At 44.3% G+C, this 144179-nt stretch overlaps 3 protein-coding genes across 4 annotated transcripts; 1 reads left to right on the top strand and 2 right to left on the bottom strand.

Moving 5' to 3' along the window:
• Positions 1 to 14040: 14040 nt before the first annotated feature.
• On the bottom strand, positions 14041 to 21520 carry CREBL2 (cAMP responsive element binding protein like 2). The gene is made up of 4 exons (XM_073621520.1): positions 20579 to 21520; positions 19777 to 19974; positions 17449 to 17596; positions 14041 to 16622 (listed from the first exon to the last, which is right to left on the bottom strand). Exons 1-3 carry the CDS (start codon positions 20591 to 20593, stop codon positions 17453 to 17455), a joined length of 357 nt encoding a protein of 118 aa, XP_073477621.1. The 5' UTR covers positions 20594 to 21520; the 3' UTR covers positions 14041 to 16622; positions 17449 to 17452.
• A 28239-nt stretch (positions 21521 to 49759) lies between these two features.
• DUSP16 (dual specificity phosphatase 16) lies at positions 49760 to 98960 on the top strand. The gene is made up of 8 exons (XM_073621519.1): positions 49760 to 49912; positions 55634 to 55716; positions 80878 to 81378; positions 82982 to 83123; positions 85039 to 85202; positions 87509 to 87668; positions 88407 to 88530; positions 92065 to 98960. Exons 3-8 carry the CDS (start codon positions 81148 to 81150, stop codon positions 93176 to 93178), a joined length of 1935 nt encoding a protein of 644 aa, XP_073477620.1. The 5' UTR covers positions 49760 to 49912; positions 55634 to 55716; positions 80878 to 81147; the 3' UTR covers positions 93179 to 98960.
• A 7321-nt stretch (positions 98961 to 106281) lies between these two features.
• BORCS5 (BLOC-1 related complex subunit 5) lies at positions 106282 to 139230 on the bottom strand. Of its 2 annotated transcripts, XM_073621517.1 has the most exons (6): positions 139077 to 139230; positions 138236 to 138312; positions 135214 to 135308; positions 133266 to 133409; positions 110823 to 110980; positions 106282 to 107891 (listed from the first exon to the last, which is right to left on the bottom strand). In XM_073621517.1, exons 3-6 carry the CDS (start codon positions 135266 to 135268, stop codon positions 107661 to 107663), a joined length of 588 nt encoding a protein of 195 aa, XP_073477618.1. In that variant the 5' UTR covers positions 135269 to 135308; positions 138236 to 138312; positions 139077 to 139230; the 3' UTR covers positions 106282 to 107660. The 2 variants fall into 2 exon arrangements, with proteins under 2 accessions (XP_073477618.1, XP_073477619.1); XM_073621518.1 differs by lacking the exon at positions 138236 to 138312 and having other exon boundaries at positions 139077 to 139197.
• Between the last annotated feature and the right edge of the window lie 4949 nt (positions 139231 to 144179).

The raw sequence follows: 144179 nt of genomic DNA, 5'->3' as shown, positions 1-144179 counted from the left end.
TACTTGGAATTGTTTGTTTTAAATAAATCGTTTTTTTTTTTTTACATACTTCACTATGGGCATGCACTATATATATATATATATTGTTTTGATACTCGTGAATCTTGATGTTTGCTTATTTAACCGGATGGTGGTTGTGCGTGTAGTCGTTATTTCTAGTTCAGAGGATACAGCTGAGCACGCATGACCATCTAAGAACATCTTGATGGTCAAAACCTTCTGATAGGAGGCCCCTCTGTATGGTGTCACCTGGTGGCAGAAGTGCACTCTTTCTGACAGGAAGTGAGAACGTGGAGACACCCAGACTTGCTTTATGGAAGCTCACAGTGTCATTAATCATGACAAATTTTAATTGGGACTTTGTTTATATAAAAACACATATTGTTTTTGATTTATATCTTCACATTTTTGTGATTTTATCACTTTCACTCAATTTTTTACAAATGGACATTGTATGTATTATGTTGTGTTTTAGCACAATTTTGTATAATTTGTTTTTTTGGATTTAGCGCTACTTTATCACCATTTATATGTTTACTGTTAGTGCAACGTTAGCCGATAAGCTGCTTTTTCCTCTTGACACTTATTCCCAGCACAGATTTTATTTGTTTTTAAATGAAGTTGGCTTGGCACGTGTGCCAGGTGAGCGTATTTTTCTTGTGGTTCTAACGATTGCTTCTTCCTGCAGTTGTGTTAGAGAGATGACATGTCTCCGGGGGACGATTCCTCTCTGTCTGTGCTGTACCTGACATGCTGATTTTAATTAGATCCAGACCTCTTATTGATAGGCATTCTTTTTGCTAATTACCAAATAGTCAGACTTGTGGGTGCAGCGTTCCCTGGGAGGAATCGCACACACACAGTCGCACCTATTCCTGTCACTCTGGAAACATCCAGGGGATTGGTTGCAGCTACTGTAGACTAAATGACATTTTAATATTGTTACATTTCAGAATTTGAGGTCTGTAACTTCATATGAATGTATCACATTGATTTCCCATTTCATTTCAGTGCAGCACTGGATAGTTTTGGAGCCTTTAATCTGGCTCAGATGTTTTGGATGGAGAGGGTTTTGGCACAATCTAATATCGGAATTAAAACTTAAATTAAACAGGATAAGCAAATCCATAAATATTATAAAAGGACACAGAAAGTAAGATGGAGTTCAGGTTTCCCCCTTGTCTTCATTGTCATCATTTGTAAGCAAGGCTGTGTGTACGTGGGTGCCACTAGAATGCATTTAATGTGCATAAATGCTCGTATATGCACGTATGTGAGCGAATATGCATATACATGCATAAATTCTGCAAGTGCGCGTCTCTATGAACACAGGTTTTGGGCATTAAGGCCTCTTTCACACAGGCGTACGCCTGTGTGAGGGCTGTGTTTACCCACACGGGGGACGCATAAGTGTTCCATACATCCCTTTGCAGGCAGTCCCTTTCAGCTGACACAGCCACTGCTCCCAATATGACACCTGTCCCTACCCTCACCACTCTTCCTTGACCCTAAAAGCAGAACTATAGGCAATCCCCCCCCCCCCATTTTAGAGCAATGGAGGGTTTCGACCCGTGTCACATTTTCTTTCGCCATCTGTGTCCCATTGTGGAGATCTCTCTTCACTTCCTCTCCTAAAGCCAAAGAGAAAGTTAGAGGAAATCCTGCAAATCAAGGGCATTTCTTAGGGACCATCAGGTCACCAGAACTAGTGTCCCCATTGGAAGGATTTCCACTCTATTACTTTTCTGGGGACATTTTCTTTTACTTTCAGTGATAACGGTAACAGGACAAATAGTGGGGGTGAATCTCCTTTACAGGGGCACAGACAGCAATAAAAAAACTGACAGGGGTTCCAATCCCTCTCCACTCTTTCTAAAAATAAGTTTGCCTTTAGTTATACTTTAACAATCTACTCCAGGGGTCTTCAAACTACGGCCCTCCAGTTGTTCAGGAACTACAATTCCCATCATGCCTAGTCATGTCTGTGAATGTCAGAGTTTTACAACGCCTCATGGGATGTGTAGTTCCGCAACAGCTGGAGGGCCGTAGTTTGAGGATCCCTGATCTACTCTGTCATTACCAGTTTTTCCCCTGCCTTCACCACTGTTCCCTGCCCTCGGTAATCCAACTTCTGTAACCTCTGCACTTGCCTCCACTTAAATCCACCTGCTTGCACCACCACAGCTGCCACCATTCCCTCCTTCCCCCATCCCCAACCTTGCCCGTTCTGGAACAGGCTCACTTTTGCTAGTATTCAAACATTTTTTTTTAGCCAAAATGCTACTGCCAGGGGGAAAGGAGTCTAGGAGAGTTAGCACAATGTCCAGTGTTCATGAGGCCAAAAAAAAAAAAGAACAGCCAGTGCAGCCATGAGCAGCAGAAAAGAAAACGCTTGACATGCTAGCAAAACGTCCAGTGTGCATGAGGCCTAATGGGTAAGTTTCCCTAAAAATCCATAACACATATGTGTCTGTGCTTTCATATTGTTAATGGTAACTCTAGCCTGCTCTTTATTTCGTTTTTCATTAACTCAAAAATACCGGAAGATCCTGTGGTTTCCCATCGGTTTCAAACTGACCACACCAAGCACAGAAGCAGATTAGTGCTGGCATGCTCAGCTTGCATCCTTGAGATCCCTTCATGGCATGTTTGTATCTACTGTAGTCAGCTTTGCAGCCATTCCCCCATGCTGCCCTTCTGTATTTATTGACAGCGGATTCCAGAAGCATTGTATATGGTTTGTGTGTGGCGTCATACCATGAACGCCTGCTTGCTATATAGACCTGCCCCTTGCTATGGGAGGGGGAGGAGGAGGAGGAGGGGAGGATGGCAAAGGGAGGCTGTGTGGTCAAGTGACCACTGGAAAAAAAAAAAAATTTAAAAAATTTCAGTAAAAGTAAATTGAATTACATTCAAACACTATTTGCTGTCTTACTTTTGGTTGTTATTGCAAGATGTACATAAATACTTCAAAGCTACAGTGCCTTGCAAAAGTATTCACCCCCTTGGCTTTTTACCTATTTTGTTACCATTACAAAAAATAAAAAAGGTTTTGACAGGATCAACCAGAATAAATTAAATAATTAATAATGTACAATAATAGCAAGTGAGTATAAATTAATCATCCAGGCAATTAGTCCGGATGCAGCTCTGATTGCCCTAATTGCATATAGAAAAAACAAAGAGAAGAAAGTTCACTTAAGAGGGCCAACTCAGAGCACAGGGATAGATACAAACAAGCTTTATTAATATCCAAAGTAAACCATATATACAAAATACAAAATGAACAAAGCAATATTGATAGACGGCAGACACAGGCCTATTTAAAAATGGACAACGTTGTCACAGGGGTAATTAAAAACAAGGAGAGCCGCGGCTGCACATCCCATACATTCACACCAGATCAACACCATTCACTCAGTATTGGTATAGTGGTAGGTTGTATGTAAGTCCAAGCCAGAGTAGATGATTGTGAATGAATAAGTATTCCTATAGGGGGCCTTCCGGGATGGTATTCTTACAAGATAATATCTGGTTATGTGGGTTGACGATCTGGCGGTATACGTCTGATATAGTGATGATCAGTGCGGCTGGGTCATTCAAGTAGAAGTATGGACCTTTAGCAATTAAGGATAATCAGATGTTGCAGCATATGCAGTAAAACAGCATTGTGGGGAGATTCCATAAAAAGCCGATGGAGGAAAGCAAGGTACAGAGGCAATGAATATATGTCCATACACACAACAGCGGCAGGGGGGATGCTACGATCAAAGCTGACATGTACTATAAGTGCTGGATGGAGCATAAGAATCTCACCAATCGCACAAGTCCGTCATCAGGTTGTAGCATACCTTTGTCCCTGTTGCGTTGTGACCAATAGTGCCGTTGTGCTGGTTGTTGAGTAAGGACTGATGGAGAGTCGTCACGCACTGTGTGATCACTGCTTCCGTGTGGTTCGTGGCTGAAGTAGGATCAACCATCAGCTGTTCGTTTAGAGTTAGACACACCAGATCGTAGTGCGCGCGGTTCCCCGTGACGTGCTGACGTCACGCTGTTACCATTACAGCCTTTAGGTTTTTTTATTCTGAATTGTATGTGATGGATCAGAACACAATAGTCTAAGTTGGTGAAGTAAAATTAGAAAAATATATACATAAAACTATTTTTCAGAAATAAAAAAAACTGATAATTGGCATGTGCTTATGTATTCACCCCCTTTGTTATAAAGCCCATAAAAAGCTCTGGTGCAACCAATCACCTTCAAGAGTCACATAATTAGTGAAATGATGTCCAGCTGTGTGCAATCTAAGTGTCACATGATCTGTCATTACATATACACACCTTTTTGAAAGGCCCCAGAGGCTGCAACACCTAAGCAAGAGGCACCACTAACCAAACACTGCCATGAAGACCAAACAAGTAAGGGACAATGTTGTTGAGAAGTACAAGTCAGGGTTAGGTTATAAAAAAAATATCCAAATCTTTGATGATCCCTAGGAGCACCATTAAATCTATCATAACCAAATGGAAAGAACATGGCACAACATCAAACCTGCCAAGAGATGGCCGCACACCAAAACTCATGGACCAGGCAAGGAGGGCATTAATCAGAGAGGCAGCACAGACACCTAAGGTGACCCTGGTAGGAGCTGCAGAGTTCCACAGCGGAGACTGGAGTATCTGTACATAGGACGACAATAAGCCGTACGCTCCATAGAGTTGGGCTTCATAGCAGAGTGGCTAGAAGAAAGCCATTACTTTCAGCAAAAAACAAAATGGCACGTTTTGAGTTTGCGAAAAGGCATGTGGGAGACTCCCAAAATGTATGGAGGAAGGTGCTCTGGTCTGATGAGACTAAAATGGAACTTTTTGGCCATCAAAAAAAAAAAAACGCTATGTCTGGCGCAAACCCAACACATCACATCACTGCAAAGAACATCATCCCCACAGTGAGTTGAGGGAAAGATGGATGGTGCTAAATACAGGGATATTCTTGAGCAAAACCTGTACCACTCTGTGTGTGATTTGAGGCTAGAACGGAGGTTCACCTTCCAGCAGGACAATGACCCCAAACACACTGCTAAAGCAAAACTTGAGTGGTTTAAGGGGAAACATGTAAATGTGTTGGAATGGCCTAGTCAAAGCCCAGACCTCAATCCAATAGAAAATCTGTGGTCAGACTTAAATTTGACAGTTACTTACCGATAACTGTTTTTCTAGGATATCTTCCAGGACGGCACACCTGAGAGATGAGAGGCTCCTCCCTACAGGAAACACAATCAATCGACAGCTGTTTTAAGTCCCCACCCTTCCCCTTGATCCTCAGTTTGTAGAGAAGTAACTCCTGAACCTGGTTCACAAGGGAAATCATTCCTCATAGGTACTCACCTTCTAGTGTTCTACCATTTTCCCTCCTCCAACGGGCGGGAAGTAGGCCTGCCGTCCTGGAAGATATCCTAGAAAAACAGTTATCGGTAAGTAACTGTCAATTTTCTCTAGTCATCTTCCAGGACGGCACACCTGAGAGGATAATCAAGTACCTCAGGCCTACCTTAGGGTGGGACCACTGCAAGACCCTCTTGGCGAACCTTGGTTCTGCAGTGAGTTTTACCTCCACTCCATATGCTTGATGAAGGTATTATAGCTGGATCATGCAGCTGGTCTGCATGTCTACTCCACCGATGTCCCTGCCTTCTCTGCTTCGGATGCAGGACCTAGGTGGAGTGGGCTCTTAAAGATGGAATCAGAAAACATGTTAAACTTGTAGGTTATCAATGTTGCCTGTCTCACACATCTAACAACCCTGGCCTATTGTGCCTGTAGGTGCTACTTAGAACCCTTAAAGGTTAATCAGAGACCTGTGTTGTAAGACAAGGACACTAATTGATCACTAAGTGGGCCTGTCTAACACTACCCTGTTCAGGGAATTAAAACTGCAAAAAAAGGTGGGCCCCTAACAGACAACCTTTTTTGTTCATTTTTATCTTTACATCAGCCAAGACTAAAGGGAAGCCTACTTAAGGGTAATAGATTAACCGAGGCTTGATCCCTGGGTTTAAGGCATGCCCACTCTGTGACTTTACTTACGCCAAAGTGCCTACTTCAGGAGAATAAAGTTCATAGCAGGAGTATAACACTTATACTGCTACATCTAGTTCTGCTAGAAGGGTGAGATGAAGGCCATGCACCGAGCCGTAACCTATTCGGTCGGGTGGACATCTTTATACTTCATCTTCAGGTCATAATACTCCTCTGAACAGAACTTCCCAAGTTCTTACTAAGCAGGGTGATTCTTTATCGCCTTCCTCCAGTGTCCTATAACCCTACTGGGCTTCAACCCTAGGAAATGGTTCCAGCATTCCTGAATGTATGGGGCTGAGGCTTTCTGACATGTGACGTCTACCGCCAGAACTCCAGGCCCCTCCACGGAAAAGAGGGCTGAAATACAAAAGGTGATACATGCATTATTAATATCACAAATTAAAAAAGATCATAGATTGTGGACCCAGCACAATAGATTTAGACAAAAAGGACACAAGCATAGACAATAATGTGTATCTGAGTGTGGCTAGCTAAACCAACATATCAAATATGGGAGAGACCCAAATCTGAACTTCAATGTAGACAAACAGTCCTCACAGTCTGGTTTTCTGATGTGCAGCCAATCTGTAAAAACATTAAGACACACGCAAACCCTCAGTCTTGGTTCACACTGGGACGACTTGTCAGGCGACCTAGTCACCTGACAAGTAGCGTCCTGTTCTGTGCAATGGAGCCGTTCTAAATCGGCGCGATGCAAGTCGCTCCGGCTTAGAAAAAAGGTTCCTGTACGACTTTGGGGGCAACCTGCATTGACTTCCATACAGAAGTAGTTTCGCAAGTCGTCGCTGAGTCGTGTCCTGGGTCGCCTGAGGCAGTCGCGCTGTAAGTCGTGCTGCCTTAGTGTGAACCGACCCTAAATGCTGCGTGTTTCTGAAGTGCAGCTAGCTAGGTCATAACTGATAGAGAGATTATATATATATATATATATATATATATATATATATATATATATATATATATATATACACACACATACACACACACACACACACACACACACACACACACACACACACACACACACATATATATATATATATATATATATATATATACACATACATACATACATACACATAAAGGACGGGAGTCCTGTTTACGGTGGAGTTTTACTGATGTACAGCAAAACAGGGCAATAAATATAAGACAGAAAGACCCAAACTTCTATGTTGCGTATTTCTGATGAACCACCAAATACAGTTATAAGATCAATATGGTACTGGCTAGCTAAACCAACATAACAAGACAATATCTTTTCTGTCATGCAGTTCTGTAGTGCAGTCACATAGAACCAACATGGAAAGAACCCAAGCAACCTGCAGCATTGTGTTTTTCCGAAGTGCAGTAAGGTAAGGGAATCTGAAACAGAAAGCACCAACAAGCTTCAATGTTGAGTATTTCTGCTGTGCAGCCACATAAAAACAGACAGCCTTCCTAGCTGCGATCTTTCTGGTGTATTGCAAAGTAAGGCAATAAACTCCATGATGTCTATTCTTGTGTGTAGCAAAACCTCAACCAGAAGGGAAACTTAGGGCTCCCACACCTGTGCGACCCAACCTGCAACCGCAAAAACGCAAGAGAAAAGTCATACACTATGGCTTCCAATGGGAACCAATTGTGTCTGTGCAACTCCAGGTCGCGGCGCCACCAAGCAGACCCTGCTTTCTGGATCCACAGACCTCAAGATTACACAGGTCGCAGGTAACTTGCAATTTTCAGGTTGAACAAGCGAGGGGTCCCCAATGCTGTATCTCCCTGGAGGCGTGCAGCCAACAACCCCCTGCTGTGTATCCTTAAGAAGCAGCAAGGTAGAACAATGAGAAACAGAAAAGACACCCCTCCCTGCTGTGCCTTTCTGATATGCAGCCGATAAGGCAGTAAATATAGAACATACAGGACACAAACAATCTTCAATCTTTGTGTATGTCTGATGTGTAGTAATATACCAATACTGAGCAGATACGCCACCATCCTCAATGTGTCTCCCTGCTGAGGCAGTAAAAACAAATCAGAAAAGGACAAGCAACCCCACTGCTGTGTCCCTTCTGATATGCAGCCCATAAGTCAGTAAATGTAAGACATAAAGGGACAGACAACCTTCAATCTTGTATATATCTGATGTGCAACAATATAACAATCTGAATAGAGATAGCACATCCATATTGAAGGGATTTGGCATGCGACTCAACATGTAAAATCGCATGCCTAAAATCGGCAACCTTTGCCGTTAATAGCACTGTCAGCCTGACGCCACTTTGCGGGGCTGCACCTATTACCAAAAGGCAGTACCAGTACTACCCCTGGCACAGGTTCAATTTGTATTTCCCCACAATTCAGGACCATCAATCTTCACTACTGCCTTTCTAATAAGCAACCAATAAGGCAGTAATACAGGACACAAAAAACCCCAGACAGAACTCAATTTTGAGTATGTCTGATGTGCAGCAATATAACAAATATGAGCAGAGATGTCATAAAACTCAATGATGTGCATTTCCGCCATGCGTCACAAGACCAGAAAGTACAGACCACCTTCCCTGTTGTATTTTTCTGATCTGTAGCCAAATAAGGCAGTACCTTTAGGATATAACAGACAACAACAAAGCTTCAGTGCAGTGCATTTCTGATGTACAGCACTATACCCCTTATGAGCAGAGATGTCACAAATCTCAATGTGTATTTCTGCTGTGCCACAAAATATCCCAGCAAGGACAAACCTTCACTACTGAGGTCTACTGGTGAATCCCTTTATGCAATAACCAAACAGAGCAATTTGATCCCTAGGCATAGCCTGGGCTGTAGATACTAACACTTCACCCCCCAGTGAAGGAACAAATTCTAAAAATGGTTAGACACCTTACTATAGTAGCTGTTGTCCTACCTTACCTCCGTAGACTGAGCAAATGCTGGTCAGCTCACACACAGGTGGGGCTGATCAGAAACTAAAGTCTCAATGAGCCCCGCCCTAGAGACCAATTTAGGACAGCCTCTAGAAAAGGTGATCACCAATTTAGCCTGGAGGAAAATAGCCACCTGCAGGCCTTAAACAAGCAATCATGTATCTATCTAGCTCTTGCATATGTTTGCACAGAAAATCCTTAGTTAAAGGATATAGGAAGCGATTTATGGTAAATCGCCTTTAGATCTGTCACTGAGTTGACTGCAGCCCAAACCAACAAAAAGGTTTTTCTTACCTCCTGCACTTCAATATAACCACTATGTAAAGGTGGAGTGGGAGGTTGGGGCTTATGGCTTCAGATTCCTAGCAGCTGGGCTAATAGGGCCATATAACCTAGTGCACCTGCTGACCAGGAGAACTTACTCCTGAATCCTTCAACCATTGCACAATCCATAAATTGTTCAGTGGTATACCTGGCCTGTAAGGAACTCTTTGTATCTACCAGGTCCTCCCCCCCTTCGCTCTATTCATCCCTACTAATGTCCCACAACCGGACATGTAGGGAGAGTGTTGGAAACCTACTGTTTGTGATAACCACAGTGTCTCTGCTGTAAGAGGGAGCTGTGGCTGGTGGTATTAGCAGTAGCTTCTGGGCTATTTTGTTATGCAGACCCCAGGTCCTGCACTGCACCACTTAGTAAATACAGGGGGAAGGGGAAGAAATGCCTTACCTACCTCTTTCCCATCTGAGGTGGTTTAGGCACACTCGCTCCTCTGCACCACTTGTCCACCATACAGCATCTCTGATGTAAGAGGGAGCTGTAGCTGGTGTTTTTAGCAGAAGCTTCTGGGCTATTTGAATCTAGACCCCAGGGGAGATTATCTCAAATGCCCAGAAACCATCAGGCTGGGATTGGGGATTTTGCAGCTAAATTCCCAAGGTAAAGGAAAGTACTCACCGTTGTAGTCTTCCCCTTTTTCCACAGCCACCGGGCTTGCTTTTCCATCCTTATGGTCCACACGCAAGGAGGATAGCCGCCAAAGTGCATCCCCCCCCCCCCCCAAACTATTGTCCCCATAGGGAGCTGCAAGGTTAGGCTGTGTCCTGCCAGTCAGTATATACACCTGGGGGGGGGGCAATGCCGTACGTTCCTCATTCCATTCTGGAGGTGGTTTAGGCAGACATCCACCGTAGTGAACTGGTGCCTCCTCGAAAGGAGGATGTGGGCGCCTGCTCCTGCTGACTCTCAGCCTTCCCTCCTGGGTAAGAACGCGGGTCGTTCAAGCGGCGCCCTCCCCAGCAGCCCACGCGGGCTACCAGGGGCCCAGGAGTCGGGGGCCCTGGAAAGAACTGACAGCCAGCACCCCTGTCTGAACGGAAGCCCGGACAGGTAAGGGGGGGAGACAGGAAAAAGGCCCCTGAAGTTCTGGGGACACCACTGTACCCAGGGGCCTTCAGCTCTCAGGGGGGCTCTTCCAGTTTCTGCTGCCCCCCCTGAGGAAAGGATAGGGGAACCCCCCAGGAAGGATAAATATATCCGGCCAGACCCAGAGGCCCATCAGGTACTAACCAGGCCCGACCCTGCTTTGCCTCCGAGATCCTACGAGATCGGGCAGGCGGCGCCCTCTTTCACTTTCAGGGTGATGTGGCCGTAGGCCTTCCCCAGGCATTTGGTCCGGCTCCCAGGTGGGGACCACCAGCGCCAGGCTTCGGGTCATTTGAAAAAAACAAACGGTTTCGCTGTGTAGGGAGAAACACAATCAAAAACTGAGGATCAAGGAGAAGGGTGGGGACTTAAAACAGCTGTCGATTGATTGTGTTTCCTGTAAGGAGGAGCCTCTCATCTCTCAGGTGTGCCGTCCTGGAAGATGACTAGAGAAAGATTGCTGTTCACAAATGCAAACCATCCAACTTGAAGGAGCTGGAGCAGTTTTGCAAGGAGGAATGGGCAAAAATCCCAGTGGTAAGATGTGGCAAGCTCATAGAGACTTATCCAAATCGACTTGGGGCTGTGATAGCCGCAAAAGGTGGCTCTACAAAGTATTGACTTTAGGGGTGTGAATAGTTATGCACATTGACTTTTTCTGTTATTTTGTCCTATTTGTTGTTTGCTTCACAAAAAGAAAAAAAAATCTTCAAAGTTGTGGGCATGTTCTGTAAATTAAATGATGCAAATCCTCAAACAATCCATGTTAATTCCAGGTTGTGAGGCAAAAAAAAACAAAAAAACACAAAAAATGCCAAAGGGGGTGATGACTTTTGCAAGGCACTGTGCGCTCCAGGCACACAGTTTTTATTTATATACATCCCTCAATGGCCACAAAGGATACAAATTGAACTTTAACACCAAATTCCTTTGTAAATCTAGATATTATCTTGTAAAAGCAGTGGTAACATCATCACTGTGCTATAAATACCCTGTCCAGAGTGCAGGGCTGTGAGAGAGGCCCAGCAGGCTCCACCCACTACAGGCTGCCTGCAGAAAGATACAGGAGGGGTGGAAACAAGACTAGTCACCATACACAAACAGAGAGCAGCAATGACATAGTTACATAGTTAGTCAGGTTGAAAAGACACAAGTCCATCCAGTTCAACCTTAAAAACAATAAATAAATAAAATTAAAAATATCGTACAATCCAATATACCCAATTTTATACCCTCAGTTGATCCAGAGGAAGGCAAAAAACCCCAGCAGTGCATGCTCCAATTTGCTACAGCAGGGGGAAAAATTCCTTCCTGATCCCCCAAGAGGCAATCGGATTTTCCCTGGATCAACTTTACCTATAAATGTTAGTACTCAGTTATATTATGTACATTTAGGAAAGTATCCAGGCCTTTCTTAAAGCAATCTACTGAGCTGGCCAGAACCACCTCTGTCGGGAGTCTATTCCACATTTTCACAGCTCTTACTGTGAAGAAACCTTTGCGTGTTTGGAGATGAAATCTCTTTTCCTCTAGACGTAAAGAGTGCCCCCATGTCCTCTGGGTTGACCGTAAAGAGAATAACTCAACACCAAGTTCACTATATGGACCCCTTATATATTTGAACATGTTGATCATATCCCCCCTTATTCTCCTCTTCTCAAGAGTGAATAAATTCAGTTCCTCTAATCTTTCCTCATAGCTGAGCTCCTCCATGCCTCTTATCAGTTTGGTTTCCCTTTTCTGCACTTTCTCCAGTTCCCCGATATCCTTTTTGAGAACTGGTGCCCAAAACTGAACTGCATATTCCAGGTGAGGTCTTACTAATGATTTGAACAGGGGCAAAACTATATCTCTCTCTCTCTCGAGTCCATACCTCTCTTAATACAAGAAAGGAGCTTGCTCGCTTTGGAAACCGCAGCTTGGCATTGCATGCTATTATTGAGCTTATGATCTACCAAAACTCCCAGATCCTTCTCCACCACAGATTCCCCCAGTTGTACTCCACCTAGTATGTATGATGCATGCATATTCTTAGCCCCCAAGTGCATAACTTTACATTTATCAACATTAAACCTCATCTGCCACATAGTCGCCCAATTAGACAGAGCATTGAGTTTGGCTTGTAAATTGGAGACATCCTGTAAGGACGTTATTCCACTGCATAGCTTGGTGTCATCTGCAAAGACAGAAATGTTACTTTTGATCCCAGACCCTATATCATTTATAAAGATATTAAAAAGTAAGGGTCCCAGCACTGAACCTTTGGGTACACCACTGATAACCTTAGACCATTCAGAGTAAGAATCATTAACCACTACTCTCTGAATTCTGTCTTTTAGCCAGTTTTCTATCCATTTACAAACTGATATTTCCAAGCCTGTAGACTTTACCTTACACATGAGCCATGTGTCGAACGCTTTTGCAAAATCCAAGTATACCACGTCCACAGCCACCCCTCTGTCCAATGTTTTACTTACCTCTTCATAAAAAGAAATCAGGATTGTCTGACAACTTCTGTCTTTCATGAATCCATGCTGTCTGTTGCTTAAAATGTTTTTTTCCAGCAAGAACTCGTCTATGTGGTCTTTTATTACACGCTCCAGTATCTTCCCGACTATAGAAGTTCAACTAACAGGTCTATAGTTACTTGGTAAAGACTTTGATCCCTTTTTAAATATAGGCACCACGTTCGCCCTGCACCAAGCCAGTGGTACTATTCCCGTCATTAATGAGTCCCTAAAAATTAGATACAATGGCTTTGAAACTACAGAGCTCAATTCTTTTAGGATCCGTGGGTGGATGCCATCAGGTCCAGGTGCTTTATCCACCTTTATTCTGTCTAAATAATTCTGGACCATATCACTTTTGAGCCATTGTGGATCATTCAGGGCTGTGTCACTACCACCCCCATTATGGACATAAGCTCCCTCATGCTCCTTTGTATACACAGAGCTGAAAAAAAGTATTTAATAAATTAGCCTTCTCTTTGTCCCCAGTCACCCACTCTAGATTATTTTGTAAAGGACCTACATGACCATTTTTTATTACAGGAAGCTCCTGCACAAAGCACACCAAGATTCAAAGTAAAATACAAAGCACTTTTGTATTCAGATAAAATTCTAATCCCAGCGTTTTCTTTAATCCAGGACATTTTCAATATTTTTAATGCTGCAGCTTCATTAGAATAATCCCTAGTGATCCTGTCCTGGAGATCCTTGTGCAGGCACTTCCTGATACAGGGTGACAAAGTTGTTTTTCCACCTGCAAACTGTGCTCCTGCATGGTTACCCTGTCATATGGGCTTCCAATGGAAACTACAAGTGGCTGTTTCAGCACACTTTTCACACGCACTGTTGTCACCATCAGGAGACTTGCCCTGAGAAATGCCATGCAGCCATCACTGGGCAGCACATGGCTGCAGGAGATGATAAATAGCATTTTACAGAAAAGTTATTTAGAAGTTTCATTAGCATGTTGAGTGAGGGGTGAGAGAGGGACCCAGTCAAGGCAGAATACATGCAGATTAAACTTTAGCTTTAATATTACACCAGATTCGCAAACTTTACCTTGAGTGGGGATCTGCAATAAACACAAAAAAAAAACATCCAGCACTTTCAAAGTCATTTACACTTTTATTAGACCTCAACATTAGTAAATCAGAATTTTCCCCAACAATTCAATAGTGTTCCATTAAACAAAGATCAATGATGGACTACATGAGATACAGGCCACAATCCTGCCATAACCCCTGGGTCATTCCACCTAAAACTGGCATTTCAGTTACAGGTCTATGCTGGTAGGTGCAATCAATCATTGGCTTTTTCTGATTTTCAAGGACTGCAAAAGTGGGATCTCCCCACGTGATTTGTTGGATCTTTTCCACCTCCTATGATTATCATTTCTCTTTTGGAATGCGCCAGAAAATAAAACACATGAAAAATCCTATGGGGAGCTTGTAATGGGCATTGCTAGCAAGAGCATCTGTGAGATCAGGACCGAAAGTCACTGCGAGTCCCAAAGAGATATATGAAGCTAAAAGGGGTGATTTAAAAAGACTTTGTCCCTTGTCCATTCAAAATAATGTGAGGGGTATGTTTATACCCCACCCCTGACCACCTTATAACCACCTCTACAGTGCCACCCCGCAACTTCTTGTTCTGTGCCTGCCACTGCAAAATTCCTACCCGATGCCTGCGCATGTAGGTGGTGCATGTGACCTCCCCCAATGATTTAGCGCTTAAGAGAAAGAAAGCAAGAAAGAAAAAAAAAAAAAGGGGGGGGGGGGGGCGCAACATTAACACCCCCCTTAAAGCTCCAAAAATAGATGGGTATATTGCACCCTCAGACACAGAAAGAAACAGCGGGGGAGCATCATAAAAGTGCACATTGAGCAGTTAAGAGTGGGCAAGGTGACAGGTTCTCTATAACTGCATATACCTAACTAAAAATGAGTTATAGGTTATGTTAGGCCCTGGCTGCTACTCCCTCTACCATTATACCTGCAGGAAATATGTTAGAGTCCCTGCTGCCAATGTAAAGAATTGTAGGTAGGGGCTGCTAACATCACATACAAGATGGAGGTATCCAGCAGCAAGCTCAGGGTTTTTAGATTTTACAGGTAAAGAAAATGCATAAAATGTGTCAAATGCACATAATCTTAAGGGAAAATTTTTGTTGACACGGTCTGGCAACAGGATCTCTTTAAGTGGCTTGTGCAGGACAAAACCAATGGGCTCCTGCTTGTAAAGTGCTAAAGAAGGCATCTAAAATATTTAACTTTCCAGATTGTGGAAAAAACAAAAAAAAAAAAAAAAAACAAACCAACAAACACATCTCAGCATTCTCTGCCAGTGATAATGCATGCAGGTTCTTTTCTCGTGGTTTCTAGACACCTAGGGGGCAGCAAGTTGCCTACTCTAAATACGTACGAAACAGGCTGTGGTGGGCCCCCTAATGCTTGGATAACAAAGCTTGTGAAGGATGTTAGGCAACATTACTAACTACAATTAGCAAAAATAAAATATTTTACAGTTTATTCTGAGCATCTATAAAGGCTTTCATTTATCTAGGTCATGGTACACCTAGCACCTAGTAGTAGTTAATTACAATAGACTGGACTTGTTCTGTATTGTTGAAAATGCTTTGTAGTTCTCCAAGACACTTCTTCAGTTCAAACAAGTGTCAGAATATACCCCAACATTTATATCCACACAGGAAGCACAGACATTAGTCACTATGGAATGTGTCAAGGCAGATGTTGATTGTCTAAGAACAGAATGGAAAGTTGCGGTACCACTCAGTTCTAGTTACAAAATCACATCCTTGGTGTCAAATACTATATGTGTGAATATAAGTACTGGGTCCTGTTTTTTGAATTGAAGATGTGACTTGAAAAAATCGTCTTCAACAGTACAGAACCAGTCCACGTGCTTGTGTCTAAATACTGCTAGTTATTCTGGGTGTTTTTAGATCACTGACAACATGGTATTTAAAAAGTGCGCAAAGCCTTCCCATACTCTGCTCAGCTAGGACGATGGCTCTTTAGAGCTACAATGCCATACATGCACAGTAAGATCATTTTTCCTGAGTTAGAATCATATTTGCCGTTTTAAAGTTTTTTCTCCTGGGCGCCCCGATCGGAGAGTTCCTTACAGTTCGTCGCTTTTTTACACCAGAGCAACAGGATAGAAGATGAGCTGGAACAGGGCCAAGAGGGCCATACAGCAAGCAAGGACGCAGTCTGAGCAGCAATAATGCTCCCACCAAAACAGCTAAGGTCAAAGTGCGAGTGCCGTGTGGCTTACTGATGCTGCGATGGAGAAATGATTTGGTCCAACAGTTCCTCTGTGCTGTACAACTAGGATGCACACTGGGCGAATCAACTGTACATCGACTCCTTTGGTGCTGCAGGGGTTAGTGCTGGTTTCAGAAACAAAACAGATAAGCGCTACATCTCTAAACGCAGATGATTGTAACGTAACATATAGCGCTGTCTTGTCTCAGCTGTGCACAGGATGGTGACAGTCACAAACACAAGAGGATTGTGGGTAAGAGGCTTTATCCCCTGTGTGAGGTCAGGACTCATGTCAAAAGTCTCCGGGTAAGGGCAGAGCTGTGCCAACTCTTTATTTCTTCGCATCACGCAGCAGTCGGCATGTTAGGCATGTCCGGCTTCAAATATTTCTGGGGTGCACCTATAAAAATACAATGAATACTGAAATTCCTGGAAAGTTCCTAGAAAAGCTCATTTGTAATAGTAGATCATAGCACATAAAGACATGCTAGTGTGTAATTGTGTGGGACATTAGAGTGTATTCTCCTATGGTGCAGAGACTGATATGAATAGCTCAGTGTTCTTTGTTCAGTAATGAGGAATATGCCAGGGCTATATACATGTAGAATATTGCCTATAATTAAATAATAATAAGGCTGTAGTGGAGATAATGTAGTGTAAGCTCCTTTAGTGCAGAAACTGATGCTGCTGGCTCAGTGTTCTCTGTATAGCACTGAAAAATACCACAGAGCTATTTTATATAAAATGTAATAATAATAATACCAATGATAACTAACAGCAATGAGGTACATGTCAAAACTATATAAATGTATAATCTAAATTATTATTCTAAACAATAATGCCAAAAATGTGTTATTAGTGGGTATAATAGAGTGCAAGCTCCTCTGGTGCAAAAACTGATGTGACTGACTCAGTGTTCTCTGTACCACACTGCAGAATACCACAGAGCTATATAAATGTAATAAGTATTAATTAATGTGACTGTGCTGGGGATACTAGAGTGTAAGCTCCTCTGGTGCAGACATTGATGTGATTGACTCGGTGTCCTATGTAAAGCACTGCTGGATATGTCAGAGCTTTATAAAAATGTATAATAATAGTGTGTGATGGCGGGACATTCTATGTAAGCTCCTGATGTCTACTCAAGGATATTGCTGCTTCTCCTGTATCCCCTCCTCCCTTCTCAGTTGGAAATCATTTACCCCAAACCTGAACAGAATACACACTGGGTTATTTGTTTGCAGGTTCAGTCTTGATGGCTCGGTGTTGTTTGCTAGAGTTTGGTGCCGGTTTGTTGAGGTCCTCCCCGCTTAGCAACGCTCGGATCTCAGATGGGATTTTACCTTGGTCCATCACTGTACACCACTGCTTATACTAGAAGACAGAAGAGGAGGAGACAATTACAGGAGAAAACTGTCACTTACAACCGACAATTATATTTCCCATGGATGGTATGTTTCGACCACTTTACTTCCAGGGCAATTACATTTTTTTTTTTTTTTTTTTTTTTTTTTACACACAAGTTAAAAAAAAAAAAAAAAAAAAAAAAAAAAAATATTATATGAATTTTTTGGACAAAATGTACTTAGAACCCCCAGACATTATATATTGTCGGAAAGGCCCTGTAGAATAAAAATGGTGGCAGTTGCAACTTTATGTTGCAAGATATTTGTGCAGCGGATTATCAAAACGTAAAATTTTCAGGAAATACTACAACATTAATTTAGTGTACACAAGCACAATACCCAATTTTTGGTATATATTTTGGAATATTAAAGATGGGGTTGGGTCGAGTAAATAGATACCAAACATGTCAACGCTCAAAATTGTGTGCACCTGTGAAATAGCAAAAAAACTACAGTACCTAAAGTTTTTAATAGGTAACAATTTAAAAGCCTTTGTAGCTATAAAAAAAAAATATATCCAGATCTAAACTTCAGCTTTAATTTATATCTTAAACCTTACTTTTCTGTGAGGACGCTAGGTGTAATCCTGGACTCTGACCTGTCCTTTTAGTCTCCAATCCAATTTCTGTCCAAATCCTGCCACCTTCACTTCTCTAGCATTTTCAAAATTCACTCCTGCTTACTTAATTACACCACAAAGCTATTGATTCTCTCCCTTGTTAGCACTTGTCTCAACTATTGCAACTCCTCCTCATTGGTCTACCACTACTCGGGCTATCCCTCCTGCAGTCTATCATGAATGCCACTTCCAAATACATCCAACTTACCATTCCTCCACTGGCTTCAACTCAGCCAAAGAAAACTCAATATACTAACATACAAAGCCATCCACAGCTCTGGCCTGAGCTACATCACCAACCTGATCTAACAATATCACACAAACCATTCTCTCTGCTATTCCCAAGACCTCCTCCTCTCTAGCTCCCCCTATGTTCACCTTTCAGGACTTCTCCAGAGCCTCTCATCCTCTGGAACACCCCTACCTCAATCTGACCGGCTGGCTATTTCACCTTCTGTCTGTCTTTGGACGATCCCTGAAAACTTCTATCCTGCCACTACCCAAGAACTTCTGCTTTCCCCATCAACTCATCCCCACCCAGTTATTACCTTTTGTATGACTGCCCTGATCTTTTAGATTGCAAGATCTCAAGAGCAAGGCTCCCCCAAACCCTCTTGTCTTGAAAATTATAACTCCACTGTCTCCTTCGCAAAGTGCTGCGCAAACTGTTGGCGCTATATAAGATTAATAATTGATCTCAAGGTACCAGTGTATCTGAAAGAGGAACTTCGGTCAATTATAAAAGAAAAACAAATTATGGAGAAGTTGAATTTCCTATTTTAGTGTGAAGTTCTGCTTTAACTTAGGACCTTAGTGGCTGCCAACAACTACAGACATTTCTGTAGAAGCAAAGCGTTGCTAGTCAGGGGTTATAAGAATTGGAAAATGCAGTGAGTTCTCAGGTACGTTTAGTTTGCATTTGAGATGCTTCAAGCATTTTATGTATTAACATTACCTTGTATTAGAAAAAAAACACAGTTCTGATAAAAGCAAACACATTTATTCACCTGTGACACAGACTATCTGGGAGACCCTATACCGCCGTCAGCAATGGAGAACACTACAGTGCAGCAATGTATGGGTGAAATCATGACCAATTCTCATCATTTCCAAAATGTAGTGTATGTTTATTTCCCACCTCTGTGTCAAAAAAATAAAATAAATGACAACACTGGGAAGACATGTAGACCCAACTGCTACAGAGAACTGCGTGTCCCAGCAAAATGTCACAAATACCCTTAATATTATGCGAAATCCTGCAGGGACCTTCCTTAGCACTTTGTGGGAGGGGAAGAGACACAAGCTACTTAGAGGAACTCTCACAATAGAGGGAGGCGCAGAGACACAAATTACTGCAGGGGAAATCTCGCCATTGTGGGAGGAGCAAAGATGGAAGCTACTGCAGGGAAATCTCACCACTGTAGGAAAAGTAGACAACACTCATTACATCTGATTGATTCTAGGTCAACAGCTCTGCCCCATGTCAGTTTTGTGTTCCAAAGCAGTGATGATATAAGAAGTGTACTTACCATCTCTAGCTCCTCCCTCAGAGCACATATGGCTCGCTCTCGGCTGGACACTAGCTCCTCCAGGTACTGGTAGCGCAGCTTTTTCCTAGCCCTGCACTCCCGTGCACTCTGCCGACTGCGTTCCAGCTTTGCCTTCAGGTCAATCTTAGCGGGTTTCCTCCCTCGTTTCCCAGGTTTCTTCACTTTACCGCCAGATATCTGCCAGGAGAAAAATGTATTATGACCTGGGAAAAGCGTGTGTGCGCGCCGCACAAGCTCGATAGGGAGAGGGTAGGTAGATAATGCATCCGAAGCTGCTGCTAGAGTGCTGACAGGGGATCGAGCCCGTTCTGGCTCCTGCAAAGGTTCAAGAAAGAAAAGGGTGACCCCTGGAAGTCGTACATCTATGGTGTCCTGCTATGATGAATTGAGTGGCAACCTCAGGCGTGGCCTGGTTGGAGTCCAGGCTGAGGTTCTCACTGTTCATCATAGCAGGACACCATAGATGTGCGACTTCCAGGGGTCACCCTTTTCTTCCTAGAAGGATTTATTACTTCACTAACAGCAGCAGACCTCTGCAGGTGTCAGGGCAAAGTAAAAGGTTTTATTTAACAAGCCAATTGAATTCCAGCTATTACCATAATCTCCAATTAGTTAGACTTGGAAACCCACCTGACTCCATCAGGGCCAATCACAGCTTTTAAAATTAAGACGATTGTTCATCGAATGAAACAATTTCTCAAAAGATACAATTCTTTTATCAATACTGCTGTTATATCACCAAAAAACTATTTGTTACAGCTGACATAAGATGAAGTCTCACCTTGTTGTCTTCCATCTTCCTGACACCAAAGAGAGAACTGCAAATCAGATGAGCTGGGCCCCTAGAAGACTTACAGAGACACCCAACAAGCAGATAGAGAATATCAGATGGGCTCTTGATGTGAGATTTGGGGGTATCCTGATAAAATGGCCCCTGCTACTCTTAGGTCACAAGCTTGTCTCCTGGAACCTGTATTGGCTGTTGAAGTGGATGTCTGCCTCTGCACTTCTAGAGCTGGGCCCTTGGATTTGTCTAACAGGAAACTCTTGTAGACCCTTCAACCCGATGAGGTGGATCTAAGGACTTACTCCTGGCAGTTCTGGTAGACCCCCCAGATCAGATAAGGGGCTCCTGGAATCCTTAGGTCCAACGCTTGGCTTCAAGAAGTTGCATTTGGTGCTCACTTGATCTGTCCCGCACACAGCTTCAGGCAGAGGGACCTGATGATGGGCTCCTGGCACTTATGATCAGCACACCAGTTCTTGGCACCTTAGGTGAGATAAGGGCTCTTCAATTAGATATGCTTCTGGTGCCTCTGGTGGGCCTTTAGATTAGATGACTTGGCCCTGGCACCCTTGGTGGACCCTTAGATCTGATGACTGGCTACTGTGACCTCTGGTGACCCCTAGGTTGAGATGAGAGGCCCTCGGATCAGGTGGCTGGCCCCTGAATACCTCACTCCTGATTCAGATGAGAGGCCTCTGTATACAATGACTAGCTGCCCCTCTAGAGCCCCCAGAACTGAACACAGGCCTCCGGAAGGACTGTTTATAACGCTCCGGTCTCTGAATGAGCTGTCATGCCCTTTCTTCGGACAACAGGCAGCTACAGAGAGGCCCAGCAGAGAAGAGCTGACTTTGTTTACAATCTCTCAGCTGGCTTCTGTAAAGGCTCATCACACAGGAAGTGACAGGACACGATGGGAAATGTAGTCTCCCTCTGCCCCCAACGCTGTAGACTGGCACCGCCTTCCAACTACAACCCCCAGCAGCCATTGCGGCTCTCTTCTGCGTCATCCAACTCAGAGCGGGGACTGCTGGGTAAACCAGTCTGGACAGGATCCAGGGGGATAGGCATTGTCCTCTAGAACCTCAAACTACATGTCCCGGCATTCCGCGCGGCCTTCGGGGCTGATACTTAAAATGTGTCCTCAGTATAGTGAGCGGCTCTCTGCGGAGCGGCCATATTATTGAAGATCAACAGTCATAGTATTCATTGTACTGGATATAAGAAAATGGCGCCCATAGATAGAGACAGCTATGAAAGATACATCGAGCTCATGTGAAGGGAAAATGATGCAGCTGCTGCACAGGTGATACAATGTAACAGGGAAAGGAATGTCAGCGGTAAAGGTTATGTAACAGAATAAAGAGTGAATGTACTCAGCTGGACACATAAGGCTGCAGGTGAAGGACGAAAAATTCCATCATAGCCACCAACTAGGCTTAGGGTGGACTTGTGCCTCCTCAGAGCTGCGAGATGCCTTCCTCAGCAGTTGTCTTTTGGGACTGTAAAGGCAGAACTTTTATTTTTTACATTTTAACCCCCTTGTCAGTTTTTTACTGCCTGTGTCCCATTAACCACTTCGATACCGGGCACTTATACCCCCTTCCTGCCCAGACCAATGTTCAGCTTTCAGCGCTTTTACATTTTTCAATGACAATTACTCAGTCATGCCACACTGTACCCAAACAACATTTTTAAATATTTTTTTTCACCACAAATAGAACTTTCTTTTTTTTAATCACCACTGGGTTTTTTATTTTTTGCGATATAAGCGAAAAAGAGAGCAAAAATATTGAGAAACAAAAAACACTTTTTTTTAGTTTCTAATATAAAATTTTGCAAATAAGTAATTTGTCTTCATAAATGTGGGCCAAAATTTATACTGCTACATATCTGGTAAAATAGCCCAATTAGGCTCTGTTTCCACTATTGCAACCCCAAAGTCACGCAATTTACAGTGCGACTTTGCAATGCGATTTTTGATGCAAAGTCATGCGACTGGTGAAAACCATGTGAGAACAAGTCGCACCGAAGTCAGAAACAAAGTAGTGCAAAGACCTTTTTTGGAGTCACTGCGACTTGCGTCGCACCAGTTAGAACGGGGACCATTGAAATACATGGGTTTTGACTTGTCATGCGACTTCACGTGTCAAGTCGCACAACAACTCGCAGTAGCGGAAACAGAGCCTAAAGCCTCATACACACATTGGATTATTTCCAGGGGATTGTCTGTTGACAGACTGTTGGCCTAAAATCTGACCATTAGTATGCTCCTATTGACAATTGTTGTCCAACTTTCTGCCAACAAATGTTGGATGGCAGGCTAGTAAATTTTCGGTGGACAACGGTCTGTTGTCAGATTTTCTGATGATCAGTACACAAGTCCGTCACACAAAAGTCAAAAGTACAAACACGCATGCTCGGAATCAATGCTCACCAAACACAAAATTAGTAGAAGGGGCCCAAAGGGTGGCGCTCAAGAGCTGAAATTCCTAGTATGTCACTATGTTCGTGTTTGTTGGCCGACAATTGCATACCGTTAGTATACAAGTTCCTGGCACATGCCCTTTGGACAAAAATCAGATGCTTAGTTGGCCAACAATCTGATCGTTTGTAAGAGGCTTTAGTGTATATTATTTAGTCTGTGTGAAAGGTATAGTGTCTACAAGCTATGGTACCGATCATTGAAAATCGATCGCACCTGATGTACTGACGGCCTCTCATTTCTTGGGACACCAGCAAGCCAGGACAGTACAAATACCCCCCAAATTACCCCTTTTTTATAAAGTAGACAGTGCAAGGTATTTAGTAAGAGGCATGGTGAGTTTTTTAAAGGGGTTGTAAACCCTCGTTTTTTTTTTTTTTAAATAACAAACATGTCATACTTACCTCCACCGTGCAGTTCGTTTTGCACAAAGTGGCCCCAATCCTCGACTTCTGGGGTCCCCTGGTGGCATAGGATGCATTAAGGTGAAAAAACACGAGGGTTTACAACCCCTTAAGGGTTGTAATTTTTTCCCACAATTATTGGGAAAATTGAAAAATATATTTTTTTTACACAAATTTTTCATATTAACAAGTAATTTCTCACACACAGCATATGCATACTTGCAAATACACCCCAAAATACTTTCTGCTACTCCTCCTAAGTATAGCAATACCACATGTGTGAGACTTTTACACAGCCTGGCCACATACAGAGGCCCAACATCCAAGTAACACCATAGGGCGTTCTAGGAGCATAAATTACACATCTAATTTCATTCCTACCCATCACAGTTTTGAAGGCCGTGGAGCACCAGGATAACGGAAACACCCACAAAATGACCCCATTTTGGAAAGCAAACACCCCAATATATATTCTATGAGGCATTATGAGTCTTTTGAACATGTCATTTTTTCAACAGGTTTTTGGAAAACCTGGAAAGAAAATGAAAATGTATTTTTTTATTTTATTTTTTTTTTTACACAAATTTGTTAGTTTATATATTTCTAACACACAGCATGTACATAGCAAAAGTTACACCTCAAAATACATTCTGCTACTCCTCCTGAGTATGGCGATACCACATGTGTGAGACTGTTTCACAGCCTGGTCACATACAGGGGCCCAACATCCAAGTAGCACCGTCAGGCGTTCTAGGAGCATAAATTATACATGTAATTTCCTGACAACCTATTGCATTTTTGAAGGCCCTTCATATTTCTAATACATAGCATGTACAGTACATACCAATTACACCCCAAAATACATTCTGCTGAGCAAAAGGTAAACAAAAGAGGTGTGTTATTCCAGTGCTGGTACTGGGCTATTCTTCCTGGGGTCTAGCTCAGTTTGTGTTGGTGCCATTGGGGTGTATGGTGGTGCTGGTGGTAGGCAGGTCTTCTGATCTTATTGTTCTTATTCTTTTAGGAGGGACTGTTTCCTCCTCTGATTTAGTCCCCGAGTCTCTACTCCAGGGGTAGGGATGAGCCGAACACCCCCCTGTTCGGTTCGCACCAGAACATGCGAACAGGAAAAAAGTTCGTTCGAACATGCGAACACCGTTAAAGTCTATGGGACACGAACATGAATAATCAAAAGTGCTAATTTTCAAGGCTTATATGCAAGTTATTGTCATAAAAAGTGTTTGGGGACCTGGGTCCTGCCCCAGGGGACATGGATCAATGCAAAAAAAAGTTTTAAAAACGGCCGTTTTTTCAGGAGCAGTGATTTTAATAATGCTTAAAGTCAAACAATAAAAGTGTAATATCGCTTTAAATTTCGTACCTGGGGGGTGTCTATAGTGTGCCTGTAAAGGGGCGCATGTTTCCTGTGTTTAGAACAGTCTGACAGCAAAATGACATTTTGAAGGAAAAAACTCATTTAAAACTACCCGCCGACAATACACATAGAAGTTCATTGATAAAAACGGCATGGGAATTCCCCAAAGGGGAACCCCGAACCAAAATAAAAAAAAAAAAATGACGTGGGGGTCCCCCTAAATTCCATACCAGGCCCTTCAGGTCTGGTATGGATATTAAGGGGAACCCCGGCCAAAATTTAAAAAAAAAATGACGTGGGGTTCCCCCTAAATTCCATACCAGACCCTTCAGGTCTGGTATGGATTTTAAGGGGAACCCCGCGCCAAAAAAAAAAAAAAAACGGCGTGGGGTCCCCCCAAAAATCCATACCAGACCCTTATCCGAGCACGCAACCTGGCAGGCCGCAGGAAAAGAGGGGGGGACGAGAGTGCGGCCCCCCCTCCCTCCTGAACAGTACCAGGCCACATGCCCTCAACATTGGGAGGGTGCTTTGGGGTAGCCCCCCAAAACACCTTGTCCCCATGTTGATGAGGACAAGGGCCTCATCCCCACAACCCTGGCCGGTGGTTGTGGGGGTCTGCGGGCGGGGGGCTTATCGGAATCTGGAAGCCCCCTTTAACAAGGTGACCCCCAGATCCCGGCCCCCCCCCTGTGTGAAATGGTAAGGGGGTACATAAGTACCCCTACCATTTCACGAAAAAAGTGTCAAAAATGTTAAAAATGACAAGAGACAGTTTTTGACAATTCCTTTATTTAAATGCTTCTTCTTTCTTCTATCTTCCTTCATCTTCTGGTTCTTCTGGCTCTTCTGGTTCTTCTGGTTCTTCCTCCGGCGTTCTCGTCCAGCATCTCCTCCGCGGCGTCTTCTGTCTTCTTCTCCTCGGGCCGCTCCGCACCCATGGCATGGGGGGGAGGCTCCCGCTCTTCTCTTCTTCTCTTCTTCTTTTCTTCTTTTCTTCTTTTCTTCTCTTCTTCTCTTCTTCTTCATTTTCTTCTCCGGGCCGCTCCGCAATCCATGCTGGCATGGAGGGAGGCTCCCGCTGTGTGACGGCGCTCCTCGTCTGACAGTTCTTAAATAACGGGGGGGGGGCGGGGCCACCCGGTGACCCCGCCCCCCTCTGACGCACGGTGACTTGACGGGACTTCCCTGTGACGTCACGGGGAATGCCACAGGGAAGTCCCGTCAAGTCACCGTGCGTCAGAGGGGGGCGGGGTCACCGGGTGGCCCCGCCCCCTCCATTATTTAAGAACTGTCAGACGAGGAGCGCCGTCACACAGCGGGAGCCTCCCTCCATGCCAGCATGGATTGCGGAGCGGCCCGGAGAAGAAAATGAAGAAGAAGAGAAGAAGAGAAGAAAAGAAGAAAAGAAGAAAAGAAGAAGAGAAGAAGAGAAGAGCGGGAGCCTCCCCCCCATGCCATGGGTGCGGAGCGGCCCGAGGAGAAGAAGACAGAAGACGCCGCGGAGGAGATGCTGGACGAGAACGCCGGAGGAAGAACCAGAAGAACCAGAAGAGCCAGAAGAACCAGAAGATGAAGGAAGATAGAAGAAAGAAGAAGCATTTAAATAAAGGAATTGTCAAAAACTGTCTCTTGTCATTTTTAACATTTTTGACACTTTTTTCGTGAAATGGTAGGGGTACTTATGTACCCCCTTACCATTTCACACAGGGGGGGGGCCGGGATCTGGGGGTCACCTTGTTAAAGGGGGCTTCCAGATTCCGATAAGCCCCCCTCCCGCAGACCCCCACAACCACCGGCCAGGGTTGTGGGGATGAGGCCCTTGTCCTCATCAACATGGGGACAAGGTGTTTTGGGGGGCTACCCCAAAGCAACCTCCCAATGTTGAGGGCATGTGGCCTGGTACTGTTCAGGAGGGAGGGGGGGCCGCACTCTTGTCCCCCCCTCTTTTCCTGCGGCCTGCCAGGTTGCGTGCTCGGATAAGGGTCTGGTATGGATTTTTGGGGGGACCCCACGCCGTTTTTTTTTTTTTTTTTTTTGGCGCGGGGTTCCCCTTAAAATCCATACCAGACCTGAAGGGTCTGGTATGGAATTTAGGGGGAACCCCACGTCATTTTTTTTTTTAAATTTTGGCCGGGGTTCCCCTTAATATCCATACCAGACCTGAAGGGCCTGGTATGGAATTTAGGGGGACCCCCACGTCATTTTTTTTTTTTAATTTTGGTTCGGGGTTCCCCTTTGGGGAATTCCCATGCCGTTTTTATCAATGAACTTCTATGTGTAATGTCGGCAATGCAATAGCCGCGGGTAGTTTTAAATGAGTTTTTTCCTTCAAAATGTCATTTTGCTGTCAGACTGTTCTAAACACAGGAAACATGCGCCCCTTTACAGGCACACTATAGACACCCCCCAGGTACGAAATTTAAAGGGATATTACACTTTTATTGATTGACTTTAAGTATTATTAAAATCACTGCTCCTGAAAAAACGGCCGTTTTTAAAACTTTTTTTTGCATTGATCCATGTTCCCTGGGGCAGGACCCAGGTCCCCAAACACTTTTTATGACAATAACTTGCATATTAGCCTTTAAAATTAGCACTTTTGATTTCTCCCATAGACTTTTAAAGGGTGTTCCGCGGCATTCGAATTTGCCGCGAACACCCCAAATTGTTCGCTGTTCGGTGAACTTGCGAACAGCCAATGTTCGAGTCGAACATGAGTTCGACTCGAACTCGAAGCTCATCCCTATCCAGGGGTAAGCAACCTTTTGAGCAAAGTGTGCAGAAAAATGTTTTCAAAGAAATTAAGCGTGACGATTTTATAACAAAAAAATGTTAACTGCACACTCTTATCACGAAAATATTTTTCCTGACGCCTCCATGGCAGCACACGCTGGGTTGTGACTCCGCCCCCACAACCTGACAGGATTGGTTAGCTATAAGTTTGAAGGGGAGACACCCCGCTGCATTCTCTTTTTTATCCTCACCTGACAGATTGGGATATGCAGCTTGCTCCTGTTGTCAAGATAAAGAAAAAAAAAGCCTCTTACCGCACTCGCCCCAGCAGGTTCAAGCCTCTCCTGTTTGGAAGTCCCTCCTGTACAGTCTCTAAAGGAGCTTCTATGGAGGGAACCCCCGGTCTGGTGGTCTCAGGGGGCGTCTGGACATCTGGCACAGTAAGCTTTAAAGAAGCTTCATATTTTTGCAGTGGTCTCCTTTTCCTTTTTGCCTGTACCTTTGCCTGTAGTTTACTTATGGTGTTTCTCTGCTTAGAGGTCTGCTGGCACTTGTTGTCCACCGCTGTAGGAACCGTCATGGCCGCCGAGGCCGCCTCCTCCACTCTGCAATTGGCCTCAGGGCCTAGTTCTGCCTTGGGAAGGTAATGCCCTTCTCCAAGATGGCGCCGAGGCGCTCGGGACGCTCTGCGCATGCGCGGGAGCGTCATTTTGCCGCGACGGCGGCGGCAGATTTAAAAACACAGGCATTTTCTGTGTTTTTTTGCTGAGGAGTATTCAAATACCTGAATGTTCACCGGCGTTCAACTGCTTTGCCAAGAAAACGACTCAGCAAGACCAGGTAAGTCAATTTATTCGATTTAGCCTTCCAAAAAAAAAAAAAAGAAAGAGTAAGTTTTAAAAACAAAAAAAAAAAAAAACAACTTTTTTTCTTTTCTCTTATTTCCTTCAGTCTACACTGTCTACTATCACTATGGAGACCACTGCCCGCGCAGACCACCATCAGCAAACGAGGTAAGAGGCTATTCGTCATCGGTAAGTATTGAAGAAAGGGGAGAAAAAAGAGAGCCAACCACTAACGCTGCGTTTTTGGCAGCCCCACCAGGTCAAGAGCCGCAAGTTCCAGGCGTGAGAGGAGATCAAGCCATGGGTCAAGCAAAAAGTCCCGCAGAAGCCGCTCAAGATCCTCTTCTCGCCACCGAAGACATAGCCGCTCACGTCACAGCCGCTCAAGACGCAGCCGCTCCCGTCACAGTCGGTCACACCGCAGACGGTCACCTTCATCGCACCGCCAAAGCCGCCACACCCGTCCTGCAGCAAACGCTTGCTGGGTATGCGGCGCACCAGCCTTGCCAGATAAACTAGTCTGCAGAGCCTGCTTCAATGAGGCAGCAAAGGACAAAGAGCTAGACGCAGCAATGGCTACGGAGCTCATAAGAGAATCTGTGCGGGAATCCATAAGGGAGACAACAGCACCACTAATCGATAGGCCTACGCCTAGCACATCGGTGGAGGATGACCGCCAACCCCAGGCATCAGAACCCTCCTCAGGAGATGAGGACCAGGACATGTCAGCAGGTTTTGATTTTTCCCTGGTACAGCCTTTCGCAAAGTCAGTCAAAGAAGCAATAGGCTGGGAAGAAGATAAAGAGGAACCGCAGAAAGTCCGGAAATATTTCCCAAATTTAAGAAAAGAACCAGAAAATTTCCCTTTTATAGGTGAACTGGAGGATCTAATTAAAGATGAATGGGAAAGATCTGATAAGCGGTCCAGTCTCACCAACAGACTGACAAAAATGTATCCTCTGAAGGAGTCAAAAGTCAAAACATTGATGAACGCTCCAGTAGTCGACGCCTCCTTGATGCGTCTTGCACGGCATGTCACTCTGCCTATTGAGGACGCAGTTTCCTTTCGGGATGTTCTGGATCGGAAATTGGATCTAGAATTGAAGAAAGCATACTCCACTGCTGGGGGCGCATGTAGACCAGCAATTACCACAGCAGCAGTGGCAAAAGCCATATCAGGTTGGGCAACCAAGGTGGAGAAGGATCTGCAAGACGGTACTGAAATAGATAAAATAATATCTTCTCTTCAGGAGATCAAGTTGGCAGGTGACTTCGTGGCAGAAGCCTCAGTGGATATTATAAGATCCTCGGCGAGATCAATGCTAGCCTCAGTCACAGCAAGAAGGGCCTTGTGGCTGAAACCATGGATGGCCGATACTGCATCCAAAACAAACTGGTGCAGAATTCCATATGATGGCTCAAACCTGTTTGGGTCTAAATTGGACACCGCTATTTCGAAGGTAACAGGAGGGAAGTCGGGATTAATTCCCTCAGATAGAAGACCCAAGGCCCAAAAGGGTTCCTTCTTCAGGCGCAACCTTCCTGAGAAATATAGGGAAGCTAGATCCTACCGTCCTGGTAGGGAATTTAGAAGGGACTGGAAGAACACAAGACCTTCCTTCCTAAGGATGCAGAAGTCCAAGCCTACCCCGGTAGGGGAGCAGCAGAAGTCTTTTTGAAGGTTCGCCTGCCCACTCAGTACAGGTGGGCGCCAGGCTCAAGGACTTCGCACAGATTTGGTCAAGCCATATAGAGGATCAGTGGACTCTTTCCACGATCAAATTTGGACACAAGTGGAAGTTTATGGGCAAAATTCCAAAGAATCACTTCCAATCAACAAGACTGCCATCTTCACTAGTCAAAAGGAAGTTACTATTAAAATATATAGTGGAATTGAAGGAGAAAGGGGCAATACTGGAAGTTCCGTCAGATCAAAAGGGGAGGGGGTTCTATTCCCCACTTTTTCTCGTAAAGAAGAAGACCGGAGACTTACGTCCTGTATTGGATTTAAAAAATCTCAACAGGAACATAAAAACAGAGGCCTTCAAAATGGAGAGTCTGCAGTCTATACTTCTGGCAGTGAACCTGGACGACTGGATGCTCTCAGTAGATTTATCAGACGCTTATCTACATATTCCAATTCATCCCGCCTTTCAAAAATTCCTCCGATTTGCCATCAACAAAAGCCACTTTCAATTTCAGTGCCTTCCTTTCGGCATCTCGTCGGCTCCCAGGACATTTACCAAGGTCCTTCTACCCTTGGTTGCATTCCTCAGGGAGAAGGGTCTGCGAGTCCACCATTATTTGGACGACATCCTGCTCTTGGCAGAGGATCAAGAAACCTTGTTATGCCATCAGAAGATCTTACTCACGACTCTACAAGACTTCGGCTGGCTAGTCAACTGGAAAAAGAGCAGCTTACAACCCACTCAAAACATGGTATTCTTGGGAGCAGATCTGAACACCAAATTGAACATGGTACAACTTCCTCAGGAGAAGATTCAGCCTCTAGTACAGAAGATGTGGAGATTACTATCAGCGAGGCATCTTCCAGCCAGAATCTGCTTAAGTGTGCTAGGGTCTATGGCGGCAACCCTGCCCATGGTGCAATGGTCACAATGGCACATGAGAATCCTCCAAAACTCCTTTCTGAGGCAGTGGGATGGAGTATCGATGCGTCAGACCATTACCATCTCCAGACCAATGAAGCAATCAGTGTGGTGGTGGACACACTTGACCAACCTCAGGAAATACAAACTGATAGTTCCCCCAGATCCGATAATAGTCACCTCGGACGCCTGTCAGAGCGGCTGGGGAGCTCACTGTCAAGATCAAGCAGCGCAGGGCCGATGGCAGTTCCGGGGCCAGGATTTAGTATCGAATATACTGGAACTCAGAGCAGCCTTCCAGGCCCTCATGGCATTTGCACCAGTCCTCAGAGGGAAGAACGTGCTTATTCGGATGGACAACAAGGTGGCAGTGTCCTACATCCAGAGGCAAGGGGGTACCAAGAGTCTCACATTGATGGAGGAAGTCCGCCCTATCCTGGAATGGGCACAGGCACACCTAGCAGATCTAAAAGCAATATATGTTCCTGCGGCACAGAACATGTTAGCCGATTACCTGAGTCGAGAAACTCTTTCCAACAACGAATGGTCCCTGAGTCTCCAGGCCTTTTCTCTTCTTACGGAGACATGGGGAGTACCAGAGATCGACTTAGCAGCTACTCCGGCGAATACGAAGTGTCGGAGGTTCCTGTCCAGAGCATCTTTCCCTTCAGCCGAGGGGATAGATTGTCTAATTCACTCCTGGAACTTCAAGTTGGGGTACATATTCCCGCCAACTCCGCTAATTGCAAGATTCCTGTCCAGGCTTCGGAGATCTTCAGCCACGGTAATCGCGATAATTCCTCTTTGGCCGAGAAGACCATGGTTCACGACACTATTGCAGCTCAGCCTTCAACCTCCAATCCTCCTTCCGGTAACTCCGGATCTGCTATTTCAAGGCCAATTCCTACATCCAGCTCCAGAGAAACTACATCTGACAGCATGGAAGTTGAAAGGGTTAGGTTAAGGGAACAAGGCTGCTCACAGGAAGTAATATCGACTTTGATGCAAGCCAGGAAGAGCACCACCAACACCACCTATACAAGAATTTGGAACCAATTCTTTAGAATGGCGCAGCAGAAGGGATGGGATCCTATTGCTCCAGAACCTTCTCAAATCCTAGAATTCCTCCAATCAGGAATCAACAAAGGTCTAAGTTCAAGTACCCTTAAGGTACAAGTATCTGCTTTGTCGGCCAAAACAGGCACCAGATGGGCATTACATCCGCTGGTTATCCAATTTCTGAAAGCCTGCCTGAAAATCAAACCTCCTAAGAAACCAGTTTTTCCATCATGGGATCTCTCAATAGTTCTTGAAGCCTTCACCAATCCTCCTTTTACTCCATCCGAATCAATATCTCTATGGGATTTGACTCTAAAACTATCCTTTCTCATTGCAATCACTTCAGCAAGGAGGGTGTCTGAGATCCAAGCACTGATGGCATCAGAACCTTACTTGGTATTCTTTCCTGATAAGGTAGTACTAAGACCTTCAGACCACTTCATCCCGAAGGTAGCAACTTCCTTCCATTACAACCAAGATATTGTCTTACCATCCTTCACTAATGATCAGGGTGAACCTCATCCCCTGGATGTTAAAACTACCATCATTAGTTACCTGACAGCTACGAATTCTTTTAGAAAGACGGATACCCTCATGGTCATCCCACATGGAAACAGACGAGGTCAAGCGGCTACCTCACGTACTATCGCCTCCTGGTTAGTCAAGTCCATCAAGAAGGCATACTCCATGCGGCATATGGCAATTCCTGAAGGCATCAGGGCTCACTCGACCAGGGCAGTGGCTACCTCCTGGGCAGCGTATTGCAGGGTTTCACCGGAGACTATTTGCAAAGCAGCAACTTGGTCCTCCAGACATACGTTTATTTCTCACTATAGAGTAGATTCTGCTCATTTGGCTATGGCAGACTTCGGTAGATCCGTTGTTAGAGCCAATTCTTCCGCATTATAAGGAATAAATATTATTTTCTTGCACCCACCCGACTGGCGAGTTATTTCCCAGCGTGTGCTGCCATGGAGGCGTCAGGAAAACGGAAAATTGTATACTCACCTTTCCGTAATTTTCCTTTCCTGACGCCTTTCCATGGCAGCACACAGATTCCCACCCCGTTTTATGGTGATATATTTACAGAGAATGCAGCGGGGTGTCTCCCCTTCAAACTTATAGCTAACCAATCCTGTCAGGTTGTGGGGGCGGAGTCACAACCCAGCGTGTGCTGCCATGGAAAGGCGTCAGGAAAGGAAAATTACGGAAAGGTGAGTATACAATTTTCCGTTTTTTATGAAGTTAATGCTGTAAACCATTTTAGTAGTGAGAAATTAACATCCTCTCACACCTCAGATCAGACCCAATTTCTGCAACTCCACACCTCAGATCTGCCCCAATTCATGCACCTTCACACCTAAGATCAATATCCCCCCTGCAAATCTGTATCATCACTGTACCCCCCTGCTCATCTGCCCCATCACGTTAACCCCCTGCTCATCTGCCCCATCACTGTAACCCCCTCCTCATCTGCCCCACCACTATAACCCCCTGTACATCTGCCCCACCACTGTACCGCCCTGCTCATCTGCCCCACCAATGTACCACCCTGCTCATCTGCCCCACCAATGTACCCCCTTTCTCCTCACCCCCACCAACATACCCTCTTTCTCCTCTGCCCCACCTCTGTACCCCCCTGCTCATCTGTACCACCACTGTACCCCCCTGCTCATCTGTCCCATGACTGTACCACCCTGCTCCTCTGTCCCACCACTGTGACCCCCTGCTCATCTGCCCCACCAATGTTCCCCTTTTCTCATCTGCCCTACCACTGTACCTCCCTGCACATCTGCTCCACCGCCGTACCCCCATGCTCTTCTGTCTCACCACTTAACCATCTTCTCATCTGTCCTAACACTGAACTTATCTGCTCATCTGCTCCACCACTGTAACCCCCTTTCTCATCTGCCCCACCACTGTACCTCCTGCACATCTGTCCCACCACTTTACCCCCTGCTCTTCTGCCCCACCACTGTAACCCCCTGCTCATGTGTTCCACCGATGTACCTCCTTTCTGCTCTGCACCCCTCTGTACATCTGCCCCAACTCTTTACCCCCCTGCTCCTCTGCCCCACTGCTTTAACCCCCTGCTCATCTGTCCCACCAATGTACCTCCTTTCTCCTCTGCCCCAACACTGAACCCCCCTGCTCATCTTTCCCACCACTGTAACCCTCTTCTCATCTGGCCCAACACTGAACCCCCCCTGCTCATCTGTCCCACCACTGTACCCCCCTGCTCATCTGCCCCATCAATGTACCCCCTTTTCTCATATGCCTCACCATTGTATCTCCCTGCGCATCTGCTCCACCGCTGTATCCCCATGCTCTTCTGTCTCACTACTGAATCACATTTTCATGTGTCCTAACACTGAACCCATCTGCTCATCTGCCCGACCACTGTAACCTGCTTTCTCGTCTGCCCCACCAATGTACCTCCTGCACATCTGTCTCACCTCTGTACCCCCCTGCTCTTCTGCCCCACCTCTGTTTCCCCTGCTCTCCTGCCCCACCACTGTAACTCCCTGCTCATCTGTCCCACCAATACACCTGCTTTCACATCTGCCCCACTGCTCTACCCCCCTGCTTTTCTGTCCCACCACTGAACTCCCTTCTCATCTGCCCCAACACTAAACCCCCCCCGCTTATCTGGCCCAACATTAACCCCCCCTGCTCATCTGGCCCAACACTGAACCCCCCTGCTCATCTGGCCCAATACTGAACCCCCCTGCTTGTCTGGCCAAACACTGTATCCCCCCTGCTCTTCTGTTCCTCTACTGAACCCCCTTCTCATCTCTTCCACCACTGTACCTCCCTGCTAAGGATGAGCCTAACACCCCCCCCCCGGTTCGGCTCGCACCAGAACTTTAGAACCTCATTAAAGTCTATGGGACTCGAACGTTCAAAATCAAAAGTGCTCATTTTAAAGGCTAATATGCATGGTATTGTCCTAAAAAGGGTTTGGGGACCCGGGTCCTGCCCCAGGGGACATGTATCAATGCAAAAAAAAGTTTTAAAAACGGCCGTTTTTTCGGAAGCAGTGATTTTAATGATGCTTAAAGTGAAAAAAAAGTGAAATATTCCTTTAAATATTGTACCTGGGGGGTGTCTATAGTATGCCTGTAAAGTGGCGCGTGTTTCCCATGCTTAGAACAGTCCCTGCACAAAATGAAATTTTTAAAGGAATAAAAGTCATTTAAAACTGCTTTAATGTAATGTCGGGTTCCGGCAATATGGATGAAAATCAGTGAGACAAATGGCATGGGTACCCCCCACAACCCAGTCCATTACCAGGCCCTTTGGGTCTTGTATGGATATTAAGGGGAACCCCGCACCCAAATTAAAAAAAGGAAAGGCGTGGGGCCCCCAGGCCCTATATATTCTGAACAGCAGTATACAGGCGGTGCAAACAAGACAGGGACTGTAGGTTTGTTGTTAAGTAGAATCTGTTTGTAATTTTGAACTGGTACATTTTTAAAGTGTAGCTCCAGTCAAAAAAATCTATTTTTAAGCTTCTTGGAAAACATAGGGAAGGGTTATCACCTCTGTAACATTTGTTTTGCCGTCTGTGCACCTCTTCAGAAGATTTCACCTCACTTTCTGTCCCAATGACAAATGTTTTTTTTAAATTTGGGGTTTTTAGTAAAACAAGGATGGTTGATAAAGCATCAGAGAAGAGGAGACACGTTTTTTCCATATTAACTCTTACAGGAGAGAATTTCCCTTCCTAGGGGTAGATTTAATCTCACTTCCTGTTGTCTCCATCTGTTTGCAAGTAGGAGTCGTTTGTAAATTGGATGTTTGAAAGTAGGGGCCTGCCCTATATACTCTGCAGAAATTGGGGCCTTAGGTGTTGGTGTTGCCTCCCTCATAGTTACTCTTGGTGGGCGCAGGAATGGGCCCTGCTGTGAAATATTATGTCAAGAATTGTAATTACATGCACCTGTTGAACAGGGGCAGAAAAATTGGGCCTTTGCTGGTGGTGGTGTTGCCACAACACTGTAAGCCTTCACAGTTACTCTTGGTGGGCGCAGGAATGCTGCAAAGTATTGCATTAAAAATTGTAATTACACGCCCCTGTTAAAAAGGGGCTGAAAAATTGGGCCTTGGGCACTGGTGCTGGTGCCACAACACTGCAACCCCTCACAGATGCTATAGTTGGGGCACAGGAATGAGCCCTGCTGCAAAGTATTGCATCAAAAATTGTAATTACACGCCTCTGTTAAACAGGGGCTGAAAAATTGGGCCTTGACCACTGGTAGCAGTGCCCAGAACCAAAAATGTTCTTACAAGCTATCAGCATGAAAATTGAGGAGGAAGAGGATTGTGACTCAGCATAACAGCATAGTCACTCAGCATCAGCATAGGCAGTCTTGAAGGGATCTTACATTTAAAAAAAAATCAATCGGTTACATCAGCATCAGGTGCTTGGTAGCTGGTGATCCAAGACTAATTCATTTTTATGAAGGTCAGCCGACTGACCGATTCGGTGGACAGGCGCACCCTGTGATCAGTTACAAAGCCTCCAGCAGCACTGAATGTGCGTTCCGAAAGAATGCTGGATGCAGGACAGGCCAATAGCTCAATTGCATACTGTGCAAGCTCTGGCCAGTGATCCATCTTCAAGACCCAGTAACCCAGAGGACTTTTGCTGGGAAAGGTGTCCAAGTTTGATCTTGCCCCTAGGTAATCCTGCACCATGTGAATCAGACGCTGGGGATGGTTGCTGGAACCGATCAGACCTTGGGGCTGCGGACTAAAAAAATTGTAACCTCCCAGGCTCTGGAAACGCATTGCACAAACCTTTCTGCAAGGCCTCCCGAAGATGTTTCAACCTCTGCTCCCTCTGTGACGATAAGATAAGGTCCGCAACCTTACCCTTGTAACGTGGATCAAGGAGGGTTGCCAGCCAGTAATCATTGCTCCCCTTGAAACCACGAATACGAGGATCCTTCCGCAGTCTTTGCAGGATCAGGGAGGCCATGCAGCGTAGGTTTCCTGAGGCATTCGGTCCAGAGTCCTCTGGTTTACTAAGGACGACATGATCCGCAGCCACCTCCTCCCAGCCACGTACAAGTCCATGGGTTTCTTCGGACTGTAAATGATCCCTTGAAGACTGCTGCTGATGCTGAGTGCCAGGCTCCACCTCCATGCTGACACAATCCTCCTCTTCCTCCTCCTTGTCCTCTTCCTGTGTGATCGGCGGGCATGCAGGAACACTGTCTGGATAAAGGGGGCCTTGAGAGCTAAAGAAGTCCTCCACTTCCTTGATCCCTTAAAGACTGCTGCTGATGCTGAGTGCCAGGCTCCACCTTCATACTGACACGATCCTCCTCCTCCTCGTCCTCTTCCTGTGTGATCGGCGGGCACGCAAGAACACTGTCTGGATAAAGGGGGCCTTGAGAGCTAAGGAAGTCCTCCTCTTCCTGCCTCTGTTCTGCCTCAAGTGCCCTGTCTATTATTCCACGTAGCGTGTGCTCCAACAGGTGTCACTGATGCATGCACTGTCACTGCTCACCATCCTCGTGGCCTCCTCAAATGGTGACAGGACAGTGCATGCATCCCTGATCATGGCCCACTGGCGTGGGGAAAAAAAAACAAGCTCCCCTGACCCTGTCCTGGTGCCATAGTCGCACAGGTACTCATTGATGGCCCTCTGCTGCATGTGCAGCCGCTGCAGCATGGCCAATGTTGAGTTCCACCTGGTGGGCATGTCACAGATTAGGCGGTTCTTGGGCAGGTTAAACTCCTTTTGGAGGTCTGCCAGCCGAGCACTGGCATTATATGACCGGCGGAAATGCACACAGACTTTCCTGGCCTGCCTCAGGACATCCTGTAAGCCCGGGTACCTGCCCAAGAAGGGCTGCATCACCAAGTTAAGGATGTGAGCCAAACAGGGCACATGGGTCATTTGTCCCTGTCGGAGGGCAGAGAGGGGGTTGGTGCCATTATCGCAAACCACCATTCCTGACTTAAGTTGGCGTGGCGTCAACCACCTCTGAACCTGCCCCTGCAGAGCTGACAGAACCTCTGCCCCAGTGTGGCTCCTGTCCCCCAAGCACACCAGCTCAAGCACCGCATGGCATCTTTTGGCCTGCATACTTGCGTAGCCCCTTGAACGGCTACGGAGCACCGCTGGTTCCGAGGACAAAGCACAGGAAGAGGCCATGGAGGAAGAAGAAGAGGAGGGGGTGGAGGAGAGAGGTGTGTCACAATCATTAGTAGTGGCATTTTGGAGGCGTGGTAGCGGAACAACCTCCAACACTACTGCACCTTGTCCTGCATCCTTCCCAGCTGCCAGCAGAGTCACCCAATGTACAGTGAAACTTAGGTAACGTCCCTGTCCATGCCTGCTGGACCATGAGTCAGCGGTAATATGTACCTTATCGCTGACCGCCCTGTCCAGCGAGGCATGGACATTGCCTTCCACACGCCGGTAGAGAGCCGGAATCGCCTTCCGTGAGAAAAAGTGGTGTTTGGGTACCTGCCACTGAGGAACCGCACATTCCACAAATTCACGGAAGGAGGCAGAGTCTACCAACTGAAAAGGCAGCAGTTGAAGTGCTAGCAATTTTGCCAAGCTAGCATTCAACTGCTGGGCATGTGGATGGCTGGGAGCGAACTTCTTTTGACGGTGCAACAGCTGGGGCAGGGAAATTTGCCTGGTACAATCTGACGTTGGTGTACCGAAAGCAGGTTACCCACAAGTACTTGGCTGTGACACACCTAATTCTACACCTTCAGCCCCCGTTCACACCTATGCGAATTAGATGCGGCTTACACCGCATCTAATTCGCAGGACATTTTAAAATACATTCATATAAATGCATCTGGTTCACATATGTGCGTTGCATTCGCACTGCGCATTACACAAAAAATGTGTGCGTTTTCTGGGCATTGCGGTGCGAATTACGAGCCCCTTATCTTCTATGGGAGCGCATCTGCTTCGCAGATGCATTGCGTTCTGAACATGGATTTTCTCCTTCTCCTCACTACACCTCCCCCTCTCCCCCCCTCACCCTCCCCCTCTCCCTGCTCACTGATCCTGAGCTAAAACGCAGTGATTCCTTTGAACAGGAGATTTTTATCTCCCCAGTGAAACCTGTGCTTCAATTCGCACCGCACATGTGTGAACCCAGGCTCATTCCTCTCAGTGCAGGTCTCAGAGAGGACTGAAGATATCGTGGGGTTGGAGATCTCAGCTGATGAGGAGCAAGGAGAGGTCCTCTTTTCTTTGGTGTGGGTCTTTTAGATACGCTTGCCAACGAACTGCATGGCGGGTCAACATATGTCTGGTCAAGCATGTGGTGCCCAAGCGGGAGATGTTTTGGCCACGCGAGATACGCTTGAGATATATGTTGCAAATAACAGCGGTGCGATCTGATGCACTCGTCTCAAAAAAGGCCCACACCAAAGAACTTTTGGAATAACGCGCAGAGACAGCAGCGCCCTGCACATGCAGAGCTTTTGGGTGTCATGCAGTCAGTGTGCTGCCCTTAGGCTGGCCCCTGGAGGGCATCCTGCCTCGTTGGTGATGTGCCTCCTCCTCCTCCCCTCTCCTATCAGGCACCCACGTTGAGTCAGTGACCTCATCATCCCCTCTCTCCTCATCACTGGAGCAAACCTGGCAGTATGCTGCAGCAGGGGGAGCATGACTGCCAGATTGCTGTCCTTCTTGGCCACCCCCTCTGTCCGTGCTCACGTTACTGCCTTCATCTAGCTCAGTATCATCATCAGAGCCTTCTAAACGCTGGGCATCCTCCTGGAGCATGTACCCAACACTATGGTCAAACAGTTCGAGGGACTCCTCAGGAGGACAGGGTGGGGCTAGGGAAGGAGTCACTGATGCCATTGAGCCAAGGGAAGAGGCCGCGTTGGCAGCTGCTTTGCCAGACAAAATACCCTGAACTTGGGTGAGAGAGGATAAGGAGGATGAGGACGGCTTGGTCATCCACTCGACCAAGTCTTCCGCATGTTGCGGCTCAACACGGCCAGCTGCCGAAAAAAAGGCCAAGCGTGTCCCACAGCCACATGCTGATGAGGATGCACCGTCTCCACGACCAGCACTGTTGCCTCTAGACACAGAGCCTGCTTGCCCTCTTTTATTGGCTTGTGACTGTCTGCCTCTCCTTGTTGGCCTTCCAGACATACTAATGGCCTGTAGGGTGCACTAAGCTGGGATATATATATATATATATATATATATATATACTGATACTGCAGCTAGCAAAATCAACTGCCCGCCTGTAGTATGAGAACACGACCAACCTTCTACAGGTAGCTTTAGCTGAGCACTGTGCAGAGCTCGCAAAAAACTAACTTGTAGCTTATTTAGCTGCCTGCGGTAGTGATAGGATCAAAAAAATACCACCAACCTTCTACAGGTAGCTTTAGGTGAACACTGTGCAGAGCTCACAAAAAAATAACTTGTAGCTTATTTAGCTGCCTGCGGTAGTGATAGGATCAGGACAACACCACCAACCTTCTACAGGTAGCTTTAGGTGAACACTGTGCAGAGCTCGCAAAAAAATAACTTGTAGCTTATTTAGCTGCCTGCGGTAGCGATAGGATCAGGAAAACACCACCCAACCTTCTACAGGTAGCTTTAGCTGAACACTGTGCAGAGCTCGCACTACACTAACTTGCAGTTTTAGCTGAACACTGTGAGGAGGACGCACTACACTGACTTGTAGCTTTAGCTGAACACTGTTCAGAGGACGCACTACACTAACTTGTAGCTTTAGCTGAACACTGTGCAGAGGTCGCACTACACTAACTTGTAGTTTTAGCTGAACACTGTTCAGAGGACGCACTACACTAACTTGTAGCTTTAGCTGAACACTGTGCAGAGGTCGCACTACACTAACTTGTAGTTTTATCTGAACACTGTTCAGAGGACGCACTACACTAACTTGTAGCTTTAGCTGAACACTGCAGAGTTCGCACTACAGTAACTTGTAGTTTTAGCTGAACACTGTTCAGAGGATGCACTACACTAACTTGTAGCTTTAGCTGAACACTGTGCAGAGGTCGCACTACACTAACTTGTAGTTTTAGCTGAACACTGTGAGGAGGACACACTACACTAACTTGTAGCTTTAGCTGAACACTGTGAGGAGGACGCACTACACTAACTTGTAGCTTATTTGGCTGCCTGCGGTAGTGATAGGATCAGGAAAACACCACCAACCTTCTACAGGTAGCTTTAGCTGAACACTGTGCAGAGCTCGCACTACACTAACTTGTAGTTTTAGCTGAACACTGTGAGGAGGACGCACTACACTAACTTGTAGTTTTAGCTGAACACTGTGCAGAGGTCGCACTACACTAACTTGTAGTTTTAGCTGAACACTGTGCAGAGGTCGCACTACACTAACTTGTAGTTTTAGCTGAACACTGTTCAGAGGATGCACTACACTAACTTGTAGCTTTAGCTGAACACTGTGAGGAGGACGCACTACACTAACTTGTAGCTTTAGCTGAACACTGTGAGGAGGACGCACTACCCTAACTTGTAGCTTTAGCTGAACACTATGCAGAGGTCACACTAAACTAACTTGTAGCTTTAACTGAACACTGTGAGGAGGACGCACTACACTAACTGTAAATAGTCTAGCTGCCTGACTATGGTACTAATAGGATCAAAAGAACACCAGCAATTTTCTTCAGGTAGCTGTAAATACTGTAACAAGACAAGCCTGCCTGTCAGTAGGAAGATAACAGGAACGGATCTAGCTAACCTGAATACAGTGTGTGTATATATATATATATATATATATATATATAAAACACCTGCGATGCATATATATATACACAATACACTGTAAGTGCAGCTAACTCACTGACTGTGCTGCCTAATCTATCTAACTTAAATCAAATGACACTGTCTCTCTGTCTATCTCTTTCAACGCCAGAACACACACTACACAGGGCCGCCGTGCAGGCAGCCTTATATAGTGTGGGGCGTGTACTAAATCCCCTGAGCCATAATTGGCCAAAGCCTCCTTGGCTTTGGCCAATTACGGCTCTCTGTTCAGACGGCGCTGTGATTGGCCAAGCATGCGGGTCATAGTGCATGCTTGGCCAATCATTAGCCAGCAATGCACTGCGATGCCGCAGTGAATTATGGGTCGTGACGCGCCACATGAATTTGGTGCGAACGGCCCATATCGTTCGCAATTCTGCGAATGGGCGAACAGACGATGTTCGAGTTGAACATGGGTTCGACTCGAACACGAAGCTCATCCCTAATCAGGAGGATGAGGATGGCTTGGTCATCCACTCTACCAAGTCTTAGCATGTTGCAGCTCAACGCGGCCAGCTGCCGAAAAAAAGAACAAGCGTGTCCCACGGCCACGTGCTGATGAGGATGCACCATGTCCATGACCAGCACTGTTGCCTCTAGACACAGAGCCTTCTTGCCCTCTTTTATTGTCTTGTGACTGTCTGCCTCTCCTTGTTGGCAGAGCTGAGACACATCTATCTGTCCTGCTGATCCACCTCTCGCATCTAGCCCACGTGCTTTTATGTAAAGTATGTGATGTATGTGATGTCACATACAAGCATCTGGAATGGATGCGTAATGATGAGCTCAGGTCAGGGGCGTTTTCTGAAAGCAGTGGGCCTGTGTGCAGGATCATAGGTTAGGCCCCGCAGCTGAGAAAAAGTGCGGCGCTCTGAGCCATAGGAAAAGTTGGGGGTGATTTTCATTGCTCTAAATAATGGCTCTGGCTTAAAGGGACACAGAGTGCAGGGGTTCAGTAGTAAGTGACGCAAAGGTTCAGGAATAATTTCAACAAAGTTTCCAGAAGCTCAACAGTAATTCCACAAACTGTCACCTGATTGTGGTTTTCTCAATCACAGTGAAATGCCTACTTTCTGAGATTGGTAGTGGCAACCAAGCGAGTCATTTTACTCCAGATGGTGGGCGGGCCTAGCAGGACTGTGATTGGCTTTAGCAGTGGCCAATGACAATCCTCCTCCTGTAAACAGGGATCACCCCCCCCGGCAGAACTGCACCAAATCTCTTCCCCATCACAAAAGCTGATGATCGCAGCTACAGCAAAGTTAGAGAACCATACAATGTTTCCCATCTTTTACAATGTGTGGGGGGCACAGTGCCTCCCCCTTAGTGCAGGTGTGGCATGAGGAACTCTGAAACTGGAATGCATTAGTGTCTCACTGACACTTCCCTCTGCTGATGGGGAGGGAGTCAAGTGCTGGCAAAAGAGGCTTTATGCACCGGTAGCGGCACCAGTGCTGGGGATTGCCTACCCCTGCTCTACTCCCTACTGGCTCAAATTCCGACCCAGAATCAGATGATGGGAGCTCCACGCTGCTCTCATCATCCGACATATTAAGGATTGTATATCTCGTCAGGTGTAAAAAATCTTTTGGACATGGCGGCTGATGTGAAGCTGCGATGGGTACACTGCTGATGGGCTATGTGACAGATCACTGATGGACTGTGTGACAGATCACTGATGGCAGTACTGATGGGCTGTGTGACAGATCAATGATGGCAGTATTGATGGACTGTGTGACAGATCACTGATAGGCTGTGTGACAGATCACTGATGGCAGTACTGATGGGCTGTGTGACAGATTACTGATGGGCTGTGTGACAGATTACTGATGGGCTGTGTGACAGATCACTGATGGCAGTACTGATGGGATGTGTGACAGATTACTGATGGGCTGTGTGACAGATCACTGATGGACTGTGTGACAGATCACTGATGGCAGTACTGATGGGCTGTGTGACAGATCAATGATGGCAGTATTGATGGACTGTGTGACAGATCACTGATAGGCTGTGTGACAGATCACTGATGGCAGTACTGATGGGCTGTGTGACAAATTACTGATGACGGTACTGATGGGCTGTGTGACAAGTCACTGATGGCAGTATTGATGGCCTGTGTGACAGATCACCGATGGGCTGTGTGACAGATCACTGATGGCGGTACTGATGGCCTGTGTGACAGATCACTGATGGCAGTACTGATGGGCTGTGTGACAGGTCACTGATGGCAGTACTGATGGGTTGTGTGACAGATCACTGATGGCAGTACTGATGGCCTGTGTGACAGATCCCTGGTGACAGGTTCTCTTTATTGGGAGGGCCGTGTGGTGCACATGTGTAACAGTAAAATATAAATCACTCACAGATCCTTGCTCCCCTCCTCACACGATTAGTGTGTGAGGAGAAGAAACTGGGAATGGCTCTACTGTTTACAGTTGTGACCAGCTGTGATAGGACACAGCTGATCACATAGTAAACAGCCATTTTCATTGGCTGTTTACCCTGATCTGGGATGGGCTGTGTCCGAGGGACATGCGTCCTCCATGATTGCTGCGCTGCTGGATGTCATATGACACCCAGTCAGGATAACAGATCCACCGCTTGGCCATCAATATGCTATAGGCCGGGCGGGGTGTGGTTAAAGTGGAGTTCCACCCAAAAGTGGAACTTCCGCTTTAAGCACTCCTTGCCCCCTGACATACCACAATTGGCATGTCATTTTTTCTGGGAAGGAGCGGGTACCTTGTTTTGAGTGGGACTACTTGTTCCACTTCCTGCATCCTCTTCTCGGCCATCTAGGCGACTCTTCCTCTCGCCCTAGGAGACCCCTCCCTGCCAGCCATCTTCTGGGACACGTCACAGGTCCCAGAAGACTGCCAGGCCATTAGCAGAGCGCAGTGCGGCTCACGCAGTGCGTGCCCGGGCGTGAAGCCATAAGCTGTCACGACCGGGTGCCCACAGTTGCTATGACGGCAGAGAGGAGGGGGAAAGCAGCAAGGCTTCGGGCGCCCGCATCGATGGACCGTGGGACAGGTAAGTGTCTGTTTAATAAATGTCAGCAACGTCAGATTCTCCCATTTGGAAGAGTGTATTGCTCATGGTAAAGCGAAGCAGGATCTTCCAATCTATGGATAGTGTAGGACCCACTAATCATGGGGTACTTTGTCGCAGTAAGTGGGCTTAGCACCATATAGCAATATGGTGTGACCAAATCCCCATATTTTTTAATAATGTTTTTTTTTTAAATGTTTAGGTGTTTTAAACTAGCCTTGCTGGAGGTATATGTCTTTTTTGCATGTGTGCGCTGTAATATTTTCTTCTACTGTATGGTCTTATGGTTGCACCATCTTTAATGCATCTTTTAGGATGTGCCTCCCAAATATCTTGTTTGTCTATTGTATGGATTCTGACCAAATCCTTTCGGGTGAGGAGCACCCCCACTCCCTCATTAAGTACCTCTCATTAGTGTCCACTTGTGTCATGGGTGGAGACCTCAAGATTCTCCCATATAGAAGAGTGTATTGCTCTCGTGGTTCAGAGAAGCAGGATTTCCCAATCTATGCATAGTGTAGGACCCACTAATCATGGGGTACTTTGTCGCAGTAAGTGGGCTTAGCACCATATAGCAATATGGGGTGACCAAATCCCCATATTTTTTGATAATTTTTTTTTTTTTTAAATGTTTAGGTGTTTTAAACGAGCCTTGCTGGAGGTAAATGTCTTTTTTGCATGTGTGCGCTGTAATATTTTCTTCTTCTGTATGGTCTTATGGCTGCACCATCTTTAATGCATCTTTTAGGGTGTGCTCCCCAAATATCTTGTTTTTAATAAACGTCAGCAGCTACACTTTTTGTAGCTGCTGACTTTTAATAAACTAAAAAACAGGTGAAACTCCGCTTTTAAGGAGATTTTTTTTTTTTCACAAGAAAAAAATGCTTTAAAGCAATTTACCTTCACTTCCTGTCCCATAGCCAAAACAGGAAGTGAGCGGAAATCTTTCCAATGTGAGAGAATCCCTGATTGTCACCAGAATTTGGCCCCATGAACATTAAGCATTTGCCCAGCTCTTCTAAACACCTTACTCTTGACAGGAGAAAAGCAGCCTAAAAAATGTGCCTAAAGCTGTATTTTTGCAAGCACGTTTAGGCACATTTGGGTGTTCATTGATATAATTGGTCAGAATAATAATTTATTTTGGTCATTGAAATGAATAAAGCTCAAGCGCTTGATGTGCCTAGCATTAACATGCGTTTAAGCACGTCAGAAATTTTTTAGAGGTAAAACACTTCTCTCCTGAATGTGCTGTGTCAGGAACGCACTGTAGCAGGGCAGATGCACGTACGTGCGAGCATGCGCACACCAGTTCCTATGGGTGCCCATGAGCCAACCAGCTGCGTGTGTGTGTGTGTGTGTGTGTGTGTGTGTGTGTGTGTGTGTGCGCGCGCGCGCGCATATGCGGGAACACGCATGCTAACCTTGCTTGGCCTCAATGGGCTTTTAAAAGTACAGCAGCTGCACTACTGCAGTGCTGTCTGATCTGCAGCTTTACCTGTTTACCTGTTCCTGTGATCACTGCTTGATTCCCATGCATTGGTGTGCGCAGGCTATTGCACTAGGGTGTGCACCCCAGGCCACAAACTCATATGCGTGTATATCAGGAGAACAGTGGACTTATCAGCAGAGCAGTGATTGGTGTGCAGTGGATGGTGTCAGTAGTTTTTATTTATTATTCATTTCTTTTTTTTTTTTTTTTTTTGGGGTGAAATATCAAGGGTCTAAACAGAGCGAGGGACTGAGGACAGAGCTTCCCCAAACGCTTTCTCTGCAGCCTCAGCTGAACTGGACAGTGAACAAATGGGGAAGTGCTCTGTGCTGAGCGGCTTCCTGTTCATTCACAAACTGAAGCATAGTAAATGGTTTACTATGCTTCAGTTAAGAATGTACACAGGAGCGATTGGTACAGATCACTCACTGTGTTCATTCATTAATTCATCCTGAAACATCCCCCGCAGCAGCGGGCAGGAGAGGAGAGAAGGGAAGCTGGCAGCACTGCGGGGGGGGGGGGGGGGAGAAAGGGGGAAGTAGGAGGAATCGGCACCACACAGGGTGATTAGGGTGTGCCCAGGCACACCCGTCACACAATGTGCGCACGCCTATGTTCCCACGTTTGACCCAGCTTATCCTGACCACGCTTGCTCTCCACATATCTTGACCTCGGCTCGCCTTAGACTTTGCCATATCTCTCATCTGCCTGATATCCTGTTGCCAACTTCTGCCTACACATTGACTATTCTCTGCCTGACGTTTATGCTTGTCTCTGTTCATCCGTTACTGACCTGGCTTGTCTGACCCTGCATCCAGTTATCTGTCTGTCCTGCTCTGCATGGTGCCTGGTGACATCAGTCCTGCATCCGCTGTGTGTCTGCATCTACTGTTCCTGCTTGCATCCGCTGCTTCAGCCCTCCAGCCCAGCTCTGGTGACATACTTGCCACACACCTCTGTGGCCAACGGAAGACCTTGCGGGCACTCTTGCCTCACCGTGCTCTCACGGCCACTGTCGCAACTCCAGTGGCCCTTGAGCCTGGGCTGTACTAGAGGTCTCCCTCTAAACATCAGGCTCTGCCTCTAAACACCTACAGTATCTCACAAAAGTGAGTACACCCCTCGCATTTTTGTAAATATTTTATTCTATCTTTTCATGTGACAACACTGAAGAAATGACACTTTGTTACATTGTAAAGTAGTAAGTGTACAGCTTGTAGAAGGCCCCTTTCACAGGATGGGACCATTCAGGTCCGCCTGTCAGTTTTGACAGCGGACCTGAACGGGCGCTCCCTGTTAGCTTATGGAGCGACGGATGTCAGCGGAGACATGTCCGCTGACATCCGACCCCGTCCGATCCGCTAAAAGCAGACGGATGGCTCTACGTCCAGATCCGTCGCTATCGGATCGGGTGAGATCTGACTAAAACGGACATGCTGTCCGTTTTCATCTGATCCCTCCATAGGCAGCAGCAGTGAGCAGAGAGGGACCTGTCATCCGCCGGCTCAGCGGAGATCAGCGGAGACCGCCGGTGGACCGAGGCGGACTCTGTGGAAGCGGAGTCCGCCTCGTGTGAATGAGGCCTAACAGTGTAAATTTGCTGCCCCTCAAAATAACTCCACACACAGCCATTAATGTCTAAACCACTGGCAGCATTTCCTCATAGGGAAGATCTGCACAGATAATTAGGGCACTGATATTAGTGCAGTCCCAACAGTGCCCAGAAGTGATACCAGTCTTTGCCCAGAAGTGATGCCAGTCAGTGCCCAGAGGTGAAAAGAAATGTAGTAGAATACACTTTTGGCTTAAATTTATAAGGAACAATTATTTATTAGCAAAATTTCATAACAAAAACACGTTTTTTTTTTGAAATTTTCGGTCTTTTTCCATTTTTTTTTTTTTTTTTTTAGCAAAAAATTAAAAATCCAGTGGTGGTTAGATACCACCAAAAGAAAGCACTGGCTCAAAAAAAAAATTTAGTTTGAGTACAGTATTGCATGACCACGCAAGTCAGTGGCAGTGCATCCATTAGGGGCGCCCAGGCACCGGCCCGTCTGTCACGCCACCTCCTGTGTGTAGAATAGATAGATTCATTAGATACATTCATGCATGAATCTAATCATGGCCGCTGTAACCACCCCCTATTCAGGCGTCCCTTTTCGGGTGTCTGAATTCCAGTGGTGGGGGTGTTTTTTTTTTTTTTTTTTTTTAAGCACCTGATTAGAGCCATAGGCTTCAGAAAAGGTGGACTGCGAGTGCAGAGCATTGCACTCGCAATCCACCCAGGTGTGTTAGAAAAGCAAATGAATATTCACTTTTCTAACACTGAATTGCCTCTCAGCCATTTAGGCACAGGTCTAATACCCGTCATCTGATTGGCTGAAGGCACAGGCGTTCTGATTGGACGCCTAACGGAACAGAAGAAGAGAGTGAGACAAATGGAGGACACAGGAGCCACCGCCTGACTCGCTGCTCATCCCACTATCCCACAGTTCGCCTCTGGACCCGCTGCCTGATCCCCCACCAAGATGGGGTACGTATCGTCAGTCAGCGAGCGGGCACACGGGGGGGGGGGCGCTCAATGGTTGCATTTGAGGGGCACAAGTGGTTGCATTTGACGGGGCACAGTGGCGGCATTTGATGGGCACAGTGGCTGCAATTGATATATTTTTTTTTTCAGAATTTTTTAGTTTGCACCCCCCCCTCCCTCAACAATTTTGAGCACCAGCCGCCACTGGCACACGTGTGAGAGCGCTGAAAGCTAAAAATTGACCTGGGCAGGAAGGGGGTAAAAGTGCCCTGTATTGAAACCTGCACTATAATGCACAGTTTGGCATTGCTGTACACTTTCCAGAAATGCCAGTTGCCTGGCTGTCATGTGAGCCTTTGGCTTATAGAGCTGTATTCAAACATCAATGCTGCCCCAGGTGCGGCAAAATAATGGTTCTGTTCTGTACAAGCTCCGCCCCTTGTGTCGTGGGATCATGATTTTATCCTTATACTATTTTTGGTGAAATCCAGTGTTGGGATGATGTATTTGAGGAAACATGGAGTGCGCTGTGTATGCAGCCTGTATATTTCATCACCAAAGTGAAAGAATGGACAGTGAAGTGTACAGAGTCTTTGAACAACACTTGACTATTCTCAGTCTCTACAACGCTGCGGGATATGTCAGCGCAATAGATGCTCAGGTGGTACACACAGATAAGGCTCCACCCCTAGCAGATCTCTTTGGTTGCTGATTGGTTGGTTGTCAGCGGTGGCTCCCCCCAGTTTAGTCAGGACTCCCTTGTATGACATCATCACCCCGCCCCATTTCGATGACGCACGTTCTCTGGCCCGCCTAGCGCCGACCCCCAACGCGGATTGGCTGACGGTGACGTCATGCGGCTCTTCTTCCCGGTGAGGTCATCGTAACCGTCCGGAGGACGGTGACCCGACTGCGAGGCCTGATCGCCCGAGAGCGGGTGAGTACAGAGAATGACGTCATCGGGGTGACATCGGAAAGTTAGAGGGGACAGCTGTCAGCTAGACATTCCCCTTCCCTCAATTGCCCCCCACCTGTCATTTGTGCCCCCTTTACAAATCTTTCCGCTTCCTTTCTCTCTGTCTGCCCAGATCACCCCCCAACCCGATCATCAACAATCCCACCCTATAGAAACTTTATCCAAAACTTTTTCCTCCCCCCTTCTCCCTAACTAACTATATGCCCCTCCCCCTTTTCCCCCACTATCACCTACCGTCTATCCCCACTATCTCCCCTCTACCCTCCTTCTCCCTTTCTCCTTCCCCTGTTATCTGACCACCTCCACCCAACTATCTGCCCCTCTCCCCTTCTCTCCCACTATCTGCCCTCCTGTATTCCCCCCCCCCCTCTCTGCCCTCCTGTAGTCTCCCCCCCCCACTCTCTGCCCTCCTGTAGTCTCCCCCCCCCCACTCTCTGCCCTCCTGTAGTCTCCCCCCCCCCCACTCTCTGCCCTCCTGTAGTCTCCCCCCCCCCCCACTCTCTGCCCTCCTGTAGTCTCCCCCCCCACTCTCTGCCCTCCTGTAGTCTCCCCCCCCCCACTCTCTGCCCTCCTGTAGTCTCCCCCCCCCCCCACTCTCTGCCCTCCTGTAGTCTCCCCCCCCCCCACTCTCTGCCCTCCTGTAGTCTCCCCCCCCCCCCACTCTCTGCCCTCCTGTAGTCTTTCCCCCCCCCCACTCTCTGCCCTCCTGTAGTCTTTCCCCCCCACTCTCTGCCCTCCTGTAGTCTTTCCCCCCCCCCACTCTCTGCCCTCCTGTAGTCTTCCCCCCCCCCCCCCACTCTCTGCCCTCCTGTAGTCTCCCCCCCCCACTCTCTGCCCTCCTGTAGTCTCCCCCCCCCCCACTCTCTGCCCTCCTGTAGTCTTTCCCCCCCCCCACTCTCTGCCCTCCTGTAGTCTTTCCCCCCCCCCACTCTCTGCCCTCCTGTAGTCTTTCCCCCCCCCCACTCTCTGCCCTCCTGTAGTCTTTCCCCCCCCCCACTCTCTGCCCTCCTGTAGTCTTTCCCCCCCCCCACTCTCTGCCCTCCTGTAGTCTCCTCCCCCCCACTCTCTGCCCTCCTGTAGTCTCCTCCCCCCCACTCTCTGCCCTCCTGTAGTCTTTCCCCCCCACTCTCTGCCCTCCTGTAGTCTTTCCCCCCCCCCCACTCTCTGCCCTCCTGTAGTCTTTCCCCCCCCACTCTCTGCCCTCCTGTAGTCTTCCCCCCCCCCCCACTCTCTGCCCTCCTGTAGTCTTCCCCCCCCCCCCCACTCTCTGCCCTCCTGTAGTCTTTCCCCCCCCCCCACTCTCTGCCCTCCTGTAGTCTTTCCCCCCCCCCACTCTCTGCCCTCCTGTAGTCTCCCCCCCCCCCCCACTCTCTGCCCTCCTGTAGTCTGCCCTCCTGTATTCCCACTCTCTGCCCTCCTGTATTCCCACTCTCTGCCCTCCTGTATTCCTCCCCCCCCCCCCTCTCTGCCCTCCTGTAGTCTCCCCCCCCCACTCTCTGCCCTCCTGTAGTCCCCCCCCCCACTCTCTGCCCTCCTGTATTCCCACTCTCTGCCCTCCTGTATTCCCACTCTCTGCCCTCCTGTATTCCCACTCTCTGCCCTCCTGTATTCCCACTCTCTGCCCTCCTGTATTCCCCCCACCCCACTCTCTGCCCTCCTGTATTCCCCCCCACCCCACTCTCTGCCCTCCTGTATTCCCCCCCACCCCACTCTCTGCCCTCCTGTATTCCCCCCCCACTCTCTGCCCTCCTGTAGTCTCCCCCCCCCCCCACTCTCTGCCCTCCTGTAGTCTCCCCCCCCCCCACTCTCTGCCCTCCTGTAGTCTCCCCCCCACTCTCTGCCCTCCCTGTATTCCCCCCCCCCCCACTCTCTGCCCTCCTGTAGTCTCCCCCCCACTCTCTGCCCTCCCTGTATTCCCCCCCCCCCACTCTCTGCCCTCCTGTATTTCCCCCCCCCCCCCACTCTCTGCCCTCCTGTATTTCCCCCCCCCACTCTCTGCCCTCCCTGTATTCCCCCCCCCCCCCCACTCTCTGCCCTCCCTGTATTCCCCCCCCCCCCCCACTCTCTGCCCTCCCTGTATTTCCCCCCCCCACTCTCTACCCTCCTGTATTCCACCCTCCTGTATTCCCCCCCCCCCCCCCACTCTCTGCCCTCCTGTATTCCCCCCCCCCACTCTCTGCCCTCCTGTATTCCCCCACCCCCCACTCTCTGCCCTCCTGTATTCTCTCTCTCTCCCCCCCCCCCCCGCTATCTGCCCTCCTGTCCCCCCCCCCCTCACTACCTACCCTCTTCTCCCTCTCTCTTCTTTCCTGTGTCCTCCTCTTCTCCCCCCATATTCTGCTATCACATCTCCCCCCCCCCATCTCTACTATCTCCGTACCTCTACCCCCCTCTTCTACTCCACTATCTGCCCTCCTGTGTATCCCTCCTATTCCCCCACTTTTTTCCCCCTGTCCCCCTCTCTTCTCCCCCACTATCTGTACTTCTGCCCCCCCCCTCCTCTTTTATCTGCCATCTCTTCTCCCCCACTATCTGTACTTCTGTCCCCCACTATCTGCCCTTTCCCTTCTACCCCACTATCTGCACCATGTTGCCCCCTCCTTTCCCCCTTACTATCTGACCTCCTTTCACCCCCTTCTCCACCATTATTTGCTGTCCTGCCCTCTCCCCCATTAACTGTCCTTCAACCCCCCCCCCCCCAATCTGCATTGTGTGCAATGGTTTGTTTTAGTTAAAGAATGATAAAGCATATCATGCAATGTGGTCACTTGTCATTGTGTGATGTAGTCACATATCGTCATCTTGGTACAAAGCTCATTCTGTTCACATGTCTGAACCATATGCAATTTTTTGTGTTCTTCAAGCTTTGGACTTTTTTTTGCCTCAGAGAACAGCTCCAAAAACCACAGAAGAACGCTAAAAATAAAAAGGATATTTATTGCATGGTGGATCGCAGAATTTACCTCTATATATTAGGGGTGAGGTTGGGTTTAGAAGTCTGTGCTTCCAGGGGTTGAGTTTTTTTTTTTTTTTTTTTCAACTGCGTATGTACTATCATACAGGTGGATATATATATATGTGTATGTATATATTATACACATCTTATTTTTTGGCAGGTGCTCTGCTTCAATCTGTATCTGAAATCAAGAAATGTGTATATTGCAGAGTAGCAGCCCTTACATGTGGTGGCTGTATTCGTTTTCTTATTTTAGGGCAATACATTTTTTTAGCAAATATAGAAACTTCCCATCGATCCTGGCAGAAATCCAGTGTCCTTGTAACTTACTGTGCACTGAACTGAAATCTTAATGTTATCAGACTTTAAAGCTAACATTTGCAAACTGCAGAGCACCTCCTGTATGTTATGGAGATGAGAAAAGGAGAAGGTGTTTTGTAGTCCTGTCCTAGTGTGACAACGCTGCTGACACAAGTATAGCGAGTGAGCACTGTAACTTTGGAACAGGAAGTGTGTTATTGGCAAGGTCATCAAATATAAAGGGGGGAAAAAAAAGCCTGAAAAGAGAAAACAAATGCAGCCACCATATCTGAGGCTAGGTTCAGATTATTGCGAGTCAGAAACGCACGCACAATTGCACATGTTTCCAACACATGAGAGAAACATGCTTCTCTTTATTATTGGCACCCCCATGCATGGATAAAACGCTCACGTTTTTTGCACGTATAAAACTGCATGGTGCCGAAGTTCCGTGTGGCATGATTATAAGAAAAGGGTCAGGGACTTCTCTCCCTGTGATTCTACATGTAGGGCGGCCTGTTGAAATGGTTGGGCTGCTCTACACGCAGAATGCAGCCCGCACAAGTGTGAGCCAAGCTGAAGTCATGGTAAGTTGCGTTATATTATGTCTGTATATTGAGTTCCTATATGCTTTAAAGTGGTTGTAAATCCTTACATGTGTAGGGACTATCTTGAGGTGATACAGAAATGAAACAAATACTCCTACATAAGTTGTACCTGTCCATCTGCAGTCTTCTCATCTCTACATCCTTTCAAAGTGCTGAATTTAAAGGCATGTCTGAGACAAAAAAAAAGAGCTGAAGTTACGTGCTACAGAGCTCAGCGAGGAGATCACTGGGAGCTCATTGGAGGGAAGGGATAGACCCCCCTCCACACAGGAACCGAGCTGAGGCTGACAATCAGTTGGAAGTCCCTCCCCTGCCACCTTTTTTTCTCTTGGTGTCAGGAAATCTTGTCAGAAGGGACTCGAGCTGATAGCAGAGGAATGAAGCAGCAGACAGAAATGACACTTAGTGCTTTTAACTGAGACAAGTACACACTATAGAGCAGGTATATGCAATTAGCAGGCCTCCAGCTGTTGCAAAACTACAAGTCCCATCATGCCTCTGGGTGTCATGCTTGTGGCTGTCAGAGTCTTGCTATGCCTCATAGGAATTGTAGTTCTTCAACAGCTGGAGGTCCGCTAATTGCATATCCCTACTATAGAGAGATAAGCTTTATTCATATTTCATGTCTGAACTCTACAACCACTGTAAGTATACAGGTCAGGTTAAACTTCAGATAGTTTTTGTTTTATTTTGTTTTTTTTCAGAGCCCTTTTCTATCTTGGTGGTACTTTTAACATTCGTTATGTTGTGCTTTGCAATAATCCAGACCATTCCCTTGAATTTGCTGCCTTATGTACTAAAATGCACACAATAAAGGCACTTGTAGCATTTTTGGCAGAGCACCACGGTGTATGTTCCACCTCTATCAGAAAACTGTGTTGGGATGCCACCCAGAGAAAATAACACTGCAGAGCACCAACACGCATAACGTGCTTTGCCATGTGTTGCATGTCACCGCAGTGCAATAATGTGCAATGACTTTAATCTTTGTTTTCAGCACAAAAACCCATGTGCCAAAATCTACCAGTACCAGGTCACCAAAATACCGTGCAAATAAATGTGCTCCTCTGCCCTTGCTCATTATAAGTATATAGTGGATGGGGCGTGGACACAGATAGCGTTTGTAAGGTTGTCATGTCCTGACCCGCTCCTCTACCATGACCTGGGGCATTGGTTGGGCGCAGGAAGCAATTTCAGGCTTTATACATTTTGTCTTTTTTTTTTCTCAAGCACATTAGCAGTTAAATTGGACTGACATTGATGAGCCCCAATATACAGAACACATGACACAGTATATATAATATAGCGCAATAATAGTTGTCACCTGTCCCCGTCTGTTACTCCGCTCTGATGTGTACTTCTCCTGCCATGTGATAGTTTAACTTGCACTACCGTACTGGAGACACCCTTTGAGTGGTGTAACTGGAGCTCCTCAAAGTGTTTTTGATTATTTTTTTTAATTTATTTTTTTCTTCTTTGTGAGCAAAAAAGTAGTGGCTGCTAAGGGTGGAAGCCAGCTTCCGTCTTTTTTGATTATCTTCACACAGGCACCACATTTGCTCTTTGCAGCTTCTTTTTTTTTTTTTTTATTGAAGAAGTACTTTGTTTTGCATGGTCAGTACATTCTGGCAGAATGCAGAGCGGATTCCAATTGGTCACCATAGGCATCAGACAGTTTTTATTTCAAACCCTTTAATAGTTGCAGTGTGTGTGTGTGTGTGTGTGTGTGTGTGTGTGTATATAATAAATATATATATAATTTTTTTTTTTTTTTTTTTCCTTCTCCAATATGAATTTCCTAATTTTTTATTTTTGCAGCCTGGTGTACAGAAGAGAGATCAAAAGAAGCATTTTATTCGGCACTATACAAAGAGCCATTAGACTGCCAAAAGAATTTCCAGGTGAGATTTACTGTTTCTGGCCACAGATGATCTCTGCTCAACGTGTTGGGTTTCAGCAGTATATTAGGAACTGCATGAAGCTGATCGGTCGGTGTAGTCAGCAGACAGTTCTTGTTTTATACTCGCAGTTTGCAAAAAATTAAAGTGGACCTGTCTGCATGAATAATTTATGACCTATCACAATATACAAACACAAGGCCCCAGACTATTTCATGGTGGTGTGAACTGGCCCTTATTGCAGAAAAGATATAGTATTGCTACCGGAAACTGGCAAAAGACCCAGCAATAAAAACGTGTAATGGCTTGGTGACCGTGTTTGCCAGTGTATGGGGTGCTGTTAAGAATTAATGGCACGTCTGCCAAAGAGCAGCATTTCTGTGCATGTCGGGAAAGTGTGTGGTTTTGCGTGTGTTCCCGGCACACATAAATGTAAACCAAACCTTCGATAAAATCTGCAACACTATATTTTGTTGTTCTCCGTACAGAAGATTATGCTTACCTCTAACCCGCACAGCGACGTTATATAGATGTGAAATATATCTGCTATGTGTCATATTGATCCTGCACATCTATCTCTACATTGTCTGGTCTGTTACATGATGACCAGAATATAATGTTTTTTGATAGTTGCCTATCAAAGTAGAAGTAAACTCCAGTCACTATAATCACAGCTGATCTTTAATGCATTATTATAATTTCAGTATTCCTAAAGCTACTTTCACACTGGGGCGGACGGGCGTTGGCTGTAAAGCGCCGCTATTTATAGCGGTCAAAAAAGGGTTAAAACCGTCCTTTGCCAGCGGGTTTGGCGGCACTACTTCATTGATTTCAATGGGCAGGGGCACTTTAGGAGCGGTGTATACACCGCTCCTACAACGCTGCAAAGATGCGGCTTGCAGGACTTTTTTTACTGTCCTGCAAGCGCACCGTTCCAGTGTGAAAGCACTCGGGGCTTTCACACTGGAGACACAGGAAAGGCTTTTTAAAGGCGCTATGCAGGCTCTATTTTTAGCGCTGTAGTGCCTGTAAAGTGCCTCAGTGTGAAAGTAGCCTAAAACCCTTCCTGTTCTAGGGTGACAACTCTGTCCCTGTCTCCTAATTCTGCTGTTTTGCCACGTGGGCTTCCAATAAAGTCTATAGTTAGCTGTTTCAACACACAGACATGGGGGTAGATTTAGACCCCTTTCACACTGGGGCGCTTTGCAGGTGCTACAGCACTAAAAATAGTGACTGCAAAGCGCCCTGAAAGAGCCGCTCCTGTCTCTTCAGTGTGAAAGCCCCGAGTGCTTTCACACTGGAACTGTGCGCTGGCAGGACGGATACCTCCGCAAATACGACGGTAAAGCGCCGCTATAATCAACGGCGCTTTACCGCCACCCCTGCCCCAGTGTGAAATGGGCCTTACTAAAACTGGTGCACTCAGAATCCTGGTGCAGCTGTGCATGGTAGCCAATTGGCTACTAATCTCAGCTTGTTCAACCTGGAAGCTGATTGGCTTCTATGCAGAGTTGCACCAGATTTTGCACTCTCCGGTTTTAGTAAATAACCCCTATGGTCCACTGTTGTATGGGAAGCGTGCCCTGAGAAATGCCATGCTGCCATCACCGGAGTGCATGCAGACATGAGAAAAGTGGGGGGAAAAAGATTTTATTATAAAATGGCAATTGTCGTTGATACACAGAGGAGACTGTATTGTGCCATTCTGTTACGGATGCATTTACAGGTTTTTTTATTTTTGACTTTTCCGGCTTAGGTTTTTTTTTTTTTTTTTTTTTATTTATTTAGTGTGTGTTTTTAGTATTTTTAGCTCATTCATGGCAGAGTCCTGGTTTTGCATTCTCCATGTGTCAGACCACATGCTCCTCATTACATTTACCCGAGACACAAGAGGGTCATTAATAGGAGTTTGTTTGCAGGAAGATTCTGTTCACATGATTCCACTTCCTCTGATTGCATCTTACATAATCCAGCTCCATTTCCCAGAACCTATGTATCAGTTCTCTGCTCTTTTATCTTCATTCTTCCTTTGCGACTTCCCTGCAATCATTTGATGGGATTTGATCAGTAATCCTTTGGCAGGTTGTAAATGAGCACAAAGCTGTCATGGGAGTCCCTATATTTGATTATCCCTGCCGTTGTTGCTGTGGATATATCGCTATAATGGTATAAATATTGCAGGAGCTTGGGGGAGAAGGGTCAGGTGACTGTAGACATTGGATCTTCCACACTGCAGGTAGTCTATGAGGTGTCCTCAGGCACTAACCACCAGGGTTCATGAGAATGGAGGTCAATAAGGATGGACTATGCCAGGGGTGTCAAACTCAATTTCATCAGGGCCCGCATTAGGGTAGCTCTTAAAGGGCTGGTTGCATATGTAAGACTCAATGTCTCTCCCCCCTACTAAAATCAGCTGTCAAGACTCCCAAACCCTCCCTTACTTCACAGTGCACCCACCTTACTTTCTGCTGCTGCTGGGAAGACGCTCGGGCAGAGCTGGGAAGCAGAAAGTGCAGGACCAAAGGAGCTGAATGCTGAGACTGGGGAGGTGGAGATGAGGAGGTGCTGCGGCTGCACAGAGAGGCACAGGATCTGTATGATGAGTTCTGCCCTCCCCCTCTGCTGCCGACTGCAGAGATTGTGGGAGGGGGCAGACATGAGCCTCTGCACGGAGAAATACAGGATCTGGAGGAGATGTTCTGTTCTCCTCTCTGCTTCCATCTGCTGAGAAAAGGTGGGGGTGGAGAGGAAGGGGGTTCCATAGCTGCAGGAGAGAAGTGAGGGTCACATGAAATTGCCTGGTAGGCCCCATTCAGCCTGTGGCCTTGTGTTTGACACATGTGGGCTATGCAGTCATATTGTTTTCTCCACTAAGCCGATTCTGGGAAGGGGGAGGTTAAAGCAGACCTTCCATAGCAAACGGAAGGTACGATATTTTTTTTTTTTGCCAGCCTCCTACACCCCCCTCCTTTGCCAATAAAATTGGCTTTAAAAAGCTATTTGCAAATAAACCATTCACCCAAAATAAGAAAGAAAGGAGGAAAATGACCTTGGCTCCATGGTTCTGTGAGGCATAATGTCGCCACGCGATCCCCAAAGGAGGGGGGGGATCCAGTAGCTGGCAAAAAAACTGTACCTTCCGTTTGCCATGGAAGGTCCTTTAAAGAGAATCTGTTCTCCCTTCATGATCCTGGAGCCTGCTTCTTTTTAAAAACACAGAAAATGGAATTTAATTGGAAAAGTTTCTAAATGCAAGGGAAAAAACGTTCTTGTACCAAAGAATCTCATAGAGAAACTACAAGGTCAAATACCACACATAATTATCGTGTTCCCAGATCTACCATAAAAGCAATTTGAATACTACAAATATTCCTTTGACTGATGAACCGATCCTTCCTAGGACACTCCACATCCAATCTGGACGATGTGTACCTCGGCTGTTCTAATAAAGGGCCCACTAAGATCCCCTTATATACTGTCACACTTTGAAAATATGCATTGTCTATTATGTATATATATTTGTCCACAAGAAGAAGCACATAATATAATTGCAGAAGCAGATATATAATAATATCAGGGGCAGCAAAAGCCAAGCAGCAGTTATTTGTATCTTCAGGTAAATATGCGGATTTCAGCCTAGGTGATCCCTGCGCGTTTCCCTCACCTCATTGCAATCACACTGTGTTTGCGATCTGCTGCGGATGTCAATACAAAGTTAATGACACCCCAAAAGGTACAAAACGACCATGTGTTGCGGTTGCAGTGCAGCTCCAAAAAAAAAAAAAGGTCCCTGCACTTCTTTGGTGTGATGTGCTGAGAACAGAGCACAGCACTAAGTATAAGAATGCAATGCCCTTCCTGTGGGTTTCACATGCAATGTGCAGTGTGACACTAAATATCCTTCTTCCAAAAAAATAATCAATATACTTTCACTACTTATGACCCTGTAATCCATTTTTTTTATCTGTCTGTTACAGGCGGTCCCCGGGTTACAAACAAGATCGGGTCTGTAGGTTTGTTCTTAAGTTGAATCTGTTTGTAAGTCGGAACAGGTACAGTTTTTCAGTGCAGCTCCAGCCAAAAAAATATTTTTAAGCTTTTTGGATAACACAGGGAAGGGTTATGAATGAATAGATACCCCCCCCAAATGAGTATTGAGGGACTTTGTAGGCAAGAAAGATTAATAAAAAAAAAAAAAGTGTATAAATGATATTTATTTAAAGAAGATCTAAAATTATTCAGGTGCAAAACATCACCTAAGGAGTATATTGAATAAAAACAAACAAGTTTCAACAATGAATTGTTAGTGCGTGGTAGTTATGTGGATATTCAGCCCGACGCGTTTCAGGACAACTTGAAGGGTCCTTTCATCAGGGGCATTCAAGACCAGATGAAAACTACCATAGCATAATCTAAAAACAAAAGCAAAAAAAGAAATATAATAGTAATCATAGAAACAGACATAAAAATAAGAAGCAGCAAAAAAAAATAGAATCAGCATCGTTGAGGTCGAGATTGGGAGCTCACCTACCAATTGTGTAAACTTGATACTGCATACACCTCCAAAAAGCATGCCAATTGATGTCATACAGCCATAGCAACAGAGCAAATGCCGTAGGGCAGTATGGGATAGGAGTTGTGGCTAGCCAAAAGTTTTGCGTAGTTGGATGTGGATTGGTATAATGCTTCAATAGAGCAAGTAACCACTCTCTAAGCGGAAAAATAAGTGTAAAAAAGAAAAGATGTATAGAAGAATACCTTCTTTAGATGTAAGACTCATAAAAAAAACTCATTATTATCCGCCATGATATTTGTCAATAAGCAATGAAAATAAAAATAAAAAGTATCTTTTTTGTTTATTTATTTATTGGTAGGCGCAGATGTTCCTCATATAGATAAAAATGGGGGATGGAAGACGACTTAATAGAATTATTTGATATATATCTAAAAAAAAAAAAAAAAAAAAAAAAAGGGTTAACACCCCTGTAACATTTGTTTGGCTGTCTGTGCCCCTATTCAGAAGATTTCACCTCACTTTCTGTCCCAATGACAAATTGGATTTTGAAAATTTTGGGTTGTTGTGGAATCACATTTTGGTGATAAGGCTTCAGCGGAGGTACCTTTTTCTCATGATAACTCTTACAGGAGTGAATTTCCCTTCCTAGGGGGAGATTTTCTCACTTCCTGTTGTCTCCCTCTGTTTGTAAGTAGGAGTTGTTTGTAAGTCAGATGTTTGTAACTAGGGGACCGCCTGTACTGTGTTTTTCTGCCTCCTTGTAAAGTCTTCCCTGAGCCCTTAAACCTCTCCTTTTTCCCCCTCTCTACTTTTTGTTTGGAATGAGCCGTTCACATTATTTGCAGTCTTATGCACACTATACACCCTCTAGCCCATAATCTAATGTAGTCCTTAGTCTGTCTCGGGTGCAAGCAAGAGAGGGTGGCTATGTTCCTCCATACAGTGGGACCATGGAGAAGGAAAATGGACACTATTTAACAGAAAGTCAGATCACAGCAGCAAAAAAAATAAAAAAAATAATAATTTAGACGAGTCTGAGAGTAGTGTTCATTTTTATGTCAAAATTCAATTTATTTTTAGTCATCATCTTTTGACTAAAATGCCTTTTTTTTTTTTTTTGTCATATTTTAGTCCTCTGAATTGTTTTAGTCTACTAAAATCTCCAGTACATTTTAGTTGACTAAAATCGAATGGGTTTAGTTCAATTTGTAATGCATTATTTAAAGTAGTTGTAAAAAAAAAAAAAAAAAAACCAAACCATGTAAGACAAAGGCATAATGAGCTAGTATGCATCGCATACTAGCTCATTCTGAAATAATTACCTTTAAATCAGTGGTCCTCAACCCCTGTCCTTGGGACCCACCAACAGGCCAGGTTTGCAAGATAACTAAAATACATCACAGGTGATAAAATTTGCTGCTCAGTGATTGCAGTATTCTAGTCTGCATCTCCCCAAGGTAATGCCTAAAATCTGGCCTGTTGGTGGGTCCTGAGGACAGGAGTTGAGAACCACTGGCTTAGATCGAAGCTGTTGCAGTGGTCGCCGCACATTGCTGTGACCGGCAACGTGTCTCCCGGAGTTATTTTCAGGTTGCGGGCTCTGGCGCTGTGATTAGCCGGAGCTGGGCACAGCTGCTGAAGAAGCGGGCCGTTTTCTCAGTACACATACACCGATGAGTCAGCAAAAGCGTATATTGACTGTTTAGGAGATATTTACAGTACCTACAGGTTCTTACAAGACTTATAGGCTTACTTGTAGGTACAAGTGGTGTAACAGGGTTTACTACCACTTTAAGAATTTCTCTAGAATTTCCAAACTCATTAAATACTCTTGGAGTATTTTATTATTTATGGTATTTAAGGTTTAAACATGCACTACAGACACAGATTTAGCCATTTTGATATATAACCAGTGTTTAATTTTGACGTTAAATTTCTATGGCGGTGCCACTCTATATATAAAATCTACTGTAAACCTTATTTTACTATTGTGCAGTCAAATGGCAGTATGCTCTGGTTTAGGAATAATGGCAGACAAAAACAAGTCCATATATTCCATATATAGACCCAGTGGTATTGGTACCTTGCCCATTATTGAAAACACCATTGCAAAAAGGCTGCATTTTCAGTCATAGTCCCTTTTATAAATAGTGGAAGATAGGAAGCCATGCAGTCACAGGGACGCAACGCGTTTCATCACCACCCAGGGTATCTTTCTCAAGTGGAAGCAGAGCCTTAAAAAAAACAAGTCAGCGTCTGTATTCCCTGATAGATTGCATTTTTAATCTTATCTAAATGTAATATGTTGCAGGGAAAATCTTCCCATAAGGACACCTGTTCTGGTGACCACTAAGAATAGGATTTTCTCTTTCTTTTGTGTCTCTGAGCCTACACTTCTTTTAAAAAGGGGCCCTTTCGCAATGCATGCAAAACAAACAAAAAGTTTTGGTTTTAGATACACCTATATATCTTCAGACCTAATGGGTTCCTGAAACTCCGCTTTTTCTCAGTGGATGTTTATTAGAATCTCTTTGCTCGTATTTTACAAAGCTTTGTTGTGAATTCTCACTTTCTAAGACCGGTTTGTTGCTCAGACCGAGACTCTCGCGCTGTGTTTTGCCTCTTGCTGTCCTGGCAGGCAAGGGGTTAAATCCCATGGAGGGTGACATCATGTGTTAGTGGGATCACAGCTGCAGTGGCGGGTTGGGGGGAGGAGGGGGGGGGGGGTTGGACCCCTGGCTGTGGCGGGCTGCAGAGCCATGATGTCATGGTGAAGTTATGTTACATGTAATGGTGGGGAGGCTCTGTTCTCCTGCAGGCAGCGTGCAGCATAATAAATGACGGTGGCTGGGCGCCTGGCATACAGAGACTACAGTGCCACTCAGGGGTTAATCCCCACTCCAGAGACATTGGGGGGCCCATTCATCAATGTGTCCATGGGCCAGAGCTGGGAACTCTATAGATTAGTTTGAGATGCTTCATACTTCGCTGGCAACATGAGTGTGAATAGCAGTGCTCCTCAGAGTGACCTCACTCTGCTCCGTTGGCAGTGAGATTTTAACCCCTGTGCTGCTCTAAAGTCTGTCTCTTTCGGAAGTTCTAACTAAAGCTTTCCTAGTCACTTCCTTTCCTTCACTATTCAACATGCTTATGACATTTTTAAATAAAAATGTTCTGTTTTTCATTCCATACTTTATTTTGGATCCAGTAATGTCATCACTGGGACTCTGTGATTCTCTGTGCAATGCAGGCAGATCAAGGCAGGTGGGAGAAGCCAGCAAGGTGCTGGACATAGCTTCCCGAAATCACAGCACTCTGCCTCAGTGCTACTTCTAAGGGCCCTCAGCCCCCATGCAACCAGTGTACTGGCTGTTGGAGGAGTTATTGAACTACATTATAATGCATGCATATAACCCTAAGTAAGGCTCCATTCCAGTAGCGGCTGGTGCATAATTTTCTTGGGGAGGGGCGACCCCCCCCCCCCCACCCAGTCAGCCCCCCCCATCATTCCCCCAGCCAGCCAACCACTCCCAGCCCCCTTCGCTCGGTCGCCAGTCCAACCCCCCCCGATTGAACAATTGATCAGCACTCTGCTCGCCCGCCAGGCCCCCCACCAGCCACGCACCTACCCCCTCCAGGTTGCGGCTTCGGCTGTCCCCTGCCCCCCCCCCAGGTCGTCCCAGCGGTTGCTTCTCCTAGCAGCCAACCAGGTCTTGGGACCCGCTTACTGATTGGTCGGGAGGAGAGCAAGAAAGACATTAGTGAATATATTAATTTGATAATGTCACACAAGTGGATGGGCTCAGGGCGTCCCAAGCCCACCCTTTTTGAAGCCAATTAGAGCCTCAGGCTCTAATCGTGCTTCAAAAAAACATTGAAATCCATGTGTCCGGCGCCCTGCATGTAGATTAGGGGCCAGGCACATGGATTAGGGGGGTGCCCCTAATGGAGATGCCACCACTGCTCCATTCACACCAATGCTTTTTGCAGAAACACAGGACATGCTTTTTTAACATGGGTTCCTATGGATGTTCACATCAGTGCATTTTTGTGCCTCTGCATTTTTGGAAATGATCAGGGACTTTTTTTAAACACAAAATGCTTCTTTTTTGGTTTAATAGACTTCAATAGAGACGCTGCAGAAAAGCATGTACTGTGTTTTTCATGCGTTTTGCATTTATTTAATCTGCCCAACAACAAATTGGCCAAATAAAAGGGGGGGGGGGGGGGGGAGCATAAAAAAAAAGCATGTCCGAAAACGTGCAAAGCACACTGCAGAAATGCTCTAAAGGCGACATGCATAAATTTGAATTGAGCCTTACACCCGTATGTGATTTTGATCCTTTTGAAAGAAGGGAAATCCAATAAATAAAAGGGGGGGCGCAGTTAGTTTGGGGATAAAAGGGCTGGATGATGCTGGAATATCCACTCCCCCAGACTAACATTGAAGACGTTTTTGATATTTGCTTAACTCCTCCCAAGAGCAATTACATAGAGAACTACAGAGACCCATTGAAAAATCACTGGGTCTCAACTACGATATGTGTAAAAAAAAAAAAAAAAAAAAAAAAAGTCATTAGCATGTTGATGATGAGGTGGAAGGAACCATGGAAGGGGAAAATATGATCGATTAAAAAAATTTTATGGTTTAAGCATTTTTATTAGAGGTTGAATCTGCCATTGAAGGCCCCTAACCAGCAATCTCTGCCCACCTATTTTATCTCCTCTTAATGTGGCTGAAATGGCAGCTTTTTAGATGCAAGAAGCTTAGAATACGGCATCTGGGAAGTCTCGGGTCATGTTTGTGATTTCATATATTCAGCTGTCATTGTTGGCTCTTCAGTTCTCGTAATGTCTTCTAAGGACCGGGCTGCTGTAGTCAAACCCCCATTATCCAGATAATCGCAGATTAGCATTTTGTGTTCTGATAATTCAGTCTATAATCCATTCTGAGAATAACAGGATCGTCTAATACTGCATGATGATCAGTGTTGGGACTGCGATCAGCTTGTGATCCGAATTTTAAACACAGCAGGATTTACATTGAACACCAGCGCAAATAATGTTCCCAGAGCTTTAGAGAAGACATTACCCAGTTCAGCTCTCACACCTGTACACTCCCGATGGACCAGAGCAATTGTAAGGCCTTGTGCACAATGGGCATCAAAAATATCAAAAAAGTATGCATCAGGGGCTTACCAATCTCCCCCGCTAAGTGATTTACACAGGGCTGCATATATGTGGCCACTTGGCGGTAAGGCCCACCCACCAAGTGGACGCATATGTGTGTGATATATAATTTTGTTCTTTGTTTCTTTTTTTTTTTTTTTTTTTTAGGACAAACAAGACTTTCTTTTGGTAGTGTATTTAAATGGCAATAAATTAAGAGGGTGAAGGCGCTGATTAAGGTAAACTAATGTAAACCAACTTTATTTACAAAAACAAATTAATTTTTTCTAGGTCAGGTTGCTTTAACTGACATATTCAAAGCTCATCCTTTTGATCTGCCGATGAGTGGAACAGTGTTACATTGTATCTATCTTCTGAACAATGTTTATAAACGCAGTGTCAGACAGTCCATTGTCTGACAGTAGCATATTCTACACAGCTATACTTACACAGCAACTCCCAGCTGTCAGTTTGATATCTGGAAATTGCCTGCAAATGCACAGCCTTTGTTGGGGAAAAAAAAAAAAAAAAAAAGCATCTACCATGTCCACGTCTTGCTCTACCCAGCCTGTTTAAGCCTATGGTGGTTCTGCAGGCCATCCAGAGGTGTACAGCTCCAGCGATAGAAATAAATAGCCTGAGTGGTATGGGGCACATTTGGACCTGGACGCAGAGGCTGTGTGGCAGCAGGTAGGCACTTGGGACTACCTAGGTATATAGTGTAGGTCGGTAGCTAAAGGTAGCAGGGAGACATTTAAAGGCCGACTTCATTTAATGTAAGGCTGTTGTTTTTTTGTTTTTTTTAAGGGCAAATCGAGGTAATTAGGTAATCTCCCCCAACAGGGACACATAATAATGAACACCTGACAGAGGTTCTACTTCTTTCCTGCTTCATCCAGATTTAAATGCAAAAGTTTTATTAGAGTTGGGCTTTAAATTTCAGGCAGTATTGCCTGCAATATTTCTATACAAAATTTATATAGATCTTTCTCTCAGTGTATCTAGTGCCCACACAAACGGTTGGTACTCCATATGAGGAGAGTATTTTTCCATGCTGATGCTGTACTGCACGTCCCAGTGTACCTAGACCCTTACTGTTCACTATAACCCCTTATTTTCTGGTCCCTGGAAGTTATCGATGATCTGCCCTCTCATCATATGAATGCTGTACTAGATTCATACATCTTTATATTGTGAGACTCCTCCTGAGGCTGAAATCAAGCCAGGATGAGTCAGCGGCCGCTGTGCACCATTAACCCTCTCCTGCCTTTCTGCAGCTTTTAGTTTTATGTCATCTTCCATCACTCTTTGGGCTTCTCGGACCCAGAGTGTTGGATTCGTATAAGTCCAGCAGGACGATCAGCGGCAAAATCAAATCTTTCTTGTCTGCTTCTTTGGACTTCCACATTTGACAGATCAGGGGCGTTACAATCGATGATTTTGTTCCCCAGAGTCAATATTTGTATATCTGAGTTCTTTGGGTTTTGTGCACACATTAGGAAGGCATTGAAAGCTACCTTTCCTTTCCAGGCCTACAGGGTCAGGGGTACTTTCATACATGGAATAGCTTTTGGAACTGTCAGTATCTTATTATGTGCGCATGAACAAATTCTTGACGTCACAGTATCATTTTTCAGAAAAATGGCATGATTAAAAAGCTGTCCTTGTCTGACTTGAGTTTATTGCAGGCAGGAGGAAGCAAGTCCTCCTTCCCCAGTAGTCAAACATTGTGGCTTTGTAGCAAGTCAAGAGGTGAGAGGCTGCAGCAGGGGCTGATCTTTGCCAGAAGTTTGTGAACACAGCCAAGAACTGAACAGGCACCAGGATTTGCATAATTGTCATCTTTGAACGGGCATCTCAGTCCAGAAAATAGATGGTGATCCTAAATGATGCCTAAATAAAGATGGCTTAATACTTCTGGAGAGAAAAGCAGATGAAGGTTTTGTCTGGGAGGAGTACTGTGATCTCTGAGCGGTATTAAATACATGGAAGGGTTACACTGACACATTATTAAAGCCATACACTTTGGGAAATTTGCTCTGTGGTCACCTCCAGCCTGACATCCTTCAGTTAAAATATTGAGGGAGCTAGGTGGAAAATTGTGAGCAGAACAGCAGCTGCATCAGTCATATGCAGCTGCTGTTTGGGTATACTGACCCCCTGCCACTGTCATTGTGGGTAATTGTTGTTTCCACCTAGTCTGTGAAAGGGTTAAACAGCGCTTCAGTGGTGCCGTTACCAGTCAGGTCACTTTTACTTGCACCTTGTATGGACCCAGAACACTCCCATCGTCTAGAACGGCGTCCACGCCCTATGAGCTCACCGCTCACCTTATCTGACAATACTTTTTATTGCAGGCCAGAAATCCCAGTGACTTCACCTCCCGCAGCCTCCAATTACAGCTGGGAACGGCGGTCATTATCGCAACGCGCTCAGTTGGCAAATAACCAATTTTTATATAAGACGCCTCATGGGTTACTAGCGTTCAAGTATACAGCAAACAGCAAAGTTCTCAAATGTACCCAATGTAATGATTAATTTGATCTCAGTGACTTGTGTTACTTCATGGTTTATAGAACTGTATTCTGATAATTCATTTCAGTTTATGTCAAGATAACCAGAATATTTGATGGGACAAATGTGCTAAAGCTGTGTCCGCTTTTTACATCTCTTTAAATAGTACTGGTCTCTGCTGAGCTGTAGCAACTACAAGTAATACTCAAAAAATTTGACTATCGTGCAAAAGTTCATTTATTTCACTAATGTAACTTAAAAGGTAAAACTAATATGAGACTCATTACATGCAAAGCAAGATGGTTCAAACCATGATTTGTCATAATTGTGATGATTATGGCTCGCAGCTCATGAAAACCCCAAATCCACAATCTCAGAAAATGAGAATATTACATGCAATCAATAAAACAAGGATTGTACATAGAACAATATCAGACCTCTGAAAAGTATAAGCATGCATATGTACTCAGTACTTGGTTTGGGCCCCTTTTGCAGCAATTACTGCCCCAATGTGGCGTGGCATGGAAGCTGTCAGTCTGTGGCACCGCTGAGGTGTTATGGAAGACCAGGATGCTTCAATAGTGGCCTTCAGCTCTTCTGCATTGTTCAGTCTCATGTCTCTCATCTTTCTCTTGGCAATGCCCCATAGATTCTCTATGGGGTTTAGGTCAGGCGAGTTTGCTGGCCAATCAAGCACAGTAATCCCACGGTCATTGAACCAGGATTTGGTGCTTTTGGCAGTGTGGGCAGGTGCCAAGTCCTGCTGGAAAATGAAGTCAGCATCCCCATAGCACTCATCTGAAGGAAGCATGAAGTGCTCCAAAATCTTCTGGCAGATGGCTGCGTTGACCCTGGACTTCATGAAGCACAGTGGAAGCACAGTGGACCAACACCAGCAGATAACATGGCTCCCCAAATCAACACAGACTGTGGAAACTTCACACTGGACTTCAAGCATCTTGCAGTGTGTGCCTCTCCATTCCTCCTCCATACTCTGGGTCCTTGGTTTCCAAATGAGATGCAAAATTTGCTCTCATCAGAAAAGAGGACTTTGTACCACTGAGCAACACATCAGGTCTGTTTTTCTTTAGCCCAGGTAAGACGCTTCTGATGTTGTTTGTTGTTCAGGAGTGACTTGACAAGAGGAATACAACATTTGAAGCTCATGTCCAGGATCCGTCTGTGTGTGGTGGCTCTTGATGCACTGACTCCAGCATCAGTCCACTCCTTGTGAAAGTCCCCCAACACTTTTGAATGACCTTTTCCTGACAACCAGGCTGTGGTCATCCCTGCTGCTTGTGCACATTTTTCTTCCACGCTTTTCACTTCCACATAACTTTCTATTAATGTGCTTTTATACAGCACTTTGTGGAACATCCAACTTCTTTTGCAATTACCTTTTGAGGCTTTCCCTACTTATGGAGGGTGTCAGTGATGGTTTTCTGCACAACTGTCAGGTCAGCAGTCTTTCCCATGATTGTGATTCATACTGAACCAGACTGAGAGACCATTTAAAGGCTCAGGAACCCTTTGTAGGTGTTATGGCTTAATTAGCTGATTAGAGTGGGACAGTTTGAGCCTAGAATATTGAAGCTGCAGGAATATCTGGCAAGTGCTGGCTGTGTGGTACATGTGACAACAATTTCCCATATTCATTCATATGTCTGGGCTATGGGGTAGAGTGGCAAGCCTTTTTATTACGAAGAAAAACATCCAAGCCCGGAAAAATTTTGCAAAAACACATCTGAAGTCTCCGAAAAGCATGTGGGAAAATGTGTTGTGGTCGGATGAAACCAATGTTGAACTTTTTGGCCATAATTCCAAAAGATATGTTTGGTGCAAAAACAACACTGCTCATCACCAAAAGAACACCATACGCACAGTGAAGCATGTTGGTGGCAGCATCATGCTTTGGGCTGTTTTTCTTCAGCTGGAACAGGGGCCTTAGTCAAGGTAGAGGGAATTATGAACAGTTCCAAATACCACATTGGCACAAAACCTTCAGGCTTCTGCTAGAAAGCTGAACATGAAGAGGAACTTCATCTTTCAGCATAACAACCCAAAGCATACATCCAAATCAACAAAGGAATATCTTTACCAGAAGAAGATTAAAGTTTTGGAATGACCCAGCCAGAGCCCAGACCTGAATATGATTGAAAATATGTGGGGTGATCTGAAGAGGGCTGTGCACAGGAGATGCATCTGACAGATTTGGAGTGTTATTGCAAAGAAGAGTGGGCAAATATTGCCAAGTCAAGATGTGCCATGCTGATAGACTCATACCCAAAAAGACTGAGAGCGGTAATAAAATAAAAAGGTGCTTCAACAAAGTATTAGTTTAGGGTGTGCACACTTATGCAACCATATAATTTTTTTTTTTTTTTTTTTGCTTCCCTCCACCTAAAAGATCTCGGTTTGTTGTTCAATTGAGTTGTACAGTTTATAGGTCACATCAAAGGTGAAAAAAGTTCTGAAATTAGTTTTAGTTTTCTTCCTTTTTTTTTTTTTTTTTTTTTTTTTTTGTCTACAGAAACCTGACATTTTTTAACAGGGGTGTGTAGACTTTTTATATCCACTGTAAGTATTCACAGCCTTTGCTCAATATTTTGAAGTACCTTTTGGCACCAATTACAGTCTCAAGTCTTTTTGAGTATGGTGCTACAGGCTTGGCACACCTATTTTGGCCAGTTTCTCCCATTTCTTCTTTGTAGGACCTCTCAAGCTCCATCAGGCTGGATGGGGAGCGTCGGTGCACAGCCATTTTCAGATCTCTCCAGAGATGTTCAAGTCTGGGCTCTGGCTGGGCCACTCAAGGACATTTACAGAGTTGTCCTAGCCAATCATTTTGTTATCTTGGCTGTGTGCTTGGGGTCATTGTCCTGTTGGAGGATGAACCTTTGCCCCAGTCTGACATCCATGGCACTCTGGAGCAGGTTTTTTCATCAAGGAGGTCTTTGTACATTGCTGCATTCATCTTTCCCTCCATCCTGACTGGTCTCCCAGTTCTTGCCACTGAGAAACATCCCCACAGTATTATGCTGCCACCACCATGCATCATTGTAGGGATGGTATTGGCCAGGTGATAAGCGGTATCTGGTGCTCTCCAGAGAGGAAGCTTGCCATTCAGGGCAAAGAGAACAATCTTTGTTTCATCAGACCAGACAATTTTGTTTCTCATGGTAAGAGTCCTTCAGGTGCCTTTTGGCAAACTCTAGACGAGCTGTCATGTGCCTTTTTACTGAGGAGTGGCTTCCTTCTGGCCACTCTATCATACAGCCTGATTGGTGGAGTGCTGCAAAGATGGTGGTTCTTCTGGGAGGTTCTCCTCTCTCCACAGGGAAATGCTGGAGCTCTGTCAGAGTGACCATTGGGTTCTTGGTCACCTCCCTGACTAAGGCCCTTCTCCCCAATCGTTCAGTTTGGCTGGGTGGCCCGCTCTAGGAAGAGTCCTGGTGGTTCCAAACTTCTAATTAATGGATAATGGAGGCCACTGTGCTCATTGGGACCTTCAATGCTGCAGAAATTTTTCTGTACCCTTCCCTAGATCTGTGCCAAGATACAATCCTGTCTCTGAGGTCTACAGACAATTCCTTGGTCTTCATGCCTTGGTTTGTGCTCTGACATACACTGTTAACTGTGGGCCTTTATATAGACAGGTGCATACCTTTCCAAATCATGTCCAATCAACTGAAGGATAATCAGTGGAAACAGGATGCACCTGAGCCAAATTATGAGTGTCATGGCAAAGGCTGTGAATACTTATGTACGTTTATTTTTAATAAATGTGCAAATATAAAAAACAAACTTCTTTCACGTTGTCATTATGGGATATTGTTTGTAGAATTTTGAGGAAAATGTATGAATTTAATCCATTTTGAAATAAGGCTGTAACATAACTTTCTCAGTATGCCTTCATCAGTCACATGATTTGGGATGGTGTCAGGTCCTGGGCTGCCTATTGGGTCAGTACGCGGCTGGCACAATAAGGAGAAGCATTAGTTGGTGTTTGGTGATCTCATTTTTCAAGCAATACGCAGATCAGAATCTGCGTAGTTGGGATATAATTGCAGCTCAGACACATAGGTTGCAGCCTGTATTATCTGTATTTCTTCAGATGGAAGGAGTCATATTGCAGAGAGCTTTGAGGACATCCACTAGGAAACGTGTGTGAGTGTAAACAGGCCGTCATCTCTCACCTCCTTTCCAGGGCTTTATCGCTGATGTCACTCAGTTAATATTAAACTGTAGATATTTCATGTTGTTGCTGCAGACTGAGGCGGCTGAGACGGTGGAAAAAAAAAAAATCAGGAGCTTTTTATGAACCAGGCCACCTGTAAATGTAATTACCAAATAGGAACTTTATTCACCTAAAAAATAACTAATAAAAGGAGATCTAGATGTGATACTTAGGGGAAGATATTTTTTTAGGAACAGAAACTTTTTTGAATTCTTCTAATGCAAAAAAAAAAAAAAAAACACAATGCATAACCCAATTTTTTTGAAAAATATAAAAGATGATGTTATGCCGAGTACGTAGATGCCAAACATGTCACGCTTTAAAATTGCCCGTGCAGCGGTGACAATTGCTGCAAATTTTACTATTCACAGGCAATGCTTTAAAAGCCTTTACAGGTTATGACTTTAGATTTACAGAGGAGGTTTGGTGCTGGAATTGCTGCCCATGAGCTAAAGTTTGCGCCTCTCATGTGCGGGATGATCGCTGTTTTTGTGCATGCGGGTCCGAGGCGTACGTACGCCTTTGCACGGGGACACTTTAAATTTTTTGAGTTTTTTTTTTTTTTTTTTTTTTTTTTTTTTATAACTTATTTTTACACTGTTATCACTGTTATTGCTGTGATGGCAATAGACATGTGATTGTACTCCTTTTTTTTTTTTTTTTTTTTTTTTTTTTTTTTTTATAAAGGGCTCTAGGGTCATTAAGACCCCAAATCCAATTTCTGCACTTAAAGGCATTCAAAACGCTAAGATGGGTGTTTTTGAATGCTTTTTTTTTTATGGCGCTGATGACATCCGCTCCAATTGCTATTACAAGAGAGCCGACCGCCGACTCAAAAAAAAAACTGTACCAGGCATCATCCCGGTATAACCACTTGAAGACCGATGACTGACATACCAGGTACATGACTAGTCAGCAAGAATGTTGGGGAGCTGGTTCGATTTGTACTTGACTGAAGATTTTGGGTTTATGTGCACCTACCCCTTACCCTGATTAGATCCAGTGCTGTGCCCAAAACCAGTTGCACTGCTCTCTATCTCCTCAATGGAGTCAGTAAGAGCAGTAAAAGCTGATGGCTCCTGCTGCTGTCAATTAAGTTCAGTGATGAGTGCAGAGGGTGGGGCTGAGCTGCACTGTGTGTCAATAGAAGCACACAGTGAGGCTTGGGATCAAGTGCACACCAGTGCCCCTTGCCATACGGCTTGCTGTGGGGGTACTTGGAAAGCAGGAGGAGAAGGGGAGGATCTAAGCTGATCTGTGCAAAACCATTACACAAAGCAGGTATGTATGTTTGTTATTTAAAAAAAAAAATACAAAAGTAACCTAGCCAAGCATACCTGACCAAGCATACATGGTTGTGCCTTGTAGGGGAGTCGAGAGGGAAAACAGCCAAGGAGCCCAGGTGTAATAATTGGCTAAAACTCAGCCTAGCCAATCACTGCTCTCCCAGTTAAGTTAATGAATGGTCTCCTCTATTACCCATAGATGGGAGGATCATCCACTCAGTCATCTCATACTAGAGATATTTAAATGAGATCATCTGGCAGATATTACCTTCTTCTATTCCACTTATTTATTCCAAAAGCAAAAGATCAACATTTGTATGTTGTACAACTGCATGACCTTCATATTCTGTTACTTTAACATGTTTCAGCTGCTGGGAGCTGCAGGGTGATGCTTTCAGGAAGCTTAGAGAAGATATGGAGGTCTTCAGCACCTCAGTTGCACTCCTCTGTAGTCCATTGAGCAGGCGGACAAGATATTTGGGGGGGCACACCCTAAAAGATGCATTAAAGATGGTGCAGCCATAAGACCATACAACAGAACAAAATATTACAGCGCACACATGCAAAAAATACATTTACCTCCTGCAAGACTATTTTAAAACACCTAGACATTTCCAAAAAACATAAGCAAAAAATATGGGGATTTGGTCACACCATATTGCTATATGGTGCTTAAGCCCACTTACTGCGACAAAGTACCCCATGATTAGTGGGTCCTACACTATCCATAGACTGGGAGATCCTGCTTCTCTGAACCATGGGAGCAATACACTCTTCTATATGGGAGAACTAAAGGTCTCCACCTATGACACAGGTGGACTCTAATGAGAGGCACTGATGGCACCAAATATCTTGTTTGTCTATTGTATGGATTCCGACCAAATTCTTTTGGGTGAGGAGCACCCCCACTCCCTCATCAGTGCCTCTCATTAGCGTCCACTTGTGTCATAGGTGGAGACCTCTAGTTCTCCCGTATAGAGGAGTGTATTGCTCCATGGTTCAGAGAAGCAGGATCTCCCAGTCTATGGATAGTGTAGGACCCACTAATCATGGGGTACTTTGTCGCAGTAAGTGGGCTTGGCACCATATAGCAATATGGTGTGACCAAATCCCCATATTTTTTGATAATGTTTTTTGAAAATGTCTAGGTGATTTAAATAGCCTTGCAGGAGGTAAATGTCTTTTTTGCATATGTACGCTGTAATATTTTGTTCCATTGAGCAGGCGGGTCACACTGAAAGCTGACATGGTGAATAAAGGTGTCACCTATATAAAGTGTTATGGGGATATTTGGATCAGAAGACTTGTTTAGCAGTCTTACAAATATATGTTTACCTATAAAGCCATTGACATGTACTGTATGTATTTGGCGTTCTGCTTTTATAATGGGAGAACCCTGGGGTGGCAGATGATCAGAATCTTCCACTGTTGTGGTACATTAATGCACTCGCTTTGTAATGAATGGGTTGCTAATGCACCAAATTACACTAAAATGGTGCATGTCCTAATTTTGCAGTGCATTGCACCACACTGCATGATAGTGTTACTGTGCATTAAAGCTGTCCATACACTATGCAATGTGAAAATAAATTTGGGACTTTATATTAGGCCAAATAAATGTACCTCCATCCTCGATATATGGAAATATAGAAAAGGACAGGGTTTGGGACTTTATATGAAACATGCAGCCAGGGAGACATCTCAGCATAATACTGCGATCGTGTTTAAACCAACGATTGTGACCATATATCTAAACATGATAACATAATAACCAATCATAGTAAAATAGGGAAACTTTATTCCTCAACATAGTACATAGTAACATGATAGCATAATGGCATAGTAACACAATAGTAGCATAATAAAAACACACCAGGCTGATTGCTGCATATCTCCACAATAAAATTATAATATACATTAGTATGATCCAATGAAACATACAGGTAAAAGCCAGTAAATTAGAATATTTTGAAAAACTTGATTTATTTCAGTAATTGCATTCAAAAGGTGTAACTTGTACATTATATTTATTCATTGCACACAGACTGATGCATTCAAATGTTTATTTCATTTAATTTTGATGATTTGAAGTGGCAACAAATGAAAATCCAAAATTCCGTGTGTCACAAAATTAGAATATTGTGTAAGGGTTAAATTTTGAAGACACCTGGTGCCAAAAACTAATCAGCTGATTAACTCAAAACACCTGCAAAGGGCTTTAAATGGTCTCTCAGTCCAGTTCTGAAGCCTACACAAACATGGGGAAGACTTCAGATTTGACAGCTGTCCAAAAGGCGACCATCGACACATTGCACAAGGAGGGAAAGACACAAAAGGTTATTGCTGAAGAGGCTGGCTGTTCTCAGAGCTCTGTGTCCAAACACATTAATAGAGAGGCAAAGGGAAGGAAAAACTGTGGTCAGAAAAAGTGTACAAGCGATAGGGATCACCGCGCCCTAGTCAAGATTGTGAAAAAAAACCCATTCAAAAATGTGGGGGAGATTCACAAGGAGTGGACAGCTGCTGGAGTCAGTGCTTCAAGATCCACCACCAAGAGACGCTTGAAAGACATGGGTTTCAACTGCCGCATACCTCGTGTCAAGCCACTGTTGACCAAGAAACAGCGCGAAAACCGTCTCACCTGGGCTAAGGAAAAAAAGAGCTGGACTGCTGCTGAGTGGTCCAAAGTCATGTTTTCTGACGAAAGCAAATTTTGCATTTCCTTTGGAAATCGAGGTCCCAGAGTCTGGAGGAAGACAGGAGAGGCACAGGATCCACGTTGCCTGAAGTCTAGTGTAAAGTTTCCACCATCAGTGATGGTTTGGGGAGCCATGTCATCTGCTGGTGTCGGTCCACTCTGTTTCCTGAGATCCAGGGTCAACGCAGCCGTCTACCAGCAAGTTTTAGAGCACTTCATGCTTCCTGCTGCTGACCTGCTCTATGGAGGTGGAGATTTCAGGTTCCAACAGGACTTGGCGCCTGCACACAGCGCAAAATCTACCCGTGCCTGGTTTACGGACCATGGTATTTTTGTTCTAAATTGGCCAGCCAACTCCCCTGACCTTAGCCCCATAGAAAATCTGTGGGGTATTGTGAAAAGGAAGATGCAGAATGCCAGACCCAACAACGCAGAAGAGTTGAAGGCCACTATCAGAGCAACCTGGGCTCTCATAACACCTGAGCAGTGCCAGAAACTCATCGACTCCATGCCACGCCGCATTAATGCAGTAATTGAGGCAAAAGGAGCTCCAACCAAGTATTGAGTATTGTACATGCTCATATTTTTCATTTTCATACTTTTCAGTTGGCCAACATTTCTAAAAAATCCCTTTTTTGTATTAGCCTTAAGTAATATTCTAATTTTGTGACACACGGAATTTTGGATTTTCATTTGTTGCCACTTCAAATCATCAAAATTAAATGAAATAAACATTTGAATGCATCAGTCTGTGTGCAATGAATAAATATAATGTACAAGTTACACCTTTTGAATGCAATTACTGAAATAAATCAAGTTTTTCAAAATATTCTAATTTACTGGCTTTTACCTGTAGTTATGGTAACAGTTCAAGTTGTATAGCAGAAGGGAGCATCTAATAGCTTGATGCGTTTCGTGGCTATAATGCCACTCTTCAAGAGCAGATGCAGGAGAGATGTCTATAAAATGTTAAGAGATATTAAATTGGGTAATTCTATAGATAAATAGTTTACAGTATGCCTTGTTCTTTTATATTTCTACTATGCAATGTGATTGTGCAATCTCCTTTTCGACCTACCACTGTTTGGTCCTGTAAATAGAATTCAAACAGAATGGATTGGTAATATTTGCCTTAATGTTACATTGCTTCGGTAAGTTAAAAGTAGATTGCACCATCAGATTTTAATGTGTATGGTCAATGTAAAAATGAATGGTATCGCAGCACACCAACACGGGCATTACCGCGGCACAACAGGGAGAACCCAGCCTAAGGGGTCAGCTGTCTCTGATTGTCATCTTGTATCAGTTTTCTTCCTCTGTTGTATATAAATCTTACAGTTCTAAAAGCAGCATGTAATCTGTCTCTCCTGGTAGAGTGTGTGTGTGTGTGTGTGTGTGTGTCCTGCTCCCCTGCAGGCAATGACCTCATCTGTTTGCAGAAGCCGTGTCTGTTCTCTGCGGTTTGGTCTTGGCTCATTCTGGAATTTTTATGTGTGAAGAGTCATTGATGAGCTCAGGGGCTGTATTGTGTTATTGGTCAGAAGGAAGTTTCTTTTTTTTCTTATTTGCCTTCTCAGAAATGTTGCAAGTTTTTTTTCTGCAAAAAAAACTTTCTAAGGTGTCTTCATACTCCTGCCAGGTACATATGTTTGGGTGGTTCTCCGCTTTTAATGTCATTTTTCAGTATTTTTAAATCTGCAGATTTCTGTTTTTCAATATGTTTTTTTTATTGAGTTTTTCTGGAAAATACACAAATTGTTAACAAACTATGATATCAAGGAGTAAGAAATGCTCCACCTGCGTTGTGGGCCTGTCAATACATCAATGACAAAAGTAATGAGATCTGAACATTATGCCACAAAATCCTCTACAGACGCTAATGGCCCGTACACACGATCCGAATATCGTACGAAAACTGTCGTCCGAGGAAGAATTGTACGATTTTCGGAACGTGTGTACACTACTTCCGAGAGCCAATCACGACAGTTCATCCGATATTATTCGACCGGACAAGCACAAAAATTTTCCTCGTACGATACCAGATCGTACGATTTTCGTTTAGTCAGTATAGTTGTCGTCTGAAAATACAATACGAATGCATTACAACACATGACATCACTTCCGATTTTTTTTTTTAATTTTTTTTTTTTTAATTTATTTTTTTTTTTCTGTTGTACGAGAGTTTTCATTACTTTATTTACCTATTCTATTTCTACTTGCAACTATTAAGCAAAAAAGGTCATACGATCTGTTGTACGATATCCGGATCGTGTGTACGGGCCATAAGTATGGCCACAGAAAAGTACAAGCTAAACGTAATAATAAAGTACGCTTCTAAAGGCATACAACAATCCTACGCAGGGCCCCCCCCCCCAAAAAAAAAAAGGGGATAGAACCTCAACATTTCCATTGCCCACTGGCCAGCCAACATGGGTTGTTATTATGCAGAATTCTCTACATAAAAGTGCTAACAAAAGTAGCTTGGTAGATGCAAAGAAGAAAAAGGAAAGGCGGAGAAAAGGCAGAGAATCGAAATCTGCAGATTTCATTAAAATAACCCTTAGTGGTCTGCAATGAAGGTCCTTGTTAGGGCACTTTCTGTTATAGGGTGACAATGTGCTGTCCCTGTCCCTCAACTGTGCTTCTGCATTGCCACACTGTCACACATGGCAACGACAAGTTGTCATTTAAACACTGGTCCACTGTTGTCACCTACAAGAAACTTGCCCTGAGAAATGTCATGTAGCCATCGCTGGAGTGCCTGTAGACTGGAAGTGGTTGCAGGAGGTCATCAGCACTAGGATGCAACAAAGGACAACAAAAACGAAAAACAAGTATTGTATTAAAGAAGAAAAAAAAACACAAAAAGACCCTACATATGTATATGATACGTCATGCACAGGGCCAACCAAATGTCATCTGGGTAGAGTTTCCACCTACTAGTAAACTCTACCAGGCCCTCGGCCTTCGTTTTTATATAAGCAGTTTTAAAGCAGGAACTATAAATGTAACCCCCATGATGTCTTGCCAGTTTTCTCTGCTCTTTATGTCAGCATGATATTATAAGGATCACATAGTTTAGGGGGGTATCGGGTTTTTACAGTGGTTTAGCAGTTCTCCCATTACAAGAAAACAAGATAAAAGGGATAACCGGGTGTATTTATTGTGAGCGCAGTTTATCATTTTTTTTATTTATTTATTTATTTATTTTTTTAGTGCATAATTCCAAACAGTTGTAAATGTCCTTTTTTGTATGGTCTGCAATTAAATGGATTTTGAGATACAGCCAGTAGAGGCTGTCAGTCTAACACTGGGAGGTGCCGGCAGGAGGAGAGATGACCTCATTGGTGTGTTCTCTCCAGTAGGCTAGCGGTGGGTTTGTGACCAAGCTGTATGGGTTAACAGCAGTGGAGAAAAATCTGACCATTTTAGAATGGTTGTGCAGTCTGGTGTCACGATGACGGTACATGGTGTCGTCCAGTGTTTCTCAACTCCAGTCCTCAAAGCACCTCAACAGGTCATGTTTTCAGGCTCTCCATTATTTTGCACAGGTGATTTGATCAGTTTCACTGCCTTAGTAATTACCACAGCTGTTTCATCTGAGTGAAAACCTGACCTGTTGGGTGCCTTGAGGACTGGAGTTGAGAAACACTGGTGCACTGAAAAAGTTTGCTTCCTTGTTCGATCCATTGCTGAATGATCACAGGGGCCCACAAAAATTATAACCTGGTTTTGGATCTGATCAGGGTAATGCAGTCTGCTCACATAATTTGTAATAAAAACATCTTTGCCATTCTGAAGCTTCCCTCCAACCACTTTGCATATTATTTTATATATACTGTGATTCTGTACTTGCCAAATATGCTGCAGAAATCTCCCTCCACTGAGTCTGGCTGTAATCATTTTAACTGTGGGCAGCTGAAGCTGCTGCCTGTTCACTTTTTGGATTTACACAGACACACACCTCCAGCTCTGCAGCTCTCAATGGCCCTCTTATGACTCACCCCCCTCCCTTCCTGGCAAACTCTCACCAGAGTGAGAGAGAACAAGCTAAGCATGGTATCATAAGCCTAGGCTTTTTACCAGACAGGAAGTGGACTGTATAAGGTATTTACTGGCATTAAAAAAATGTTTTACTATCCAAAGTTAAAACCACAAGGGCAGAAGATTTAATAGATGGAAAGATGAAAAAAAATGACTGAAGGTCCGCTTTAACTTTTGGGCAGGTTAGTGAACCTGTCCTCCATTTATTTAATCTCTCACAAGTGTACTGAGCAAAACAGAAATCACAAGTTCAGAAAAGCCTCTTGTGTGCCCCTCTCTGATTTAGTTTCACAGTAATACTGGTGCCTGATTTCATAGCTGCACCTGACAACTGTCCACACTCCTTCTAAAAAGAGTCCCCTTATTGGCCATTGAAGCAATCTAATAGGCAAGGGAAGATGACAGTTAGTGGGGCTTAGCCCCAAAGTCAGGGGAATTCAGACCGCAAAACAAAGTGAAACTAAATCAGAGAGGAGCACACAAGAGGCTGTCGATCCTTCTCCTGCCTGTGTGGAGCAGATGGGGTTAAACTGACACAATCTGTGAGCTCAGCCCTCTGTTGCTGGTTTCCTCCTTGTGATTAAACATAATACTGATGACCTCATTGTGTGTTTTCTTTCTCTGTCGCGGCTTTAATTGCCTTCGTGTTCCTGTAACTTTTTATTGACGGATCTCTTGTCTGTTCCCCCCCCCCCCCCAGAATTCTTCCGACGTCCCGGGAAGTACCCCCTGAGCTCCGGGATCGACACTCTGATGATGTCATAGTCGCACACAGAGAAAAGTTTCTGCTCAGGAAGCCCTTTAAGCTCTCCATCAGGTGGAAAAGCTTCCTGGTTCCTTATTGTGGTGCCAGCAGCATCACCCAACCTGCAGGATGCCCTGATGCCGGAGAACACAGCATGTGCTGGACAGGGTCGTGAGACTCCCCGATTGCTTCACCCTCCCCATATCTGAGGGCAGAGGTGCCGCCATGGCTTCCGAGGGCCTTCGGTGTCGGCAGGTGAGCGCCGACAAACTGGTGGCATGGATGGAAGGAGGGATGGAGAAGGTCCTCCTGATAGACAGTCGCCCCTTTGTGGAATATAACACCTCCCATATTCTGGACGCCATCAACATTAACTGCTCCAAGCTGATGAAGAGGCGGCTGCAGCAGGACAAGGTGCAGGTGGCTGAACTGATCCATCATTCCGCCAAGCAAAAGGTGAGTGTTGGGGGTGAAATACGCTGCCATTGCTCGTACAGTAAAGTTTGCAAGGTCAACAAACTGGAAAGTAATAGCTGGGAACTTATTTGTTGCTCCCAGAATACAGACACTTACCTATGAAGTGTGTCCAAACCCCAGAATAAAAAATGTAATAATCATATATTGCAATGTAGAAGTATATGATGTGGTGGCTGCGCTAATTTTATTTTATTTTTATATTTACCTTTTTACTCTTCTCCTTCCTGTATTAGCGTGACAATGCTTTAATCCATGTACTGTATATCTGTGGAGGAACAGCATTGTCAAGCTAGGGCAAGACTACAATACACCTCCCACTGCCTTTATCTCCATCACATAATGAGGAGGTGTTCTGTAGTTCATAGAAAATAGCTTGGAAATATGTTAACATTGAGATTTCAGTTCAGCTCAAAGGAAGAGACAAGCACATTGGAATTCTGGCAAGCTTTTTACTTGCAGAATTTGTCCGTAGCCTGAAAAAAAAAATCAATGCAGCCACCACATCTAAGGACTGGTAAGCTGCAATATATTAAGCTTTTTTTCTTGGATTTAGATACTTTTATACAGGAGCTATGTTTGGTAAAGTTATTGTGAGCATTAAAGTTGAATTCAGGAATAAGCAAATATTGTCTATACACAAGTGGCATGTGTATTCTTCGGTGGTATGTTTTGTGTATTTCTTCCAGATCTGTGCAGTAATCCAGTATGAATCTTTATCAAGACCAGTCACTGCTGCTCTCTCTCCTTATGCAGGGTGACTGGTCTTGTCTCCGCCCCCTCCTGTAGTCTTGTGTAGTGGCTGGAACTGCTGGGCCCCTCCCACAGTTCTTCTGTCTGCACAGGCTATGTACAGCACAGTGATGATGTTGCTGCTATTTTTACACAGCAATATCTGCACACAAAATGAATTTATATCCTTGTGGCTATTGAGGTATATATTTAAATTAAAGTTTTTGTGGCCGGAGTTCAGCTTTAAAAGCTGACTTTGGCTAAATCTGATATTTCAGTTGTGAACGGTTGCTGGTAAGTGAATCACCTGCTGGCTTTTGGTATTTGTTTAGAACTACTTTTCCCACCCAGTCAAATTATGAAATGATTGTGTCATGCTTTTCCTGTATTTTATGTAGTTTAGCTGTGTGAGAGTGACACCCCCTTGCTGCAGGGAGACTTCACCCCAAGAAGCTGCAGGTGAAACTCTAATCGTTTTCACCGGAGTTAACAGTTTATAGCCAAAACCTGCGTTTTTTTTTTTTTTTTTTTTTTTCTATCGAGTAAAGAGGTTTATTTTTATGCTGTCTGCGTCCCATTGTGGATATTGCCCTTCCTTTTCTGCCCCGAAGACACAACGGGAAGTCAAAGGAAACATGCAAATTGGGGCAGGGATTCCCCTCTTGAACAGTTGAGGGTGAATCTCCCCAACAGGGAAGATATATATATATATATATATATATATATATATATATATATATATATATATATATATAATTTCTGTCTGCTCCATGTTTCTGTGATGGGTCCACTTGTTCTGCAGCCTATGAATATGTGGACCAGTGTTGAAGATGATACTCTTGTGTGTTTTTAGGTGGAACTGGAGTGCCAAGCCCAACAGGTGGTGGTGTATGATCAGAGCTCAACTGATGTCTCCTCTCTGCCCTCTGACTGTTTCCTGACGGTGCTGCTCCGAAAGCTGGAAAAGCTGTTCAGCAATGTCCACCTACTTGCAGGTAAGCATCCGGGCCCGGCCATGGTACTATAGTAGAAAATCCACCTCTCTTGCATCCTGCCACGGCTCTGGGAATGGCCAAATCTTCTATGTGGGGTGGGGGAGCCCTTACTGTGCAATTAAAAGCACACCTTTCATGTGTCTAAAGAAGACCGTGTTCACGCTTAGAAGCAGGTTGATTCTGAAACGCCGATTGATTCAGTGTCCCTGAACTAGCCAGATCCAATGCTATGTCTGAGGACCGGGTAATGCCAACTGATATTACAGGTCAGCAACTCCATCTGTGACAGATAACCGATATTTTGACAGGTCCTTGTAAAAGCGGAACTGATCTGTATCTGAGCACCTCAAACTGAATACTCCTATTTCATTAATTTTTAATATTCAAAGCAAACTCTCCCATCTATCCATTTCCCCATGCTTTATTTTAAAGAGAAGTCACTGTTAAAAACGCCCCCCTAGCATTGTTTCTAGTCGTAGCCATCTTGAGCGAGGGCAGATGATTCATATAGCATTTACTTCTTGGAATTCATCTGCCCTTAGGCCGGGCATGAAGGCAGAAGTGTGTGCTTGGCTGAGAAACCCCTCCTCCAGATGAAGGAAAAAATGCCCATGAAAACTCCAGGGATATATGACATAATTTTAGCCTAGCCCAGAAAGCAACTGAAGAAATGTAAAAAAAAAAGTGTAAAACAAGTAAATTGGAATTTACCTGTATATTATATCTATTTACTATGGCTAGCAGCATAAGGATTCAACATGGCTAATGTTGTTTGAGAGCGATTTAGTTCCACTTTAAGTCACAAAAGCATACAACTTGTTAAATTTGGGAGCTCTGATTATGCAAAATTGGGTTTTTCCCTTTGAAGTCAGAGCCCTGCCCCCTACATGCCAAAGATCAGTATGTGTGTGCCTAATAGGGCTGTAGAAAAGGGGTATCGGCTACCTCCATGTGCCATTTCCATGTACACACACAGCTTGATTATGAAGTGAAACTTTCGATAACTTTACAATTGTACATGAATCAATTCCTTGTCACAATATACAGCAGCAGCATCATCATTTTCCAAAAAAGCTCCACCATTTATCAGTAAAATAAGTATGGCCACAGCTTTTTTAGCCATACTTGGCTTCTGAGTCACAGGACTACACTCCTGTGACCCAGATTTGGCCAACAGCATTCTAAAGGCCACTGTCTGCTGACGTCCAGGCTCTGGCAGGATCCAGACTTTAAGGTCGGGATCCATCCAGAAGCCTGACTGGAAGCTGGCTTCTCCTCTTGGCACAACGGAGAGAACCGGAGCCAGCCACTCTAGCCCCCTCCTCAGCTTAGTACTCCAGTGAGCGCTGGAGGGGCAGAGCAGAGAGTGGCGACTTGTAGTCACTGCTATCTGTTCAGTGAAGACTGAGAACTGAGGTTATGTGATGTGAACGCTCAGTTCAGAAATGGGGCCCACGGGGTATTAGAGCTGGCGGGGGATCAATGCTGCAGCCATAAAAGTGAGTATGTGTATGTTTTGTTTAGATTTTTAACACTTCTCCTTTGAAGCCATCACAGATTTCCAGTGACACTGCCTAGGCTGAGATGATGTCATCAGTCTGCTGCAGCATCACCTTCCCTAGTGATTAGGCTGCAACATTTGAGAGGCTGCAGCAGGGACTGATTTGCATCCAACATGTTTAACACAGCCAAGAACTGCACAGGCACCAGAATTTACATGATTGAGCTAGCATCTTAGTCCAGGAAGAAGTTGATGACCCAGGATGATGTCTGAATATATCTGAATGTGTGTCTGAATATATATGGATCCACCTTTTGGAGAGAAAAGCTGATGAAGGCATTGTTAGGGGAGTACTGCATTCTCTGTGAGCAATAAATTCTGGTTCCCTCCTAACCTCTGCTGTCACATTAACAGGTGGATTCTACGAGTTCTACTCCTGCTACCCCGGACTGTGTGAAGGGAAGGCCTCCATGGTCCCCACCTGCATCTCCCAGCCGTGTCTTCCCATCTCCAGTGCTGGCCCCACCCGAATCCTCCCTCACCTCTACCTGGGTTGCCAGAGGGATGTCCTTAACAAGGTAAGACCAATGCAGCACAGTACATTGCATAAACAGCAAATCTGAAAGGGACTTCCTCATAATTATCATTGTGTGTGTAGTTAATGCTGAACGCCAAGCAAACAGTTAACACATAGATAAAATGCAGCTGTTTCACCTGCCAAATGATTAGAATTTTTGTCTATCCAGTCCTGAGCTTTAAACCGTTCTGCTACACAGCACAGCCCTGTGTGGCAAGAGACTTTTATTTATTTTTTTTTCTACTGTAGTTCAGTTACGCTTGCAGGTCTTGTACCTTCTCCAGCCTGTGTTTGGACAGTAACAGAAGAAGCAGCAGCAAATTGATGAACCCATGTCACTCTGTTCTCTACTCCTATCAGCACGCTCCTAGTAAGCATATGAGCAGTGCAGCCAGGGGCGGCCTGTGCGTTTGGGGCACCACCCTCCCTATCCTTGCCACCCCCTATATGCAGTGGATAGATTCATGCATAGCATGAATCTATCCATGGCCGCCCCCTATTCATGTGTCTGGCCCCCTTTTGGGTCACTAGGCATATGAATTAGAGTGGCCAGGGTTTTTTTTTTTTTTTGAAGAACCTGATTAGAGCCATAGGTTCTAATAGGCTTCAAAATAGGGTGGACTCGGGATGCAGAGCATTGCGTCTGGAGCCCACCCAGGCGTGTTGCAACAGAGAATGAAAATTCGCTGTTGCAACACTAATCCTCCTCCCAGCCAATCGGGAAGCCTATATGAAACCAGTTACCTGATTGGCCAAAACGTCAGGCACTCCTATTGGACGCCTAGCGCCAGGAGGAGGATAGAGAAGACACAGCGAAAGCTGCTCTAGGAGAGGAGACCGGAGCAGGTTTCCCAGAACCTGCCACTCTCACAGTCTGCATCCATGGTAATTACAGCGGGTGGTGTGTGTGTGTGTGGGGGGGGGGGCTGTGTTAGTTCGTGGGGTGGGGGGTTGTTTGCCACCCCCCCTAAAAAAAAAAAAAAAACCCCCACCAGCCACCACTGAGTGCAGCACAACTGATTGGCTCCTTGTGCTACTTCTTTCTCTGCTGCACATGCATTGCAAGAAGCTGATACCAAGTCGTGATCAGGTACTTACACCGATTTGCATTAAAAATATGCATTTGATGATTATAGATGTGCTTTATTTTGTGTCGTTAAGGATTCTTGCACACAGGGCATGCAGCCGATGTGCGTCCCTCCTGTCGCGGTATTGCATACCCTAAATGTGACTACCAGTTGGTACAGCGTTCAGGCCTGTCCACTTGCAGGCTGCCTTTAGCACTGCATTTGTCCCTCCTGGGCACACTAAAATGCTGGGAGGGATGCTCCTGTATGGAAGGGGCCTTTTTATATGTACCTGGAGTTCAGCTTTAACCACTGGTGAAATTCTCTTCTTGATTCAGGAGGCACATCGTCATAATTTATATACAGTCCCTTTTTCTGGAATGGTAGCTGGCTAATTGGGCTTTCTGTAGAGGGAAATGGTGTTTTATAGCTGTCCTGAAGTGAGATTGTGTTTTTCAGGGGAGCTGAACAAGCATTGCATGCTATCACGTTTTAATTATTAACATATGTGGAAGACCAAATTTGAATTAAAATCTTTTTATAGATCTGAATTTTAAGGCCCATTCAGACCTTGGTGTCCTTGTGCATAGCTTTAACACATATGCGTTAATGCAAGTTATTTTAATGTGCATTGATTATGGCAGGCCATTCGAATGAATGAGCCCGATAAAGCACCAAAAGGTCAAAAATTGGACATTCATCATTTTTGCAACCCAGTGCATTGCCGCGCTTTGTAGTGTGTTGGCGTGCTTTATGGTGCACTGCAAAGCATGTGCATTGAAGATGGGTTATATAAATATGAATGGCTTGAATATAATGATTGAGTTTGTAAACATGGCTGTACCTGTTGGATCTCACAAAGACTTGCCCTAGATGGACTAGGTTCTGTGTTTACAGTGGAGACTCCAGTTTTTTTTATTTCTCTGTAGATTTGCACTGGAAGTCAGAAACAGGGCCAGACCAAGGTGTAGGAAGAAAAGACAGCTGCCATGTGGGGGTGCTTCAGCTGGAGGGGAGAGCAAAAATGTCAGGACCTGCAACTGAAGCCGCTGAAGTAGTTCACAGTTAGTGGTTCTAAAGGCTGAAGGTTTTTTACCTCCATCAGCATGTGTGCCTGGCCTGGTATTTTTGGTCACGTAGAGAAAATGTTAATGTCTATCATTTCTGGATTGGGGTGATGTCTCTAGCTCGCCCACTTCTTGGTGCCCTTCTTACCGCATTGCCCATGTTTCACATCCAGGAACTGATGCAGCAGAATGAGATCGCCTTTGTGCTGAACGCCAGCAACACCTGCCCCAAACCTGACTTCATCTGTGACTCCCACTTCCTGCGGGTTCCTGTCAATGACAGCTTCTGCGAGAAGATCCTCCCATGGCTAGACAAGTCTGTGGATTTTATAGGTGAGCAGTGAGAAAAATATTGGATAAGGCGATGAACTAGGAAAAAATGTTATATAAACAAAACGTGCAGATGGAAGCTCATCCCTGATCTGCAGATTACTCTATTTACTTAGATACAAAAGTAACAATGTTTTTTTTTGTCTGAACAATGTTTATAAACACTTTGTCAAATGGTCATTTATTGACAGCAGGATCTTCCACAGCTGCTGTATTTACACAGCAACTCTTGAAAGATCATTACCACAGTCGGGATCATTTCCATTGCCGGTGTGAGGAAAGGCTGCAACAGCAGGGGAGAAGGTCAGGATGTACTTCAATGCAGTTTTTTTGGCATGTGTAGTACTACACCCAACTGGCTAAACTGAACCCTCCTACTTCCACGACTTCTGGAGAAACTTTGTGAATTGGGCCACATACCAAGAGTGTATGATAAATCCACCCTATTCATTATGGCCTTCCCAGCATCAGCACATTGTCCTTCCTCTTCAATTCCTGCCATGCCTTGACCTGCACACAAAAAAAAAGTATAAAGACAATGTAACCATAATTATAAATGGTCTCCAGGCAGCGCTCGCTGTCAGCACTCCTGGAGCACAAACCAGGATGTTTCTGGTATGCCCAAGGTCTAAAACTTGCAAATAATGTTTTTTGAAAATCTTTTTTTATCCCCTGGAATAAGCATTTGGTATAGATCATGTTGAGATTTTCAGCTGACATTTACTTTTCTTCTTGCCACAGAAAAGGCCAAAGCCTCTAATAGCCGGGTCCTGGTCCATTGTCTGGCTGGAATCTCTCGCTCAGCCACCATCGCTATAGCGTATATAATGAAGCGGATGGACATGAGCCTGGATGAAGCGTACAGGTAAGTAACTTTCTTTTCTGCTGCCTGCACACCTAGGTTCTATCAGACCTCCTAAAAACCCATACAAAATAACCATACTGATATTGCAAATCATTTTTTTCAGTCAAACAGATTCCTTTACCATCCAATTTGTCTTGCAGTCATTGTTTCCATTTGTTTAGCGACCATGTCACCTACTGGTTCATGGCTTCCTGATAGACCTTGCCTACCCTTGTTAAGTTGCTCTAATGGGGGGACTTCTAGGTATGTGGAGTTTTTGACTATTCGCCCGACCTCAACACAGTCACATGGGGGGCAGAGGCAAAAGTGCGTTACGACTAGAGAACATCTCATCCCTATCAAAATCATAGGGGAGGTGTTCAGATAACTAGGAACAATGTAACTAACACAAGAGCAGCACAGGAAGTCAGCTGACAAGATTTCTGGCAGGATTAAGCGATAAGTTAAAAAAAATCGAGCACGTATAACAAAAATGTTTTTAACCGCTTCCTGCCAGCAGGGCGTACATGGACGTCCTCTGGTTACAGTGGTTATATCGGGATGATGCCTGCACCTACAGGCATCATCCCCGTATTGATCTTTTTTAGCCGGCGATTCTGTACAAGGCAGAAGTGATCGAGTGGCTAATTAGCCACCCGATTACTTCTGCGGGTGGTGAAAGGGGGTGACAGCCACCTCCCGCCGGCATCTCTCCTGGGCTTTTCGGTCCCATTGCGGCGGCCGGAAGCAATTGCGGCAATGGCTGCCGTGTACAGAAAGTTATTGACGTCGTTCCCCTCGCTCTGTAACCCCCGGAGACCGGGAGCGACGAGTAGTTTGTCACTTCTGGTTCCGCCCCTTTTGTTTACCTGGCCACGGACGGCCTAGCAAGTAGCAGATCAGACTCTCCATAAAGAAGAACTGTCACGGCCCATGCTATCACAAGAGATGTTTATTCATCCCTTGTGATGGCTATAAAGTTATTGTAAATAATAAAGAAAAAATTGAAAGCGCCCCTGTCCCACCGTGCAAATGCGAACGCATACCTTACTCCCGCACGCACATGTAAATGGCGATCAAATACACATGTGAGCTATTGTCGTGAACATCAGAGCGAGGGCAATAATACTAGCACCAGACCTCCTGTGCAACTCTAAACTGGTAACCTGTAAAGGCGTTTAAATCGTTGCCTAAGGAGAATTTAAGCACCGTAGTTAACCGCCATTCCACGGGCAGACGCAATTTTAAAGCTTGACATGTTGGGTATCTATTTACTTGGCGTAACATCATCTTTCACATTATACAAAAAATTGGGTAAATTTAGTGTTTTATTTATTTTTTAGGGAATTAAAACAATTGTGTTTGAAAAAACGCTGCGCAAATACCATGTGACATAAAAAATTGCAACACCCACCATTTTATTCTATAGGGCAGTGATGGCGAACCTTGGCACCCCAGATGTTTTGGAACTACATTTCCCATGATGCTCACCTACACTACAGAATGCATGAGCATCATGGGAAATGTAGTTCCAAAACATCTGGGGTGCCAAGGTTTGCCATCACTGCTGTAGGGTCTCTGATATATATATTATATTATATTTTGTTTGGGGGTTCTAAGTAAATTTCTAGCAACAAAATGTAGATTTTTGCATGTAGGAGTTAGAAATGGCCTGGATGGCAAGTGGTTAATAAAATATTTGACCGACCAAAAGGATTTACATAACCATAAAGTGTATCTCTGCAGTCCTTAAGCAGGGATGCTAATTACAGTCCTTAATATACACATGATCACTAGTGTTGGCATTCCTGAATCTAGGTGAACTAAACTTCGTTAAATAACAAATCTGTATATGTGTTTGTGTGTGTCTTTACAGTGGGTATAGAAAAAAAATCACCCCCTCCCACTCTTTGCAGAACTGCTCAAGTTCTGCAAAGTTAGTTATATTTGATGGTGACCTTTGTGGAAGGTAGCCTTCAATTAATTCCACAGATTTTCAATGGGATTAAAGTCTGGTCTATGACTAGGCCACGCAAGGACATTTACCTTTTTCTCCTTCAGCCACTGTGTGGTAATTTTTGCTATGTACTTTGGGTTATTGTCATGTTGGAAGGTAAACCTTCTTCTCATTGACCACTTTATGGCAGAGGGCAGCAGATTTTCCTCAAGAATTTGATGATATCTTGCCTCATCCATTTTTCCATCTCTCCTGACAAGTGCTCCACTCCCTGCTGCAGAGAAACACCCCCATAACTGGATATTACCACCTCCATGCTTTACTGTAGGAATGGTGGTATTTGGATGGTGAGCTGTATTGAATTTTCACCAGACATATAGTTTGGTGTTGAGGCCAAATAATTAAATTTTAGTCTCATCTCACCATAACACCTTTCTCCATGTGGCCTCAGAATCTTCAAGGTGCTTTTTTTAAGGTGGTCAGATTAAAATTGAATTATTTGACAAATGGCAAATATTGCAAAGTCTAGATGTGCAAAGTTAGCCTCGGTTTACATTGGGACGACTTGTCAGGCGACCTAGGTCGCCTGACAAGTAGCGTCCCGTTCAGTACAATGGAACTGTTCTAATCGGAGCGACGCAAGTCGCTCCGACTCAGAAAAAGGTTCCTGTACGACTTTGGGGCGACTTGCATAGACTTCTATACAGAAGTCGTTTTGCAAGTCGCCCAGGCAGTCGTGTGCAGGTCGCCTCGGTGAGGCGACCTGCAAGTCATGCCGCCTCTGGTGTGAACCAAGGCTTAGTATAGACATATCCCAACAGACTAAAGGCTGTAATTAAAGCAAGGTGTGTTCCAACCAAATACTGACATAAGGGAAGGGGATCCTTTTTCCAACCTAGTAAATCTGTTTTAGAATTTTTTTTTTTTTTTTTTTTTTCTGTCATGTTGGTGTTCTCTTTTTACTTGGATGTTATAAGGTGCACTAGTAAATACAGCTGGATAAAACAAAAACTGTGTCTGTCTTCATTTCAAGCTGCAAAGCAACAAAATGTGATTATTTTTAAAGGAAGGTGATTCTTTTCTATACCTGTGTGTCTAAATCTTAGAAGTGGGGGTGGAGACTTCAGGGGAGCGTGTCAGCAGGAGACGAGGAGAAAGCAGTACGCTATCTTCCCAGTGAAGAGCTGTGCAGGGGGCGTGTCAGCATAAGTCTCATCATTGGAAGACAGGCAGGCTCTTCTCCCAGCACAGCCAGAAAACTGACCAGGCTGGGATGGATGTGCTATCATGCTTAGTGTTGTCAGTTTGAAATGGGAAAGCGGGGCAGGATCACCAGGTCTTTCACACAAAGGAAGAAATACAAGGATAATGGGATATATTTTAACACAAGTACATGGTACAACAGACAAATGTATAGTACAGTAATATGAAATGGGGTAACGTACTCTTTAAGGTTACTTGCCACAGAATTTGGAAGCAGATGACAGCACACAGGTGTTTTTTCTTTCTACTTTGTTTTATAACAATATCTGAGACAGCAGAGGGGCTGTGGTGACCTTCCTTTTACTTTTTTTTTTTTTTTTTTTTTTTTTCTGCAGGTTTGTCAAGGAGAAAAGACCAACAATCTCACCGAACTTCAACTTCCTGGGCCAGCTACTGGACTTCGAAAAAAAGATCAAAACTCAGGGTGATCAGGCGCCTGCCGCCATCTGCAAACTAAAGCTGCAGCTGGAGCTGGGCTGCAGTGCCAATGAAAACCACCTCCCTCCAGCTGCCATAGAGGTGCCTCAACCACAGAGTCCACAGCAAGCTCACCCTACCTCACAAGAGCCACAACAAGCCTTGTACCTCGAGGAGGCTCCACTCCTGCAAGGCCTCAATGGACTACATGTGTCACACAGGGAGGACAGCAATAAAATAAAGCGCTCTTTCTCCCTAGACATCAAATCGATATCTTACTGCGGCCTGTCTGCTGCAGCATCGCTTGTTTCTGCACCAGAGGACAGCAAAGAGTTCTATAAACCTGCGGCATCCATGGAGGGTGGCAGTAAGATGTGCCAATTCTCGCCTGTGGAGGAGGTCTCGGAGCAGACTCCAGAGGCCAGTCCTGATCGGGAAGAGGCAAAGAGGGTCCCGGAGACACCCGCCAGTTGTCGGCAGACTGAAGAAAAGCACCGACAAGCACAGCAGACATCATCTCGAAGCAGCTTCCTGTCTCAGCGCTCTTTGGCTGCACCCCTTTTCCGCAGCGGCAGCATGGAGGACCACCGCAAAACTAACTTCCTGTTTGGACTGTCTAGCAGCCAGCAGCACCTGGCCAAGCCAGCGTTGGGCCTTAAAGACTGGCATTCTGACATTTTGGCGACTCAGGCCTCCTCGCTTACAGGCAGCTGGTACTTCACCTCTGATGCCCCCTCGCACTTTTATTCCGCCTCCACATTGTACAGTGCTGGTGCCTTTGCAGCCTACAGCTGTGGCCAGCTGCCCACAGACCCTTCTTGCGCAGTGCGTAGGAGGCAGAAGCCCTGCACCCGTGGGGACTCTAGGCGCAGCTGGCACGAGGAAAGCCCTTTTGAAAAGCAGTTCAAGCGCCGCAGCTGCCAGATGGAATTTGGGGAAGGTCTAGTGGACAGCAGGTCCCGGGAAGAACTGGGCAAAGTAGGCAGCCAGACTAACTTCTCCGGGAGTATGGAAGTCATTGAAGTGTCTTGAGACCCGCCAATCGCGGTGGGGGGGGACTGGGAGGAGCCAGCAAGCTGGACTTCTTGGGTGTAAAATTTAAATTTTATTTTTGTGCTCATCTTGTTCCCTGTGAAATCTGAATGTTGTGTTTAGGGAAACTCACTATGAAAATGTTGTACAGATGCTATTGGTTGGGTAGCCGAAATCTATTCTGGTTTTGTTTGGAGCCTCCAGAACATCGACGTACGATTTGAAGATGTACGGTTAGAGCAGGCATAGAGAGCCTTGTCGAGGAACTACAAGTCCAAGCATGCCTTTTTAACAGAAGCATGCTGGAACCTGTAGCCCCTTTTGGCTGGTGGGACAAGAGTACCGCCTGCCTGGACTACAGTGGGCGCTGTTTGGCGATTTGGCACATGAACTCTTTATACACAGCACTTGACATGAACAGAGTTGGTACTCATCGAAACTCTCTTCAATTCCTGAGGGCAAATGTGTGTTTGTTTTAGTTTCAATTTGTTTTAAATTTGAAAGAAAAAAAATCGTACCAATTGCAGTGATATGTAACCAAAACAAGAGTCTTGATTTTAGGAGGTGGTAGCAGCTGAAATCTTAATTTTAATCACCTTATAGCTGGGGTTAGAAGGAAAATTCTTCCTCCTAAATATTCTTTTTTCATAATAAAATGTGTTAAGCTGGAATCTTTAGATTTGTTGGAAAAGGAATCGGACGCCTGAGGTCAGAGGCTGTTCGGAGGAAAAGGGATGCAAATTACATTGCCATCCTTTACCAGGCTTATAATATAGGGAACATTTTGCACGTCTGATGGTGGCAGATGGTGTCATTTTTTTTTTTTTAGCCCTCCTAATCTTGATTTGTTGCCATGTATGCACTAAGGACACCTTTTTAAGGGTAAATGAACACAAGCAAGTTACAGGTAGATGTACAGCGTGACTGAGATACACAGAAATTCAACATTTCTTGCTGCATCTTTCTTCAGGTCCAAAGTAAACTTGTCACAAACCTTCTGTACCTCTGCATATGATCCAAAGAGTGTATGCAGAGGCAACATTTCATGAAAATGGCCTATTAAAGCAATTATTATTGCCACAGATCTAAATAGATGAGGTTATGTGCAGATTTTGACACTTGCTGTAAAGACTAAGCTTGGCCCTGCCTCCTTGTAGGGCTCCCTGTTGGTCCTTTAGAACCTGCCACAAGGTAAGCCGAGGTTAAAGAAAAAAAAAGGGGGGGGGGGGGTGGAGTTTAAATCCGCTTTAAGCTTAACTACCGTTTGTAGATGTTCTGCAAAATTGAAACATTTTCACCTTTTTGAAGTTCAGCTTCACTTTATGGGGTGTGTTTAAAGTAGTATTAAACCCTCCAGCCCAATAAAACAAGCATAATTTCAGTAAATTATTTGTTAAAATTCACAGTACTTGCAGTTTACAGCTCCTGTCTCAGTGCTGCCTCCTTAAACTTCTAGTCTTCACAGGAAGGTGTCAACAGGTGGACAGTGCAGTCTCAAGCCAGTCCGTTAGCTTGTCAAATAAAAGGGGGAGAAGGAAGGAAGACCAAGGGAGTATCTTGCCATCCTAGGCTTTTGGGCTGTGTTTTTCTATTGATGCACACAAAGTAGGAAGAAAACTCTAGTCTCCAAATGCAAAGGTGACTCCATAGGACACTGCAAAAGAAAGGAGACACCCTGAACCAGGAAACCTAGAGCAGCAGTCATGGCACCAGCTTAATGTCCCTGAACACGCAGGGCACTAAACAGTGATACCACTCAGTATAGCAATCGGCCCCGCTCAGTGAAATGCTGGACACTGCACCTGTCCCTCCCGGGCGCACTGCAGCTAGACAGCCCCATGTGCAAGGGACCTTGGGAGGGAGATTAGGGCCAAGGATCTTAAGCATCATACACATGGTACGACTGTTGGCCAACCGAGCGAGCGTCTGATTTTTGTCAAAAGGGCGTGTGCCAGGATCTTGTCTTGCATACTAACGGTACACAATTGTCGTTCCACAAACACGAACGTAGTGATTTACTACGAGGAATTTCATCTCTTGAAAAAACTGGACGTCAAACTGTTGTCCACCGAAAATGTACTGGTCTGCCATCCAACATTTGTTGGCGGAAAATTGGACAGCAATTGTTACGGTAAGATTTTAGGACAGTCTGTCAACGGACAATCCCCTGCCAACAATCGAACCGTGTGTACGAGGCTTGACTCAGCTTTTCCAGATCCAGGAAATGTTATATTTGCCTGTTATCTGTGAATAAAATGATTGTTGTAACATGCCATTTTAAGTGTCGCTATCCTCCGTTTATACATGTATTATTTTTTATTTTTATTTTTTTTTTATTAATAGGTTCCTTTGAATGATCTCTGGTGACAAGTTTTCTTGCTGACCCCAATAAAGCAGCAGAGATGAACTTCTTTTTGGGGGGGGGGGGGGGATTTATCAAAACTGAAGCAGACAGAATCTGGGGCAGCTGCGAATGGCAACCAATTGGCATCTTGCTTTCATTTTGAAAGCTTAATTGAACAAGAATACAGAAACTGATTCTCTCTGCTCCAGTGTTTATATATTCCCCCCTGTTGAGTGTTCTGTGGATTTTTTTTTTTTTTTACCTGACTTGCATACATGTTTTGCATTTGTGGCTAAGAGGGTATTGAAGTTCAGAGGAACATCTTAAAAGGCAGACAACAAACATCAGATGGAGTTCACCAGTGGAAGCTTATAACCAGTGCACTTTAGTTGGTGGTTTGAGTGGCATGCTAGAATTTGTTGTCATTTTGGGGGATGTTGGTGGGTTGCTGGCACTTGAGGTAGCCATACACTATACAACATTGATTTTACAATCGCCTTTAGATTTACCAAAAATATATAATAGGAGGACACACCTAATCTATCCAGTCAGCTGTATCCATTCTGGCAGGCTCGTGCACTACATATTTGATGGTAGATCTAAAGGAGATTGTGTGGTGAACTATAATGTGGAACTGATAAACCTAGGAGGGTACAGCTGCCCTGTGAGTGGCAATTCAGATGGTGTATGTAATGTTAGGCCTGCCATTGACTAGCTAATCATAAATGAGGACTGAAGTTTTTGGCTCTAGATTGGGATATACCTGTGCAAGATTTCTCAAGGTGTATACCTGGCTCTAAAACAAAATGGAGAAAACCGCCTGCACAGAAGCAATGTTCGTTTATTTGCTATAATTTAGTTTTGGTGAATTTTAACTTGAATATTGCTTCAGCCGGGAACTACCTTGTTGACTGTGAACATTTTCACTAAACAGCTGCCTGAAAGAAACTCTGCCATTGATAAAACCACAAGTACCCCAGGTCTAAGGTTTTTTTTTTTGTTTTGTTTTTTTTTTTGTTTTTTTTGTTTTTTGTTTTAACCAGTGGGTTGAGCAAAAAAAAAATTATCTGATTCCCCCAGCCACACATTTGATGTGGATGAGGGTATCCTTCCCGCTGCGTTATTGTATTCCGACAGCTGGGAGACTTCCCTGCCATCACAATATAGTGACCAGTGTCACCAGTTATAGCCAGCGGCACTGATCATTCGGGAAAAACCCAACAGGCTCGTTGTACACAGTTGATCTGTAGATCGCCTTGTGCACAACCATCTAGCCCAGTGATGGCGAACCTTGGCAACCCAGATGTTTTGGAACTACACTGCAGAGTATCATGGGAAATGTTGTCTGGGGTGCCATCACTGACCTAGCCCATACTTGGATCAAAATTTAGGCGGTCCCGGCTGAATTTCGATCCTTAAGGAGTGCAACCAGAGGAGAGAGACTATGGGGAGATAATCGAAACTTCGGTTGTTCACGTTCAGTTAATTGTACGTGTTTTTGCGGTAAAGACCCAATTTATCACTAAAGGGAAACAGGTCAAATAGAATGTTAAATTCCCTCTAGCGTGACTCTCTATTATGCAATCAATGAAATTATATATATAAAAAAAAAAAAAATAATAATATATATGTATATAGCACAAATTTCCATTCCAGTTTTAATTAAACCTGTTTTCTAGATCACGTAGCTTTAAACAGGGCCACACACAATGCCTGCTTCCCATCCATATGGCCCTGGAACACTGGCTCACTTTGGGGCTGCTGTAAAACGGATAATAGATGACAAAACTTTTACTAAGTAGATTAAATCCTTCACTTGGGTAGAAAAAAGATGGCTAAAACATGAAATGGATGATATACCATAGTAAGCAATGTGAGATCCCTTTTATAATATTTTTCTACCCTCTGCTTACAGCTCGTCATTGGGCCGAGCAGAAAGGAGACCTCAGTGATTGGCAGCAGTGTGAAAAGAACTAATGTGACTGATCACCAAAGTATATACAATATAGATGATTTAAATGTGTTTTAAGTTGCGTACTAAAAAATAGATTTACTAAATAATGAAGATTATAGCTAAACTCCAGACAAACAGATATACACACACACACACACACACATTGTACAAGCTGTTTTACCTTCCAAACGATTTGATTTTCTGTCCATCCAGATACACAAAACTCTGCTACACAGCATTGTCCTGTCTGGTAGGGCAGGAGACTCGATTATTCCCTGCTGCACTTCAGTAACACTTCAGGTCTTGTCCCACCCTCAGGTCTTTGACTGGATAATAACAGAAGGAGTCAGCTGAAAGCTCAACTCTATCACTATTATTCTCTTCTCATCAGCATGTTCATTCTCGGCACATGAGCTCACCTGTCACTCTGTTCTCTCCTCCTATCAGCATGTTCATCTCTAGCACATAAGCACTGCAGCACAACCGACTGTCTCCTTGTGGTACTTCTTCCTCCCAAAGTCTGAGCGCTGCTGTGCAGGGATTGCAAAAGGCTGATACCAGGTCACAATCAGGTTGCATTTAAAATATACATTTGATGTATTGCTGAATACAGAGCTACATTCATTTGTATTATTTATATCTGTCTAGGGCCAGTTCGCACATGTGCATTGTCCTAACACTTGTATTGAATGTGAATTATCAACTTTTTTTTTTACATGCGTTGTATTAGGAAGGCGATTTGTTTTAAATGGGCTGCAACCCCAAATGCACGCCTCACCTTTCTTAATGCAATACACACTGTTCAGATCTGTGTATTACAACCAGTTGGGCTGCTATTCAAAATGATTGGCACTACAGTACACACATTGCTGTTTGTGGCAATGCACAGTCAAATATATATATATATATATATATAATTTTTTTTTTTTTTTTTTTTTTTTTTACAGTGCATTAGTGCTACACACCAGTGTGAATGGACCCCTAAAGTGCCCCTATCCTTTTCACATGATTGGGTCTATGATGCAAACTGTTTTACTAGCCTGGCACAAAACCCTCTGGTCTCGGTGGAAGTGGTTATTTTATTAGCCAGCTTTCTGGAAACAAACACATTTGTGGCTTTTCCTGTGATGAGATTGCAAAGGTGCAACAGAAAGCTGAAATGGAGTGCCTTTAACAAATACACTGAACCGAACCAGAATTGGACATCTGTCACACCCTCAGATCCGGGGACACCAAGTCAGAGTTTCATGTCCCCCTTTCCCACCCACGACAATGCAGAATAGTAATGATCCAGGTACATGTTGTCATAGAGAATGTCGGTTGCGTGCCTTTTTCTTGTTACATTGTGTGATAAAACGCCCATTGTGTGAGATGTGGATCTTTGTATGGTTTGTCACAGGAGAGATCTTTCCAATCATTTCTCTTTTTCAGGGACTCGAAATGTTTGTTCTTGTTTTGTGTGTTTTTTTTTTTTTTTTTTTTTTCCATTCACCCCATAAAACTGCAATTTTGCATTGGAATTGTGGAGGCGTTTCTGACGCCTGGGTTGTCATTTCTGTGTCATCTGTCACTTGTTCAGTTTGGATCTTGAGCCTTAATTAGGAAATATCTTGAACCAAACATTAAAGAAAAATCTCATTACCCCAAAGTGTCCTGTTTTCACTGAACTCGAGGTGTGCTTAGTGCAGTAACCCCTAGCAACTGAATGTTTCTGTATTCACTCCAGCCAAAGAACACTTTGGATTGGTTATTTATAAGTTGCATGTTTCCATATTTCTCTGCCTCATTAAAGCAGAGCTCCACCCAAGAGGGGAAGTTCTGCTTTAGGCACTCAACTTTAACAAACTTTGTTGCAGATTCCTACCTTTTTAATATTCTGAAGAAATTCCTGTGTGTTTGTCTGTCCATGTGGAAAGTGGATCTAATGGGAGTGGTTACATAATTATCAATCAGCTTCTAATGAGGAAAATTTCAGGATCTACATCCCTTTGGTCATGATTTCCTATTGGTAGTATCTCACCAAAAATTACATGCCTAAAATCTGGTTTATATCTTAGTGCAGACTTCTGGGAAATGTTTCTGGGCGCATGCTGTACACGTTCTGTGACTCCAAGTTGCCACATTACATTGCATGTTACAGCAAATTGCAGTGCTGCAGATTGGAAAGGTCATTTTTAATAACATTTACATTAAGACTTAAGTCGCAAGTATATATGCTATATTATTATTTTTTCCCTACAAAAGTGGAGTTACCCTTTAACATTTTATGTATGTTATTTATCTTTAAAAGCCTCCTATGTGTAGACACTGAAAACCTCTGAGACTGCTGCTGATGTAAGCAGCCTCACAGTTGTTGCTAAATTGACACTCTATATATATATATATATATATATATATATATATATATATATATATATATATATATATATATATATATATAGCAGGGCTGTCCAAACTTTTTTCAGCGAGGGCCAGATTTGATGAAGTGAACATGCGCGAGGGCCGACCATTTTGCCCGACATTCTTTGAACCATTAAAATTCGGTCTAAGTGTGTTTATTCGAACACTAATACACTGCCCAACAATAATTCTCTTGCCTTTTGTGGCTGTGTGCGAGTAAAGAGATGAGCTTGGGTGTGTTATTTGGATATACCGTATTTATTGGCATAAATTTTGAATAATGAACTGTGAAGCAAAATAAGGGTCAATGCCCACCTGCAGCCTCACCATTGCCAGGAATGCAGCACCCTCATTGCAATGAATGCAGACTCACCATTGCCATCAGTGCAGCCTGACTGATGCCCATCCATCTGCAGCCTGGGAGGGGGCGGAACGAGTGCCAAAAGATTACATATAGTAAAAACACCTGTTTTCTCAGCGGCCTCTTTAATAGAAAGTCCTGCCACATTTGATGGACAGAACAGTCGTCCAATGCCAGCGCAGGAGACGGGACTTTCTATTACAGAGGCTACAGTGTAAACAGGAAATACTCCTGTGTGTACAGCACTTGTCCCGCCTCCTCCAAGGCAGCCAGTATGTATATGTGTATGTATATATATATATATATATATTTATTATCTCTTTTGTGGCCCCGGCGCTGGGAGATCGTTGGGGGCCACAAAAGATATATATGTCCAAATAACCAGTCGGGGCCGTTGAAAACTGAAACATGGGCCACACTTTGGACATGCCTCCTCTACAGTATTCCCTTTTGTTCCACCCCTGGCTGCTTACATAAAGTATTATATAGGGAGGGGGGAGGAGGAGCTGGGGCAGCACAGAAAATAATTACACTCCCTCAGAAGGGAAGAGGGATATGACATTGCGAAGAGGGAAGGCACTGTGCTAGCGCATTGACTCTTCTAATTTAGGGAAAGGCAAAAGACTGAATTGGTCTAAATAAGAATTAAGAATTTTCCTTTTTAATTGCAATTTTTTTAAGCTGGTGACAGGGTCTCTTTTAGGTCACTTGTATATAGAAGTCTTGGAAAGGTGTTTCGATTCAGCCAATGTAATTACTGAAGCTGGCCTACCTCATTCTGACCCATCAGTTTTTTTTTTTTTTTGCCATCTTTGTTCCATTGGATCATTCCTTTTACAAAGAAAGGGAGAACACCCCCTCCAACACTTCCCACCAGACTAGGTGCCCCTATTGGAAGATTTCTCCATCTATATTTCTGGTGATGTAAAATTTTGGCTTCCCCCCCACTTTCTATGCCTATGATAATCGTCAACATCATGAGTTTAAACCTTGTAATTCGTACAGGACACAGGCTGAGTATTCAGACACTGGCTTATAGGCTCTTACCCTCAGGTGTTTGGACACTAGCAAATCATTTGGGGACCTGCCACTCTGGACACCTCCTCTATAACCCTACCCCAATCTGAGTCTTCAGCTTTTTTGCTAGTGTCCCAAGGTGCTAGACTTTTTCTCCCTTATGGCTTAAATACTTACTGTCTTCTACTACCACAATCCAGAAAATCATTGCAAACTCTATCCAGTGGAAAAAGTATTCGCAAATAAGTCTGTTCCAGTAGTTAATCCTGCCATCTCCGTCTTAAACATCTCGCTATACCAACTGATGATGTTCCTTCATTCAAAGATTCTGCAGATAAGACGATTGAGACACTCTTAAATGATCTCTTTATATTTCTAGGCACAGTTCTGCAACCAGCTCTTGCTGCAATTTCTGTCTGTCAAACTGCTGATAAGAGGACTAAAGCAAATAACAACCAACTTGATCCTGTATACATGAGGACATTGCCTTAACTGAGCAAATTTTTCCCGTTCTGTTCTTTTAGGTGGATGCCTTTGAACACGCAATTAAACTAATTTCTCTTCTCTCTATTTACATGCACAAAACCTTATGGCTTAAATAGCCGAAGTTGCCCTTTAGAAGACTCCCTGTTGAAGGAGAACATCTCTTCGCTGAGGCGCTTGATAAATTCATTAAATATGTCACAGGCGGGATGGTTCTACTTTCACAGCAAAGGATTCAAAAACCCCCTTCCCCAGGAGCCTCTATCTCTTCAAAATGCTGAGTACCTAATTGCTCTACCCAGGCTTCAACTTCAAAACCTTTCAGCCCTTCCTTTCGGCTTAAGACTCAGCCCACCAAGTATTTCCCCAAGCCCTTCCAATGAAGTTTGTCTCTGAGTCACAAACATCTCAGACTTGACTGGTTTGTACCTCATTGAACCCACAGGAGCGCCACCCCTTATTATTTTCTTCTATCAGAATCAACCAAAATCTGTCCATGGGCAGTTAAATTTGCAGAATACCCTGGACCGTTTCTTGTCTCAGGGAGTCGTTGTACCAATACCCCCACAAGACATGTTTTACTGATTTTATTCAAACCTGTTCACAGTACCTAAGCCCAGTGAGGGTATTTTTCCTGTCCTGGGCCTAAAACCCCTAAACAAATACCTTCAAATTCCAAAATTTCACATGGAATCTGCAAGGTCAGTTATTGCCTCTCTGAGACAAGGGGAAGACCTGGCATCAATAGACATACAAGATGCCTGTCTGTATATTTCTATTTTATCTACCCCATCAGCAATGTCTGCACTTTGCAGTGAAAGAAAATAATTTCCAGTTTGTCGCACAGCTTTTTGGCATATCCTCTGCTCCCGCAGTATTCACAAGGTCCTAATACCTTCTAAGAATTCAGGGCATCCAGGTCAGATGTTATCTGGATGACCTTCTTCTCAAGCACTCCTCTCCCTTCCCAATGTCTGAAAATGTACTTAGAACAATGCAGATGTTTCAGGCTTTCGGTTGAGTGATCAATTTCCAAAATCCTGTTCTCCAGCCTCCTCTTTGCCTACAATATCTGGGTCTGGTTCTGGACATATCCCAAGCAAAGATTTTAATTCAAGAGAAGAAAAGCGCGCCTGCTCGGAAATTGAGGTCATTGAGACATCCAACAAGATTCTTATTGAAAAACCTAGGGCACATGGTAGCCTCCTTCAGGTCTGTGCTATTCACCCAAATTTCATTTGAAATATCTCCAGCACAACTTCTTGTTGACCTGAAACAAGCATGCTCCTTCCTTGACCTACTCATGCCCCTGTCCAGCCAAGCAAGGACCTGCCTAGCTTGGTGGATCTCCAGCCTACCCTTAAAGTGGTTGTAAAGGGGGAGGGGGAAAGTTTTTTTTTTCTAAAACAACATGTCTATACTTACCTGCTCTGTGCAATAGAATTGCACAGAGCAGCCCCAATCCTTCTCTTCTCAGGTCCCTCAGTAAGAAACCGATTCTCTTGGTCACTTGTGCAGGCTCACTCCTGATCCCCGCTACTGCATCTATTGACAGACAGTGGGACTCGGCCCTGCCCCCCCATCTCATCACTGGAGTTGATTGAGGGAGGAGGGACAAAGCCAGGAGAGCCACAGCTCTCATGCACATCGCTAGATCGTGATGGGGATCAGGCACGTTTAAAAGGGGTGGGGTGGGGGGGCGAGTCAGTGACACAGAAGGCTTTTTTTTTTTTTTTTTTTCCTTAATGCATACAATTTGGAGCTGTCCCTGTCGAGAGAACACACAGCGATTATTGGTAGCGGCTATAGCATGAAAAATCCGACATGCTGGTTGTACCCAAGTTGATTGATCAATCAACTTGGGTACAATCAGCCTGCCATTACATGGTTTAAATCCCTACTGGACCAGCCAAATTTGAACTGTCCATGGCTGGCTTTAACAATGGGGAAGTGATTTCTCCATTATCACTAGAAAGTGTAACAAAACAGATGCCATTCTTTCTCGCTGGGGAGTAGTGTTCCAGTCTCTCAGTCAAGGGAACATGGTCATTGGTGAAAGCCAAACTCCCCAACTCCCAAACTCTGGAGTTAAGAGAAATAAGACAGAGCTGGTCTGAGTCTGACATTCCTACCTTGATAAAAGCAAGAAAAGCTACTTCCAGAAAGATCTATTACTGTTTCTAGAGACTCTTCTTTGCCTGGTTTGAACACAGGCACTTCAATCCCAGTAATCACACTGTGCCGTTCTGGCCTTCCTACAATCAGCACTTGACCTTAAAGTGTTTGTTAACCTTAGCCACTTCAATACAAGGCAATTTCACCCCCGTCCTGTACAGGCCAATTTTCAGCGCTGTAACATTTTGAATGACAATTGCGCGGTCATGCAACAAATGAAATTTTGATCATTTTTTTTCCACACAAATAGAGCTTTCTTTTGGTGGTATTTGATCACCTCTGCGGTTTTTATTTTTTGCACTATAAACAAATGAGCGACAGTTTTGAAAAAAAAAAAAAAAAATTTTTACTTTTGGCTATAATAAATATCCCCAAATTTATTAAAAAATAAATAAATAAAAAAAATCGCAATAAGCGTATATTGATTGGTTTGCGAAAAAAGTTATAGCGTCTACAAAATAGGTTATTGATTTATGGCATTTATGTTAATGGCGGTGTTCTGCGATTTTTTTTTTTTTTTTTTTTTTTTATCATGACTGCGACATTGTGGCGGACAGATCGGACACTTGACACTTTTTTGAAACCATTGATATTTATACAGCGATCAGTGCTAGAAAATAGCCACTGATTACTGTGTAAACATCACTGGCAAGGAAGGGGTTACCACTAGGGGGCGATCAAGGGGTTAAATGTGTTCCCTGACTGTGTGTTCTAACTGTGGAGATAGGAACACACAATCTGTCTCCTCTCCCCTGACAGGACATGGATTTGTGTGTTTACACACAGATCCACGTTCCTGCTCTGTCACGAGCTATAGTGTGTGCCCGGCAGACATCGTGTGCACGTGCATCGGCTCCTTGGTGGCACGGCGCGCGTGCCCCCTATGCTGGCCGGAAAGCCAAGGATCATATGACGCCCGCCCGCCCGGACAGTGTTCCTGTGGATGTCATATAACAATGGCCCGGTATGGAAGTGGTTAAAAAAATAAAATGGATCCTGTCCCTTTGAAGCATGCGATACAGCACAGTGCTTGTGCTATGTAATTTGGCCTTTCCTATCACTTGAAATACCTGGCTGATCCTGCCTGGTTATGCCCTCCCCCTGTAAACTGACCATGGTATATCATGGCTGCTGAGCCCTGACACCGTGGTCAGTTTACGAGCCTCCGTCATCTGCAACTCTCCTGTCCTCCTCTCCCTTCCTGTAGTAGTGACAGTGGTGTCAGTTGTTTTCTTCTGCGCTCTGCAGCCTGTCAGCTATGTGGGAATGCGATCTACCGTTCACCTGCTTGTGATGAACGGTAGATTGTGGCAGAACCCCGGTTGAGAAACACTGCCTTAGATGATCTCTTCTGCAAAGTGGCCTTTTTTGGTTGCTATCACATCTAACTTTCTAAGTTGACAGCTCTCTTTCGTAAGGAGCCGTTCCTCATTGACAATGTAGTTCTACGCCCAAGACCATCCTATCTTTCTAAAGCTTGCCATAGAAGGATCGAAATTCAGCAGGAACCGTCTGAATTTCCATCAGTATGTGGAAATCCCAAGTCATTAATTCCTTTATCCACGTTTGTGTGGATGGAGGAATTTGTTAATCTTTTTTTCATTCAGTCCACTGGCTGAGCAAAAAAATGACACATCTATGGCCAGCTTAAGGTGGTATCACTCTTCTACCTCATTGATGACATTTTCATTTCAACCATTTGCTCTGCTCCAAAGCACCTATAGGAAGTTGCTCTTCATTGCCTGGACATAGAGTAGACACAGCCATCATAGTCTACTTCATAGCAACAGCTTCTATCAGGAGGTCGGATTCCCTGTTTGCCCTATCTGCAAGACCTTGCAAGTTCCATCCTGCTTCCAATTCAACTGATCGCTAGAGCTTATACTTTCATGGACAAATCTTCCCCCTGCACATTAGTGGGAGTTTCCTGGACATTGCAGCACCAGGAATCTGTAACCCAGCTTTGTAAGGCCTCCACACCTTGTCCTCGGTTCATACCTTTTCAAAGTTCTACTAGCTGGACGTTCGATCTTCTGCAGACGCTGCTTTCATCCACAAGGTGCTTGCAGTGGCCCTCTGAATTTGGGTCTGTTGAGGCTGGAGTACAGCTTTAATTTTCCACCTTTTATAAAGGAAGAAACTTTAGACTCTACACAAGTGAGATAGAGCTCAAGATGGGCACTGCCAGTCTAAAGATGATCATAAATACGCCAAAGATCAGACCGAATGCCGCAATAGTTTAAGTGGGGGAGAGGCATAAAAGTGCAATCAATGTACAATACCGTACATTGAAGACAAACATTTCCTATAGATTGTCTAGAAGACAGAGAGAATGCTATCACCAAAAGTCAGTCATGGATTTGCAGATAAAAGGTATAATAAATATTTTAATAAGTGTGCTTGGACAAAGGGCACAATATAGTTTGCATGGATGGAGATGAACGTCACAGATCATTAAAACAAATAAATCACAAAATCTGGCTGGATATTTACAGACAAATTGTCTCTCCCACTCATTTGTACAGAAGCTGCCTCGTCATTGATAATGTGGTGCCCAGTTCTTCAGGATGACAAAAGATTTCAGGAACTGGACGGCATCTATGGTCTACACCAACAGAGGGGCACTCAGAAATTTGGCTCTGCAAAGGAACGATCTTTCCCCCCCTTCCCAAGGAAGATTGAAGATTCAAATAAACAAAAGAGAGGTAGACAGTCACAAAAATTGTAACTACATTCTAAAATGCAGATGATTTCTAATTAAAAAATCAAACTGTATCCCTTAAATTATTTGTCCCTCTGATCTCATGTGATGCAGCAAATCCACAATACTTTCGCCACCTACATCTATACAACCAGTCAAACCATATTGATGCTTAACTTCTTTGTTCTCCACCTAGGCAAGGGGGATGAAGTCTTTTTTTCATGTCCAATCTCCTAGGATACATGTCACACACCCTAGAAGGCTGCAGGGCCATAGATGACATAGGTATGTGAGAGCTCCGGAGTTTATGGCAACATGTAATGTGTAAGACATGACCCCAGAAAAGGACAATGCTGGATTCACTGGGTTTGTAAGTACATTGGATAACTAGCATATAGTGAAATCATTTTCACGGGCATGGGGAAAGGTCTACCTTAATCAAGGGGCAAAAAAAACATTTTTCCCCAAAACAAAACCACCCAGATGCCAGGAAGTAATGGCACTTGGCTTGTGAGGGTGCCATCATTCAGCTGCTTGTATTAACTAGTATAAGCATGCAGCCAATGATGTCTGGACTCCTGTTCTGCATACTTGTTCCAGATCAGTGACCCACTAAATAATGAAGTCAGGTTTAGAATGGCAGCTTCTATACTCCCAGGATCTGAATGATAGCCCCAGAGATGGGCAGCTGTAATATTTACTCAAACGGTCCCTTTAGAACTTCTTTCTTAAAGGCAGCCCACTTATGTCTTGCACCAGTCTGTTTTGATGGAAGCGATATCTCCTGGATGCAATGAAAGTCCTAACAGTTTCAGGAATTATATAAAACCGTTTAGTTCAACTGCCTGGGACATGTGCAACACTTTTAAAGCCTGGCAGTTCAGATAGGGAGCAGGCTTGGGATTCTGAGTCATCTCAGCGAGCCTTGTGTCTTCCAACTTGGGGCCCTTAGGAGGATCTATAAGGCGTATGAAATTCTGTCTGTTGCCCAATAACGATCTAACTTGCTTTTCTCTGGCGCAATATGTAATAAACAGATACGGGCCTTTAAGGTTTATGCTCCCTGTCTGGACTCATGCAGAAGGGCTCCAGCCTCTCGCCATCAGGCAGCATAGCATTCAGCTTCTCCATTAGTGGCACCGTCTGATCAATCCCCATTTGAATCCGTCTCAAAATGGCTGACATCTCGTTCACCTTTTGGATCTGCTCGGCATATTTGGCAAAGCGCTTCTGGCGTTCCTGCATGTAGCTGTACAGGGTGTCCACAGAAGAGTCCATCTGTCGCATGAGCAAAAGAAAATACTTAAAATTTGCACAAAAAAACTGACCAGATGTCAACCCCAAAAATGCAATGTTGTTCAATTTAAAGGGGACCTATCTGCATAGAAACATGGGAGCTGCTATTACTGCGCATGCACTTTTGAAAAGGTAATGCCTACAAGCTGTCATCCTTATACCATCATCCTGTCTCTTTCTCTGCAGTTATTCTTTAGACAGGGACTGCCTATGTAAACAATTCAAATTGGCTGTGAATATTTGGCTGCCATTTCTGATCATCTTTAGCCTGGCATCTATCTCCCTTGTGTAGAGTCTAAAGTTTCTAACCTTATAAAAAGGTGGAAACTTAAAGCTGAACTCCAGCCTCAACAGAGGGTTGTGCTGCGTTTCATATGCAGCATGTTCAGTTTCCACCCAGTGCACATCAGTGCAGCTCGCTTGTGTTAACTGGTTCTACTAGAAACAATAGAAGTCAATTTGTTAATACACTGAGCCTGTGTTGAGCAACACAGCCCAACATACGAAGTGTGAATGAGCCTGTAACTCAACAGATGCCTTATGTCAAAGTTCTAGTGGCCAGGACACCAGAGTACAGGGACTTGTTCCATCCACCTATAGCTGTCAAATATTCATGGCCAATTTAAATTGCTTTACACAGGCAGTCAAAGGGGAGGCCCCGTATAAAGATTAACGGCAGAGAAAATGACCGGATAATAGTATAAGGATGACAGCTTGTAGGCATTCCCTTTTAAAAGCGAGCCAGTAAAAGCAGCTTCCATGTTTCTATGCAGATAGGTCCCCTTTAAATTGAACAACATTGAATTTGGGGGTTGACATCGTCTGTTGGGCTGTGTTGCTCAATGCAGGCTGAGTGTAATGACAAACTGACTTCTATTGTTTCCAGTAGACCCAGTTCACACAAACGGGCTGCAATGATGTGCACAGGGGGGGGAAATGAATATGAAACACAGCACAACCCTCTGCAATGCTATACAACCTGTCACAGTGTGCTGCAGCGCTTTTTAATAAAAAACAAAGTATTTTGGCTTCTGCTGTGGGAGAAAAACGCATTAAATGCATATCAACACGCATCAATGCCACATGTCAAGTGCATATAAAATTTATTTGTGATTAAACACACACACTCACTGGAACACATGTCAACATCTGCACAAAGCTTTACCATTGTTTATGGTGTTAGTTCACATCTGTGCTCTGCACTAAGCAAACATGTTCAAGCCCATTTTTTAGGCCATCAGCAAGTGTTATATGCCCTATGGATGGCAATGGCAGCACATGTGCATGCATGTCACTTGCACTTTATCATGTTTCCAGCACATGGTAAGTAATCCCTTCCAAGGCAACCTCAAATTTACTTAGCATTACTTTGGCTAACAGAACCCAACAAAGTAGCACAAGACACGCATAAACGTGTATTAATACACTTCTTAAAGTGTGCATAAAAACATTGAACAAGGAAAAGTGTAAACCCTGCCGTAAAAATGTGCACATGGTGTGAATCCAGCCTGCTTTATTTTCGGGTGTCTAACAAATTGTGGGCATATTTCAGTACCCAGGAGACACAGATGGTGCATACAGCTGCCCATAATAATAGCTGTATATAGGTTTACATAGCTTTTGCATATTTGTCTAATTTTTCTGCATAGCTTTTTGAATTAGTGCTTCAATCACTGTTTCAAATGCATATTACTGCATTTTATTGTTTTTTTTTTTTAAATTAGGGATAGTCATTCATGCATATTTGTCTATTTTTGATGCATAGCATCTTGAATTAGCACACCATTTTTTATTATTATTAATTGGTCACTACTTTTATTTATGGTCCTGCTAAAATTCCACTCATAAGAAAACATCATGAGCGCCCATATGATCAGTTACATGTAGGGTTGTCCCGATACCGATACTAGTATTGGTATCGGCACCGATACCGAGCATTTGCCCAAGTACTTGTACTCGGGCAAATGCTCCCGATGCTTCCCCCGATACCTTGAGAGTCAGCAGTGAATGGTGCGTGGGGGAGCTACAAGCTTCCCCCCCACCCCCCCCCCCAACCCCCCCCCCCAGCTTTCAGCTGCTTTAGTGAAATCTATACAGCAGTGATCGGGGCTTGTAACTCCCCCACACGCGATCACAGCTGACTGTCACCGCATCCTCCATGCCCCCTCCGTTCCGCTGTCCCCCTCCTTTGTTGTGCTGTCCCCCTCCGTTGTTGTGCTGTCCCCCTCCTTCCTTTGTGTATGGACAGAGTCAGCTGACTCTGTCCATTCACATAACTGAAACATTGTAACCTCCTGTGATTACGATGTCTCAGTTTATGAATGGAAAGGAGCCACTGTCTTCTCTCCATTCATTTTCAGTGCAGCTGAGGCTGCAGAGAAAGGGACTGGGGAATCTCTATCCTCTGTCTCTTTCTCTGTCTCAAGGGGGAGATATCAGGAGTCTGTTAAGTCCCCTGATATCTCACCAAAGCCCCCCAACAGGGCTGATTAAAAAAAAAAAACCCACACACAAAGTATTGCAATAAATAAGAAAAAATAAACAAACAATGATTGTAAAAAATATTAAAAATTTAAATAAAAAACAAAAAACACAGACAGCGTCCACCCCCTCCCCCCCTAAAAAAAAAAAAAAAAGAAAGAAAAGGAAGCATTGTAAAAAAAAAAAAAAAAAAAAAAAAAACACTACCACGTGACATTAAAAATAAAAGTATCGGTAATCGGTATCGGCGAGTACTTGAAAAAAAGTATCGGTACTTGTACACGGTCTTAAAAAAGTGGTATCGGGACATCCCTAGTTACATGCAAACACTGTTGTCACAGGAAACTAGAGTTGTCATCATGAGTACGATCACATGTAATAATGTCAGTTGTATACACTCCCTACCATGCTCCTCTCCGATGTGGTGCTTACCTCTTTTATACGTTTCACCAGTGCGTTCTGGTCGAAGGCCACTGCCTCGGCGCACTGGTGTAAATGGTCTTGGTAGCGCACACAGAGCTGCAGCACCTGCGGGGAGTCGAGACGCTCCAGACGTACGTTGGGTGGGGAGGTCTGACCGCTCAGAAGACCTGTAAGAAAGATAGAGGAGAGGTAAGCAAGACTAGATTAAGACCAAGATGCATTAAGAATGTAACAAATCCGTTCTTTACCTTTTAGTTTTCATTAAAACTGGAAGTGTCATAATTGAAGCTTTGGATACTCAATCTTGCACAAGTTAAAGCTGAAGTATAATCCTCTTATATTTTGCTTTCCCTGGTTCTTCCTTTTACCTTTTATCATCAACATGCTAATGAAATGTCAATACTTACCTTATTTTAGACATCTGACATAGTGACATCATGACTGCACCCCTGTGCTTCTCTATGCACTTCAGACACATTATGGCAGGTAAGAGCCTGCAGGGTGCTGTCTATAGCTACTGAAAATATCACAGCACTCAGTACTCCTCTTAAGAGCCATCAGCAAGCAGTGGGCTGCCTCTTAGAGGGAGTTTTGTAAATATACTAATGCCTTTATGAGCCGTTATCTATCTACGTAACCAACGCATGTGATGCATCCATGACTGAAAGAACTGAAATCCAACAAATTAAGGGGGCAGGCTGGAGAGGAAAGAGCTAAACGATGCTGGACATCATTAAGCCAGGAAATTAAATGGGCTTTGCCCGACTTGCTGCAGTTTCTAATGCACATTTTTTTGTTTATACTACACAGCGCTCACTATATAAAGTAGACAGTTAAGCTTGTGGGGGTTTTTTGTGGTGATTTTTAACAAAATAGAAAGGATTTACACTATTGGAGCTCTTCTTTTTGCTAGTTGTTTGACGGTATTGAAGAGTGAATATTTGGTCCGGAGGGGATAAGACGCATTGTGACCCACTCAAATCAAGGGGTTCCGGGGAGTTCTCCGTAATGTTTGTGGTGGTGACATGTGGGTGGAGTGACACACTGAAGACGAGTAATGGACTGGATGGCACTTTTTGATCAAATAAGAATATATTGCAAGAATTTTGAAGTTTGCATGGACACTCTTTTGATATTTGCAATTGATATATGGTTTAGTGTATATTAACGCACCAATGTTATATGGTTTATTATGCATTAATGCATGGTGGATATTGGGGAAGGCACTGTACAATTTAAGGAGCGCTGTGTAGTACAAACAATATAATTACCTGACACTTACAGTATAGTGTTGTACACAATAGCTATTAATTAATACACATTTTTACTTTATTGGAGCATGGGTAATTTAGGTGTAATTCTAATGCACATTGTGTGAAGCTCACAGTGTGCAGTGAAATCTGTGTAAGCAATTTCAGTGCAGGAGAGCAGCCTGTACAACTGTGCAAGACTGAAGAGAAGGATGGAGTGCAGATTTAAATAAACTGGATTTTTCTTATTGCACATGATTGGATGAAAGAAGCAACCAACCTTATTTACTGAGCTCGGTGAACATGCATTTTGCCGAGGCTGGGTTCACATATGAGCCGCATGCGACTCACAGCAGGGGCCTGGTGTGTCCCCGTTCACCGTTTCAGGTCCAATTTCAGACAGAATTCTGGGCTGAATTCAGACCTGAAAATCGACCAAAAGACGCACAGGACCCCTGTGCAAATCGCACCAGAACCGCTGTAGAGATATGTGAACCGGCTCCATAGAGAGCCGGTCCAAATCTCCTGTTATTGCGAATTGGATGCGGGGTTACCGCATCCAATTAGCAATGCTGTGAACCCGGCCAGAGTGAACAATCTGTACGCTTTATTTATTATACAGACAAATTAAATCTGGCAATATATTTTACTGGCAATTTTCCACCCCGGGATTTTCCACCGATTTATAAAAGCTTTAAAATAGTGTGAAGGGAGAACACAATTCTGTGGGAAATAATGCACAGAATGGCAAACACTGATTGGTCAGGAGAAGCAATTTTCTTCTGGGACACAAAGAAGCCACCCGAGATGTGCTTCCCACTGGTCAGCACATTCACATATGTGCAGAGTAAACAAAATGTAACTCTTTTAGGATTTACATCTACTTTAAAATCTTTTGCAGAAGATCAACAGCACCTGGATGCAGCAAGGAATGAAAAATAGGGCAAAAATAAGTATGTTTTAAAAAATGGCAATTGTAATTGTTTACGATAGTCAGTACTTCAGCAAACCAAGTGTCATTCAATTAAGGTTTCCTTTAATTTGGAACTTTCACTTCACCCCACCCCCCTGTAAGGAGGCTCCTCTACTTCCCAGTAGTGAGAATAAAATGCCTCATGCCTCCCTTTGTTGAAGATATGGGAATTTTTCATACAGATCTGTGAATGGAAGATTTCAGATTCTCCTATGCACAGATCAGAGAGGGAGAGGTTTGAGATTGCAGGGAGATGTGACAGCAAGGGGTTAAGCAGGCAGGGATCTTCTGCAGCCAGGGCTGACCTCACTCCATTCTTATCGGCTGATGTCATACAAAGATCAGCTCCCCCCTCCCCCTCCACCACTTATTGTCAGGCCTATTTACATCAGGGCAACACAAAACAGAATGGCATCATTCGCAGTTGGGAAAAGACGGTTTTATTTCATGGGAATTTCTTTATGATCAGCTTTTTACTGGATATCTCCCCCTGCTCCTAGTCACATGGGTATTCACTTGTATTCAACCCAAAAATGTTACTACAGTTCTTGCCATGTTTTATTTTGACAGAAGTAATTTTTGCTGTGATATGGATGCTGCAAACTTCTAGATCGTTTTTTAAATGTTAAAGATTAGGTTCACAATTAAGAATTATGGGGATAAATAGAGTTTAAACCCCAAATCCAGACAACTTCCCCTATATAGATCTTTATTACTAGAGGTATTCCCATCAGGAAGGAGGTCCCTATTCCTCTATATAGATCTTTAGTTATCACTAGAGGGATCCTCACTAGAAGGAAGGTCCTGATTTAACCGATGTAGCACCCTGGTGTTTAGACAGGGTTGATAACAAATTTAGTTTGCCAGAAGGTAATTATCCTGGTTAATTGTTAGAGATCAATTGATTCCTCCCTATATTCTGGAATTGCTGCACCTTTTCTCTTCTGCCACTAGGTGGGACTGTGGCTGGTGACATTAGATTGACAAGGGCTTAGCAAGGTCAGATTATGAATGGATGGGGTGCCAATTGGCGGGGGTTTCTTTTAGTCCCTTGGCCTGTTGGGAGAGCCTATTAATTTAGGTGGAGTCAGGTGATGGGGGTTCTGTGCCACCTGGACAGCTGTCTGGGTGGATGTGTGTTAGGTCGCCCCTGGCTGCTAGGCCGGAAGCCTGAGGCCTATTCCAGGGACACCTGGCTGCTAGGCTGCCTGAGGCCTATCCAGGAGCAGGAGAAGCAGCGTAGGGTTGGGACTGCCGGATTGAAGTCCAACCGAGTTGGGAAGGTTCAGCCGGACAGGGAACCAGCTGTGGTCGGAGGTAGATGGGAAGCTGTCACCACTAAGGCACCATCCATCTCGTTACCGGAGACCACTGTGAGTAAGCTGATGCAAGTACCAGAGCAGTCTTCTCACCAGCCAGGGATGGTGAAGAAGTGGGAAAGCATCACCAAGTGCCAAGCCAGGGACCCAGCAGGATAGCGGGGGTGACGCTTGAGGAGTATACAGCGGGATAGCAGTGGAAGAGCTCAGGAGACCTGGAAGTCTAGTGAGAGACTGGGAGATCAGTGAGTGAAGATCTACGGTGGGATACTGTTCTGTGTTGCTAAAAGTTATGTACAACTACCGTAAGTGACTGTTGCAAGATTAGTTGCCATAGGAGACAGCAGTCCTATCTATACACAAGTGTTATCCAGCTAGAGGCCTTCCACTGTATAGCTGTCTACCTATAGAAGTCTCGAAGTCTGCCAGTTATCATTGCATCTACTCAAGGGTGTCCTGGCCCTAACCCTCTCTTCCCACAGTTCTGTTAAGAGACAAGAAATCTCTTGTTCGCATCCAAAAGACTGGCGCCCATAATTTCTTCTTGCATCACACCCACCATGCCTCTTAACCCACTCTACAAGGAAGGATGTCAGGTCTCCGAAATCCTTGAGGTCACCATTAGGCCTCTGGTGCCCCGGGATCTTGCTAAACCTATAGACCTTTGTATTAGAATTTTGTGTTTGAGATTCCATCTATATATGTCAGGCTATATCCCCAAAAAGTATCAAAAATGTGTAAGTATAGAGCTTTCCTCATGTACCCTAAAATTAGGAAAATTCATAAGAAAAATGGGGATATTTAGGGTGCCCACAAGACAATAACAGAAAACATTAAAAACATGCATTTATTATATCAATGTATTAAAATTAGTGAATATATATATGTATGTATGTGTGTATATATATATATATATATATATATATATATATATATATATATATATATATATATATGGAGGGATCCTCACCAGAAGGAAGGAGGTTTAACCCATATAGATCTTTAGTTATCACTAGAAGGACCACCAGCAGGAGGAAGAAGGTCCTGATTCTGCTACTATATATAGATCTTTTGTTCTCACTAGAGGTGTCACCTGCAGGATATTATGATTCCCCTATAAAGATCTTCAGTTACCACAAAAAGGATCTCCAGGAGGAAGGAGGTGGTCCCGATTCTCCTATATAGATCTTTAGTTATCGCTAGAGGAAACACCAACGGGATACCCCGATTCCTCTAAATAGGTCTTTAGTTATTACTAGAGGGTGTTAAGGTGGTATCTGTTAATCTAATTACACATATCAAAGGGGACAGATGGTGACTCTGGGCTATGCTAATATTATTATGCAAGAATGCAAATTAGGGCAGTTTATGACTGCAGCTGAATGTAACTTTGCGGTCAGTCTCTGTCTGTGTGTGACTATGAAGGCGCAGATCTAGGAAAAATGGGACTCTGAGTTATATTAACCCTGTTGGATTTTTATCATCTGTGGACTTTGAACTTTGTTCTATGTTGGAAGTCAAAAAAATGTATCTCTCTGGAAGAATTGGGTTGCTGCGGAAGATTACTTACATCATCATAATAATAACTACTAATTAATTATCTACCCACTATACGGTATATCACTACATTGGTGCCGTGACCCGGATTTAAAGAATATATCACTACAGTTATGACTAGAGGGATTCTCAGCAAGAAGGTGGTCTTGATTCCTCTATATAAATCTTTAGTTATGACTAGAGGGAATCACCAGCAGGAGGATGAAGGTTCTAATTGCCCTATACACATCTATAGTTAAAGTGGTTCTAAAGTCTTAATGTTTGTTATCTTAACACAAGATGCGCTGTGTGTGTCTATAAATGCACAAAGGCCAGCTCGGGAGTGCACCCGCACAGGTACCGCCATAGCACATATCTTGCTATGGGCACATACAGGAGAGGAGGAGCAGACAGAGCCAGCGGGGGGAACCCAGAAGAGGAGGTAAAGAGCTGCCCTGTGCAATACCATTGCACACAGCAGGTACGTATAACATCTTTATTATTTTAATAGAAAAAAAATACTCTCTACAATTACTTTAATTCTCATTTAGAATAGTGCGTCCAGTGCTTTTACCAAAAGAGTAGTTGATTTTTTTTAAACAGACTTTCAGCAGACATAGTAACTGAATCAGTTAAAGCCTAAGTTTATCTAAAATCCAATCTGCATTGCATCACCTCCTTGCTGCCTGTTTTAACCCCTTAATTACCCTTAATTACTGAACAACCCTTTCATTGAATGGTTCATGCTCGGCGGTACCGCCTGCTGAGCTTTACTGGAGGTATAAGTCCTGCTGTGGTCGTAAAGAAAAGTATCGCGGCCATGACATGTGTACACCCTGGCCATTGCCCCAGCAGTTGTCCCTTGTCTGGATTCTTCTACTTTTGGTAGAAATCTTGTCCTACCTCCTAGACAGCAGCTGGGAGACTCTGTAAAAGTCTCCTTTATTCTACTTTTAGCTCTCTTCATCGGTTCCCCATTGCCTGGAATTATTTATAAATGTATACAATAGTTGCAGCCAATTACGGCAAAATAGAGGATTTAACTGTACCCAGACAGATTGTATGAACCAACTTTACCTTCATTTGACAACTGCCATGTAAGAAATATTCGAGTTGTGACATGAGTTAGAGAGCAATATAAAGCTTAACGAGGAACTGCAGTCTGCTCACATAATTTGTAATAACATCTTTGCCGTTCTGAAGCTTCCCTCCAACCACTTTGCATATTATTTTATATAGACTGCAATTCTGTACTTGCCAAATATGCTGCAGAAATCTCCCTCCACTAAGTCCGGCTGCATCCATTTTAACTGTGGGCAGCTGAAAGCTGCTGCCTGTTTACTTCCTGGGTTTGCACAGACACACCTCCAGCTTTGCAGCCCTGCAGCTTTCATTGGCCCTCTTATGACTTATCCCCTCTCCCTTCCTGGCAAACTCTCAGGAGAGAGAGCTGTGCATAATGTCATAAGCCTAGGCTAGTTACCAGACAAGAAACACAGAAACAGGGACAATATATGTCCCTGTGCCTGTGTTATATAAAAAAAAATAGGATTTTTTAAAACAGCTTACCTGTAAAATCCTTTTCTTTTGAAGGACATCACGGGACACAGAGCCTCAGTAATTACTGATGGGCTATATAGGTATCACTGGTGATTGGACACTGGCACACCCTATCAGGAAGTTCAACCCCTATATAATCCCTCCCCCTTGCAGGGATACCTCAGTTTTGTAGCCAAGCAATATAGTGTATTAAAAGAGGGGCGGGACCTCTGTGTCCCGTGATGTCCTTCGAAAGAAAAGGATTTTACAGGTAAGCTGTTTTTAAAAATCCTATTTTCTTTCTCGAACATCACGGGACACAGAGCCTCAGTAATTACTGATGGGATGTCCCAGAGCAATGCTACCTGAGGGGGGGGAACCACGACCAAGTAGGGTGCAATCAGACCTGAGGACCCTGTACCGCTGCCTGCAGCACACTACGCCCAAAGGCGATATCCTCATGCCTTCTCACATCCACCTGATAGAATCTGGTGAATGTATGAACTGAAGACCAGGTTGCGGCCTTGCAGATCTGAGCCATAGAGGCCTGGTGATGCACTGCCCAAGAAGCACCAATAGCCCTTGTGGAATGTGCCCTGATCTGAAACGGAGGAATCTCCCGTTTCAAACCGTAAGCTTGAATGATCAACTGTCGAATCCATTTAGAAATGGTAGCTTTTGACGCTGCCTGTCCTCTATTGGGACCCTCTGGCAGCACAAACAAAACATCCGTCTTGCGGATCTGAGTAGTTGCCCCTAGATAGGCCTTAACTGCTCTTACTACATCCAACGAATGTAGAGATCTCTCTTCCGGAGAACAGGGATCTGGAAAAAAGGAAGGTAGAACAATGTCTTGGTTTAAATGAAAATCAGAAACCACCTTCGGTAAAAAAACTAGGATGAGGGCGTAGTACCACTCTATCCTTGTGTATAATCAAATAAGGCTCCTTACAGGAAAGAGCTGCTAATTCTGATACTCTTCTAGCAGAAGAGATGGCCACCAGAAAAATTAATTTCCTTGTCAACAAGACCAAAGGAATCTGACTTATTGGTTCAAAAGGCTGTTTCTGTAACACAGCCAGGACCAAGTTCAAGTCCCAGGGGTTTAGAGGCGCTTTAACCGGAAGATTAAGACGCATCACCCCCTGCATAAAGTTTCGGACCAAAGAATGCGAAGCAAGTGGCCGCTGAAATAATACTGATAAAGCAGAGACCTGGCCCTTGATGGTACTCAAGGCCAGCTTCATCTCTAATCCTAATTGTAGAAAATCAAGAATTCTACCTATGACATATTTCTTGGGATGCCAACCTCTGGATTCACACCAGGTTATATAAGCTTTCCAGACTCTATGATAAATCATCCTGGAAGCTGGCTTCCTTGCATTAATCAAGGTAGATATGACAGGATCTGACAGCCCGCGACTCTTCAGAACGTGGGTCTCAATAGCCAAACCGTCAAATTTAGCGTTTGTAAGGCAGGATGGAACACTGGACCTTGAGATAACAGGTCTGGGCGTACCGGTAGGGTCCACGGGGAACCTACTGTCATCCTTACTATTTCTGCATACCAAGTCCTTCTGGGCCAAGCGGGGGCCACCAGAAGTACTGACTTCCTTTCCTGCCTGATCCTGCGAAGGAGTCGTGGTAGTAGCAGAATAGGCGGGAATGCGTAAATCAGTGAGAACCGATGCCACGGAATCACCAACGCATCCGTCCTGCATGCAAGAGGATCTTTTGTCCTTGCCACAAATCTGTCTATCTTTTTGTTGAATCGGGATGCAAAGAGATCTACATCTGGAACCCCCCATTTTTGGCATATGGCCCAAAAGACGTCGGGATGCAGAGACCATTCCCCTGGAAGTAACTGCTGGCGACTTAGATAGTCCGCCTGCCAATTCTCTATTCCCGGGATGAAAACTGCCGATATGCGTGGCACATGCATCTCTGCCCAGACTAAGATCTGGTTCACCTCTTTTTGAGCAGCTCGGCTCCGGGTGCCTCCCTGATGATTGACATAAGCCACTGCTGTGGCATTGTCGGACTGGATCCTGACCAGACAACCCTGTAGCCTGATAGTCAAGGCCTTTAGAGCTAGATGTATCGCCCGGATCTCCAGAATGTTGATGGGTAAGGTCCTCTCTGTCTTGGACCATACCCCTTGGACTGCAGCCTGTTCCAGAACTGCTCCCCAACCTGACAGACTGGCATCTGTTGTTACCACCGTCCAGGTAACCGGTAGAAAGGATTTCCCCTTCTGCAGGTTTTCGGGTATGAGCCACCATTTGAGGCTCTGACGCACCGCATGCGACAGGTGCATCGGAAAGTCTAATGCCTGAACTTTCTTGTTCCAGGTCGACAGAATACTGTGTTGCAGCATTCTTGAGTGAAACTGAGCATAGGGAACTGCTTCGAATGAAGACACCATCTTCCCTAGTAGCCTCATACAAAGGCGGACTGAGAGACCCTTCTTGGTCCTTACTGCCAGAATCAGCTCTCTCAAAGCAGCGATCTTTGCCTGGGGTAGAAATATTTTCTCCTGGCTTGTATCTATAATCAGACCTAAATACTCCAGTCTTCTTACTGGTTTTAGGAAAGACTTTTCTAAGTTGAGGATCCAACCCAGGTGTTCTAGATACCTGACTGTGGTCCTCAAGTTTCCATTCAAAGAGGCTACCGACCGGTCTATCAAGAGCAGGTCGTCTGGGTATGCTATGACAGCTATACCCTGAGCCCTTAATCTGGCCAGAGGAGGAGCCAAGATCTTTGTGAACACTCGAGGTGCAGTGGCTATCCCGAAAGGCAGAGCCACAAACTGGAAATGGCGCCCTCCTACCTCGAAGCTCAGAAACTTCTGATGAGCAGGAAAAATGGGCACATGCAGATATGCATCTCTGATGTCTATTGATGCCAGAAATTCTCCTCCCTGCAGGGTGGGAACTACTGATCAAATTGATTCCATGCGGAAGGATTGAATCCTTAGGAATCGGTTCAGATCCCTTAAGTCCAGAATGGGCCCGACATCCCCATTTGGCTTTTGGACCGTAAAAAGGTTGGAATAGAAGCCCAATCCCTGGTCCTTTGCGGGAACTATCATAATGACCTCCTGCGACAAAAGTCGCTCTAACGCTAGAAGGAGCGACTGCTTCTTCTCTGGGTCTCTGGGAACACTTGATCTGAGGAACCGAGGAGAAGGGAATTCCTGAAACTCCAGCTTGTACCCTAAGGTTACCGTGGAGATTACCCATCTGTCCTGGAAGTCCTCCTGCCAGAGCTCTGAGAACTGTCGCAGTCTTCCCCCCACTCGAGTAAGCGGGGGCACCCCCTCATGCAGAGGTCTTAGTGTTTTGCCTAGTAGGCTTCTTTTCCCAGGACTTCTTTTGTCCCTGGGGTTGACTCTTGTCTCTGGACCCCGATGGAGGCGGCCGTCGAGACTGCCTGGAGGCTGAAGCCCCCGGCGCTGGGGAAAGAGTCCGTTTGAAAGAGGGACGCTTACTCTTCTTCTTGACAGGTAAGAGAGTGCTTTTCCCACAAGAGATTCTCTTGATATAGTTATCCAAGTCCTCTCCAAACAACCTTGCACCACGAAATGGAAACCCAGCCAGTAGCTTCTTACATGGTGCTTCGGCTGACCAATTTTTCAACCATAGGATTCTACGTATATGCACCAACCCCAGTGAAAGACGGGAGGTTTGCACGATAGAATCTCTAATGGCGTCAACCACAAAGCATAAGGCCGCTGGAAGGTTAGCAAACCCCTGGGCCTGCTGTTCAGGTAATACTTTGATGACCTGCTTAACATGGTCTCTTAAGTATTGACAGACTCCAATCGCTGCTACTGCAGGTTGGGCCACTGATCCTGCTAAGGAGAAAACATCCTTCACTAGGGATTCCATCCTTTTATCTACAGGATCCCTGAGCATCCGAGCATTGTCTACAGGACAAGTCAGGCTATTATTTACGGAGGAAATGGCGGCATCAATAGCCGGTATTCCCCACATTTTAATAAACTTTTCTTCCATCGGATAAAGTGTTGAAAACTTTCTCGGCGGAAAAAAATGTTTGTCTGGCTGATCCCACTCAGAATAAATGAGCTTTTCAAGTAAAGTATGAACAGGAAAAGCATGTGCTGCTTGTAAAGGTTTTAGTGACCCCAAAGCAGAAGAGGATTCCTTAGCAGTTTCAGGTATGGGCAACTTAAATGTGGATCGGACCAATCCAGTGAGGATCTGCACTAAGACTTTCTCCTCTTGGGAAGTCGCAGAGGGTCCCTCTCCACCTGAATCCTCAGAAGAGGAATCATCCGTCCCATCCCGATCCTCTGAAAGGGATTCATCTCCTTTATCCCAGAGCTCCTCTGTCTGAGGGTCTTGGGAAACAGAGGAAAGCCTAGTGCGTTTTCTTCTACTGAGTGAAGACGTAATCACGGCCATTAATCTTTCCTCTAGACCATTAATGGTTGAGGAAAAAACCTCTTGTGTAATATATACAGGGGCTGAAGTGCCAGAAGCAGGTGTAGCCCCTGACCCCGATGGCTCTCCCTGGCTAGCCGTCCCTAGCCCATCTTTAGGGGGGGAGGATGCTGCCGACAGGGGGCCCTCAGAACCTGAACGAGATCCCCTAGTGTCTCTGGTTCCTGGGGTGCTTGAACCTCTTCTACCCATAGTGCAAAGCAACAAGGTGTGAGGTATACAAATGAACACTGCCCGCTGAGCGATGTAGTCTGGCTAAAAGCCTTGCTACCCAATGCTCAGTCTGGTGTTACTTCAGTAAATGCTGCCTAGGAGAATGCCTGTGTCCCACCTTACATGCGACCGTCAGCTCTGTGTCTCTCAGAAGGCTGTGTGCACCTGTACAGAGTGCCTTTAATAGCCTGCAGCTGGCCTGAGTGGGAGTCTAAGCACTCTGTGCTGACATCCCGCCCCCTCCTCTACCGCCCCCCCCCCCTCGAGTTTTGAAAAAAACGAGCGCTTCCCGCGCTGGCCGACTCTGTCATGCTTCTGGAGAAAGGCTGGGGATGGGGGGGGGGGGGGGAGGCTGGTAACAAGATCTGCCTGAGCGGCTATCTTCAGAGATGGTGGCCATTAGGCCGCAGAGCCCGGGTGGTATAACCACTTTCCAGACCCCTGTGGCCCCTCTCTAGCCTGGGGGGGAACATTCAAACATGAGAAATCCCCCCTTCCATCTTACCTTTTTGCAGCCTGCTTGAGACGCTGGGACATGAACAGCGATGAAAACACTAAGACAGACAGTCAGCATGTGCAGGTTTGTGCTCTTGGCAGCCCCCGGTGGTCACAATAGGCATAGCATGCATTTACCTTAAAGGAGAAAAGCCACTAGAACTCAAAAATTCTGTGGAATCTCCTCTTACCTTATCCAGCTGCAGGGTGCTGTTTACACAGACCCAATCTTCACCTCTCACGGTGGGCTCCGTTTGAAAAAACCGTCAGAGACTGGGGCCCCCTACGAATAGGGGGATCCAACAGTTCTGGGACCGTAAAGCACCTCGCCAGAAATTAGGAAGTTTAAAGCCATTTTCTGATCTGCGGGGTCCAGCTCTCTAAAAAGAGAAGCGTTACGGGTAAAACCTTGTTTCTTCGGACACGAGGCCCGGGTACCATTCAATTCGCCCATGAAAAGACACTTTGAATGGATCCGGTTCGCCTGGCTTGCCCCAGTATAGGATATAGGATATTCCCTTTGGAGCTCAGCACAGGACATCTTTACACGTCCATCACCTAAGACACTGGCGTAAAAACTGAGGTATCCCTGCAAGGGGGAGGGATTATATAGGGGGTTGAACTTCCTGATAGGGTGTGCCAGTGTCCAATCACCAGTGATACCTATATAACCCATCAGTAATTACTGAGGCTCTGTGTCCCGTGATGTTCGAGAAAGAAAATATGCTGATCTGTACCTATATCAGAGCTTTATTTTTTTATTACATTAAAATGGTTATAAAGCCTTACATATACCCAGTGAAGTGACTGGCCTCAAGTGGTACAAATAGATGAAACAAATCCTCCTACATAAGTTGTACCCATTTATCTGCAGTTTTCTCTTCTCTCAAAAGTCCAGAATTTATAAAACTTGTTGGGTTGTCAGCAAACAGTTGGTGGAGAACTGAAATTACACACTGCAGAGCTCAGTAAAGGAGAGCTCTGAGAGCTGATTAGAGGAGAACACACCCCTTTCACATAGCACACAGTAACATAGCTAAGGCTGTCAATTAGTTGGAATCAACTAAAAAGTGATTCATGCAGATAGCAGAGGAACAAAGTAGCCACAGAAATGACAGTTAGTGCCCTTATTCAAAACAACACAATATAGAGGGATAGGTTTGTTCAAATTTCATGTCGGAGGTTTACAACCACTTAAATGCATTCTCTGCATTAAGGTAAAAAATATTTAAGTATGCCTATCACCCCTTCACCCCCCCCCCCCCCCCATACTTCTCTAATTCCTCACTCGATCCAGCACTGTGCCAGAGAGCAGCGTCTCTTCTTGCCACTCCCTCAGGCTTTGACAGCCATTGGCTCCTACTGCTGTCAGTCAAATCCTGTGATGAAGGAGCGGGGCTATCCTTCGCCGTCTGTCTATAGATGCAGTAAGCACAGCTCAGGATTGAGACCGCAGGTGTGCCACAATAGAAAGCAACTTTCTATGATGGTATACAAAGAGGAGGAGCACCAGTGGGGCACCCAAGAAGAGGAGGTTCAGGGACGCTCTCTACAATATCATTACACAGAGCAGGCAAGTATAACACATTTGTTATTTTAAAAGCAAAAAAAAAAAAAAAAAAAAAAAATTTACTTTGATAAATGAAATGAAAAAACGAAAAAAAAAAAAAAAAAATAGCAAAAGGGACATATTTTACAGTAAGTATGATGTGACCTTTATGTTGATTCTTCCTTTTTCAGGAGAAATCTTCCTTCCTCCCTGACCCCCCCCCTCCCAAACCCCCCACTGCCATATTCTTTTGGTGTGGAGGGGTTAATACAGCTTAGGGGCTGTCAGAAGCTCTCAAGAGACTTTGCACGCCCTTTCCTGCCAGATCCACCAATCGCAGTAGCCATATTATAGCTTCTATGAATGAAATTGTGAATTTTAACAATCTGAAAGATGAAATAGTAAACATCTCAGTAGGCTTTCTTGTGCGATGAAAAACTGCAATTTCGTATCATCTCGAGTTGTCTCCTTGACCTTAGAGGGATGTTTGCATTTCCTTGGCCTAAGCAGCTTTTAATTTTTTTCTATTTTTTAGGAAATTCTCTATACCCCTAGAATTATTACTAATAATAGTTGGGCCTCTTCCCATTTAACACGACCTCTTTTATTTACATGTATGTAGCTGTTATTCATTTGACCTTTCTGGTGGTATATGTCTATTATACATGCCCTAACAATTACTTCTTGCATGTATTTTATCTTTTGTGAGACAGTAGTTTTGTATTGCACTGCTTTGTTGGGTGTTTTATTCCTAAAAAATAAAAAATGTACAAAAAAAACAAAAAACAAAAAAAAAAAAAAAACTGCAATTTCGTACTTGTCTAATCTGCTGATTGCCTGACAGAGTGCTTCAATCTCTGCACACACAGCCAGGAAAATATAAAGGACACAAAATTAAAGGATGCCTGTATTCATAAACATTTCATAAACTGTATTTTTCAATAATTTCCCTTTGGGATCAATAAAGTATTCTGAATCTGATTAAAAAAAAAAGTGTAAGTACTTGAATCTGTCCTTGTATTAGTCTCATGTGGTCCCTCTACAGCAGAGCTCAGACTCAGAAAGGAAGAGAAATTGCCTAGGGAGTCAGTCAATCAGCTTCTTCTTTCACTGTCTATTCACAGATTAGGGGAAGCACAAAACCAGTGTGATGCCCCATACACACGGTCTGACTTTCCGATGTAAAATGTGCGATCAGAGCTTGTGGTCGTAAATTCCGACCGTGTGTGGGCTCCATCGGACAGTTTCCATCGGAATTTCCGTCGCACAAAATTTGAGATCTGGTTCTCAATTTTTCCGACAACAAAATCCGTTTGCATAAATTCCAAGCGTGTGTACACAATTCCGATGCAGAAAGTGCCACGCATGCTCAGAATCAAGCAGAAGAGCCGCACTGGCTATTGAACTTAATTTTTCTCGGCTTGTCGTACGTGTTGTACGTCTTGATGTTCGGAATTTCCGACAAGATTTGTGTGACCGTGTGTATGCAAGACAAGTTTTAGCCAACATCCGTCGGAAAAAATCCATGGATTTTGTTGTCAGAATGTCCGATCATGTGTACAGGGCATAACTGGAATGCAGCAGGGAAAAATCAGCTCTCTCTCCATGCCAGTCGCTATATATGTATTTCATCTGAGTATTTAGCCATTTCTCCAGAGTTCAGCTGTAAAGCTGAAATCCAGATATGGCACCTTTTACATAGTTACATTGGTCCAGCTATGCAAGTTCGCATGTGTTATACCTGTGGGAACCCCTTGGAAACTACAAATTGCCACTAACTTCTGGGTCCTGTACTGAGTGGCTACCCTACTATCGCTGAACAAAGTAGATGGCCTACTTGGCACCGGCCCCATTCAGAGAACATTTTGCATTTTCTCCTTTACCATACCACCGCTTCACTTTGTCCAATCAGAGAAAGCTTTGCATTCATTGGGAACAATACAAAGTTCCCCTAAAGGGCATCCATACTGAGCAGAGACATGAGCAGGTCAGCACCGGACCCAATAGCTAGTGGAGATCACTGTAATCCATGGGGATCCCACAGGTAAGGCACGAGCTGACCAATGGAACAATGTAAAAATTGCTGGAAATTATCTTTAATGTGTGACAGTGGATTTTGGGAAATTGTGACAGACATGGGGTGAAAGCAAGAATCTGCATTTGGCACACAAGAGATAAAGGAAACTAAATTGGGTCTTCAGTCTGGTCATCACATTTAAAGTGTTTGTTGTTTCATCAGAATTTTTCTTCACATGAGCCAGCAAGGGTCTGTGACCGGTGGACCCCTGGAGGATGAACAAGCTGCATCCTTAGAGATAAGCTGTCCTCCAGGGGAGGAACTCTGCACACAAATGCTTTATACATGACAGGGAGACATATTAATTAAGGACAGAGATTAGGATGCCAGCAGACTGAAAGACATCAGAAACTCAGACATGAAACACTGTGGCTGTCCTTTTATGACATGACGGATGGAATTCTTTGAATTTTTAAAGTTGCATAAATGATTTTAGATCAAAACCCAATTCAAACAGTGCTGGCAGAACTTTGGAATCAAAGACGTTAATAAGGAAATGCATGGTTTTAAATTTCTTTTTGCTACAAAAACCCCCCCCCAAAAAACGAATGGTCCTAATTGTAATCTAATTATATAAAGTACAAAGTATTTTAGTTGTAAAGTTAAAGTTTGTCAAAACCCGAGAGAAAGAGAGGAGAGAGAGAGAGCGTGCAAGAGAAAGCGAGAGAGAGCGAGAGAGCCTAAGAAAACAAAAAACGCAGACTGCTTCTCTAACTGACAATTGGACCTGGGATGGATAGAAGACAAGGCCACTGCAAAGAATCCAACATTTGCTTTTATTGTCTAACCAGCTGCTAAAAATGAAAGGTATGTACTGTATATGCAGTAAAGCATGCTTGTTATACCTCGGAACCTAAGGGGTTAATCCTCTGCATTCTGTAAAAAATGCTGCTCCCCTCCCCTTCTTCCATTCTCCCCAACCCATCTTCTGATAGAAGCCTTGGTATCACTCTGCACATGCTCAGTTTGGCGTGTATTGCTAGAGTTTTTTTGTTTTGTTTTTGTGCATGTGATCAGCACAGAGCCAATCAGCACTGTCCAGACAGAGGGTCAGGGCCCAGGGTCCTGCATCCTCATAGGACAGTCAGAGTAGAATGAAAACTCCTCCTTCAAGCTTTAACCAGATACTGATAGAAGTCATAAGACTGCTATATACAGCTGATGAGAAAAGGTATTTAGTGGTTTATATTTACTAATATAATTGCATTTACATGTTCTGTGTACTGTGCTCTCCGCTCAGCCCCTCCCGCTGGAGCCTTTAGATAGGAGGAGGGGAGCGGCCAGAGGTCACTTGACTGCAAGAAAAAGGATTGGAGATAAGGTATTTAGAGTTATTTATGAAGAGCTGACAGGCAGGGAGGAAGGGGAGAGAGGAGAGCAGCGGGATGACGGAGGCACGTAAACTGACCACGGTACCGTGGTTCAGCAGCCATGTTTACCATGGTCAGCAAACTAAGGGGGACACAGGGGCAGACAGGATCAACCAGGTTTTTTACAGCTTAGACAGCAGAAGCACTGTGCTGTTTAACCTGCTATAAGAGAACAGGAGCTGTTTTTTTCTTTAGGGTTACAACCACTTTAATGCAGGGAATACATTAAAGTAGAGTTCCACCCAAAAATGAAACTTCCACTTTTTGGATTCCTCCCCCACTCCGGTGTCACATTTGGCACCTTTCAGGGGGGAGGAGGGAGCAGATACCTGCTAATACAGTTATTTGCTCCCACTTCCTGGGATAGATCACCGCGGCGCTTACGGTGACCTACGCCACTTCCGGCGCCTACACTGTCCCCCCCCCGCTGTATTCTGGGAGACACACAGGTCCCAGAACACAGCAGGGACCTGAGAGGACGCGCAGCGTGACTTGCGCATGCGCAGTAGGGAACCAGGAAGTGAAGCCGCACGGCTTCACTTTCTCATTCCCTTATCGAGGATGGCGACAGCAGCAGCCGAGAGCCGAAGGACGGATCGGCTTCCGACATCGTGGGCTCCCTGGACAGGTTAGTGTCCACATATTAAAACTCAGCAGCTGCAGTATTTGTAGCTGCTGGCTTTTAATATTTTTTTTTCAGCGGACCTCCTCTTTAAGGTAAGAAAGGTTTTGACTTTAGAACCCCATTAAAGTAGAATTATAAGCAAAGCTATATCATTTTAGACAGAGCAAGCAGGATTCTAATCCCTGTCAGATTTTTTTCGTCATCTGTGTCCCATTGCTAAGATTTCCCTTCACTTCCTGTCCCATAGCCAAATAGGAAGTGAGAGGAAATCTCTGTAAATTAAGGGAATTCCTTGAGGATCCCCTGGTCACCAGAACCAGTGTCCCCATTGGAAGATTTCCCCTCTATTACTTTTCTGGGGACAACCCAAAATTTGGGATTTTCTTTTACTTTCCTTTTCAATGAGAATGGTAAATAGAACAAATAGAGAGGGTGAATCTCCCCAACGGGGACACAGACAGCAATAAAAACTGACAAGTGTTACACAGGTTACAGGAAATAAATTTGCACGATTCCCCCATCAACACAGATAGTGCCGACAGGGGAATCCCTCCTGCCCAGCTATTGTCTTCTCCTGGGGGAAGCCGTCCTCGCTGGGAGAAGACAGTGATTATCACTAGTGGCTATAGCTACCACTAGCGATATTCGTAAGAGAATCCTGCAGGCTTGTTATACCCAAGTTGATTGACCAACTTGGTATATTCAGCCTGCTCATTAAGATTCCTGCTGAACCCAAGACTGAGGTTCGAACTGTGTATGGCTGGCCTTAAGCCCCGTACACACGGGTCGAATGTTGGGAGAGATCAGCTGGTTAAAAAAAAAAAAAAAAAAAAAGGCTTACATTCAGCCTGTGTCTATGGTACCCTGCCTGTCGAGCATGCTGGAAAACCAGCAGCTGGCCGGCTAATCGGAGTGCTCCGGTGGGGGGGGCGTCCCCCTGTCAAATCACGCCACCTCTGCGGGGGAGATCGCTGTACCAACACCGGATACTTAGTACAGTGGCTCTAACCGGAGCTGACAGTTTTTTTCATTCAAACACGCTGGGTGTACCAGGCTTAACACTACCCTCACCACAGGCGGCTCCATTGTTCTTTCATAGAATAGAGCCACCCCAGGTGTGTTACTGGCTGGATTACCAGGTGAAAATAAAAGGAAAGAAGAAAATGAATACAGCCACAACATCTAAGGATTGTTAAACTGCAATTTATTACATTTTTGTTTTGGGGTTTAAATACAGTTTAACAGACTGGTCAAAATATCTGCATTTTAATGCCGGCTAGATATTTTGTCTGAACACCAGTAGGCACCCTTGGCATCTGCTAAAGGTTCAGATTAAGCAATCTAATGTCAGACTGCATAGGAAACCAGCTTTGAGGAAGCAGAATGTATGCGTCTACTGTATATGCAGGTGAGGGAGTTCTCAGTTTTCTGTGCAACACTGAGGCTAACAGACCTGGAACTAAAATACAATCACTGAGCAGATAAACCGTATAAATTTATATGTTCAATTTCCCCTGTAGGTTCAATGGAAAGTGAGAATGATGTTGCGCTCTACTGCCCCCTGCTGATCTTTGTCAGTACCAACGCCAATAAACTGATTATCTGCAGACACAAACTTGTGCAAATAAACAACAAATATAGAGTATGGTAACCCTAGGTGACCAATCAGGAATCGTCTCTAAACTCAAAACGCACTACAGCATACAGTAATTAGGCTTGCTCTGTACAATACATGGCTCGTTGGACATTGCAATCTAAAACTGTGGTCATAAATATGAAGTTGGCTTTTGTTTGTGGCAATGACACCTCATCCTTCATTTTTATAGCGAGGAAGGGTTAGAACACCTGTCAGGTCTTTGCTCATTTGATTTTGTATCCCACTGGGGAGAAATCTCTTGTCCTGTAGACAATGCAGGAAGTGGGGTGAAATCTCCCCAAAGTGGGGGGAATCCTCTATCAAATATCTGTCATCAGAACTGGTGTCCCCACTGGAAAATTTCTCCTCAACTCCTGTTCCTGTGACAACTACAAAATTTTTTGATCTTCCGTCACTTTCAGTCCCAGTAATAACAGTCACCAGGACGCATATAGAGATCCTAACCTCTTACCACTCTATCCAGAACTACCTATTTAAAGCAGAGCACCAAGCTGATTTTCAGACTTGCACGGTTGTACAGATTCCTCTTCTGTACTGAAAAAGCCTACATTGATCACTGCACACTGAACTTGCCATACATTATACAATTTTCTTATTCAATTTCCTTTAGATTTATCTTCAACTATGTAGTGCAATGGCCTGTCTGATTGCATACAAATTGAAAGTGTTTAGTGTTTGATATTATATTGTTTTGGTAAATCTAAAAGGAAAATTGTATAATGTATGGCCAACCTTAGATACTGCAGCAAGTCAGATAGAGTCTGCCTCATTTCCTGGCTGGAGGACCTCCAGCATCAGACAGCCAACTGTCTCTGCCCTGCCCTTTTCATTCACTAAATTTCAGTTCTTTCAATCACGAGGCTCAGCATCACATGTTGGTGTTACCTGCGATGATCTGCATGTAAATCCACCCATCAAGGCATTTTGATATTTGCATAACTCCTCCCAAGAGCCAGCCCACTGCTTACTTCAGAACTGAGGACTCTTGAGAAAAGTACTGAGGCAGGGAGCTGCGTAGTTTTCAGGAAGCTATTTACACAGCACCCTGCCAGCCCCTCCCACCAGGCATGATCTGCCTGCATTGCATAGAGAAGCACAAGGATCAAGTGATGACATCACTGGGTCCAACTTAAAGTACAACTAAAGGCAGCCTATTAATTTTTTGTGAATCCTTCACAAAGCTCATGACACAAATTAATAAATAAAATTATGATGACTTCAGCATACACCTATAATTACTTGCTGTAACTGCCCTCTGATCCTGTGCCGCTGGATTCAGATAGTGATGCTGGGAGGAGTCTTTCAGAGCTAACATGTCATTGTCTTCCACTCTGCGTCTCCCACAGGGAACTACAGTTCCCATGATTTAATCGGCAGTGTACAGTGTCATAGGCGGACTGAATGTGAGAAGAGTGGGTGGAGCCTTGGCGCATCTCCTAAGTTGATTGACACACTAGGGCTAAGGAAACAAAGCAACATCCCCTAACGACGTCACGCCGTAGTCTCTTAAACAACAGCATAACGTGAAAGGGGACAATGGAAACATTCGGAAAATGAGGACGCTGCGTTGTCTCCACAATAAAGGAAGCTGGCAAGCTGGAGGGGGAGCAGGTAAATTTCTCTATTTACTTGCATTTAGATGACAAACAAAGCTAGACATATTTTACACCCTACTTTGTTTTATCAAGTATTGATTTTTAGTTTTTGACCTTAGTTCTACTTTAAGGTACCATATATACTCGAGTATAAGTCGAGTTTTTCAGCACATTTTTTTGTGCTGAAAGTGCCCCCCTCGACTTATACTCGAGTCAAGCACTTTTCTGCAGCAAAAAATTTCATTTTCCGAACCGAATTTGGGGCCCCGTATCTCAGGGCCACGTGGTGCTAGGAACCCCAAATTTGGTGTGCAAACCCAGTGGAACTGGTACCACAACATATCCAAAGATGGAGTTCCTAGCACTAAGTGGCCCCGAGATACGGGGCCCCAAAATCGGTTCATCATTCTCTGCTGCAGAAAAGTGCTTGACATTTTCTGAACCAACTTTGGGGCCCCGTATCTCAGGGCCACTTAGTGCTAGGAACCCCAAATTTGGTGTGCAAACCCAGTGGAACTGGTACCATAACATATTTCTAGCACCAAGTGGCCCAGAGATACGGAGCCCCAAAGCTGGTTCAGAAAATGTCATTCTCTGCTACAGAAAAGTGCTTGACATTTTCTGAACCGATTTTTGGGGCCCTGTATCTCGGGGCCACTTAGTGCTAGAAACCCCAGCTTTGGATATTTTATGGTGCTAGTTCCACTGGGTTTGCACACCAAATTTGGGGTTCTTAGCACTAAATGGCCCCAAGATACGGGGCCCCAAATTTGGTCAACTGTGTCCACCTGCAGCAATGTCATTTTGGGACCCTTTGGGTTCAGAGACCCCAAATTTTGGCTGCAGCTAGGGGGCATCTAGGAACCCTTAACTACCGAGTTTGAAGTTCGGGGGACCTATGGCTGCAAATGGGCACAGTGAGGCATGCAAATGGGCACAGTGAGGCTGTAAATGGGCATTGTTGACCCTCTTTTCCACTTACAGTAGCTGTGCATTTCTCACCCTCGTCTTATACTCGGGTCAATAAGTTTTTCCCATTTTTTTGTGGTAAATTAGGGCCTCGACTTATACTCGGAACGACTTATACTCGAGTGTATACGGTATGTAACGAAAATGGAAAGATTGCCTATTTAAACAAGTCATATAATATAAGCAGATTAAACTTCAGCCAGGTGTTAAAGTGGAACTAAACCTTACTTTTAGGAAGCTGCGAGCAGGCAGCTTCTTACGGCAGAAGAAACAAGCTAAGTCTGCAATAATACACACTTACCTGCCTGCTCAGAGCTTTCTCCTGAATGCACAGCAGCTCAGTGTGCATTCCCAGCACATTCCAGCTGTGTCGGTATGACAGACCTCAGTACGCATGTGCAGGATGACGTCATCCCGCACTGGTCACTCAAGAGGAGAAAAGCCCAGCACCCGGTAGAAGATGACAGCGGCCAACGTTGTGTCCCTGAAAGGTGGAGGTGAGTATTTGGGGAGCTTAGTTCCACTTTAAAATTCGATCTGTCCTTTACTTGTAAGATATGTAGAATAAAGAGTATTCACTAATCAAAGGATACCAGCAGCCTTTACACAAGTAAATCAACATAGCAAATACTACGCATTTCAGATACAATTCTAGTCACCCAATGATTTTACCTATTGTGTAATAAAAGCTGCTTTTATCCTGGGACCATCTGGAGTGTGGTTCTATTCTGTCTCCAAATATAACAAGCATGTCTTGAAATCTCAGGTGTGACTAGAGTAACAGATCACACACACACACAACAGACAAGCCAGGACCTTTAAGGAGGGGCTGGAAGGTGGGGATCTCCTGCAGCTTGATGACTTCGGGGTCTTTTGTGATATTCCGGTGAGACTGTGTCCCAGGAGCCACCACCACAATGTCGTCCATCTTCGCTCTCTGTCTGGCGGGAGAGGGATTCGCTGGGAACAGAAACATGAAGAAGTATAACCATGAAGCCTTTAGATGTGACCTGTAGTGCCCCTACTGAAATCAGTCACACAACAGCTGCTTGCAGGCTCTGCTGTTCCTGACTGCTACTTTCACTTCCACAATTCAGATCCTCCAACACAAACAGACTTTCCAGTGAAGAAGAAACTGACAAGAAAATGTAATATTTTAAACAGTTATGTATATGTAACCCACATCAATTGCATGCCCACAAGTATATTTTACTATGGCTTATATTTAAATAGTTGATGGAAAGAAGACTGTGGTGGGTCCCTTCAATCTTTTACAGGGTCATTCCTGTACTGAAATTATTTACTCTGCACACTGTGAGCTTTGTCACAGTGTGCATTAGAAGGTGCAAACATTAGATAAAGCCGGTCTCATTGGCTGGTTGGAGGACATCCAGCTTTATCTAGCCCCCCCCCCCCGCTAGCCCGACCCTTTCATTCATTCGATTTCAGCTCTTTCAATCATGGATGCTCACAATCAAAAACATCATTACTAATGGTAGTCTGCATGCATATGAAGAGTAAAAATGCAAATACAGCCTTTTTAAGAATGCCCTTCGCTTCCGAAGGATGCTCACTCGAAGCATTTTTGTATTTGCATAACTACTTTCAAGAGTCACCCCACTGTTTGAATCAGGACTAAGGGCTATTGAGAGAAATACTGAGGCCAGGTGTCATGAGATTTTCCCGGAAGCTAAGTATAAGACCCTGCTGGCCCCTCCCACCAGCCGTGATCTGCCTGTATTGTATTGAGAAGCATTGAGACTCAGTATTGACATTTCAGTTAAATATACAAATGAAGATGAATACAGTTGAATATTCAGAATATACAAAAGAAATACAGCTGTTCTACCTGCCAAAGGATTTGTATATACAGCCCTGTCTGGCAGAAGAAGAGACCTGATTTTATTCTGTTGCAGTTCAGTAACAATTAGAGGCCTTATCCTTCCTCTAGTCTGAGACTGATTATTGACAAGAGAAGCAGCAGGCTGATTAGCCTCTCTCCCTGTCATTCTCCTCTCTCCTATTAGCATATCTTGTTAGAACATAAGCACTGTAGTACAAATGATTGGCTCCTTGTGCTGCTTCTCCTTTCCCAAGTCATGATTTATTAAAGCATTCATAGTATGCATTTTTTTGTGTCTTATATATCTGCCTAATGTATAAAAAGTGCTACAGGGAAAAATGTCCTGTTGCCCATAGCAACCAATCACCATCCCAATTCATTTCTGCAAACTGAAATTCTGAAAGATTGCTAGTGGTATCCAGACATAATGACTGCCCCCACCCTGCGGTTATTCTGTAGCCAGGTAGAAAAGAAGGAGAAAGCGGCACTTCCAGAGAGTAAAAACAGCTTTTTTATTGTACAAACATGGGAACGAAAGACATGCCACACATACTCTACCCACGGAAGGTCAGCAGACACGTTTCACACTCCTGTGCTTAACCCTTGCTGTGCACAGAGTGAAGAAATGTCATCAGCACACCAAGGATTCCTCAAAAAGGTCCAAAACTTTAATTTCAAGGTCAAATGGTAATGTTTCAGAGCCACGCAGGGCCCCTTTATCAAGTCAAGTTACCATGTGAGCTTTGGACCTTTTTGAGGAATCCTCAGTGTGCTGATGACATTTCTTCACTTTGACTTTCTCTGGTTTCCAGCCGATGGTCATAACAGCACCCAGCATTACTGAACAGCCATTTTCAGGAACGTGTGCGTGAGGAATATTGCGTTTGGATTTGCCGTACACAGGCTCAAATCGTAACTCACCAGAGTTAGAATCTCCATGACGAACGTCATGTTCATTGCTCTGCTCTGCCCCCATGATAGAGAGTGTGTTGGTGGCGACTCACCTACAACCAGTTCTAGAGCAAGAAAACAGAAGACAGTGAAGATCTAGTATAACTACCACTCCATACATCACAACCTGGGTCACATTTCTCCATTACCAATGCTCTGAAATCATTTGCAGGGGCATTAGAGGTTCAATTCAAAGTTAACACACCAGGATAAGGCGTCTTATTTTTTTTTACAAATAATTATGTTCAGCTAAGTGCCATTTGTCTTTTGGATTTGGACAATGGGGGGGCGGGGGGAGAATTCCGTGCCATCAGAATACACTTGTTAGCGCTGCAGTCTATAGCCTGCAGCACTGATTGAGTGGCTAAAATTGGACAGGACAGTTGAACAGAAGTTGACGGATAGGTCGACTTCTGTTTAACCACAGTGGCTGTACGTTGATCGAAATTCGGCCAGTCCCTGCTGAATTGGAAAAGATTTCAATCCATGTTTGGTCAGCAAACCCCTCCAAAAATTAAAAGCCAGCAGCTACACATACTGTAGCTGCTGACTTTTAGAAATAGGACACTTACCTGTCCTGGAGGCAAATGATATCAGCACCGCAGCTGTCAGGTGCTGCTCCCGCCATTGCCGGTAAGGGAATCCGACAGTGAAGCTTCACGGTCGGGCCCCTACTGCGCATGCGCGAGGAGTGCTGCACTCTCCTACTGGCCCAATGGTGGGGGAAGGGGGAGGGAGCCGTATACGTGACTTACTTGGCCACGGCCCGGTCTGAAAATGTGAAAAACTTAAAAGGGGTATGAATACTTTTTCAAGGCACTGTAGAACAGCGAGGGCTGGTCAACAGGAGCATCAAGTATGCCATATCTTGGTGCAAAAGAGTTCCCAAATACATTAACTAATGGAAAGAGTCCTATATTGTTAGGAGCAGAGAGATAATCCAACACCCATTTTATCAAAGTGTTTTAAAAAAGAAGTATCACTTTAAATTTATTTATACCTGTTACTACCCCATGGGACAAAATAGTAAAAGTACTTTGTAAACTAAAAATCTTGCGATCTATCAATATTATACGTGTTTAAATCCTAGGTGTTCAGCTGCTGGCATTGCTCACATCCCATATGTTCGTGCTATGAAAATATTAAAGTCTATAAATGCCGTGCTATACTAATAAACATTGATTACATCCCTGTTGATAAATTGTATAACAAATAAAGTGAAAAATAGTGAATAAAGTGTTACAGTGCATATGACACAATCCAATATTATTATGCAAATAGATCAAAACTGTATTATTAAATCATAAAGTCCATTTAAACATGATTCAATGCTTGCAATGGTGTTCCAAACGTGTTTGTGACAACACATTTATGCTCCCCTCTGTGTGGATCTGCTCACCTCAGGGGGTAGGACCTCACAATTAAGTTTGGTCTAAACACACAAACAAACCACCTCTGGGTGGCGCGATACCGTTTTACAAAAGCATTTTATTAAACCACAGCTCCTTGCCAGGGTACTCACAGGTATAGGTGCTTCAGTGCATCACTCTAATACAAGTAGGAAAACGCTGAGATTGTGTGTCCTTTTGTGCTGAAACAGACCAGCTGCTGTCTCCTATGCCGTCCTGTCCCCTCCCCAACGCGAGTCGACACAGGGATATGACGTGTCTTCCTCAGGGGGATTGTGATCACATGAACATGTTTGGAACAGCACTGCAAGATTTGAATCATGTTTAAATGGACTTTATGATTTAATAATAGAGTTTTGACCTATTTGCATAATAATATTGGATTGTGTCACATGGATTGTAGCCCTTTATTTACTATTTTTCACTTTATTTGTTGTTATACAATTTATCAACATTGATTTAATCAATGTTTATTAGTATAGCGCAGCATTTATATACTTTTAAATAGTACAAGTACTTTGTCCCATCTTTCTAGGCGTGCTGTATTGTCTGGCTCTGATGGTGAACAGAGCCTCCTTTCCCTCTGCATTCCTCTTGCCCATGCCTGCCTCTGACAAGGGCTGGAAGTCAGAGACAAGTGTGGCTGTCAAAGCAGCCTGTCTCTACTCACTATCTGCGGTGTCAATCGGCTGTGCACCAAGCAGGTGGGGGCTCCATGTCCGGTATCTCAGCTAGCCTTACGGCACGCCTAGGAAGATGGAACAAAGTACATGTAGAACTTTGTCCAATGGGTAGGTGAAATGGGTAGGTAAAAAAATTTAAAGTGATACATTCTAGAGCTGCACAATTCTGGCTAAAATGAGGATCACGATTTTTTTGCTTAGAAGATAGATCATGATTCTCTCACGATTCTCACGGCGTGACATCATCTTTCACATTAAAACAAAAAAAATTGGGCTAACTTTACGGTTTCTTTTTTTTTTATTCACTGAAGTGTATTTTTTCCCAAAAAATTGCGTTTGAAAGAGGCAAATACAGTGTGACATAAAATATTGCAGCAATTGACAGTTTATTCCCTAGGGTCTCTGCTAATATATATAATATATATATATATATATATATATATATATATATATATATATATATATATATAATGTTTGGGGCTCCAAGTAAATTTCTAGCAAAAAATATTGATTTTAACTTAAGAAACAAGTGGCAGAAAAAGATTTAGACTTTAAGTGGTTAAACTTCCTGCATTTACACATTGTTTAAAAACTTGGCAGACTGCCTGGATTTTTTTTTCACACAGAAATTTATCCCTTTGATCTAAGGAAGAGCTAGTTACAATGTTTCATAAAAACTTGGCAGACTGCCCGGATATTTTCTTTTGACAGCTGAGTGAGCAGATAAGTCTCTCCACTTGTTATATGAAAGAATCGGCAAACTCTGCACTAGAGATCGTCAGGGGGGTTGAATCGAGATCACGATTTTTTTAACGATTAATTGTGCAGCTCTAATACGTTCTTAACCTACAGCAATTCATCAGCGCTCATCTTTCATATTACATTTCATGTACAATTTACCCTATGCAGCAGCGTGTGGAGGGTACCTCTTCTTTGAGGCAAAGGGTTCCAAAATTCATCAATTGCACACGAGAGTCCTAAATTGTTAGAGAACAGAGCAGAAGTTGAAGCAATCACTCTTTCCAAATCCAACCCAAGCTACCTGGTGTCATTTAAAAGGTATATTATGTAATTAATCAGCATTCTTCATTCAAATTGTTAAGAACTTATGAAAAGTAAGCTGTACTTATTTTCTAGCCCCACATTTGCATATAGACAGTGTAAATGTGTAATTTTGTGTATGTAATAGTCTGTCCGTGTATCCCTGTGTTTACAGTATTTATATGCAAAAAAAAAAATTCATAAATATATATAAATATATATATATATATATATATATATATATATATATATATATAGTGTATTTGAGTGTATGTCTACCATGCATTGTAGTACACTGCTAGAAAACCTTTAAAATGAATGGGCTGCTTTAACCCATCGCACTGCTGCCACACTGCCATTGCAGACTTAATCCCCTGAAAGCTTCCTTGTCTGATCTCCAGGAGAAATTTAGGAGCCGTAATTATGGTAGAGCGGCATGGGTCACAGAGAGAGCCGTGTACAAGAACATCGCTTCCCAAACAGTTCATCTTCAATCAATGAAAAGTCTGCTAGGTAGAAATGTGCAGTATGTAATGCAAAGTCAATTTTTAAAACTACAGGAGAAAAAAGGCACAGAATAAGCAATTCGTGAGTTGCAAACACTAGAAATTGGTGCACATCCCAGTAAGGAACCTGCTTTGTGTAATCAAACAACAAACCCTATTTACAGGTCAGATAATACAATGGAAGCTTAGCTCACCGACTGAAGGCTTTCTCTGCTCTAGGTATCATCTCTGCTCTCTTTTTCTTCCTAGTTCTAGAGGAAGATAGAATGAGGCTATGCTTCTCAAGCCTCGTTTTCAGATACCCAAGCCTCGTTCTCAGACATCCAAGCCTCGTTCTCAGACATCCAAGCCTCGTTTTCAGACATCCAAGCCTCGTTTTCAGACATCCAAGCCTCGTTCTCAGACACCCAAGCCTCGTTCTCAGACATCCAAGCCTTATTCTCAGACATCCAAGCCTTGTTCTCAGATTTCCAAACCTCGTTTTCAGACATCTAAGCCTCGTTCCCAGACATCCAAGCCTTGTTCTCAGACATCCAAGCCTTGTTCTCAGACATCCAAGCCTTGTTCTCAGACATCCAAACATCGTTCTCAAACATCCAAACCTCATTCTCAGATTTCCAAGCCTCACTCTGGGACATTTAAAATGTAACTAAAGGCAAAACTTTTTAATTTTTTTAAAATTTTTATTTTGGCTAATGTAAAGGAGGGTTATAACCACATGTCAGTTTTTTTGCCAACTGTGTCCCATTAGGGAGATTTCCCTTCACTTCCTGTCCCATAGCCAAAACAGGAAGTGAGTAAATCCTGCCAAAATGAGGGAATTCGAGGGTGTCACCAGTAAGGTCGCCACCTCATCCCTTTAAATCCAAACACATATGAATTACACAGTTTTGGGGCTAATTGAATGCTGATAAGGCACAGAGTGAGTTTATTTCCACCTTAATCAGCCACAGAGCATGTGTAATTAATATATGTTCGGGTTTAAAGAGATGAGGTGGCAACCCTAGTCACCAGGATCACCAGAACCATAGCTCCCAACTGTCCCTGATTTGGAGCAATGTCCCTCTGTCCTTCATTCCTCCTCATTTGTCCCTCATTTTGGTCTGATCTATATAGTTGTATATAAAATGCACTTTTTATCTTTCAAAAAGTTTTTCCAGTGCTAAACCTTTCAGCCAATTTCTAAATTGCTGCATTTGTACATTTTAAAAGCCAATATAAAGGAATAGTAGTGGTAAAAAAAAGTCCTTATGCATTTAATTAACCTTTTTTCTTGGTTAATTCTCCTTTAAGGGGGTGTGACAGGGGGGGCGTGTCCTATGCCTACATACATTTGTTAGTAGATGTTCCTCATTCCCATCTCAAAATGTTGGGAGGTATGCATTGGATTTGCACAGAAAATAGTGCTGGGACTTGTTTTTCCCCCCGCACTAGAATCGGATTGCATGGGTGTTCTCACCTATGCGATCCGATTCCTGCGCGAGTTCACACTGCGATCTGTGACCTAAACTGGGGGTGTCATTAACTTTGTTAATGACTCCCGCAGCGGTTCACATAAGGCAGTGTGAACTGCCTGCGGGAGAGGAGCGATGCTGGAATCGCTCTGGTTCCCGCATAGCACTAGAGTGAACCCAGGTTAAGGAGTCTGGTGCTAATCCGTGTAAAGCTGCTGGTGTACACAGTATGTGGCCAGAGGCCTGGGGGAGCTGGTGGCTCCCAGCTAGGGTTGCTGCCTCATCCCTTTAAACCCAAACACATATGAATTATACAGGCTCTGAGGCTAATTTATTGCAGATAAGGCACCAAGTAGGTTTAATTACCACCTTAATCAGCAACAGAACCTGTGTAATTAATATGTGTCTGGGTTTAAAGGGACGAGGTGGTAACCCTACTCCTAGCGCTTCCTGGAGAACTTGGAGACGCCCGAGACACTCCCAGCCAGGTAGGGCAGGCGTAACGTGCGTTTGGAGCACCCGAAAATTATGTCAACAGTTCCCCAGTGTCTCCGAGTTCTCCAGGAAGCACTGGGAGGCACCAGCTCCTCCAGGCCTCTGGCCATATATATAGTATACACCAGAGGCTTTACTGTATACCATAGCTCCCAACTATCCCTGATTTGGAACAAAGTCCCTCTGTCCCTCTTTACTCCTCACTTGTCCCTCATTTTGGTCTAATCTATATAGTTGTTTAAAAAGGGACTTTTTATCTTTCAGAAAGTGTTTCCTAGTGCTAAACCTTTCATCCAATTTCTAAATTGCTGCATTTGTAAATTTTAAAAGTCAATATAAAGGAATAGTAGTGGTAAAAAAAAGAGCTTGTGGAGTTAACCTTTTTTTTTTGGTTAATTCTCCTTTAAGGGGGTGTAACAGGGGGCGTGTCCTATGCCTACATACCGTAGTGTTGTAGGTGTCCCTCATTCCCATCTCCATATGTTGGGAGGTGTGCCAGAACTAGTGTGCCCATTGGAAGATTTCCCCTCTGTTACTGTTCTGGTATCAACCCAAAATTTGGATTTTTTTTTACTTTTCCTTTTGATGATAAAAATGACAAATAATCTCTAATCCCTCTCCACTAAAGAAGTTTTGCCTTTCGTTACACCTTAAGCAAAACTCCACTTTGAATTTGTATTAATAATCTTTGCTACAGAGGGGCTTCTGACATGCATTACAGCTCCATGTTCCTGCATGCAGGGCACCATTGCGTACTCTCCTCCTGCAGAAGCTTTGTGGGAATTACCTGGATGTAGGGCACTAAGCTACAGCAGCTGCCCTTTTAAGGTCTCTCCCCTAGTCCCCTAGTTCTTAGTACTACAAGGATGACCTAAAAATGCAGCTGGTGCTCTTTATTATTAGCCCAGCAACCACATGTACAGCAACTTGAGAAGTAAATGACTACTACATCATATTCCTTAATAAAATATAGTGAGCTAAAAATGTAAATGTGCTGAATGGGATGCCTGATGCTTTCGCATACATTAACGCAATGCGCAGATGTGAATGGGGCATTATGCAGCTGTCCATTACAGCTTCGGTGAGCTGGCAGTAGGGGGCGATGTAATAAGTGTTTCAGCGCATCACAAATTTACCTTTTCTTTCTTTTTTTTGTGTCAACTTTATTTAAAGTGCACAAAGTGACACTTTATTCATGGCACTGTACAGCATTCAAACGGACTCATTCACACAGGGGCAGAAAAAACACTGCATTTAGATGAGTACAGCAGATAGTTTTGGATGCATCTAAAGGCAGCACATTGATATTATTCAATGAGCTCACACACACAGCTGTGTGTTTAGTCAAGCTGAAAAAAGGTGTGTTTAGTCACGCTGCTGAGGTAGTGGACAGTGTTGGTAGAGCAGGGGAGAGTGGTGTCAGTAGTTTTTTATTTTATTTTTTTACGCTTTTTCATTTTTTTAAATTTTCTTACAATAATTTTTTTTATATTTTTTGGGGGGCTTTGGTTAAACAAAACTTGGCCTTCCTTGTACCTACAAAATATGCTTTAATAGCTTTGCAACACGCAAAAGTCTCACAGACACACATAAACCTCAGCACAATCATTACAAAAATGAAAAAAAAAAAATCTGCTACATATGGTTTTGCACATACTGAAAACAAATAGCTAACACTTTGTTTGAGCCGACCTTAAACAAAGAATTTAATTAAAATAGTCAGGGACTGTTTAGCAAACAGCAACTGTGGACATGTCAGGGCTGGGCTCAGCCCTTCCTTCTCAGAGCTCTGTGCTAAGCTGTTAGTTAATTGCCAAAGTCTCTTCCTTCCACAGTGACTCACCTGGTCTTCATTTCCTGCTCATCAGCTAGAGCTGCTGGTTATATAAACTCCTTGGATCAGATCTTCTGTGCCTTTGCTTTGGTCAACATATACAGACTCTCTTTTCTGATGTGTTTTCCTGTAAAAGACTTTTGCTTGGCTGACTTCCCTTCTGGTTCCTGATCCTGTTTTCTGCACTCGACTTCGCCGATCTCTGGACTCCAGTTTCTCTGGCTTATTCTGACTACCCGTCCTGTTTACCGTACTCTGGCTATGTTTTGACTATGTTTGCTCTGTTTATACCATTTTATTAAATAGTGTGATTTTTACTGCATTTCTGTCTCAGTCTGATTCATGGTTCCTGATAGGACACAATGAACACTTTGCTGAGAAGTATATAATGTGCAATATACGATAAGTCAGTGTACAAAGGTCAGTAGGATGTAGGGCAGTGTACAGTGGTCAGTAGTATGTAGGGTAGAGTACAGAGTTCATTAGGATGTAGGGCAGTGCACAGTGATCAGTAGTATGTAGGGTAGAGTACAGAGTTCATTAGAATGCAGGGCAGTGCACAGTGGTCAGTAGGAGGTAGGGCAGTGTGCAGAGGTCAGTAACAAGTAAGGCAGTGTATAGAGGTCAGCAGTGCACACTGGTCTGTAGTATGAAGAGCCGTGCACAGAGGTCAGTAGGATGTAGGGCAGTGTAGAGGGGACAGTTTTATGTAGGGCAGTGTACAGAAGTCAGTAAGATGTAAGGCAGATTATAGAGGTCAGTAGGATGTAAAGCAGTGTAGAGACGTCAGCAGTTTATAGATCAGTGTACAGAGGTTGGTAGTATGTAGGCCAGTGCACAGGGGTCATTAGTATGTAGGGCTGTGAACAGAGGTCAGTAATACATAGGGCAGGGTACAGAGGTCAGTACTATGTAGAGCAGTGTACAGGGGTCAATAATATGTAGGGCAATGTATAGAGGAGTAGAGGACAGGGGTTGAGTAGAGAAGAGGACAGGGGGTCAGTAGGACAGAGGGCGGAGGATCAGTAGGGAAGAGGGTGGGGGGGCAGTATTATGTAGGTCAGTGTACAGAGGTCAGTAGTGTCTAGGGCAGTGCACAGTGCATGGGTCAGAAGGGCACAGTACACCACACACAGTTGATGCAAGGCTACCTGCATTCCCCTGAATGGAACGCCTGTGTATCCCAGGCGTCTGCAGACGGACCTTTAATACGATCAGTGCACTTGTGTGAATGAGGCCTTAGTCTGAGTGAGATGGCAACTAAACACACCACTGGAATCTCTCAGGAGTGGAATGACACACTGCATTAACTGCAGGTGAGACACCAGAAAAATGTATTAGTGTGAACATTCCGACCTTTATTTCTTACACACATGTACAGAGTGACAAAAGCTGCACAAATATAAGATAACCCACCCAATTAAAAAAAAAAGTGACTAAACGCTTTTCTCTCTAAACAAGTTAGACCAGACTGAAGGTGTGTGTGGGATGGAGAAGAGAAAGAACTTGACTTT

The sequence above is a fragment of the Aquarana catesbeiana genome, linkage group LG03 (assembly GCF_042186555.1).
Source record: "Aquarana catesbeiana isolate 2022-GZ linkage group LG03, ASM4218655v1, whole genome shotgun sequence".
NCBI classification, from domain to species: Eukaryota; Metazoa; Chordata; class Amphibia; order Anura; family Ranidae; genus Aquarana; species Aquarana catesbeiana.
The sequence above is the reverse complement of the archived record's forward strand: the minus strand, read 5'-3'. Positions and strand labels throughout refer to the sequence as shown.

What these genes read in the sequence shown, in the direction of transcription:
- CREBL2 (XM_073621520.1), bottom strand. An exon ending in TGAGGGAGGAGCTAGAGATG is followed by an intron (nt 17,597 to 19,776) that starts GTAAGTACACTT and finishes TCTGTCTTCTAG; the next exon opens with TATAAGCAGTGGTGTACAGT.
- DUSP16 (XM_073621519.1), top strand. Translation starts at nt 81,148, where the DNA reads ATGGCTTCCGAGGGCCTTCGGTGTCGGCAGGTGAGCGCCGACAAACTG. An exon ending in CAATGTCCACCTACTTGCAG is followed by an intron (nt 83,124 to 85,038) that starts GTAAGCATCCGG and finishes TCACATTAACAG; the next exon opens with GTGGATTCTACGAGTTCTAC. An exon ending in CAAGTCTGTGGATTTTATAG is followed by an intron (nt 87,669 to 88,406) that starts GTGAGCAGTGAG and finishes TTCTTGCCACAG; the next exon opens with AAAAGGCCAAAGCCTCTAAT.
- BORCS5 (XM_073621517.1), bottom strand. Translation starts at nt 135,268, where the DNA reads ATGGGGGCAGAGCAGAGCAATGAACATGACGTTCGTCATGGAGATTCT. An exon ending in TCATGGAGATTCTAACTCTG is followed by an intron (nt 133,410 to 135,213) that starts GTGAGTTACGAT and finishes TTCTGTTCCCAG; the next exon opens with CGAATCCCTCTCCCGCCAGA. An exon ending in CTTCCAGCCCCTCCTTAAAG is followed by an intron (nt 110,981 to 133,265) that starts GTCCTGGCTTGT and finishes TCTTTCTTACAG; the next exon opens with GTCTTCTGAGCGGTCAGACC.